We start from the raw sequence: 126,838 nt of genomic DNA, 5'->3' as shown, positions 1-126,838 counted from the left end.
CATGCATTTTACTATTTATTATATTCCAATTTTTTTGACAGATTCCCAAGCTGGTAATAAAAAAATGTGCCACTATACATCAAAAAACAAAACAAGCTTGCATAATAGCTACATCTTAAATAGAACAAGAGTCAGGAGGCTATGCAGGTAATTAAGCCTTAAAGGCAAAAGTATTTAATAAAATACATTGTGCCCGCATGGTGGCTCTGCCCTAAGGTGTCAGGGTTCCCTGTGGAGTGCTCAGCTAACACCCTATCAGCTATTCATTGTATTAATATGCATCTGTAATGTGTTATTTCTAATTAAAAAATAATAACTTGCCTTTTTTTTTTTTTTGTAGAAAAAAAAACATGGTCAGTAATACCCCTTTCACGCCAAGAATCAAATTACCGGGTTAAAGATTTTCAACCCGGTAATTTGCTGAAGAACCCGGGTTTTTCGTGGGGTGTGAAAGGGTCAACATGGGTCTTAAATCCCAACACTCTGACCAAGCTTTGGACCTGGGTCGGAGTACCGGGATTTAAGACCCGTGTTGACCCTTTCACACCACCGAAAAACCCAGGTTCATCAGCAAATTACAGTGTTCAAAAGCTTTAACCCGGTAATTTGCAGGTGGTTTGAATGGGGTCCAGCGGCACCCTTTGCAAAATGACCCAGCATTTAAAAATGCCAGGTAATTGCCAGGTGGCCAGTGTGAAAAGGGTATTACTAGCAGGGCAGTAAAGAGCCTGGCAGGGCCCAGGTACTTTTCAGGGGGCATGGACTAATCGAGGGAGGCGTGGTCATGCACCCGTAGAAAAAATTACAGGAAAAAATAGCACCTTCCTGGCCACATTGCAGCCCGGCACACAGCAGCATGTGACGGGTTGAGTGCAGCTGCTGCTGACAGGTAACATGGACCCCACTGGGCTCCTTCATCAGACCTGGGCCAGGATAATTAGTACTCCCTCCCCCCTCTCTTGGCACCACTGGTTACTAGTACACCAGTGAGGGGGTGATATATTAAAAGAGAAGCCACCATTTTATAGGAATGGGTGGGACCAACATTTGGAATGCATACTGGTCCTTGTAGTGCCATCTGCCATTCAATTACGATATATTTATGCATGTTCTATTATCATGTAACATAACGATATTCTATTAATGTTATATAGCATTAGGGACTGCCAGAACAGAGATGCTTTGACGCGACATTGGGGCTTAAGTATATCTTTGCAAACATATGAGATCTCTGTATTTCTATTATCATGTAGTATTCAGATCTCATTGCTGATCCTTTTCAGTTTGCTGGGTAAATATTTTTCCTATAATAACCCCTCCCTTTTAATTTCATTGGCTTTTAAATTTCAAGGTTGAATACACCAAGAGACGTGAAAAGCACTGGTTAGTAAACTTACACATCGGTGCCTTCTTCTCAATGAAGACAAAGAATGAAGAATGAGCATACAATTATAAATTATGATTGCATAACCCAAAAGACTATATTCAATTTAGAACTAAAATTACTACAAATTCATTGGTTAAAAAAATGTTAGATATCAGTTTGAACACACCCCACCCAAATGTACCCCCCCCCCCTGCAGTGCACATGGTTTTGTCCATTAGAGAAGGAGTTTGCTTTTGAAAACCAGTCAGCACCCCCAATGTCTCAGTCATACACCAGTCCCTGCCCCAACATTGCCTTCGACATAGACACATGCATACATCCCAGGATATGTCAACAGCAAATTAACCCAGTTGTATGTTTTTGGAGTGTGTGAGGAAACCGGAACACCCGGAGGAAACTTACACAAGCACAGGGAGAATATACAAACTGCACATAAATCGGCCATAGCCAGTGCATGGTCATAACCTCAGTGCTGTGAGGCAGTAATTGCAGTGCCATAATCACAAACACACACATACACACACTCTGCCATTAAAAATATTAATCTTGCCTCCGGGCAACTGGGACAAACTTACGCCACTGACCGAGAGGCATCCCTCATCATCCCCTCCCTCATTCGTACAGAATACTGGAGCACTTCCCATCAGACCCCACCCCTTAAGCCCTGTACACATGCATCGATTTTTCCTGATTTTCGAGTAGATTTTGCTTATAGAAGCAAAATTGAATCGAACCCTAAACAAAATTAAATGGTTTTTGTGTCACTTTCGATCTACATTCGATTCGATGCGCGGTCCCATTTTCACAAAATCGACCAGAAAAATCTACTGTGCAGCCAAGGAAAAAAAATCAAATTCGATCTAGTAAATAGAATGTGTACAATGTACCATGAATGTATATCGAATTCGATATCTAATGCAAAAGTACAGCTCTAATGCCAAATCTAATAGAAAATCGAATCTAACATTGAATCAAAAGCAAATCGATGTGTGTGTACAGGGCTTTAGATTTGGGAAATGCATGTGATTAGTGGGTCCACTGCTAGGGGGCAGGGCTATACTACATACGTCATGCATGTCTCTTTTAGCCCTGCTGAAAATGCTGCTATTAGTGTTTTTATAGGGAGTATAGGGGGCTAAAATGACACTAGCTGCAAAAGGGGCAGCCATTTTTGGGCTCGTAGCAGCTGTTAGGTCACATAACCACCGCCAGCCCCAATCATGCCTTAAGCTGTGGTAGCATTTTTCGCAATGTGACTGCAGTTTAGGGTCTCGCACTAATGCACTGCGATATTTGCAGATCTGTGGGGCTAGCTGAATTAGCCCCAATGTTACTTAGTAAATATACCGGTACTTATGTAATATCTGGACTCCCGTTTTTCTTTTTTTTTCTTATGAGACCGCGTGCCCTCGCGGGGCTCACTGCTCTCACCACACTTCGGGCACGGTGGCTCGCCACACTATATAAAATCAACTCCATGCGTAGTTGGATAGTAGGGGTATGAGAAAATGGGGTGCATTTAACATGGGAGTCCAGATAATACATAAGTACCAAAATACCAAAGCTTACTACATCCATCTATTAATCCCTAACACTAACAGTAATCCTAACGATTTCTCTAACCCCTATGGTGGCCCTAAAGCCCGGTATCTACTGGGGTGATGTCTGGACAATTTGCTACTTCATAATGCCATATCCCCTCCATTTCCCATCCCAAATCTACTGGTGTGACTGTGTATGAGCAATCGAACCAAAGGAAAATCAGCTATAATGCCTGTCCATCCAGTGTGTACCCAGCTTAATGGTTTCCATTAACGCTAACTCTAATGCAAATGTACAATGTGGACATTTCATATTTTAACACTGTCCATGTTCACATTTCTGACTATCAACATTTACTATGTCGCCTTTTTAACTATGTTGGCATCAATCATAACTTCTGGACTGCATCCTATGTTACCAACTACACAATAACTGTTGATGATGTCATGTAGGGAATGTAACACTATAGGACCAGATCCTATCTGAGTGTAGGAGGGGGGCTGCTGCTGGCTGTACTACCGGGTACCTACCGCTGGCCACGCTGCCAGGGTCTCTGTGTCGACCCAATGTAGGTCGACATATGTCAGGTAGCCCCCCCCCCCAGGCTGACAGTCCACATCTATAAAAAGTTTACACGGCTTGGGTCGGCGTGGACTTTAGGTCGACATGCCAAAGGTCAACATGAAAAAGGTTGACATGATGATAACTAATTCGGTACTTGTTTCCTAGCACGGCCACAACGATCATGATCATGGGCATCGTGAGGAAAAATCGGGGGCATCGCGGCCATCGCAAGCACTAAAAAATCGGGTGCGATGGTCGCGACGCGATGCCCGCGATTTCCCCATAGGGAACAATGTTAAATGCCTCAATTTAGCCGCGATGCCCCCGATTTCCCATAGGAAACAATGTTAAATGGGTCAATTTACCCAAATCATCATAGGGAACAATGTTAAATGGGCCATAAACCCCCCAAAACACCCCTGAACAGTGAAATGTCCCCCCAAAAGTATTTTACGCCACCCCTCGATCAACGCGAAAACGAAGCGTGGCGAGCGTAGCGAGCCCGCGAGGGGCGGCGGTACGCGTCCTCCGACCTTTTCATACCCCCACTATCCACGTCGGCGTGGAGTTGAGAATAGAATAGTGTGGCGAGCGCAGCGAGCCACCGAGCCCGAAGCGTGGCGAGGGGACGCGGATACCTGTGAAGCCCGCAAAGGGATGCGTTTACCTGTGAAGGTATCCGCGTCCCCTCGCGGGGCTCGTTGCGCTCGCCACGCTTCGGGCTCGGTGGCTCGCTACGCTCGCCACACCATTCTATTCTCAACTCCACACCGACGTGGATAATGGGGGTATGAAAAGGTCGGAGGACGCGTACCGCCGCCCCTCGCGGGCTTGCTGCGCTCGCCACACTTCGGGTTCGCGTTGATCGTGGGGTGGCGTAAAGTACTTTTGGGGGGACATTTCACTGTTCTGGGGTGTTTTTGAGGCTTTCTGGCCCATTTACCATTGTTCCCTATGATGATTTAGTGAAATTGAGGTAGTTAACATTGTTCCCTATGAGAAATCGGGGGCATCGCGGGTACATTGAGCCATTTAACATTGTTTCCTATGGGGAAATCGTGGGCATCGCGTCTGGACCATTTAAGGCTTTTTTAGCCGTATACGACGCGACCGACGCGATTTTGACTATTTTCAATGCATTTCAATGGGAAAATCGGGGGCATCGCGTCGTTCGCGTCATATACCACTAAAAATGACACACGATGCCCGCGATTGTGGCCGTGCTAGGAAACAAGTACCACTAATTCTCCCTCCACGCCCTAGTGGATGGTAGGGTATGAAAAACTACCTTTAAACAAAATCCTTTAAAAACCATGTCAACATTTTTCATGTCAACCTTTGGCATGTTGACATGAAAGGTCCAACGTCAACCTAAGCAATATCGACCTGTTATAGGTGTCAACCCATGGACTGTCAACTTAATGGTGTTTACCCAATGTATGTTGACAGATCAACCCAACGACTGTATCTCGCTGCTGGGTACCAGCAGTTGCACTTTGTCTCTGCCACCTGTCGGCCCTGTCACATCGTCTGCAGCCCATGGAAGCTGACTAGGGATGCGCAAAAGGCAGGGAGTGGCTTCCTACAGGTCTGGCGGGAGGGAACACCTCCTGATGGGACTGCCTTTCATGCATGTGACTGACAGGTAAGACTTCCAATAAGAAGTCACTGCCAGTCACAGTAAGCCTGTGCGGTCCGCATCTGGCTTCACTGTCATGAGCTGAGGTGGCAGATTCCTCAATATTTTATAGACGTCTCATTCCATTTGTCATTATGATGCTAAAACTTTACACAACCACTCTGCAATTGACTTCAAAATCACAGTCCCCGCTTCCAAACTGAGTTTCAAAATCCCAACCACGTCACAGTTTGTAACTTGTATACTTAGAGGTTCACCCACAATGAATGGGATTTTTTTTTTAAATATATAACTGCAACATACTCAAATAAAAAAAAAGAGAAAATATTTGTGGCATTGTAAATAGTGACAAATGCTTATTGGTAAATGAGGGTCTTATCACCCTTCCCCAGCTGTTCGGCCCTTATCAGGTTACACACAGAGTGCCTCATATGACTTTGTAGGAAGCAATGCTAAGTGCCTGAAGCAACCGTCGCGCATGCGCAGTGCACAGCAGCCCATTGCCTCTATCACCCTTATGTGCCTGTGTGTTTTATTCTGCAGACACTTTGCTTTATCTAATAATAGCACAGTATGAAGTAATATTGCCATTGATGTTTTGAGCCTTTGATTGGATAATTATATAAACAGTAGGGGGTGGATTTGCTGGATCACATTAGCGTTCCCGTCCTATCATTGTGCCGTGATGCTAAGAGCGTCAGGCTGCTGCCAGCTTCCCAGCCTCTTCCAGTGCCACCAGGCACCAGCGCATCGCACACTGGGATCTGGAGGAAGAAGAAGAGACCAGTGAGGTTGGTCTAGATCTTTAAAAGGCCATTTAAACCCTCCAGGGAGGTGTGATAAACCCAGGGAGGATGCTGCGGCTAATCCAGGGGGATTTGTAAAGGAGAGGCGCTCCACCCTTTCCTGAATGGCAACTCTTATCTGCCAGACATGGTTGTGCTTGCCCTGCCTTGCTGCAATCAATACTAGGAGGAAGCCTGTGTGCGCTGACATTGGGATATTCCTGCCAGGGATCACCATGCCATTGCAGGGCTGACATCCCTGGATGCTGCTGCTGCTGGAGATTGGAGCAATGCAGGAGGACGCAGCAACTCTCCTGCAGCCTGAAGGTTACCTGCTCCTATAGGGGAACATACAAGCTACAGTAGCTCATCAGGAGTTACAGTGGCACTGCTGACCACTACTCGCTCCGTGCTGTGCCTGCTATTCGCCACCAATACCACCACCACCACCACCAGTCTCGCCTTGGACTTTGCCTGGTGGATGCGTATGCATGACTTCAGCACCGAATGGGCGCAAGAATCGCCCCAGGTCGCAAGGATCTCTCTTCCAAATCGGCAACAAAGCGCTGGCCAGAGACCTTGAGTGCAGGGAGAGCTCGGAGAGCCCCCTCAAATCCCAGAGAACCCTGGACCACTGCAAAATGGTGGGTAAAAAAAATCAAATTGAAAAAAAATAAATGATATACCAACTATATGTATATTTTATTTATTTATTTTTGCTCTAGTGCCACTCCCACCCACATATCACTGGGTTGTCTATTCACATCACGTGCAGTTGCACTATTTTTAAAACTGCAGTGCCTACTGGGCATAGCACCCGTCCCCTAGCCCATATGTACAGTAGCTCAGTGACTGGAGTGCTGCTTGCATTTGCACACTGGGCTCCACTATCTCTGGGTGTCAGCTCATCTGAACATCCCCACTGCTGCTAACAGGCTGCAGTGTATCACATCACACAGTCTGCACTGCTCTCCCAGCATCGGCTGATACACACAGAGACCCCTAAAGATCCCTTGCATGGCCACTTGCTGCAGATCAAATGGTGTGAATGCACAGGTGTGCAATAAAATACTGTAACCCATTAGACGTTCCTCCAGCCTCCACCACCTCCAGCAGCTGAGGGATTTCAGTGCTGCAGCTTTGTGTCAGATCACTGTTCTCTGCTATTGCAGATAGATGCATTGAGTTGGGACAAATACATTGTAGAGTATATTGGAAGCCTTTTAAACTCTCTCCTGCCTCATGTGTGGATGTGTGTGTTAATGTGATCCTTGCAATGCTACTGTAATGACTCTAGTTGTGCACAAAGTAGTCTCCATTGGCTTCCTGTAATTCTTATGGGAAACTTGGCTAGTTGTGTGATGTGATTACAGTTTATGTACTGTAAATATATTTGTTTCCTTTTGTGTTAAAATGTGTTTGCTTAATGTTATTGTCTGGTCATCAATGCCCATAGAAACTGCCCCGGAAGTCTCTTAAGATGACTTTGCTGCATCTGTGCTACAGATGTGTCTGCAATATGGTCTATTACCTGCTGCTAATATACTTAGGGTAATTAATGTCCCATGCAGGGTCTAGAACACCTGTTCCAAGCAGACAGGCTATGATGGATTAAAGATAAAAAAATAATATATAAATAAGCACCACAGGGGAGAATTAATACAATGCCAGCTTTGAGAAATCAAAATTCTTCACAAAATTTGCCTGGATATACTGTAGTCCCTCCTCTTCTAAGGGACCACAGTACTTCATTATTATGTATACAGACTAATTTCCTGATCTGTACAGTAGACACCTGGCTGCACTCGCCTCTTTCGTCTACTCTTCAGATTAGATAGGGAGGGGGGCTGTTGTCCTCATTTGCCCCTACTTGTACCAGCTATGGAAGCTGTGTCTTCAGTTCATATCCTGGAAATGAAAGCTTTAATGCAGTGGTCAGGGAACTCGGTCCTCATCACCCCACACACACAGTGCATGTTTCAATGGTAACCCAGCAGGTGCACAGGTGTACTAATTACTCACAGACGCATTTTATAAGGTCCGCAGGTGGAGCTCGTTATTTCACTTGTGATTCTGTGAGGAGACCTGCAAAACATGCACTGCGTGGGGTAATGAGGACCGAGTCCCCTGACCACTGCTTTAATGGGTGTATTGCAGGACTATGAAGACATCCACAGAATGGAGTTGTTGTGACTGGAAATCTAGCATTCTCTTGCTAAAACACATGTTGACTGTTCAGTTTTATACTCAAATGCATTGTGTATTTCATGATATCAATAATGATGGGTGTGAATACTAATGCAAATAGGTTAAAAGGACGTATAATGTTTCTGATGGTGACAGTGTATTTTTTTTCCCCAGCTTGTCCAGGATTTCAACACCCAGGTGGCACTGTATCGTGAATTAGTCATTTCCATTGGGGACGTGTCAGTAAGCTGTCCCTCCCTGCGGGCTGAAATGCAGAAAACTCGAACCAAAGGCTGTGAGATGGCTCTCCAGGCACACCAAAAACTCTCCTCCATCTCCGGGTAGGATATGCCGTCTCCATAATTCATAACCAACCCGCTAACTCTTTATGTTCGCTATGTCTCTGGCAGAGATTGCTCAGAGGTCTTTGCAAGGACACTGAGCTGTTAGCTTACATGTTTGGTATTGTTCCCTGATATAAGTGGCTTGTTCTGATACAAACATTGTGGGCTTGTATGATACAGAATCTTTTGGATGTTAGTGATGTTATTTCTCATAAAATAGGTTTGAACACGTTTTATTCCAAGTGGTGGCAGATTATCGTTTACCTTTTATGTGTGTGTGTGTGTGTGTGTGTGTGTTTCCTCAGAAACCGGAAGCTCCCATTCAGGACTCTGTAATTAAGTGTCCCCATTAGCTGCGCACAGAGGGGCTGACCCCACACCCAAGCAGGATGTACCGTTTTTGTGGCAGCCACAGAACTCTGAGTGTGTGTGTGTGTGTGTGTGTGTGTGCAAGCAGATACCTGTGGCGGACATTGATTTTACACTGCAACCATCATTATTAGTATCTGTACTTGCAACGGCCCCATGCTAGGTGATCCATCAGAAACAGGTTTTTGATGCATAACCCTACTGAGGGCCAGATGTACTAAGCTTGAGAAGTAATAAAATGGAGAGTTTTTCAAACACAGCTTGTGACATGGCAGATGGGAGCTGATTGGCTGGTCGTTTATCACTCTCCATTTTCTCACTTTTGAAGCTTGGTCCATCTAGACCCGAGAGTGGTTCCATGCTTTGGAATTGTTGCCGTCCCCTTAAATGTCCAATTTCACAGAAAGACCGATCTAGACAAGTAAAGGCAGCTTTACGGCCCATACAGATGAATAGGGAGCCATTGATTGGCTGAGACATCTCTCAGCCAATTGCTGAGAGACATTTTTTTTTTCAAGTTCTCTGCTCCTCCCGCCCCTGCCCGGCAGCCAGCGTCTTCTACTGCCCGGCACCCTGCTCCCGCTGGCACCGCAACAGCTTCCTCGTCTGCCCGGCTCCCTACGCAGCCTCCCCTGCTCCCTCTGCCTGGATCTCTATTAGCCGGCATCCCCCGGCCCGCTGCCGCCCCCCTGCACGGGGCTGGGCTGCACATAAGATTGAGCAAATCTTATGTGCAGCCCGCTCGACCTCCCGACTCCGACCCGATGCACACGGGACTGCGCATCGGGTCTGACGGGATGTCTACAAGTGCGATTTGGGCCGTGAAATTATCAGAATCGGGTGAAATCGTACCCAAATCGCATAGTGTATGGGGGCCTTAAGACTAAAGGGGCATACAGACTGGGTTATTTTTTGCCTATTTTCTAAGCGATCTAGAAATTAAGTAGAAATCGCTCCGTGTACACCCCATAGCGATGGCGATGCATGGTCCCGATTGTCGCTATCGCCCACCCAGATCTTTAGCAAAGCAGGCAAGATCTAGATCAGGGGTAGGCAAGTAATTTTTTATGGAGTCTGGATATCTCAAATTATTTTGATCGAGGATCCACAAAATCAAATATCTATAATGTCATTAATAACAAGTTTTTATTTTGGTGCTGAAACTTATACTACATTCCTTTAGTAAGTATAAGTGTCCGCACCGAAATAAAAACTTTAAACTTAAAAAGAGCCTGCACTGCTGAGTAGCTTGCTTTCAGTCCATCTACTGTGCCTTTATATTTGTTTGCTGGGTCCTTGGGGCTCCTCCACATTGTGGTGCACGGAGGACTGGGATGCACTCAGAGCCTCTGCCTCCACATCAGTCACTTCCTGGGACGCCGCGTCAGCCTGCTCACGTGACTCATGCAACCAATCGCTGGTACCATGGCGGGGGAAAGAAGATGGATGCTGTGGCCTCTCTGCATCATTACAGCACGACTGTTATGCTACTGTAGCACTGCGGCACTAATCTATAGTCTAGAGAGGGTCCGGTTACCTGTACTTCGCGGTCCGGAGTCGGACCGCGGTCCGCCAGTTGCCTACCGTTGATCTAGATAGGTCACCTAGCATGTGCATAAAGAACACTGGCAAGCACAGATCGCTTTGTGTGTATGGGTGATCTAGCCACCGGGAAGTCACTTGCCCTAGAACGCTTAGCACAGATCACTAAGCACAAGTCCCCCGTGTGTATGGGCAGGGGTTAAAGTGAGGGGGAACGGGGTGAACTGAACCTCTAATGGGGAGGTGGAACAAACGCCACTTCCACAATGGCCCTGCACAGTAATTCTCACAGAAAAGCACTCTAGTTTGATTTTGCAGTGTAAATGATTGCCGCTTAAAAAAACCCTGGAGATTTCTTCCCAAATCTCTCACTTTCTGAATCTCTCACCCTATTAAATCTCACCCTATGTGTCTATGTTAAGTGATTTTGCCCCAGTGATGTCACTGATTTGTAGTGAAGTGATAGGCTCATGAACATTAGTTCAGCGCACTAAGGGGGAGATGGACTAAGCTTTGGAAAGTAATAAAGTGGAGGGTGAGAATAAGTACTCACAAATCAGTTTGTAACTACCCTCTTTCCGGGGTATGTGGGAGAACCTGAAAAATCGTGAATCTCTCGGCACTGTCAGGAGACTAGGAAAGTGTGCATTGAAGACGAAACGCACAAAATAATGTTTTTTACTTTGAGTTAAAAGAATGTCATCTGCTTAATTCAACCTTTCTATATACTTGGAAAATAGACGTGATCACCGAACACGGGTTTTCGCACAATACGGTTTTGTTACTGAGCAGTAAACAAAATATACCCCAAAAGCGTTGTTTCCTTGGAACTCATGTATTACTTGTGTATTTTTAGAGAGACCATTGACCACCGGCTATACATTTATCAAGACTTTAAAGGGCAAGTAAAGATACCGGTGGTGATTCTGAGTCTCTGGAATGTATTGGACATTTAATCCTTGGCGGTGACTGAGAGGCGGCCAGACGGACACACAGAGATATTCTGTCTGATGGGTGTGCTATGGTAACAGTGCTGGAGTAATCTGTAATAGAGCGGGAACATAATGCTTTGCTTGTTAACAGAGCTGAAGAGGCGTGTTAGGCCGGGTACACACCTGGGTATGCCGTCCCTGCGTAGAAAATGTCTAGGTCGACCAATAATGGTCAACAGTAATAAGGTCAACACTTAAGAATGGTCGACAAACCATAGGTTGACATTTACAAAACGGTTGACACAAGTTTAAGTTCGACATTGACATGGTCGACATTAATGAGGTCAACATGATTTTTTTCATGTTTTTTTTTAAATGTGGTTTTTCATACTTTATGATCCAAATGGGCATAGATTGCAAATATAATAGTGTGCCCGAAGCATGGCAAGCACAGCGGTACACTGATATGGTGTCCATTTCGACCACGGCCATGTCGACCGAAAGCGTGTGCCGACCTTCTGTCACTGTCAACCTAGGGTATGTTGACCATTAGTGAATGTAGACCGAGACATTATCTATGTACTGTAACCCACACCTGAACGATGCATGCAACATCTTCTGGTTGGCTGTGCTGTATGGCCAACCGGAGAGATCATGTACAATGGCCCTTATTCAGATCTGATCGCAGTACAAATTTGTTCTCAAAATGGGCAAAACCATGTGCACTGCAGGTGGGGCAGATGTAACATGTGCAGAGAGAGTTACATTTGGGTGGGGTGTGTTGAAACTGAAATTGCAGTGTAAAAATAATGCAGCCAGTATTTACCCTGCACAGAAACAAAATAACTCACACAAATCTTACATTCTATTAACACTTTTCCCCCACTAACACTATCTCTCTCCTATTTTAATTACATTTCATTTATCTCTCTCTTTATATATAGCTTTAGCTTCTTATAGTGTATTAACACTTAGTATATCACTGGCATGCCGCGCTGGGCTTCCCAACTTATGATAGTTTTTGGGGTGCCGCACCCTGCACCTAGATATAGCGCTAGGGACCCCCAATATACAGAGAAGCCTTGACGCGGCTTGGGGGCATAGCATACACCTGCGCAGGTATATGTAACCAATATCTCTGAATTCTATTATCATGTAGTGTTCTAGATTGGTTACTAACATTACTCAGTGTGCCGGGGGAACCAATGTCTTGTTTTACTCACCCACAAATCTAACTCTCTCTGCACATGTTACATCTGCCCCACCTGCAGTGCACATGGTTTTGCCCATTTTGAGAACAAATTTTGTACTGCGATCAGATCTGAATAAGGGCCAATGTACACTGCGCCCGCTCGCACACAGCACATGCACATTTACGCAGGCATTTTCATTGTGGGCTTGTGATTTCAGCGCCAGTCTCAGTCTGCCTCAGTCACAGAGTTGTGGAGGGGTCAGACACAATTGCCCACACTGGAAAAAATCATTCAGTGGTTCGTGAATTGCGAATGGATTGGCGAGCGGATAGCAAATAGCGAGCCATTCGCAATTCACTCGCAGATTTGCACAGGGCCGGTTTTAGGTCTGTCTGGATGGCGGCTATCTGCAGTTCTGAATCAGGCCCTATGTACTGTATGCACCATTTCCATGAATGGATTACATAGTTTGTATAGACAGGACATATTCAGTCCAAAAATGATTATACAACACTTGCTGATCAACTGAAGGCTGCATGATAATCATCCATAAAAGAAGGTACAGTATTTAGAAGGACACAAATGAATTGATGCTAATAAATTTATTTAAATAAAATAAAAAACAATCGGCAGCTTGGCAACAAAATACTAATTTTAAGGAGTGAGATGTGATGTCATAGACCAGCAGCTGCTTCCCTGCCATGTTTTAGTTACCCCGTCTAGGTATTTGAGAAGGAGGAGTGGGTTGGATAATGCACAGTTAAATGCTGTTACAGTTATCTAGAAGAATTAAGAATTCTGCATGGTCAGAAAAAGTTGAGTCTGGATACTGAAACAGAAGTAAGGTAGTGAAACCTATTGATCTGGCAATGATGGCCACTTCTGGACGCTGATAAGTAGACCCTTTATTTGGGTAGGTGTCCCTTTATACTAGTGGCACAAGGAGGCACTCCAGGATGTTTTGAGCGGGGCTAATGGGATTAGTCCCTCTCACCAATCCCACTATACTGTTTTGAAGGCAAAGAACCAAGGCATGATGTTCTATGAAGACTGGAGTGCTTCCAATGGGAAGTCACTGCCTCAGCTAGCCTGTCCCTGTGGGTGGCAGATTGTACTGGGTAGCTACAGTGGTAAATAGGATGGCCAATCCCGGAATCGAGATCGACGGGATCCCGGGATTTTGCCTCAAAGTATCCAATCCTGGCATTTTGGTATTAGACTGCGCATTTACTTGCTCAGACACTGCCAGGTTGTTCCCGACCCTGGCGTGCGGCATGCGCAGCGTGATCAGGTCATAGGTCACACTGTGCAGGCCTGAAGTTGCCGGAACTCTCCCGCATCCTACTCTTGGCTCCACTCACCGCCTGGTGCAACACCCACCCACTGCCTCCACCTGCTTCCCCCAAGTAAGTTAATGTGGGGGACAGAGGGGGGCATTTTTCTTTTAAGGATGCCAATCCCGGGCTTGAGCATTTTTTATCCCGATTCCTGGGATTGGAAAAAACCCAGAGATTGGCATCCCTAGTCCTGAAGTCCCTATGTATAGTCAGCCACCGGCTAGAACCCAACCAAAAAAAAAACCTTGCCTAGAATACGTCTGTTCTAAAATATGATGATCATCATGCACAATGACATCTACTAAAAGGATTATAAATTAGTCAGTGAACCAGAAGTTCATAGTCATTAGTTACATTTCATTAACAGGTTTGAGGACTATGCATATTTTTATTTTATTGGATTTAATATTGAAAACTCAAAATACCTAAACTCTTTAAAAAGGAAAACATTGGCACAGTCTCTGTCTTGGATTTGGATGCATTTTCTCCTTTAATTAAATTGGCTGATAAATCTGATGAATTATTGGGTGCTTGGCACTAAAGAAAAACCTATACAGTATATGTGCGTTCAGAAGCAGAGAAGATTTATATTCAAAATTGACCCAAGCTACAGTCGCTCTTGTGCTGTATATCATACTCCGCCTTTTCCATCTTCTGCTAAGGTTGTTCTAAATGCTATATATTGCATAACGTGTAAAAGCATCGCTCCGGGGGAAAGATTTCATCGTACATATTCAAGTAAACAGTATATTATTAAAACATTATTTAAAGGCCCCAATCAACTTGTGCCCTTTTCATCCGATTCTGAGGCATCGGGCCAAGAAATCGGATGAAAAGGCCTTTAACCTCAGATTCCGATCTAATGCGCGCACATCAGAAAGGAGCCGGAGGTTGTCACTGCTGCGCCAAGGATCCATCGGATCCCACAGCGGGGAATGTTATTGCATTCGATATATCGCATGCCTAAGCACCGCATGCGATCCTGCCGCCCGTGACCATCCTGGGCAGCTCAAAAGGGGGATGGGAGGCTTAACATGGGATTCAGATTGAGGTGTTGATTTAAATCCGCTTGGTGGTATGCTAGGTCAATCAGTAGGTCGTCACCCTATGGTCGACAGTCAGTAGGTCGACACCACTGAATGGTCGACATACTCATTGTTGGCATGGTCTAACAAGCTTAAGGTCAACAATTGGGAAGGTCGACAGTCAAAAGGTCGAAACAAGGTTTTAAAAAAAAAATTCCCGAAATGTCGACACGGACACTAAAAAAGTGCACTGCGTCCCCTCGCCATGCTTCGGGCACGGTGCCTTGCTACAATCGGCATACTATTTTATTCTCCCACCATGCACTAGTGGATGGTAGGGCATAAAATACACCGCGGACCTAAAAAAACATGAAAAACTAATGTCGACCATCCCATTGTTAACCTAAGGCTTGTGTCGACATTGAGACCATGTCAACCATGAGTATGTCGACCATTCAGTGGTGTTGACCATAGAATGTCAACCTAATAAATGTCAACCTAGATATGGTCAACCTAGGGTCCGGATACAGAGGTTACAGCATAACAAACAAATGTATTTTTATCAGTTTAATTAAATATTTTTTTTTAATTGTGTAGGTAAGATTGTGTAGGTAAGATTGTGTAGGTAAGATTGCATAGTTAAGATTGTATAGGTAAGATTAACGCTTAAGAAAAAACTTTGGCTACATAATCAATATTTAATATTTGATATTTATGATGAAATGGGCAGTGATGTAGAGGTGCCAATACAGAGTTGCTGGCCGCAGTTGCAATGTGTGCACAGGACTAAGGGCCTGATTCAGAACCATTTGCTAGACGGGTTATGTTTGCAGCCCAGAGAAGAGGTAAATGCTGCCCGTCCGAACACATGCACACCCCAGCCGTGCAAATCCCCCAAATTTGCCTGTAAGAGGATGAGTACGCTTACACAGGCCCTTACGTGCACTTGCGCAGAACCGCATCATCAGCCGGGGTACTCAGTTCGGCCCGCTCCGAATGGGTCTGAATCATCTCCTAAGCCTAGGGATTGCTTCATGTTTGTAAAGAAAAAAAAAATCAAATAACTTTGTGACAATGTTGCAATGGGAGCAAATACATTTATATTTTATTCTGTGCAGGGTAAATACTGGTTGCCTTTGTATGCAGCCTACAAATGTTAGACAGTTTTATTTTTATACCACAATTTAGATTTCAGTCTAAACGCACACCATCCAAAATCTAACTTTCTGATGTGACACCTGTAATTCAAAATGGTTTTGCCCAGTTGCTTGCATTTTTCTTTTGACTTGAGCTGGTCATACTGTACAAGCTGCAGATGGACCCACTGGATGATCCGACATGTTTTGGCTGTTCAATATTACCGGATCACTCGCCCGCATACACACTGCAATTATAAATCCGATACACCAATATGGGGCAGACCGTCCGGGTAATTGCATCGTGTATGCGGGCGACCAATCCAGCAATATTGAACGATCGAACATGCCGGATTGTCCAGTATGTCTGTTTGATTTGGTAGGCCAATTAATGTTTCCCCTGCTTCTTTACACGGGAAGGAACGAGGACGTTTCTATTACCCGACAGCGGTAGTAGAAAGTGACTGATATCTGCTCTGTGGCTGCCAGATAAAAGGATGTTGCAAACATGCATCAGATCCTTAATGTGTAAATTCTCTGAGTGCCAAATAGGATCCAACCTGAATTAGGTTAGTAGTCACCAATTTCCTGTTCACTCTAAAATCATCTGTGGTGGAGAATGCAATGCCATTAGTAGAAGGCTAGAGTAGTGAGAGATCATTGCTTGAATTCCATGTGCTGTCAAGTTTATCACGTTCCACTTTTCTCACTCAGCAGAAGCGGCCATTTTGTGGGTTGAAGTAATAATCATGAAATTGTAGATCATTGGTTCACTAGAAACAGTCACATGACGGTTTTTAAAAAGAATAATAATTGACTGCATTCTGAAAATGCTTGCCTCTTCTATACTGTACTAACACAAAAATAAATCTATTTTCACAAAGATTTAAGGGTAAATAAATGAGCCTTGCTTTAACTATTAAATATTCACGCTACATAGATAGAGTGATGTTCTGTTACAGCATAGACATGCCTGCATGAATAAGATATAGGCGTATGGCAAGCACAGCGAAGTAAGCAAGAATGTAGTTTCATGTCTTAGTCGAGCTATCTCTCCAATACCAGATTGGCCTAAATGTAGGAACTTCCACTCATGCATTAGTTGGCAGCCAGTCTCGCATCCCTCCGGCATACAAGATGAAAGCGGAAACCACTAGCCAGCAAATATGCAGCATGACAGTTTAATCCTCTGACTACTGACTCGTTGGAGTTTACCAGATTAAGATATTTCTCAATAAGCATTTTACGGTTTATTTCCAACTTTCCCAGGAGGACAGGAAAGAACAACAAAGTGGAAATTCATGCCTAGAGTGTGTTTGCATTGAAGAAGTTGTTGAAATATTTATAAGTTTCATGTAATTGTAGTAAATGCTGAATTTCATAAGCATAACAGTATCAAAATGGATGTCCTAGATGCCTTTTTTGTTTAAATGGGCATTATTGTGCACCACCAAGCGACGAACAGCAATTTCAAGCCTCAATGACATGATTTGCAGCATTGCTTGGTGTAGTGGATCCCAAACACGCTCTTCAAGGCACGCCAAAAGTCCAGGTTTTAAGACTAAACATGCTAAGGCTCGGGTGACCTAATTAGTACCTCAGTCAGTTTGATTACGCCAACTGTGCACAAGCAAAGATACAGTGGGGGAAATTTAATAGGATGAGAAATTCAGAAAGTGAGAGGTTTGGTAAGAAATCACCAGGTTTTTTTTAAAGCGGCAATCATTTACACTGCAAACCCAGTTTGATTTTGAAGTGTAAATGATTGCCGCTTTAAAAAAAATTGGAGATTTCTTACCAAATCTCTCACTTTTTGAATCTTTCTTCGTATTCAATTTCAGCCCAAATCTCTAAAACCTGGACTGTTGGAGTGCCTAGAGGACCGATTTTGGGAACCACTAGTATTGCAGTTGATGAAACCATGATGACACTGTGTGCTTCACTGGGCAAGTGAGTGGTATTTAGTAAGCTGGCAGTGCATTTGTCTTCCAGACATTCCATTAAATTAGGCAAAGTGGGCAGGATTTCTTTCTGATAGCACGTGGTGTGATTCTAATGGCACATTTCATGGTGCAATCCCAAAATTTGGGTCTTTGGGAACCTTTCTGTAAATGGAAGCTAAATCTGAGAATATGTACAAGTCTATTGTCCAGACTCACTCCTCAAACATATTGAAAGGGAAAAAAGCCCATGTGAGCGAGCCTGAGAGAAAGACATGAGTACGCTTTGGACCCAGAGACATGGGTGCAGCTATTAAAAATGGAGGGTTGAGCCACACCTGTGGGGACTGACAACTGTACCCAGATTATAAAGTTGTCTACCAGGTTACTGAAATTTCCTGCTGAGCACTGAGTGGCATGCTTTATCCCCCAATGTCGGCACAAGAAGGAACAACTGCTGTGGAGAGAAGTGTTTCTGGAAGGGAAAGAGAACCCTTAAAAATGTTGCTATGGGGCCCACAAAGTTCTGGTTATGCCCCTGTACAGAGGCGTGGACCCAGATACTGGAAACTCATCCATATGGTTGAAGAAAAATCATATACTGTAAATGTACAGGTAGAATCTGTTTTCCACCAGACTTCTCAACGTCTAAGGGCTGTTGGTGGGACTGAAGAAATCTCGGAAATTGGAGCACACACCGTTCTACCTGGAACATATCATAACTGTTAATCATGAACAGTCTAACATCATCACCATTGTTTGTTTCACATGGATCTCTCACCATAAGTCACACTACTGGAAAATGCAATATGCTTCCTGTTCAAGAGTATAGTGTGAGGTTATGTTTCCAGCTTGGTTGACTACTGCCCTGGAATGCCTGGAAGATACCCAGATTTGGTGGTGTTCTCCTCTAATCCAAGGGGACTTCATCAGCCTCCGAGATTACACCAACTACCTTAATGAAGTGGGTGATCCTGGGGCTTGATAACATGAACACTGTCAAATCGACACAGTTTGATTAAGCCACAATTAAGCCATTTGTGGTCCCAGGCCCCTTGCACTTTTCAAGTGTGTGCTACCAGAACCCTGACCACCAGGAGAAATCAAGTTCTTAACACTTGGGGTGACTTCAGCCCTGTGCTAAATGATGTAGTTTAGCACACATCTCTGACACACATGCTAGGTATCATCGATGTGTTCTGAGCGATCTGTGCTACTCCGTTTCTTGACCCACATGTAGCGTCATCCCACTTGATCTTGACTGCGGATCACCATCGCTCAACGGCATACACACAGAGAGATCATGCTTCATCGCTTAGAAAATGTATACCGTGTGTATGAGCCTTTAGTGGAAGAAAAGATTATGCATACAACTATTAGATGAGGAGATAATGAAATGTACCTAGCTTATTTATATGACCCTGTCCTGCAAAATGCACTTGGCTTGTTACTTATGCCGAGTGCTCACTTATGCTGAGTGCTCACTGGGTTAACTATATCGGCGGTGCCGCAGGCAAACAATGTAGTGCATATACAATGACCGACATCATTAACGATATTGGTCAATGACATCATGAGGAACCCCACTCTACATGCGTTGTTGACATTGAGTTGCATGTACAGACATTGGGGGGGGGGTGGTTTAAGATGTGCGGGACCCTTACAGGGGTGCCTCGGGTTGGTGGTCCAGGAGCAATGCAAATTATTTATAGTCATTGTAATAGTCAAAACCAGTGCTGGTGGATGTCAATCATAAACTATGTGAACAAACCTAAGTGAATCCTGTCCCTCACCTCATAATTAAACATAAGGATGACATATAAACACAATTTATTTAATTGAATATTTTTTTCAAAATTTCTCAATAAGAATTTTTTTTTATCCTAGGGGCGCTGTCAAAAAAAAAAAAAAATACTCCAGGGTGCCGTGATTCAAAAAAGTTTGGAAACCACTGGCATAAATAATAAATATGGATATACTGGTGACAAGGAACACCCTGGCACATCACATTGGTAATATAAATAATTGCTCTCCTGCAGATGCTGGCATCTTGGCACATACTTTGCCACGAAACCACCCACATTTGTTTAAAAGGAAGTGAGTACCATTACAAAAAAAAGGCATTTGTGCTGTTGTAAATGCCCTTCAAACTCATTTGTGGCTTTGTCCATTCATCCTAATCATACGGGTGTAGGTGAGCTATGTTACTCGGCATGTCTCCATACAGATTGTAGGGGTAAATTTACTAAGCAGGGAATTCTATTTAAGATGAGATGTTGCCCATAGCAACCAGTCAGATTCTATCTAGTATCTTCTAGAAGGTTCTAAATAAATAAGTAGATTTTGATTGGTTGATTTGGGCAACATCCCATCGTCAGTAGAGGCAGATGTATTAAGCCTTAACAAGAGATAAATGCAAGTGTGATAAGGAGAGATAAACGTCCAGCCAATCACCTGCCAACTGCCATGTTACAGGCTGTGTTTGAAAAAAGTCAGTAAGGAGCTGATTGGCTGGACGTTTATCTCTCCTGATCACCCTGGCATTTATCTCTTGTTAAGGCTTAATACATCTGTCTGGGAATGTATATGATTTTTCTCTTTTATTTCTAATTAAAGTATTAGCGCTCATCCACACCAGCTGAAAAAAAGACTAAACACCAGGTTCCCTACTGTGCGTTTAGCAGCTGGAATGTCTGTTATAGAGTTCATTGATCTCTCTGGTAAACACCATTGATTTCTATGGTAAACACATTAACACAACACACTATAACAAAAATGTAAATACTTTATAGACTTCTATTTCTACAATTATGCTTCATTGGAGGAAATGAACCAGTCACTTTTAATAGTATGTCTTAGAAAACAGGACACGGGACTGGAGCAGACACCTCTAGGGGCTCAGTTGGGTGAATCAGAGATCCAATATTAGAAGCCAAGCAGGAGTCCTCTGAACTTCTAGGTCTTCCATCATTAATAAAGTGCACTTACTTCATTGATTGCTCATAAATAGGGCACATTTACAGATTAACCTCTCGGCTGCTGAGGGTTTTTCTTAAACCTGTGCTGAGTCTATTTGTCCAGATTCAACATAAATATCACGGTATTTTTATGCTGTACAGAATTTTTATTTCTTGATTTTCCAGGCCCCCCCAAAAAATGTATTTTTACCTTTTGCACATAGAGCATAGATTGGATAAAAATTTGCTGAAAATGCAAGTATGCAAATTCATATATTGCATAATAGTATCAGTGCAAACGCAGGATTTATAGTATAGGCCAGTGGTTCCCAAACTGTGTTCCTAGGCACCCTGGGGTGCCTCAGGACACTTGCAGGGGTGCCTTGGGTTGGTGGACCAAGATCAATTCATATTATTTATGGTCAATGTATCAGGCAAAACCAGTTCTTGTGGCTGCCAATCATAATATATGTGGACAAACAGAAGCAAATCCTGCCCCTCACCAGATAACTGTGACCTATAAACACAATTCACTTAATTTAATATTTTTTTCAGAATTTCTCTATAAGAAGCATTTGGCCTAGGGGTGCCTTGAAAATATTTTGATGCTCTAGGGTGCCGTGTTTCAAAAAAGTTTGGGAACCACTGGTATAGGCTGTTTTAAATATTTAAATAAGATAAGCAGTGAGGAAAAGGGGTAAACATAATAAATATACAAACATAATAAAATCAGTACTGCATTTTCTAAGTTCACAATCTCCCACTTCATGGTAAGGCTCCTGTCTCTTCCTCCTGGCAGCTGCTCTTTGGTCCATTGTAATGTTTGAGGGCTCAGATCCACACATACAGTAAATGTGGTAGAAGAAGCTGGTACACTAGACATGTGCAGCAGCTCTGCTCTGTCCCTTACACTGCATGATGTGGAGGCAGCTCTACTGATCATATTATATACCAGTGCTATTGTTGTCATAATTTAAGGCACATGCCAAGAGGATGGGGATTTCCGGGCAACCAGGTATCTTCCCCCCCCCCCCCCTTTTTTTTTTAATTGCAGTGAGTTTTTACCACATTTTTTGTTTGGTACATGCCACCCTATATGACCTATATATTTGAGGAGGGGGAGGAACTGGGTACTATACGCCCTTCTTTCTCCAGAAAATGTAATATTTTGTCTAGTGTTGGGTATCAATAGTTGTCACATGGGGCAGGGTCAGGCTGCATGGAGGGGGGGGGGGGTGGTCGGAGGAGTGTAAGGATACTTATTTGGCCACTTCTGAGGAAACAGAAGCTTGCCTAATACTGTAGGTTGAGAAATGTTTCAATGCCATACAGCCAAGCCTCCCCATACATTACTGCAACTTCTCCCCTCTGAGAAATTGCAGCTGATAGCCCTTGAGCCCCCAGGAGCATCACGGGCATCATGTGCCATGCAGTCCTTTTACATGTGATATATCACATGCCACCCTATTCGGACGTGCAGCGGGTCTGACCTCCATCTCCCATTCGCACAGCACCACGCAAAGGATCGTATGTCAAACACATCCGATTTGACCAGTTTTCACCCGATAGGGTGCACGATATATAAGCGATATCTGGCAGTTCTTGATGCAACGCTTGCGGTCTGGTGTAAGTATCCAAATATTGCACTCACTGGGATTTATTTGCTAAGATGGGAGTTCTATAGAAGATGGCATGTTGCTATGGGCAACCAATCAGAAGCTACTTTTTACTATTTATTTAGCACCTTCTAGAAGGTGTTTTTACCGCATTTTGGGTTATCACGACGGGGGGCATCGCCTATGGGCTTCTACCGCGACCCACCGCCGCCCCGCACCGGCCCACCGCCGACCCACATCGACCCTACCCCCTCACCTGTGTTTGGGCAGCACAGAGCTGTGCTGCCCGGACCTGTGACCTCCTCCCCCCTGCACTATGATCCTCTTCCGGGTGCAGGGAGGAGGAGAGCCCGGCGCAGCAGCAGTGCCGGGTAAGGGAGGGAGGGGGGAGCCGACAGGTCCCAGTGGGACCCGCTGTCTCCCACCGCAAAGGACAGCTCTTAATGCAAGAGCTGTCCTTTGCCATAATTATCTCATATGTTAGAGCATATGCGATAATTATGTAGGCGAAGGGGGGCGGAGCTGGTCTGCGGATGTTAGAACATCCCGCCCTCTGATTGGTTGACCAGAGCAACATCCCATCTTCAACAGAACTCTCATCTTACTAAATAAACCCCACTGTATCGAGTATTAAAGAAGATTTGTATTTTATTTTGTCACAGCTGGGACTCTGTGGTGAACATTTTGGGATAACCCTAATTTAAGATGAGAAACAAGGCTTTGCTAGCAATTACTCATTAGGCTGACGGCTGTAAGAGTTTTATGTGACCGGATAAAACTGTGTTGAGACTAACTACATTAATTTGCATGCCTAATCAGATTGGATTGAGTCATTTGGCTATTATTTAACACATGCTGCTGTGGGTCCGGAGTGGAGAGCTATGCTAACATTATAAAATACTTTTTTATACTTCCTGCATCTGGTTTATATTATATAAAGGGGGGATGCATCACATCATCACACATAGCCGCTTGCCGCATCCATAATAATCGCATATGCGTTGATAATCACATATTTTACTGCAAAGGACAGCTCTTGCGATAAGAGCTGTCCTTTGCGAAGGGGCTCTAGTGCTCTACTTCCGGGTCTGACTTCCGGCCGCAGGGCATGCTGGGAGGGATGATCTGTGACGGATCCTTCAAACTCTTCAGCGGAGAGAAGCCGACTGCTATAGCTGGGGATTCCCTCTGCAGCAATTCCCCCGGCAGAGGGGCCTTCGTGCATTCGAAAATGCGGTATAAACCCCAAAAACAGTGTTTTTACCGCATTTTCATCCCACAGTGAGAATATATTGAACATGTCTGTATGCTACAATTATCTTAATATCTTCAAGTCTGTTGTTCGGTTTTGACAATGATACCATATTTTTATACCATAATTCAATGTGGGTTATTTTTTAAATGAATAAATAAATTAATTGTACCAGGCATGTCCAAACTGTGGCCCACTGCACATCCAGCATGCCTTGTCACAGTTTCGCATCCCCTAATTGCAAAACTGTGGCAAGGCATGATGGGACTTGTAGTTCACAACCGCTGGCAGGCCATAGTTTGGACATGCCTGATTTATACCAATACCCATTTGTGTATAGCAGGGGTGGGCAATTATTTCAACTAGAGGGGCCACTTATTACTTCCAGCAGATATTCCAGGGCCACACATCAGAAATAGGGGGTGTAGTCACTCAAAAGGGGGTGTGTCTTTGAATGTATTGTAGCACACCATATACCCCTTTTACACATCATGCAACACAATAGTAGGCCCCTTATACTGTATTTGACCTTTAAATTAGTAATTCCACACACCAGCTCCCCATTAGTAATGCCACACACCTGCCCCCATTAGTAATGCCACACACTGCCCCCATTAGTAATGCCACACACCTGCCCCCATTAGTAATGCTACACACCTGCCCCATTAGTAATGCCACACACCTGCCCCATTAGTAATGCCACACACCTGCCCCCATTAGTAATGCCACACACATTCCCCCATTAGTAATGCCACACACCTGCCCCCATTAGTAATGCCACACACCTGCCCCATTAGTAATGCCACACACCTGCCCCCATTAGTAATGCTACACACCTGCCCCCATTAGTAATGCCACACACCAGCCCCCATTAGTAATGCCACACACCAGCCCCCATTAGTAATGCCACACACCTGCCCCCATTAGTAATGCCACACACCTGCCCCCATTAGTAATGCCACACACCTGCCCCATTAGTAATGCCACACACCTGCCCCCATTAGTAATGCCACACACCTGCCCCCATTAGTAATGCCACACACCTGCCCCCATTAGTAATGCCACACACCTGCCCCCATTAGTAATGCCACAACACCTGCCCCCATTAGTAATGCCACACTAGCTACCCCATTAGTAATGCCACACACCTGCCCCCATTAGTAATGCCACACACCTGCCCCCATTAGTAAAGCCACACACCTGCCCCCATTAGTAATGCCACAAACTGCCCCATTAGTAATGCCACACACCTGCCCCCATTAGTAATGCCACACACCTGCCCCCATTAGTAATGCCACACACCTGCCCATCTTTAGATATTACAAACACCTGTGCGCCAGCCTGAAAAATGGTGCAGATTGCAGTCACGCCAACTTGCCCATCCTAGGCAGCGGCACTGCTGCTGTAGTGACATGCGGGGGGTGGGCGGCTCGGAGCTGCTGTATGTGTGTTTAATGGCGCTGTGTGTGCAGGTGGCGTAGTCCAGCTGCCTTAATTTCGCATGCACCAGGCCACGTCTGGCACCTGCTACGCACAGGCTGAGAGTCAGCTACACAGGAGTATGCCGCACGCACACACACAGGGGCCAGTCTGAAGCTGTTCGCGTGCCGCCTGTTGCCCACCCCTGGTGTATAGACGCCTCTTTTATTTTAAAATTTTTACGGTAAGTACACTTATCTGACCCCTGTCTGGATTCCCTCCATCAGAATACTGGCATCTGATCCTTAATAGGGGTTTAGTTCATGGATTGATCAATGCACTTAAGCTTGCAGCCCACCGTCAAGTGTGTGTGTGTGTGTGTGTGTGTGCCACTTCCTCCCAAGTATGCTGTATTGAACCTTCCCTTGCCAGGCTGGTTTATTGGAGGCACCCGTCCAAGTACTGCTGGTTGCTGGAGTGCCGGACTACTACCATATATATATATATATATATATATATATATATATATATATATATATATATATACACACACACGCAGCAAGGGGTTAAGGGAAAAAGATTAGACTTGAACAGCAAAAAAACTGTAAAAATGGGATTTTTTTTTCCCCTGTCAAAATGAGCAAATACGTTTTTCCTGAAGGAATTTCAAGTAACGCGAAAACATTGTTTTTTTTCTAATAATAACCGCTCACAGCATCACATAATGCTGCTAAAAATGCTGGTGATAATCTCACTCTGCTGCGAGGTAGCTAGAACATTCCAGAGAAGCTTGTGTGAATTGTGCCTGTGACACTGTAGACAAGGGGGGGGGGGGGGGGGGGGGGGGGGGGGGGGGGGGATCTGATCAACATTTTGTCAATGACACCTCAGTGCTGTAAGCGACTGCCTGTGATATATTTTGCCTCTGATTGTCTGACATTTTTATATTTAAATCCAGTTTTGGACTGGAGCTGTGCGGCCTCACCGGGAAATCCTGCTACAGGGGCCCACTGCTGCTTTTTAAAACGAATATATCAAATATAACAAACGCATTGTATGAAAATAACATTCCATAGAGATGTTTTCCATACAGTTCTGGGCCTATAAGATAAAATAAAGCCAATTGTTACATTTTTTTTTTTTTGTGCTATGAAAGCCATGTCCGGGCCAGATTACCAATGGGGTTTATGGAGGTACAACTCCAGGCTTCCACATAAAAATGGGCCCATTATCATGGCATCATAATGATAACCAGCCACCAGCTGGCCACATGGTCGTTGATAAAGCATACAAATGAAATTGTATTGTACATTTTTGCACTTACATATTTAGGGGCCAGATGCACTAAGCTTCAAGAAGTGATCAAATGGAGAGTGGTAAACAACCAACCAAGCAGCTGCTGCCTGACCTTTTTCAAACACGGTCTGTGACATGACAGGTAGAAGCTGATTGGTTGGTTTTTTTATCACTCTCCATTTTGTCACTATTGAAGCTTAGTGCATCTGGCCCTAGGGCCGATAAGAGCTTGGCAAATTTTAGCTTGGGGTTTATTTAAAAAATGTTGAAAAATCTACGTACATTAGGTTTTCGTAGCCCATAATTAACACACCACACCACAACCACCACCATCACCATCACCATCAGGGCGGCCGATAGGGGGGTGCTGTGGGTACAGCTGTCCTAGGCCCCAGCCTCTGGAAGGGCCCGAGCAGCTCATTTTGCCCACCGCAAACCCCCCCCCACACACACACGCACACACACACACACACACACACCTCTGCTGCTGCACTGCGTTCAGTTTTCTGAACAAAGCAGGTCCCACACAGGCTTATTGGCCAATTAAAATGCGGCTTTTGAGACAATCAGAGCTCACGTACCACCAGCCAATCAGAGCAGCTGCCGGTACGCGAATTCTGATTGGCTCACCAGCCGATGCTGCATTTTAATTAGCTGCTGGCATCCTGAGTTGAAGACGCCTGCGCTACGAGACCTCCGGGCTTCAGCTCAGTGGAAGAGGAGATGGGGGGCAGGAGCCGTGTTACAGTAAGTCAAGTGAGATGGGGGAGGGGAAACCAGTGGCCCAGACTGGAAATGAGACCCGGGCCCCAAAATTCCTGATGGCAGTTCTGACCACCATCACCCCTACCCAATTGTGGAGCTTGTTTATGTAGCGTCAATCAATACTCCCTGCCCTTGTAATGCCATCTTGAAATAAAACATTGTTTTTATGTTAAGTTTTAAGTCATGTTTTATTTTTATTGATTTGTAAAGTATTGCGAGGACCATAGTGCTTCCTGCACATCATTTGCAGTTTTCACATTCCTGTGGCCTGGAGGAGTCAGTCAGTACGTCATCACGTCTAGCAGACAGCAGAGCGATGGAAATCAGCAATTCGAGTGGAAAAAGTTGGTCTGGTCATGTCTATAAAATGAACAAGCAACAAAAGAAAAAAATAGACTTGGCTCATTTAAATAAGTATAAATAGAATGCTGTTGATTTGTGTGAGTGTTTTTAAATATTGTATTTTTATGTATATCTTTTTTTAAACAAGAAAAATGTATAAAATATGGCACAAGTTACAAGGTAATAAAAGATTTATAAAGGCTTCAACACTGAATATGTCTCAAATGCTAAATTGAGGGAATTATTTTACTGATGTATTCCTGTTTTTTAAATTACCTGTAATTATTTAACAATATACCAAAAAATAGATGCAGCACAGAGGCGGAACTACCATTCGTGCAGAAGGTGTAGCGCAACAGGGCCCCTGAGGACTAAGGGGCCCACTGCTGCTCCTGTCATCCTCTTCCTGTCACCCACTGTTTTTCCCTGTCACACTCTGCCTCCCCCTGCCTCTCCCTGTCACCCACTGTTTTTTCCTGTCACACTCTGCCTCCCCCTGCCTCTCCCTGTCATCCGCTGTGTCTCCCTGTCACACTCTGCCTCTCCCTGCCTCTCCCTGTCTCACACTGTTTTTTCCTGTCACACTCTGCCTCCCCCTGCCTCTCCCTGTCATCTGCTGTGTCTCCCTGTCACACTCTGCCTCTCCCTGTCACCCACTGTTTTTCCCTGTCACACTCTGCCTCTCCCTGTCATCAACTTCTGTGTTGCATATTGCCAGCTTGGGTTAGGGTGAAGACGGGGCGCCCGAATTATATTTTTGTGCCTGGGCTCATCTACCACAAGTTCTGCCATTGGTCCAGCAGTATTATGCATGCCATCAGAAAAATAACTGGTTACCTAAAAAAAAGTATACAGACAGACCCATTTTCCTGAATTTGTGCTAATTACTTCTACAGTATATTCAGTTGTGGTTAATCACCGCAATTCATGATGTTTCACTGCTAATGGTATAGGTATAAAAAGCTGAGCTGAGCTCACCCCCCCCTCGCTACTCCTGGGGGGGGGGGGGTGAGCTCACTACTGCCCAGGGTGGTGGGGGGGGGGCGGCGATGGTGAGCGCGACTGCCGGGGGGACGTGTGCTACTGCCCTGGGGGGGGGGGGGGGCGGGGGAAATGTTACTTACCAGTCACCCGCCGCACCACCAGGCTGAAGGCGGCTCGCGGGTGACATCAGCGAACAGCGGCCGCTGCCTGGTCAGAACAGAAGGACAGGATAGACCAAAACAAATATGGCTGCCGCACCGCAGGGCTGATAGCACCGGCCCTGTTAGAACGGTCGGTAAATGGCCCGGTATCTGTGGTTATATTGAAAGAAAAGGCAGGTTAGCCTGAAAATCAGACACAATTACATTAGAGCTTGGAACACTATTTCCATAGTTAAACAACACATGTCATGTACCAGACTACAGTTTTGCCAGAATCAAATCAACTGTAAAACAAAATGATTCTGTTATGTAAATATACTCAGTAAGAACATATTCTAAAAACTTTGAGGCTATTCATTCATAAAATCATATTATCAGTAAATTCAGTCCTGTGAATGTACCTTAAAGAAAAGATAATTGTGTGTTTTGCAAAATGAGATCTCTACATCTCCATGATCTAAAACTTGGAATACGTATTAAATAATGATCATTCCTGGAAAAACATTTTAGTTCTAGAACTCATGTACAGTTCCTATTGGTGATTAGAAGCAATAACATCAAGCTCTGATTGGATAGCTCTCCGCAGGGAAATGCAAAAGAAGCCCATAGGCTTCTATTGGGAAACACCATCTGCAGATGGTGTTTTTTATCACATTTAGGCCCCAGAATCTATTGCATATGAGGTAAGCAGCCAAACCTCAAAAATCTGCAGTTTTAGAGGTTTGGTCACATTTTTCATGATGATGCAGCGAGCCCGTAGTCTATTTGAAATGACCATTTTTTACTCACTATTTGTGAGCTGTGTACCTTTCAGTAACTAGTAGGAGTCTGTGGGACAGGGTGGCAGATTATTAAGCTTGGTGAAGTGATAAAGTGTCTGGTTTTTATCAGCAGCCAATCAGCTCCTGTGTAAAGTTACAGGCTGGGTTGGAAAAATGAAAGGTAGGAGCTGATTGGCCGGTGATAAAAACCAGACACTTTATCACTTCACAAGCTTAATAAATCTACCCCTGGGTGACTTATCTCATGAACAAAGGTGAGAACTGTATATGTGGTGGCACAGTCCTAACAGTAACTGATATAACCAAGCAACAACCAATAGGATGTATGAGATGCTGCTCACCTGATGTGGATAAACTTAAACATGGCTAGTCAGTCACACATAGGGGTACATTCAATGCATGTCGAAACTGCTGTCTTTCCAATAAGGCGGCCGTTTTCAACATGAATAGATCGGAAGTTCTCTTCCCGAAAATCCTTACGTAGCGGCTAACGTAACTGGTGTAGTGGTGGCCACAAAGATGAGGAAGTACCGTTTGTTTTTTGCAAGATATTTCTATGTAACATTAGTAACAATGTAGTTTTGTGAGTATTGATACTAATATTGGTGTCTGCAATATGGGGTTTCTTGTTTGCAACCCTATATACACTGTTATACTTATTTTCTTCTCACTCAGCATAGTCGGGGTTATTCGGATTCACTCGGAAAGGCACAATCACTCTCTAATGGACAAAACCGTATGCACTGCAGGTGGTGCTGATGTAACAAGTGCAGAGAGAGTCAGATTTGGGTGTTTTATTGTTTCTGTGCAGGGTAAATACTGGCTGCTTTCTTTTTACACTGCAATTTAGATATGAGTTTGAAGTACACCCCCCCACCCAAATCTAACTCTCTCTGCACATGTTACATCAGCTCCTCCTACAGTGCATATGGTTTTGTCCATTAGAGAGTGATTGTGCCTTTCCAAGTGAATCAGAATAATCCCCAGTATACATCATATATGTGAGGCCTATGCAATAAATTCCAAATGCAGTTTGACCTTGTGCAAAGGAATCCCTAAGCATATAGGCACTGACTGTCCCTGACCTTAAGTTCATGTGACAACATTACATCACGCAGAGGGTACATGTCCACCAAGAAGAGGGATTTGCAGCCCAGTGAAATTTCATATGCAATTTGACCTTGTGTGAACAATGGACTGAATATCTGAAATTGTATGCAATGCAATAGAATGTTTCCATACCATTGTAGCATTAGCCAAATCATTATGGACACCAGGTACTCTAATTAAACAAATGTGTTCAACTAAAGAAAGAGTCTAGTAACAACTCTTACCCTAAATCACTCACTAGCAGCAGCAGCAGCAGGATATGGGTGAGTGCACATCAGCGCAGTGTGATGATGTGCTTCTGTCTCTCTTTCATGTCAGAGCTCCCACAAGTGAAGATAATTAAAGTTATCAGCAGGAACTCCTGAGCAGCTAGAGCAATTCACAGTGATAACAGCAAATCACTATCCTTGCAGAGAAACTCCTTAGTGTCACCCCTGGCAGAATCAGTTAGAATCTGGGATATTAGAAGTACAATCCAAGGCAGCAGGAGATTTGTGACTGAAACTGGAGTCTCCTGCGGTATGTGGGAGGGTAGGCAACTATGTCATGAAGCCTCCATGATGTTGTTGCCTGTAAGTGCAGCATACATAACTTCATGCAAAAACCTGTCAGTCAGTCTACTCCATCACTTTGCCAGGTGAGCCCAGACCCTTAAATTCAGCACCCACACTGAAGAATATATTAGCAGTATTCTGTCAAAGTGTTATTTTCCCCAATATCTTTCGTCCAAGTTTTATTTTCCTTATTGTCAGCATGGAATGTATGAATTCCGTTTTCATATAGAGATGTATTTCACAAATATACAGTAGTCCTTAGATATTCCTATTAGAGTTGGCAGTTACTTATTAAAGCATCAGATTGAAGTTAGTTTTTGCAAGCTTTACTGCAGGTCTAGTTCTAAATCAGATGCATCACTTCATCTGTCAAGCTCCACAGAAAAAGATACAATAATTCACAGCTTTTTATTTATTCTAAAGGGCTCATAAAGTTTCCTGATGTCGGGATCTAAATCAATGCGAGCAATCCAGAGTAAAAAATCTCAATGAAAATAAATGGTCTCTGACGCACTAATATTCAAGATGAATGACAATTCATCTTAAAGCAATTATCTGAGAACCTATATCTGTATGGGTGTGGTATAAGCTTCTGACAGTTGGCGTTTTGGCATTATGCATACCATAAACAATCATGCAAATATACAGTTTGTCCAGGTTTAAGTACTAGTGCCGAAACAATGATCTATGCCATCCTGTGCTGGCCCTAAGTGAATGTGACATCATGATATCACACAGAGGGGACAGGGCCACCAAGCAGGGATATTGGCACCACCGCTGTGGCTGTTCAGATGGCAGAATGCCTGGAGCGTGATTTTGGTTGCATCCCAAGTACATTTGTAGGCAGAGGCAAGGGGCATGGTGCTAAAACAGTACAGTTTGCACACCATAAGGCAGTGAGTGGTTCCCAAACTGTGTGCCGTGGCTCTCCGGGGTGCCTTGGGACACTTGCAGGGGTGCCCTGGGTTGGTAGTCCAGGATCAATTCAAATTATTTATGGTTAATTATTTATGGGCAAAACCAGTGCTGGTGGCTGCCAATCATAGGGGGGCCGGAGAGGGGGTTAGACGGCGAGGGTGGCTTGTTTTTGTTGATCCTCTGCAAAAGCAAGCCATCCTCGCCGCACAAACCCCCTCACTGGTGGCATTCAATACCGCCCTATATATGACTTTGCAAGTACTGTAATGTTCTTTTGAAAACATTGCCACTTGGCTTGTGGGTCAAGAAAGCTTGAGGCCGTGGGGCCTGATTCATGTTTGAAAGCAAAGAAAAATGAAGCAAGAAACTGGCTAAAACTATGCTGCACTGCAGTTAGATTTGAGTGGTCTGTGTTTTCGCAAAACTGCTCCAAAAAGCCCTTTAATGCATTTTAGTGTAAAATGCAAAAATCTCAGCTTTTCACATTTTTAGTAAAAAAATATTAATAAATATGCCCCTTAATGCTTACATGTGCACCAGCATTTTTCTTTCTTCTGTGTGGTACAAGGAGTGTGCAGTCCTACCCCCCCCCCCCCCCCCCCACACACACACACACACACACACACACACACACACCCCTCAGCTTTTTTGTACACCAGGGTTGCCTACCCTCCCAGAATGGCTGGGTGGCTCCCAAAAACTGGGTCCCCCTCCCGGCCCCCCGGAAAGGTGGGCAACCCTCCCTGATACCGGCGCCCCCTCCCTGCAGCAGCGTTAAATTCCTGTGATTTGAGGCTTTTCAGGGGAGGAGCTAAAGATGCAATCTACATCAGGCCCCGCCCCCCAAAGTGCTGCTGACAGTCTCCTCTCCGTTCTTCTCCCAGAGAGGAGACTTTAAAAGTAGGCAACCCTTTTGTACACTGAGATTTTAGTTTGGGTACGCCCCTCCCAAACCTCAATTACCTCCCTTGCCCTTCTATCCTCTCTGAGCTCGCCTTAGGATGCCTGCGTTACAGTTAGTAACTGTACAGCCAAATGAGGATCATTAGGTCGACAATCATAAAGTCAATAGGTCGACCACTATTGGTCAACAGGCATCGACCCATGGAAAAGATCGACATTCATTAGGTCAACATGACACAAGCAAAATGTCGATGTGGAAAATGGTCAACATGTGTTTTTCTGAATTTGATTATTATATTCTCCCTCTATGCCCACTGGGATGATAAAGCAGGAATAAGTCAGGACAAGTCAAGGCAGGATTTAGTTGGCTGGTGCGCTATCACCTTCTACTTTATCTCTTCACTAGGCTTAATACATCTGCCCCAGTATTGCTGTTTGCCTTTGCTCCCCAGGGGCAGATTGACCTGGCGGGAAACCGGGCCATTTCCCGGTGGGCTGGTCCAGATTTCCATCTGGCTGGGCTGAGACCGTCCTACCAGGGCCGGTGCTATGTGGCCATACTTGTTTTGGGCTATCCTGCCCTTCTTTATGACCAGGCTGCGGCGGGTGACTGGTGCCTGGTAAGTAACATATCCCCCCCCCCCCTGGCAGTAGCGACCCCCCCCCCCCCCCCGGGCAGTAGCGCGTGCACCCCCGCTGCCCCCTCGGGCAGTAGCAAGTGCACCCCCCTCCAGGCAGTAGCATATCAAACACACACTCACACACACACCCCGGGCAGTAGTATGTCAAACACACACACACACCCCACCCGGGCTGCTTCGAGATTGTTCCCGAGCCTGATTTCATAGCCAATCCGCCCCTGTTGCTCCCTAATCTGAATCAGCCCTATAAAGTTTTAAAAAAATAATGAAATACTGTTTTGTTCTTGCGCCCCAACTACAGAGACTGATACAGCAAACCGTTACGTTCGCTCTCACCACTCAGGGCCAGTAGCCATGAAATTAATTTGATAAATAAGTCCATGTTATCACCACAAAAGGGCTCTTAATAATATATATGCACCAGTGACGGCTGCCTTTCCATAAATGACAGAATACCTGGCTGTCAGTACAGTGAATCACTTTGTCTTCATGCCCTCGGCTCCGGACTGGAGGAGGCATTTATGAGTCGCCTGGCTGCCAATGTATATATTGGTGTCTGCGGTTATCTGTAGAGCAGTGTGTAGTGCAGTAACTCGTCCAATGATCATTTACATTCTAATCTAACACTTGGGTTTCAGGGGAATAGCTATGTACGGCAACAGCGAGACAGTGACCAATTATCTGGCACTATATGTATCGCAGCATTGTTTTGCTGGATGAATGTGCAAAGAAATGACACTGGATTCAACAAGGTAGCAATTGCTAGTGTTATAAACCTGGAAACGAATGAGGCTGTACATCAGGAAACAAGGACCATTAACATTTGCTGTGTTTTCTGATACATATGGCAGAAAATGCAATATGCATATTATAGGAGGGTGTGTGGCCTGTGATATTCTGTGTGTTGTTTTTTTTTTTAAGATATTGTGCTGCACCCTCATTCCAAAAAGGGTGCAAAAAATGACATGTATATTACAAAAGATATTTTGAGAGATCAAATCATATTTGTTAAGATTTTTAAGGTTATAGATATTTTTTTAAATGTTTCATTGTTGCAAATGTGCTGTAATTGTGTAGTTGTAAGTGGATTTAAACATTCCCGTATATGCAACTGCCCCCCCCCCCCCCCCCCCAAAAAAAAAACCCTCTATCTTTTTAGAACTCATTTGTGTCCGACTTTCTAATTTGAATACCAATACATCGGCCGAGTTGTATGCTTAACATGGCCAAAACATCTGGATCCTCTTTCTGAACGAAAGCATCCAAGGTTTCAGGAACTCTGACATTATTACATTGCCTGACTTTGCAAATCTCTGACTTTTGTGGACAAATCAGACATTTCACAAAAATCGTCTCCCAGTACATCCCCTGCCCATAACGCCCTTAAAATGGCAGGCCAATCTGTGTGGCAGGTTTACAAATCATTCCGTCTTCTAGGAGACAGTTGGTGCAGAGGGAGAGGTGTTTAAGCAATTTTTTGAACAAGCTAATTAATGGTGGGGAAGAAAAAGCCTCAAAATTGCAAAACAATTTGAATACAGACTATTCCTGCATTGAAAAGCATCAAGTTTGGAAGGTGGAATTAATGTTCCTATGAAGAGATGAAATGGTTTTACAACTTCAAACTGCTCATTCAGTGCTGGGGCTCGCCAGACCGCCACCACTGGTGAACCGGCGCTCCATCTGACTGGGACGCACGAGCATCCCACACACATGCACGTCTCAGTTTCCTGGCGGCAGGGGACGGGAACCCTGCCCATCTCCGCTTCAGGGAGACTGGCAAGAATGTGGGATTGCGTGGCGAGGACCGGCGGCGAATCGATGGGGAGCTCCGTAGTAAGGGGACGCATGCGCGTCCCCTTCCGGGGGCTGGCGAATCTACCGCTAGCCCCTGCAAGGAAGAGGGATCTGTAATCCTGTTAGTAAGGGTCAAACAATAATACACAAATAAGAAAACCTACAAAAAATGTTAATTTATAAGAGTAATAAAAATCCTACAGTACATAGGAGACAGTGGGCCGTCTTTTCTGTGTCCATGGGGTTTATTAACTAAAATGTTGCAGATGGGATGTTGCTATGGTCAATCAATCAGGTTCTATCTATTATATTCTAGAAGGTATTAATAAGAAGTAAATTCTGATTAGTTGCCCATAGCAACATCCCATGTTCAATACTCACATCTGAGTAAATAAGTCCTTTCTACTTGGATCGTAGACACAGAAAAGATGGCCCACTGCTTCGAATATAGGATTTTGTTGCATATATTAACATTTTGTTAGTGTTGCACCTTCTGGTTTTGGAATTAATCATATATATTATTTCTAGAAGGTGTTTTTTGGTGACGATCCCTTTTTGTCTCCCTTCATACTTAACCAAAAGCGATAAATGAGGTACCATATTAAAACTGAAGTTCTCTGTTCCTGCGAATTGTTAATTTAGTATTGTTTGTTTTAAAAATGGGAGTTAAGAATGGACGTTTGGAACATTCGCATGCAAAATGTTCGCACAGGCCAAAATGTTCTGTTTTCCCTGCCTTTAATGAACTTCATGTGTTTAATGAGTGATTGTTGCATGCTTCTCATCTGACTAATCAACCATCCATGATATTGTTCAATAAATTATACACCATTTACTTAATAGGTTTGTGTAATTAAATAAACATATTGCGTTACCTCAGGGCACATGGGCAGATGAGTTATCATTGGCTCCGGGAGATAGGCAAAATATATTTTCATAATACGGCACAGTGGAGCGAGAAAACTCTTGTTCCGTATTTGTAGCGATTTTACAGCTTCTATACAATGTGCTGGGTGGATTTCATTTTTAATTGAAAAGCAGGAAAAGTCAGACTAGCTTAAGACAAGATTGTGATCATAAAATTTATATTAATTTAGTTCTATATAGTGCTCAATTAGTTTAGTAATACCATTCAGGTGCATTGAAAGGAGGGGTCATACTGAGTATATAAGAAATCCATGGTTTCCCTCAGCTCACTGAATAGTATTAGTAACCTGTTTTGAACACTACATGTTAATATAATTCAGAGATATTGGTTACATTTATCTGCGCAAATGTATGTGTAAGCCCCCAAGCCGTCATCAAGACTTCTTTGTATATTGGGGGGCCCTAGCACTAAATCTAGGTGCGTGGTGCGGCACCCCCAAATGAAACAACATAAGCTAGAAAGGCCGGAGCGGCACAATGACATGCTTGGGATAGGCATATGAATATCCTTACAAAGAAATAAGGATTAAAAAGGGTTGAGATTACCTGAAGGGTAAAAAAAGGGGCAGACTAGATGGGCCAAATGGTTCTTATCTGCTGTCAAATTCTATGTTTCTATGTCAATGACCTACATTGTCTACAGTTATTAGCTATTGGGGCCTGGCTTCGGTTGGCCGACATAATAGCTATATTACTTTGTATGCATTTGTGTCTACTTTTAAATCCGCCAGATGAGAAGATGGCGCTATGGGTACTTCCATGACCTGTCACATCCTCCAAATATCATCTGTTATGTGGTATTTTATTTTGTATTTGAATGTAAGTTAAACATACATACTCGTATTAGTAGGCCATTCCGCCGCCAACATACTTCCCAAGTCATACATAAATAAAATCTGGCCATATTTTAATTGGTAATCTGTTGCCCGTGTGAAAATGTCTATAGAGTACGCCTTGCAGGAATGGGCAGAACTCATTTATAACCATTTCTAGATACAATGATGACTAGTTGCCGCAAGTTTTATTAAAGTCAAATTCGGATACCAGTTTTGTAGGTGTCATTGTTATTTTTTTTGTTTTTGTGAGCCCTGAATTCCCTGAGCGCCCTGAGAATCAGGTGATTATTATCATAAGAATGTTGGCTTCCCCTGTTTGAACCAAATAATGTTTTAGAACTGATAGCGGTTGGATCCACTGGGATGATGATGATGATGATGGTGATTAGAACTATTTTTAAATGAATGTGTTCCCGCTAAGAATGGAGACTCTAGGAGAAAACGAAGATCGTTTATTGTCTGCATACTGTAGATCTTAGTTATTATGGGTGATAAAACAGATGGCACTTGGGAGGATTTCACATATTTACAACATAACAACCCAAACTCCTGAAATTATTATTGCAACATATCTTCATTCCAGATGGAACACAATTATTTATTTTAAAGAAAATGATAAAGCCAAGTTCCATTTTAGTGTGAGCCTGCCCACTCATAAAACACCAATGCAATAGTAAATTCATTTTTATTAACCAGTTTAGTTAGGTTACCTTTTATTTTTATAATAGCTTGAATCAATCTGGTGCACATTATTAGGGGAGTTTACACAATTAGAGACTACAGAAAGTTCACATTCTTTCAGGGATGTAAAAATTGGAAACCTACTTCTTCTATGACGTATAAGACAATGTTATCATTTATAATGGGCCAAATGTAATAAGCTTCAAAAAGTGATAAAGTGGAGAAAGAGGGCGGGATGCACTAACATCGGCAGCCCATTACTGCCCCCCTCCGCCAGCTACCGCAATGATGCTAATCACATATGCACTAACATCGGCAGCCCATTACTGCCCCCCTCCGCCGGCTACCGCAATGAGGCTAATCACATATGCGATTAATATCGCAAAGGGCAGCTCTTGTGATAAGAGCTGCCCTTTGCGAAGCAGTCAACGGTGGTTGAGTGTGTGTCCCCGCGGCTCTCCCCTCCTCGTCTGCCCTGCAACCCCCTGCTCAGACGGCTCCGCCTCCTCCTCCCTGCACCCTCCCTTCGGACATCAGGTGAGGGTGGGGGGGCATATGGGGCAGCATGGGAAGCGGTAAGAAGCCCATAAGTTTACCCCCCGCAGTAAAAACCCAGCGTGTGGGTTTTCCTGCATACCAAAATGCAATTAAAACCCCGATAATGGGTTTTTTACTGCATTTTTCCTTTAGTGCATCCCGCCCAGAAAGAGATAAACTACCATCCAATCAGCTCAAGAATACAGTACCTATCCTTATGTATCAATGCCTATTTCCCTATAGATTGTAAGCCTGCGAGCAGGGCCCTCCTACCTTTTGACTGTCTGTAAATACCCTGTTTGTTGTATCACTGTCTCCTATTGTGAAGCGCAACGGAATATGCTGAGCTATATAAGAAACTGTTAATAAATAAATAACTGCCATGCTACATGCTGTGCTTGAAAATGGCAGTTATTAGCTTTGCAGCCACACAGCACTGAGGTCATGAGTATGTGTCCTACCCAAGTTCTGTCAACGTCGCGTTTGTTCAATCTCTCCTATTGGGGCAGATGTATTAAGCTTTAACAAGAGATAAAAGCTAGGGTGATAAAGAGAGATAAACGTCCAGCCAATCACCTAACTGTCATGTTACAGGCTGTGTTTGAAAAAAGTCAGTACAGAGCTGATTGGCTGGACGTTTATCTCTCTTTATCACACTTGCATTTATCTCTTGTTAAGGCTTAATACATCTGCCCCATTATGTACTGTGTGTTTTTTTCTGGATACTCAGGCCTCCCCCCCCCCCCCCCCCTCCCCAATCCAAAGTGCTAATGCAGGTTACTTGGCTTTTGAAAAACAAAATAACCCTAGTGTGCAGTGGCGGCTTGGGGGGGGGGGGGGGGGGCACCACAGTTCAAAATTCAAATAGGGGAGGAACACCAACTGCTAGTGAGTCAGTTTGGAATGGCAGTTGTTGTGGCTCCCTTATTTAAATTATAAACTGGAGCCGCCACTTCTAGTGTGTATGGTTTTTTTGGTACTTGTTTCCTAGCACGGCCACAATCGCGGGTAATTTTTAATGGTCTGCGATGCGACCGACGCGATGCCCGCGATTTCCCATTGAAATGCTTTGAAAAAGTCAAAATCGCGTCGGTCGCATCGTATGCGGCCAAAAAAAGCATACGATGGTACCGACGCGATGCCCGCGATTTCCCATAGGGAGCAATGTAAAATGCCTCAATTTACCCAAATCAACATAGGGAACAATGTTAAATGGGCCAGAGACTCCGAAAAACCCCCCTGACCAGTGAAATGGCCCCCCAAAAATAGTTAACGCCACCCCACGATCAACGTCAACCCGAAGCGTGGCGAGCGCAGCGGTACGCGTCCTCCGACCTTTTCATACCCCCACTATCCACGTCGGCGTGGAGTTGAGAATAGATTAGTGTGGCGAGCGCAGCGAGCCACCGAGCCCGAAGCGTGGCGAGTGCAGCGAGCCCCACGAGGGGACGCGGATACCTGTGAAGCCCGCGAAGGGACGCGTTTACCTGTGAAGGTATCCGGGTCCCCACGCGGGGCTCGCTGCGCTCGCCACGCTTCGGGCTCGGTGGCTCGCCTCGCTCGCCACACTAATCTATTCTCAACTCCACGCCGACGTGGATAGTGGGGGTATGAAAAGGTCGGAGGACGCGTACCGCCACCCCTCGCGGGCTCGCTGCGCTCGCCACGCTTCGGGTTGACGTTGATCGTGGGGTGGCGTTAACTATTTTTGGGGGCCATTTCACTGGTCAGGGTTTTTTTGGGGGGTCTCTGGCCCATTTAACATTGGTCCCTATGTTGATTTGGTTAAATTGAGGCATTTTACATTGTTCCCTATGGGAAATCGCGGGCATCGCGTCGGTCGCATCGCATGCGATTTTTTAGCCCATGCGATGCGACCGACGCGATTTTTTTACCTGCGATGCCCCAGATCAAGATCGTTGTGGCCGTGCTAGGAAACAAGTACCGTTTTTTTTTATGTGGGAAGGACTATGCGAATGACTAAATATTATTTGTATAGTGCTGTGGAATATGTGTGCAATCTCTATATATATGTCTAGTGTCTGTGAGTCTCCGAAACACTGCCCTCTGCTGCCGGAGAGTGAAACTACATCTCTGTTTCACACATGCATAAACACAGAAGGTAGTCAACTAGCTTTCTAAGCTTTTTCTTTGAGTGGGCTTACTAGTATATAAACAACTGTTATTAAATAAAAGAAAACTGCTTGTAAAAAATGTGTTTTACAGTACCATGGACAGTGCTTGTATTTTCATTTAGAGACTATTGTATTTTTACGCAATAGAGAGTGCAAAAAACTATGGGCCCAATGTTTTTGTATCTGCTCAGTAGCTGTAATGCATTGGTGCAGATTTAGTCATGCCATGTTACTTTCAGTGCTTCAACCGCCACTGCATGATTGCCACGCTGCTACTGTTTGGGAACGTAAGGAAGTGAGAAGTGTCTAGATGTTTTCTAGTTGTTTGAAGCCAGTGGCAGCAGCTTCACTGGTCCCCACAGCATAAGTCTAACTGCATAAGGTTATGCAGTTGATCCGATGCAGCATATTCAGACACAGAATAGGATTAGGGCAGCAGGCAGCGGGTGTATTTTATTTAAGATGCCTCCTACGGCTTTGGCATATTTTCACACAAAGACGTACACCTTTTGCTTTAACACCTTAAAGTCAACTGTGGTGCATTCTGACTTAAGGCCCCCATACACTAGCCGATTTTGGTCCGATTTCGGCCAGATCAGTCTGATCTGGCCGAAATCGGACCAAAATCGGCTAGTTTTGATGTCCCCTCAATCACAGGCTGCCCATTCATTGTATAGGCTTTTTTTTTCTAGCACTGACAGCTCCCGGCTCTATGCCGCCTGTGTCCCCCGCAGCGTCCCCAGTTCCCCCTGCTCCCACCAGCAGCCCTGCTCTGTAGCCCCCCCCCCCCCTCCCTGCTCCCCGGGTTTTTTACATGTGATAAATCGAGACGATTTATCACATGTAAAAAATGGCACATCAAGTGCCAATCTAATCAAGCTCCCCCGGGGAAGCTCAGGGGGAAGTCGGGGGCGACTTGTCCTAAGGACAAGTCGCCCTAGTGTATGGGGGCCTTAAGTTTCCGCACTGTCGGGAAATTATTTTTGCCCATTCTTCTTTGCAGATGTGTTGAAAGCTGCTCAGAATGTTTGGTTGGAGGACACTTGTCCAAGCACACCAGTTTTGCTTTAGCCTTCTGCTTGGGATGATCATCCTACTGAAAGGAAAACTTTGGTTCCACTTCTCATAATGGGGCAGATGTATTAATCCTCGTGAAGAGATAAAGTGGAGATAAAGTGGAGGGAGATAATGCACCAGCCAATCAACTTCCAACTGTCATTTTCAAACACAGTTCATTGGCTGGTGCTTTATCTTCTTTCACTTCATCTCTTCTCCAGGCGAGTGCAGCGAGCCCACGAGGGGACGCGGATACCTGTGAAGCCCGCGAAGGGACGCGTTTACCTGTGAAGGTATCCGCGTCCCCACGCGGGGCTCGCTGCGCTCGCCACGCTTCGGGCTCGGTGGCTCACCTCGCTCGCCACACTAATCTATTCTCAACTCCACGCCGACGTGGATAGTGGGGGTATGAAAAGGTCGGAGGACGCGTACCGCCGCCCCTCGCGGGCTCGCTGCGCTCGCCACGCTTCAGGTTGACGTTGATCGTGGGGTGGCGTTAACTATTTTTGGGGGCCATTTCACTGGTCAGGGGTTTTTTTGGGGGTCTCTGGCCCATTTAACATTGGTCCCTATGTTGATTTGGTTAAATTGAGGCATTTTACATTGTTCCCTATGGGAAATCGCGGGCATCGCGTCGGTCGCATCGCATGCGATTTTTTAGCCCATGCGATGCGACCGACGCAATTTTTTTACCTGCGATGCCCCAGATCAAGATCGTTGTGGCCGTGCTAGGAAACAAATACCGTTTTTTTTTATGTGTGAAGGATTATGCGAATGACTAAATATTATTTGTATAGTGCTGTGGAATATGTGTGCAATCTCTATATATATGTCTAGTGTCCGTGAGTCTCCGAAACACTGCCCTCTGCTGCCGGAGAGTGAAACTACATCTCTGTTTCACACATGCATAAACACAGAAGGTAGTCGACTAGCTTTCTAAGCTTTTTCTTTGAGTGGGCTTACTAGTATATAAACAACTGTTATTAAATAAAAGAAAACTGCTTGTAAAAAATGTGTTTTACAGTACCATGGACAGTGCTTGTATTTTCATTTAGAGACTATTGTATTTTTACGCAATAGAGAGTGCAAAAAACTATGGGCCCAATGTTTTTGTATCTGCTCAGTAGCTGTACTGCATTGGTGCAGATTTAGTCATGCCATGTTACTTTCAGTGCTTCAACCGCCACTGCATGATTGCCACGCTGCTACTGTTTGGGAACGTAAGGAAGTGAGAAGTGTCTAGATGTTTTCTAGTTGTTTGAAGCCAGTGGCAGCAGCTTCACTGGTCCCCACAGCATAAGTCTAACTGCATAAGGTTATGCAGTTGATCCGATGCAGCATATTCAGACACAGAATAGGATTAGGGCAGCAGGCAGCGGGTGTATTTTATTTAAGATGCCTCCTACGGCTTTGGCATATTTTCACACAAAGACGTACACCTTTTGCTTTAACACCTTAAAGTCAACTGTGGTGCATTCTGACTTAAGGCCCCCATACACTAGCCGATTTTGGTCCGATTTCGGCCAGATCAGTCTGATCTGGCCGAAATCGGACCAAAATCGGCTAGTTTTGATGTCCCCTCAATCACAGGCTGCCCATTCATTGTATAGGCTTTTTTTTTCTAGCACTGACAGCTCCCGGCTCTATGCCGCCTGTGTCCCCCGCAGCGTCCCCAGTTCCCCCTGCTCCCACCAGCAGCCCTGCTCTGTAGCCCCCCCCCCTCCCTGCTCCCCGGGTTTTTTACATGTGATAAATCGAGACGATTTATCACATGTAAAAAATGGCACATCAAGTGCCAATCTAATCAAGCTCCCCCGGGGAGCAGCCGGGGAAGCTCAGGGGGAAGTCGGGGGCGACTTGTCCTAAGGACAAGTCGCCCTAGTGTATGGGGGCCTTAAGTTTCCGCACTGTCGGGAAATTATTTTTGCCCATTCTTCTTTGCAGATGTGTTGAAAGCTGCTCAGAATGTTTGGTTGGAGGACACTTGTCCAACCACACCAGTTTTGCCTTAGCCTTCTGCTTGGGATGATCATCCTACTGAAAGGAAAACTTTGGTTCCACTTCTCATAATGGGGCAGATGTATTAATCCTCGTGAAGAGATAAAGTGGAGATAAAGTGGAAGGAGATAATGCACCAGCCAATCAACTTCCAACTGTCATTTTCAAACACAGTTCATTGGCTGGTGCTTTATCTTCTTTCACTTCATCTCTTCTCCAGGCTTAATACATCGGACATTTTCAGCTCCAGGCTCATGAGGCCCTTAATTTGGCCCTTCAGAAATGTATGCAAGAATTACCGGCAAGGAGGTTCTGGCTAGACTGCAATATAACAGAGCCATAGAGAGGAGGCAAGGCACTAATGATAAAACAAGTGCATTAATAGCGCAGCATCGTGGTTGCCTGGCGACGGGTGGTGACCATTGCCTCTGTGTGAAGACGGCACAACGCCCCAATGGCTAGGATCACATACAGTATCGGCTCGTCAAATAAAACTAGAGATGTGCTTTGATGTTGTTCTGCTCAGTAGTGACTTCTATAGAGCCATCCTCCCATAAAGGCCATTTGTATGAAGCGTTCTTGATATGGTTGACAGGTACACCTTCATGACAGTCTCAGCCACCAATCTCTGTAATCCTGCCAGCAGAGATATGAGTCTGAACATTTTCTGGTTTGCAATAGAGAGAGAGCGAGAGAGAGAGAGAGCGAGCGGTAGATGCAGATGAATCTGATAATTGTCCATTATTGCACTATTACAGTAGCAGAGCAATTATGGATGCATTTGAATGCAGCGCCTCTGCTCTGTAAATGTTTGTCATCGTGTAAGTCTTCCAATTTTTCTGTAAACACCTAAAACAAATTTGAGCTGATTCTGAAACAGCAGATGCCTAATCATCATTAGTGTTTATGTGATTATTTCCTGTCTTCTGCAAATGTGAAGCCGACATTTGCATAACCCAGCAATGATAAATACATCATTTGGAATGGTAATATTTATTTCCCATTGCTTGACAACACAAAGCTCAGCTACTTTTTTATATTGTATCATTTACAATCATCTAATTAATTAACTGCTAATGTATGTTAAACCGCTCTATCATTGCTCCTACAGTACCACAACTGCAGCTGGGGTAGCAACTGCCCCTTGGTTACCCAGGGGGTCCCTTATAACTTAATACTGTATATGGTTATTATCTAGCATTGTGGCCTCCAGCACTATGTGTGTCCTTCAGTACTACCAACTTGGGCTGGCCATCAACAGGTGGTCTACATTGATAGTGCCATCCATAGTTTACATCAGTTGCAGGATACCAGTGACAGTATGGCAATGATGATGTACATTATTGAGATCCATCATTACATTGGCTAAAGAATTGACTCAGCTGTGGACTAATCAGGTGAAGGGGGAAAGCTTCATGAGTCGTGCCGGTGGAGTAGCTAAACTCAGTTCCCACAAGAAACAAAAAATATTGCCAACCATGGGTTCTCCACTGTTGATGACAAATAATTGTCTATCAGTGGCAACACATCGATCCTTGTTAACAGTTGGTGATCGATGAACATCCCTGCTACCAATGAGGAATGGGCAGTCGGTAGTAGTACATTGATTTTCTGCAAGATTGGCACCATTGCAACAATGGCAAGGGATCATGATCTGGAGGAATTAATATCACATAGTGCAACGTGCACTCTCAGAATGAATGGTTTTCACCAATCAGGAGCTGTCCTCCTATGAAGGAGTCATTCATAAAGAGAGCCGGATCACTGGCGCTTGGAGATTATGTCATCCCAAGCACTGGAAAACGGATGATCCAGCAAATCTTGGGTCCAGCCTGCAGTATGAGCAACACCGTGAAACCATATTCAGTGACCCACGTTGGAACTGTGTTATTTATGTGAAAGGGCTACTAGACATTTGTTCCTTGCATTGCATTGTTGATACTGTCCTCCTTCATGGACTCACATGTTTAAGCAGCAATCAGGACTGTGTGATATAAAGAGGTATTTTGCTATAATTCATATGGGATACTGAGGTCTCAATACATTGGGGAATAGCGGTCATCCCACAGGAGACAGGCACATTAATTTCTTCAACTAGGGTGTGCTGGCTCCTTCCCTCTACTTCCCCTCCACTAGCCAGTTTTACAAAATGTGCCCTCAAGAGAGGATGCACACTCCTGGAGCTCCAGAGAGTTTTTCTTCCGTTTACTTTACTTTGTTATTTTGGGGTTGCTGTTTGGGCAAAACAGCTTCCCTGCTTCATGGGAAGTTGGGGGAAGGGTCAGTTGCAGGCCTTTTAAGGAACCAAACTGATCCCTGCTGAAGGTCCACTGACCTGAGAGGGTGTTGTTACCATGGGCATTGTGCTGCAGCGCGCACACACCTAGCATGCCGCACACCCCTGGCTGAGCCTGAAGACATCAGTGGTGAGTGTTCTCCGGGGTCCCCAGTTCATGTGCGGCAAGATGGCGGCTTACACTGGATGCCAAGAGCTGTCACTGGACCACCAGGGCATGTTCTGATCTGTTGTTAACATGTTTAACACCAGCGCCAGTATAAATATAAGTATAGCCCTGGGGCCATTAGAGGGGCGGGGCTTAGCTCAGAACAGGACCAGAGCTAGAAAGCGCGCTTACACACTGCTTCTACCTCACGCTGTGGGCGCCATTACAGCAGCAAATACCCTGACTATAAGCCATATCCTCTCTATGCATACAGCAACCACTCCCTTATATATATGTATCCCATATGAATGATAGTGAAAATAGGATTTTAATACCTATTGGTAAATCCTTTTCAAGGAGTTCATATGGGATACTGAACACCCGCCTCAGTGCGGGGCTCTGATTGCAATTACTTGTGATCTTGTTCCAACTATTCTTGTAGGTTGCAAGGCAGTGACTTCAATACTCTTTTGGTACCTTACAGATCTGTTGACCTGAGTTGGAGTGTCTGAGTTTTGGTGACTTGTTGCTCCCTACAAATCATTTTAGTGATTTTTTGTTATAATGTTACAATAACAGGGTTAACTACATTTAGTTAAGTATGTTGTTGTGTTTGTTGTGGTGTACTGGTGCGAATCTCACCACATTACTTGTTCACGTTAATCCTACCTCACGTACGTTATCCTTCCTTCAAGCACAGTTTCTTAGCTGGCTAGTAAGAGGAATTAGAGTGGGAGGAGCCAGCACACCCTGGTTGAAGAAATGTATGTGCCTGGCTCCTGTCGGATACTCTCTATTCCCCAATGTAATGAGACCTCAGTATCCCATGTGAACTCCGTGAAAAGGATTTACCGGTAGGTATTAAAATCCTATTTTATCAAACTGTGGAGATAGAAAAAGTATTAACCAATCAGCTCCTAGCTGCTCTGTATGTTACAGGCTGTGTTTGAAAAATGACAGCTTGGTTGGTAATTTATCTCTCTTCAATTTATCTGTCTCCGAGCCTTGATCTAACTGCCATGCACCCTGCTAGCCAAAATCAAGGACTATGGGGCAGCAATTTTTGCCCCACACCCAGGTCAGGTTGCTCTGTATGAAGGACACAACATATTAGCATGTTATGGCGTAAAGCAATGGGGTACCTAATGAGTCGCCAACAGTTGGGATCCCGGACATTGGAATCCTGACTTTTCAACTGCCTGACAGTTGCGATTCTGTCCAACAGGGGATATTCTCTCTCGTGGGAATCCACGATACCCATTGAGGGAGAAAAGAACCTGTGGCAAGGGAAGCGAGCCACCGATCCTGAGCGAGTGCAGCAAGCCCACAAGGGGCTTTTTGCGCTCCTCCCCTGATGGAATACTGATGTCGGTATACTGACCTCGGGATCCTGACCGGTGGCGTGTCCTGTCACACCAAAAGCAATCACCTATACTCCTATAGTTTCTATACTAATAGCTTGCTCACCTTTGTGGAGCTGGAGGCATATACGGGCAGCTCTGCAAGCTAAGCAATGGGGAGGAGGGGTGTTACAAGCCTCATCTTGCGCAAATTACACCAACTCTACATCAGACCTCATGCTGCCTTTCAGTGCGGAAACGTCACTATCATTTCTGCTATACAGTAATGTGTCTTTAGATGGGTATAAATTGAGAAATTTCTCTTTACTGAGCTTTAAGGTGAATAGCTCTTGCCTTGCATTTTCTTTCCGAACACATCTTGTGCCATTTGTATGTGTTTGTTGCTTGTAAATTGAACGGGAAAGACTGCCGTGACCTCCAGTGACCTCGAAATCAAACGACTAATGAACGTCAGACATGTTTTCATTTGGCAAAGCATTGAGAGTTATGTGGCGACATACTGGATCATAAATTAGCGCTACTTTCAAATTTACTCAACGGAATGGAATTTATTCTTCAAAAAAATAGGAATAATCCGTTTATGAAATAGAATGTTTTATACTGTCTGGGGGATGGATTCCTACATGCCTCCAATACTATTTCTTTAAATATGAATTGTATAATTCCTCCTGGACTAGGCTTCTTCCTTGTTCCCTTGTAACCTTGTGGGAGTCTCCCGGAATGAATGAACGCTTTTCCTAGCGGACCTGTTTATGTAATGGCTCTCTAAGGAGAGTAGCTAACGTGCACAGTGAAGGCTGTAACATAAAGGTCATTGATGTATATATATTAATAAAAGCATAGAATTTGGGAGCAATATCAATATTTCCAATCCATCCTCGTGTACAGGTGCTAACGTCTTCTAGAACGGTAAACACTATGAAATACACCCTGACTGGTACGTGGTTACTGAAATACAGCCGTTGTTAAGCTGTTCTCTGAATCATACCACACAGCTGCAGTCTCCAAGGTATTGTCGCTGCCTGGCAGTCTTGTACTATATTTCGGGGAATTCAGATTGCTCTGTATCTGCAGATCCTTCTGAATACATTAATGAAGACTGGTCTTTAACATGATTAAGGCAGATATGTGACCTAATTTGCAGAAGGAGGAAATAACGCACCGTAGGAAACGATGGTATATGCAAAATCGCTGTAATACAATGGCTCATTTTGCATTCAAGCTTTTTTTTTTTTTGTGTTGAACCAAAATGATGATCATATAGTGTATTAAAGATATAATATAGATAAATATCATTGTGTTTTATGGGCTGTCAAATATGAAAACAAATTCAGGGACATTTACTGTCAATTCCCCATGGTAAAAGATGACGCTAGGAACCCTTTTTTGTGTATATTATTTTTATGTTTTGACAGATGATTTTTGTTGTGCAATTGTTTACGGTGCAGGAAACCCATCACGGCATACAGGCCCGAAACATTGTGACAAATCAGTAAACATAGCATTTTATATGGGTATAATAGTAGTTATATAACGTTCCGGACAACATAATTGGGAACCTTAGTTTGATGAGTGAATCAACATTTTTTAGACAATCCACTACTGCAAGTGCAATCCAACAAAGTACACTCTTCTTTGGATGTTCTCGCTAAGAAACACAGTAAGTTCATCGCAACACTGTGAAAAGGAAGATAATCAGAGAAACTGCACAGACATAAAGAATGACAATTGGGGCAGCCAATCCATCCAGTTGACATGGTACATTAAACACTGCTAGCTAGGGCTACGAAGACCCCTGGGCAATCACTGCTCTTCAATAAGAGCTTTCATTGCACTGAGAGAACACCGTAACTTGCAATCCTTCTTTTGTTCTCTGGACTGGTAGAGATGAAACAATTATTTGACTTATACCTGCTTTATTGGTGTATTTCATACATAAAGACTTGAACCGAAGGAGATTTTCATGGGTTTGATGAGTAAATACAATCTCTTAGGATGACTGTAGAGCTACGTATAGCAACAATGAAATCTTCATGATGCGCTTGTCCGTCTTTGTAAGAAAAATAAACATATTTGCTGTGTACTCTCTTTAGACATAGGCGGTTTGGTGACTAGTGGAGAGAAATAAAGTACCAGCCAATCAGCTCCTAACTGTCACACCACATGCAGTGTTTGGAAAATGACTGTTAGGTGCAGACCCCTCTCAGTTTATCCCTCTCCAGTTTATGAAGAATCTCCAAGGCTTAGTACTTCTGCCTCTATGTCTCTCTGCACAGTTTGACCCATGGGCATCACTATGGCACAGCTCTATTTAACACATACAGAACATAAATAACAATTTTACTGGTAATTTGCTGGAAACTGGTAAAATGTTATGGACACACCAATTAGGGCAAATTGACTATTATATATTATTTATTTTTGGTCGAACTCTTCATTTTACAGATTTACCCCTCTTCCCCAAGTGGCAGAAAATAGTGAGGAGTAGCGGGTAGTGAGAGTAGAGGATGCCGCCTCTAGAACCCGACTAACTCGGCTCTGGTAACTTCTCTAGGGCTTGACAATAAGCAATTATAATTAAATACCTTTGCTAGTGCAGCATTATCAAACCATTGTATCAAAAACTCTATGTACTGTATGACTATGGGGAATATTCCATCGCTGTCGGAACTACCGTCTTGTCGGAAGGGGATCCGACCTATTCAATAAGGTCTGTTTTTTTCCACTATGGTAGAATGCTCCAACCTGACGAAAAACCTGGTGGATTGGCGGAATAAATATACGGATCCACATGCTTTTGTCAGAAATGCAGCCATATCCGGCAGGTTTTGGCCCCCATTTCTGGCAATCTCAATCGGACTTTAAAACAAGTTGGATTGAGGTCGGGAGGATGGCGCCGGGTGAACAGCAGCTGCTCACATAGTGCAGTCCTCCCGTCTGCCATGTTCTCACCTCTCCCGCCACCGGGCCGGGTGAGAGCAGAATCGGTATTGATGGCCGCTGGGTCGAACTATAAGTATACTTCACCTTAAGAATCATAGATGATATATGCAATATGTGCATTAGATGTATTAGCAAGAAGCAGTAATACATAACTTTGGTACATGGCTCTTATGAGGAACCAAAGCCATGTGTCATTCAGGACCTCAGCTCCTATGCTATGCTAGGAAATCTGACAGTGGGGGGAGGAAGTGGGGTCCATGCTGTAGCATGGCCGTCATTATCAAGGACCTCCCTTGGCTGTACATGCTGGATGAGGGAGAGGTTCCTTAACAATGCGGGGAGTTTGCTGTGTTAATGACATTGCGTGTACTCACTAGACAAGACGATAAAAGATATCGCTTAGAAGGGCGCTTCTGAGCGATAACTTGTAACTATCTCATCAAGGGCCAGATTCTCTAAGCTTCAAAAGTGATACAATGGAGAGTGATAAACAGCCAGCCAATCAGCTCCTACCTGACATTTTTCAAATACAGTCTGTGACATGGCAGGTAGGAGCTGATTGGCTGGCTTTTTATCACTCTCTATTTTATCACTTTTGAAGCTTAGAGAATCTAGCCCCTAGTGTGTAAGGGGCTTGCCTTTTGTTTTATACCATCCACAAAAGACTAGATATTATTTACATGAATCCTTGATGAAGGGTTATTATAAAGAGAGAGAATTCTATGGCGTTATCTAGGACCAAACCTAGGTGTCGCAGCATCACAGGCATAAACTGACAGTCCGTTCTGTCAAAACCTTTTCAGCTTCTGTTTACGGAAAAGTGTCTGGCATGTTGTGGCCGGAGGCCTGATGTGTTAGGTTTGTTATCTTGGCAATGTTATCATCTCCCTGGGTCAAAGCCAACTTGGGGCCTAATTCAGAGTATGCATCGCGGCAACAACATAACTGGGCACATCTGTGTATGTGAATCTGACAGGAAAGGTGGGATGAGGGAGGGAAGGGGCATTGTAATATATGCAGAGTACAGTAAGGACATGTATGCTCAATTGTGAACAGATGCAGACTGCCACAGAGGTGCAAATATACCCAAATGAGCCGTATTAATGGGCCTGGGGGCTTGTATGAAGATGACATCACCAGTAGATACCTCCGTTGATTGTATTTGTGAATGTTTTGTTATTTAGTGGCCTTTTAATACTTATACATAGATTCTCATTCCTCCCAAATGTCCGGATTTTGGCAAGATGCAGAAATCCTGGTTTGAAGTTAGGTTGGGACTGGGGGAAGGGTAGATGGCTGCTCCCACTATGGTATAGTTATGCCTCTCCCAATGCCTGATTCAGACCTGATCATTAAACTCTGCGCTGGCGAGTGCACGCCCCCCCCTCCCACCGAGCGAATCCCCGTGACACCATGCGAGCGGATCGTTACACATCTGCTTGCATACAGACGCTCGGAGGAGAACTCGCCATCGAATGATTTTTCCAGCCTTCGGTCTGAAAAGTAAGTCTATACTTACTTTTCAAATAGCTTCTTTCCGCTGAATTGGGGGCGGGTGTTGACCTCATGTGACATCAGCCGCCCGCCCCCGAGGATGCATGGGCAGGCCTGCATTCGCAGGGGTACGCCCAGAATTTCTATGAGCACTCCCCAACGTTTTTGCGCCGCGTCCACCTTTGCCTGCCTATTATGCGAATGCCCCGGCGAGTGTATAACTCACCCAAGTCGTTCGGTCCGGGGGATTTGCACATGAGCATATTAGCACATGCGCAAATACCCCACCGTCAGCCGGGAGAGTGATTTCACTGAGCAGGTCTGAATTACCCCCTAAAGTAAAACATTGCACCTGGGTGCATAGATACAGAAATGGTGGCACTAAAGCATGTAGTGTACAGATGGAGCCACCCTCAGCATTGCCGGGTGCTCACCAGATCCCCCTACCTGGCGAGCGCTGGCAGAGGGCAGCAAAGTGCGGACTGGCCTGTCAGCAAGGCGGCAGGGAGTTGGGGTCAAGGTGCTTCTCTGCCCGTCTCCACTTCAGGGAGACAGGCAGGGAGCAGGCGGAATGGGGACAGGGTGCTTCCCTGCCCGTCTCCGCTTCAGGGAGACACCCAGGGAGCATATGGAACGGGAACAGGGTGCTTCCCTGCCCGTCTCCGCTTCAGGGAGACAGGCAGGGAGCAGGCGGAACGGGGACATGGTGCTTCCCTGCCCGTCTCCACTTCAGGGAGACACCCAGGGAGCATATGGAACGGGGACAGGGTGCTTCCCTGCCCGTCTCCACTTCAGGGAGACAGGCAGGGAGCAGGCGGAACGGGGACATGGTGCTTCCCTGCCCGTCTCCACTTCAGGGAGACACCCAGGGAGCATATGGAACGGGGACAGGGTGCTTCCCTGCCCGTCTCCGCTTCAGGGAGACAGGCAGGGAGCAGGCGGCACAGGGACATGGTGCTTCCCTGCCCCTCTCGACTTCAGGGAGACAGGCAGGGCTTCTGACAGAATGGGGCGCTTGAGCGTCTCGTAAGTGCGTGCCCCTCTCTGTCCGACTCTGGCAGATGGTGGGGGATGGTGCATGGCGGGGGACGAGAGCGGCTCCATCTGTATATGTTTTAGCAGGAATACATACGAAATCCCAACAAGGGGGGGACGTGGATCGCCCCCCCTTGCGGGCCCGGTGACTCGCTACGCTCGGCACACTAATTTATTCTCCCTCTATGGGTGCCGTGGACACCCACGGAGGGAGAAAGTGTCGGGATTTCGGCGGTTGGGATTCCGGCGTCGGGTTTTTGAACGCCGGGATTCGAACCTCATCCCTTTTAGCATTGTATGCCGGTAATCATTGTGTCCTTTGTTCAGCCCTGTATGCAGCGTCAGCTGTGTGTGTGTAAAGCATTCTTATTTTCTCCATGTATAATGTTACAGTTATTTGCTTTAATTTGAAAACCTCTCAGTGCTAGAGGATCCGATTTCTCCTAAAAGCTTGCATCCTTTCAAGCCAAAGGCATAGATAACATTACTGCTAAGAGTTCCTGTGCCTTTGTTATAAGCTGCTTCCTATTCCCCTGACAAAGGCACTTTCTCAGTGATCTTTCCATCGCGTACCATCTCCCCGCTCCCAACCATGGACTCTGTATTGTACACGTCCTGTCACCTTACACAAAATGACATGTTCGGAGTCAATGAAGGCGATATAACCCACATAGGGGTATGAGTGCTTTTACAAATGTATGAGATAGAACATCAGATACTCATACTGTATAGTCTTTTTGCAAATCTTGGAATTTTAGATGATTTTTTAATTGTTTCCGTGCAGCCTGTGTCGCATTTTTGCTTTGAAGGAATAATTAAATGATTCCATCTGAGTTTCTTCCATTGTGCGGCAAAGATATTTATCTAGGGGTTCATTGAGGATTTTGTACCTCTGTTTTGGGGTTTGTTTGTCCTGTATGCAGGGGACTGACAAAATGCAGAAATTACTTTTTTTATTATTATTATTATTATTATAACACGGACATGGTTTGTCGGAGATGTGGCGTAACCACCCAAGGTGCCATAATTAAGAAAGACACCTTTATGTGAACGTTAGCCTCTTTAGTGAGGTGAGTGTATACTAGTCAATTTATAGAGAAGAACCTTTTGATATTCGTCTCACTCATCTAAATACCCTTATTTCTCTTCTTCGTTTGGCACCCTGGTTGGAGGGAAGTGGATCCGATATATCTGTCCGAAAAATTAGACGGAATAGAACTGTTGACGAGACAGCACTGAAGGGAACTCTTATTTCTGTGTGTTGACCTATTGCCTGTTGACCAAAAGTGGTCAACCTAATGACTGTCGACCTATCAACCGGAACCTGCTCCAAGCGGCTTTATACCAGCTGCCTGCCAAAAGCATCCTTTGGACTTTCCAGACAGCATTGATGCTGTATACTTGGCTGCAGGACATCAGTGATGCCACCTCTGGGCCAGGTGCCCTAGCCAATGGCAATGCTTACACACCCCTCCCTACAGCCTTGCATAAAGTGACTTGAACCAGAAGACAAAGATGTCCCTGTCCATATGAATGTATAACCTTTGAGGTTTGGAACAAGGCTGATACTTAAGTCCTGCAATGGTAATACTGTACTTAATGCATTAGGTAGTGTAGCTGCTGGATAAGGAAAGTGGCCCTTATTCAGATCTGATCGCAGTACAAATTTGTTCTCAAAATGGGCAAAACAATGTGCACTGTAGGTGGGGCGGATGTAACATGTGCAGAGAGAGTTACATTTGGGTGGGGTTTGTTGAAATTTAAATCTAAATTGCAGTATAAAAAGAATGCAGCCAGTATTTACCCTGCGCAGAAACAAAATAACTTGCACAAATCTAACTCCCTCTACACATGTTACATCTGCCCCACCTGCAGTGCACATGGTTTTGCCCATTTTGAGAACAAATTTGTACTGCGATCATATTTGAATAAGGGCCAGTGTGTGTTGCTATCATGAGGGAGCAGTATTATCAGCCACCAATAATAAAGCAGCAATTGCCAAGTGGCGCATCCGCAGGGGTGCCGAGAGAGGGGGGGAGCAGGTACAATTTACCCGGGCCCGGGCCTGTCAGGGGGGCCCTGGTCTGGACATACAGGTTTTTTTTTTATTTGGTGGCAAGTACCCCCAACATGACCCATTCCATTAGGTACAAAATACTCTGTTCCTGGACTTCCCTGCCAGTGGTAGTTACAGAGGTTGGACTCCAGCACAGTCCAAAATTCAAAGAGGGGCAGTCACATCAACTGCCAGTGAGTCCAGGACAGTGATGCTTGGGGTGGCAGTATATACTGTATGACCCCCCCCCCCCCCCTTTTTTTGAATATTGGACTGTGCTGCAGGCACACATCTGTAACTGCCACTGGCAGGGAAGTCCAGGAACAGAGCATTTTGTAACTAATGGAATGGGCCATATTGGAGGGTATGTGTAAATCCTTTGCAAAGAGCATGTAACCCCTGGCAGAGCATGTTAACCCCTGGCAGAGCATGTAAATCAGGGCAGACAGGTTAATCCCTGGCAGAGAATGTTAACCCCTGGCAGAGCATGTTAACCCCTTAATATGCAATGAGCATTACGGTGTGTGGCATAGCGTGTAATGAGCATTATGGCATGTGGTATAATATGTAATGGGTGTGTGACGTGTAATAGGCATTACAGTGTAAATTTTTGTACGTGTATCCACCTTGGAAGCAGTGGCATAACAACGGGTCCGCAGAGTGTGCGGGAGCTCCGTCCGTGGGGGCCCCAGGAAGTTGTTGTACCGGGGCCCAGGATTTCTCTTGGCGGCCCTGCGCATCCGTTCAGGTACCGGCAGTCACAACAAGAATGTGGCAAAGACAGGAAACATGAACCAATCACTGTACAAATCATAAAACAGTCACCTATCACCAACCATAAATATACTTCACCATTTATTGTAATTGAACTTCTTTCCTCTTTTGGCTTTAGAAAAGGCTATTGGATTATTACGCGTAGGTTCTATAGAGGAATCAGGAAAAAAGAAGGTCTGGTGGCGCTGAATATTGTATAGTCCACAGGATGATGTTGTCTCATGAAGTGGAGAAACAAAATATGAAAACTTGTGTTAGAGTAAAGAACACAATAGGAGTGTAAAAAGTGAAACACCCATATAAGGGGGGATCCGTACCCAGACTCACAGGTAAGGGTGTGTGAACAAGTGTATCAAGGTATCTTTAGGGGACCACCGGTGTGTGTATTCTAGAGACAAATACCAAGTGTGTTGAGCTGGTATCCAGAGATTCGTACCGTACTCACTGTATATACAGGAGCTTGACACATATAAAGGTATCTTTCACTGACACAATAACCGTATATCCAGGTGAAGTATTTCAAAGGCCAAGGTAGGTGCCTACCATACTCACTGTAGAAGTGGATGAAATACACACGTAGCGGTATCTTTGTGAATAAGGACAGGTCCCCCTATTCTCATCACCTCGTGGCAGAGGCGTGTATGCGGAAAGAGGAAGAGGACCAGTCTCAGTAAAAGATTATTTAATAAAAGTACAAGCTGAAATGTGGCTTATGGCCAATAACCACAAACAGAAGTACAAATGGAACAATGCATAAAACAAGAATTGAATAAAAAAGAACTCACTCTTCTGCCAACATGTTTCGGCGGTCGCAGCCGCCTTTTCTATAGAGGAATCAATTTATTGTTCTAAGTGTCCTGACAGACAGAATATAACAAAGCTTATAGTGGAAAAATGTGTTTCTTTGTTGCTGATCCTTTGCGTCTCAATTCATATTAAGAGTTAATAATAATAAGATTATTAATGATAAGGGCCAAATGTATCAAGCTTCAAAAAGTGATAAAATGGAAAGTGATAAACAGCCAGCCAATCAGCTCCTACCTGTCATGTTACAGGCTGGGTTTGAAAAATGACAGGTAGGAGTTGATTTGCTGGTTGTTTATCACTTTCCATTTTATCACTTTTCGAAGCTTGATACATCTGGGCCATTAAGATAATACTGTATGGGCCCTACTACCACCTAGAGTCTATAATAATAATAATAATAATAATGCAATGACACCACAGGCTGCTCCCGCTGTATAATAATAATGCAATGACAGCACAGGCTGCTCCCGCTGTATAATATAACAATATAATGCCATGACACAAATTATTATACAGGGGGAGCAGCCTGTGGTGTCATTGCATTATTATTATACAGAAGGAGCTGCCTGTGGTGTCATGGCATTACTTTTATATTATACAGGGGGAGCAGCCTGTGGTGTCATGGCATTATTATTATACAGGGGGAGCAGCCTGTGGTGTCATGGCATAATGCCATGACACCACAGGCTGCTCCCCCTGTACAATAATAATGACACCACAATAATAATGACACCACAGGCTGCTCCCCCTGTATAATATAAAAGTAATGCCATGACACCACAGGCTGCTCCCTCTGTATAATAATGCAATGACACCACAGGCTGCTCCCCCTGTATAATAATTTGTGTCATGGCATTACTATTGTTATATTATACCACCAGATATATTGTTTTTTTTATGTAACTTACTGTATTTTATCCCTCAGGCTCCTTTACTGCTGCTGCGGCTCCAGTAATTTAAATTCCACTCTCTGCGCCGCGGCCTGTCCTGCTGTGGCCCCCCGACTCGGCCTGCCTTCCTTCCTCTCTGCAGACGCGTGGGTGGGAGGCGTCATCATCATGACGTCCCCACCCAGCGTCTGCCACTGCCTCGATAAGAGGGAACAGGCTGCCGGGCCCTCCTCCACGTAGCCCTGGAGGCCGGCGTCCATGTTCCTGTGGCCGCAGACATCTTAAAAGACCACAGGAACATGGCCGCCGGCAGTGCAAAAAAAAACTCTCAAAAAAGAGAATAAAAGGAGAAGGCTGGCGGCGGCTGCGCGGGCCACATGACGAGGTCTGTCGGGCCGGATTTGGCCCGCGGGCCTTGTGTTTGACACCCGTGACCTAGACTCTGTGGTGTACCCCCAAGGCAAAAACATCTATTGCCTAAAGGTGATAACTTGAACTTTTTGGTCTCCATAAGAACGTTTTTGAAGAGGACCCCAGAGTTTCTATAGAGTCACCTCTACACGTACAGTACATTTTATGCCACATTGTAGTGTCCCCACTTGGCCATCTCCTATATATTTGGCTACATCTGTCACTCAAAGTGGGTGTCTGTGTCTATAACGCTCTGTTCCTGGACTTTCCTCTTAATGTGTGATTGCCTTCATCTGTGCTGAACACCTTTCTGAGAAATTAACCTGTTTAAAACAGGTGATGGCAATCATACATTAAGGGGAAGTCTAGAAACAGAGCATTGGGTCATGTTGGGAGGTATGTGACAGAGAACCAGCCCAGTGAGCCCACAGACAGTGCCAGACACCCACTGCCTTCCCATGTTGCCCAGCACTGCTACTCCACAGCCACCAGGTGAGCGCCCCCCTCCCGCGATTTGCGGCAAAACCTCCCCCCCCGCGCGCCCCCCCCTCCCGCGATTCGCGGCAAAAACACCCGCTCCCCCGCGATTCGCTGCAAAAAGAACCCCCCCACGACCCCTCCCGCAATTCGCGGCATAACCACCACCCCGCAACCCCCCCTCCCGCGAATCGCGGCAAACCCTCCCCCGTGACAAACCCCCCCCCCGATTCGCAGAAAAAACACCCCCCCGCGACCTCACTCCCGCGATTTGCGGCAAAAAGAACCCCCCCGCGACCCCCCCTTGCACGATTGGCGGCACCCCCTCTGCGACCCCCCTCCCGCGATTCGCGGCACACACCCCCCCCCCCCACAATTCGCAGCAGCCCCAGGATTAAATGGCACATGCAAAACACTGACATGGCTATGGTCGACAATGAAAAAGGTTGACATGAGTTTTTGAAGATTTATTTTTAATTTTTTTAATTTTTTCATATTCATTGTCATGTGTCGACATGGACACCAATGAAGTGGCACACTTATGTCAACATTTACATGTGTTGACCTTTCTGTGTTGATTTTTTCTTGTGGCGATTCGCGTCCCACCCCCCCCCCCCCCCCCCACAACCCCCACTCCCGCGATTCACGGCACACACACACACACCTCCCCCGCGATTCTCGGCACCCCACCCCGTGACCCCCCCTCCCGTGATTCACGGCACCCCCGTGACCCCCCACCTCCCGCAATTCGCGGCAACCCCCCACCGGAACCCCTGTGAACCCCGCCCTCCCGCGATTCGCGGCACCCACCCCCGCGACCCCCCCTCCCGCAATTCGCGGCACCCCCCCGTGATTCGCAGAAGCTCCAGAATTAAATTGCACATGGAAAACACTGACATGGCTATGGTCGACAATGAAAAAGGTTGACATGAGTTTTTGAATTTTTTTTGTAATTTTTTGAAATATTTTCATATTCATTCTCATGTGTCGACATGGACACCAATGAAGTGCCACACTTATGTCAACATTTACATGTGTTGACCTTTCTGTGTTGATTTTTTTCTTGTGGCGATTCGCGTCACCCCCCCGCAACCCCCCCTCCGGCGATTCGCGGCACCCCCCCGCGACCCCCCCCTCCCGCAATTCGTGGCAACCCCCCACCGGAACCCCCATGAACCCCGCTCTCCCGCGATTCGCGGCACCCACCCCCCGCAACCCCCCCCCTCCCGCAAATCGCGGCACCCCCCGCGATTCGTGGCAGCCCCAGGATTAAATGGCACATGCAAAACACTGGCACGGCTATGGTCGACAATGAAAAAAGTTGACATGAGTTTTTGAAGATTTATTTCATTTTTTGAATGTTTTCATATTCATTGTCATGTGTCAACATGGACACCAATGAAGTGGCACACTTATGTCAACATTTACATGTGTTGACCTTTCTGTGTTGATTTTTTCTTGTGGCGATTCGCGTCACACACCCCCGCAACCCCCCCTCCCGCGATTCGCGGCACCCCCCGTGACCCCCCACCTCCCGCAATTCGCGGCAACCCCCCACCGGAACCCCTGTGAACCCCGCCCTCCCGCGATTCGCGGCACCCAACCCCGCAACCCCCCCCTCCCGCAATTCGCGGCACCCCCCGTGATTCGCGGCAGCTCCAGAATTAAATTGCACATGGAAAACACTGACATGGCTATGGTCGACAATGAAAAATGTTGACATGAGTTTTTTAAGTTTTTTTTTTTTTCATTTTTTGAATATTTTCATATTCATTCTCATGTGTCGACATGGACACCAATGAAGTGCCACACTTATGTCAACATTTACATGTGTTGACCTTTCTGTGTTGATTTTTTTCTTGTGGCGATTTGCGTCACACCCCCCCCCCACCCCCCCCCCCCCACAACCCCCACTCCCGCGATTCACGGCACACACACACACACACCTCCCCCGCGATTCTCGGCACCCCACCCCGTGACCCCCCCTCCCGTGATTCACGGCACACCCCCGCGACCCCCCCTCCCATGATTCGCCGCAACCCCCGCCCCGTAACCCCCCCTCCCGCGATTTGCGGCACCCACCCCGCGACCCCCCCTCCCGCAATTCGCGGCACCCCCCCGCGATTCGCGGCAGCTCCAGAATTAAATTGCACATGGAAAACACTGACATGGCTATGGTCGACAATGAAAAAGGTTGACATGAGTTTTTGAAGTTTTTTTTTCATTTTTTGAATGTTTTCATATTCATTCTCATGTGTCGACATGGACACCAATGAAGTGCCACACTTATGTCAACATTTACATGTGTTGACCTTTCTGTGTTGATTTTTTCTTGTGGCGATTCGCGTCACACCCCCCCACCCCCCCGCAACCCCCACTCCCGCGATTCACGGCACACACACACCCCCCCGCGATTCTCGGCACCCCACCCCGTGACCCCCCTCCTCCCGTGATTCACGGCACACCCCCCGCGACCCCCCCTACCATGATTCGCCGCAACCCCTGCCCCCCGTAACCCCCCTCCCGCGATTTGCGGCAACCCACCCCGCGACCCCCCTCCCGCGATTCTCTGCAATCCCTCCCCTCCCGCGATTCGCAGCATCCACCCCCCCACAACCCCCCCTCCTGCAATTCGCGGCACCCTCCGTGACCCCCCCTCCCGCGATTCGCGGACACCTAAGTTGCAATACAGGGCATCTTTCATACAATTCTAACCATATTTCTCATATACAAACGTTCACAAATAAAGGGGGCGCAGCCCCTTACGACGGTGTGAAGAGCGCCCGTAGGGCGCGATGAATCACCTAGTATTATAGTATTTACACACTGTCAAATTATAGTTCCCCCCATTAACATGCTGCCATGTTGTAGTTCCCCACTTCACTCTATGTCAGATTATAGTGGCCCCCTGTTCACGCTATTCCACATAATATTGCCTTCTGATCACTTTATGTTACATTTTAGTGCCCCCAGAGCACATTATGCTGCATTGTAGTGGTCTCAGTTCTCAGTTCAACCTATGCTGTTCAACCTATGCTGCATTGCAGTGCCCTCATTCACACTGTGCCACATTGTAGTGGAGACAGTTCACACTATGGGCCTAATTCAGACCTGATTGCAGGACAAATTTGTTCCCAAAATGTGCAAAATCATGTGCACTGCAGGTGGGGCAGATGTAACATGTGCAGAGTTAGATTTGGATGAATTATTTTGTTTCTGTTACTGGCTGCTCTATTTTTACACAGCAATTTAGATTTCAGTTTCAGCACACCCTTCCCAAATCTAAATCTCTGTATATGTTTCATCTGCTCCACCTGCGGTGCACATGGTTTTTGCCCATTTTGAGAACACATTTGTCCTGCAATCAGGTCTGAATTAGGCCCTATGCCACATTGTAGTGCCCCCCGTTCACAATGCCACATTGTAGTGCTCCTAGCTCCCACAATGATACCTTATAGTGCCTCCAGTTCACACCTTGCCACAATGTTGTGCCCCCAATTCGTATTATGCCACATTGTAGTGCCCCAGTTCACACTGTGCCACATTGTAGTGCCCCAGTTCACACTGCAACATTGTAGTGCTCCTAGCTCCCACAATGATACCTTATAGTGCCTCCAGTTCACACCTTGCCACAATGTTGTGCCCCCAATTCCTATTATGCCATATTGTAGTGCCCACAGTTCACACTGTGCCACATTGTAGTGCCCCAGTTCACACTGCAACATTGTAGTGCTCCCGGTTTCCACAATGATACATTACTGTGCCTCCAGTTCACACTGTGTCACATTGCAGTGCCCCCAATTCACATTGTGCTACATTGTAGTGCCACCAGTTCACAATAAGTCACATTGTGGTGCCACCACTACACGATATGCCAAATTGTGGTACCCCTAGTTCACACTGTGTTACACTGTAGTGCTCTTAGTTCCCACAGTGACACATTATAGTGACTCCAGTTCACCCTGTGCCACATTGTAGTGCCTCCAATTCACATTACAGAATTTTACATTGCAGTTTCGCAGGCTCCTGCTTAGCTCATAAATCTCATCGATGCTGCAGCTGCACAAGAACTATTGTGAGGGACAGTTTAAAGGCTACTCCCAATAAACTAGTGAATTAAATACACTTTATTGTGGTTGGTAGACCAGCCTATAGTTAGTGCCTGTTATTTTATACATAGGTATTGAGAACCCACTACCTCATTGTTCCCTTTTTTCCCCAGTATGTCTCAATAACTTTTGGTGAACCCTGCATAGGGTCTCCAAGATATTGGGCAAGCCTCCCCAGTTCTCCCCATTATTTAAGCTGGCTTCAAGGGGGTCACATGATGTGATTTCAGTAAATGTCATCAAAATAGCAAAACCCCATCTGCGTTATTTTGCAACAGAGAGCATGGCTGTGATTACAGAAATCCGGTCTCTCTACAACCCCACTCCTTCCCAATAAGATCCCACAGGATCTCCTGAAGGCAAGCAGCAAGAAGTAGGCAACTAACTATAGGCTGTCTAGCTGTGCCAAATATAAACATTAACATGAAGAGCTTTGCAAAGCATCCTGGGATTTGCAGTTCTACAACAGCCGGTAGAGGCTACACCAACTTATATTTGTAACGAAGTAAAGTAGAGGACATGTTGTAAATGTTACAAATGCAATGGGCTGGATTTGGACTTGGAAAAAATGAAATTTAAAAGATGTTAATCTAAGGTGCTCTAACACTGTGCAAATATTTAGCATTTAAATTAATGAGGAACTGTGTGATCCTTCATTAACACATCTCTGTGTACATTAGCAGCTGTATTGAGTAGTTGCTAACTTTCCATAAAATGAGCTGCCTAGAGCAGTAGATGTTTTAAGAAGATACAAACTTATATTGGTGTACATGGTTCCCAGCAGGGGCGTAACTAGATATTCATTGACCCAATAGCAAAAGTTTTTAAGGGACCCCTATTTAGCAACTGATGGTGATAAATGTACATAAGACAGTAAAGATGGACCCCTCTCAGCTCTGGGCCCTATAGCAGCTGCATCCCTTGCACCTATGGTAGTTACACCCTTGGTTCCCAGATCAGAGGGTCAGCAACAGGCCAGCTTTTTTAAAAATTATTAGCAATGTTGGTGTGGGGTCCGTGGAATGTGTGCGAGAGGAGAGAACATATGTTAGGTTATGTGTAAGCTGCAGAGAGAGGATGTGTTAGGTGAGCACAGCTTAAAGAGGTTATGTGAATTGTACCAGAATGCGATGAGCTGTCTGAAGAGGTGAGATTTTAAGAAGCACTTGACAGTAGGGAGGCTAAAGGAAAGCCTTGTGGTGGGAGGTTAATGAACAGAGTGGTTGCAGCCTGAAAAAATCCTGTAACCATGGATGAGAGCAGATGAGGAGTGTGGATGAAAGGATGGAGATCTTTGGTAGAGAACTATGGAACAGGACATTGCATGTTAGTAGAAGTATTTTGTATTGAATTTGCAGTGTGATATCGATGTGTTGCCGATATGTCTTATGTGGGATAAGGATGCATTGTTGCTTCGAACTAAGGGGTATATTCAATTGTGTCCGTTTTCGCCACCATCGAAGGCATTTTTCACCAGTGCCTTTTCACTTTGTTGGATGATCAAAAAGGCATTGGCAGTTTTTCGCTACTGACAAATTATTTGACTAGGGGAAAAATCTGCCATCATATTAAATAGGTCGAATCCACATTACAAAAATTTAAAAAGTCACGATTTTTTGCCTAAGCAAAACCTCTGCCATTACAGTCCTACAGTCCAGCTTCTAAGGACATCCATGCTTGAGCACAGGTCACTTAATGCGTACAGTACCTCCAGCTATTTGATTTAACAATCTGGACACAAGCATGGATATCCTATAATCCTAGACTGTACTGCCAGAGTTTGGAATACTACATTAGATCACATAGGCCAGGAGTGACCAAACCTGTCCTCAAGATCTACCAACAGTTCATGTTTTTCAGGCAACCTGTGGATCTATAGTAGGAATGAATGCAGCAGGTTTGAAAATGTGACAGTTAGTAATGACTACAGCTGTGCATGAGCTAGGTGATCTGGGGAATGTGACAGTTAGTAATGACTGCAGCTGTGCACGAGCTAGGGGATTTGGAAAACGTGGACCGTTGGTAGATCTTGAGGACCGGTTAGGCCACCCCTGATATAGGGTAACAACATTAACGCTGAATTTCACAGTTGTGTTTTCAAATCTTTGAGCATGTCACATGACCAGAGGTGGTGGTAACAGGGGTTAAGATCATTAAGGAATGAAGCATTTTGGATTCTTAAATTACACCCAATGGGGGATGGGGGGGAGGGTATCCAGTAAATCCCCCTGGAGGCTATCCAATTACCTTTGCCAAGCTGGCGCTTGTTGAGCCATATTTTTAACATACCTCAGACAAACGAAGTGTAATCCCCTATAACCAGCCCTTAGAGATCTGTTTTTCTGCAATAACACTGTGGGAACTTATTCTGGATCCCATGTGTTAACGCCTGAAAATTGGCTACAATTGGAAAGCTGTATACTGTAGCTTTGTTTTTGTTTTTACCCTTGTGAGTTGTTCTTTTTCACTCAATATAAGAATTCTCAATTCAATTTGATACACATCTGGAGATTTTTACCCATTCCATTGCATACATTTCAGCTGGGAAAGGAATGAATACAAGACGTATATTTCAATAAGACGGTTCTTAGTTACCGTACTGTAGAAAAACAAGTGCCATTCTATATTACTTTAATTATACTAGATACACGGAGTGAAGGCAGAAAGAAATGTATTCAGCTTTATCTAAAATATATTCAGTTTAGAAGACTGTATAATGGACAATTGGTTTAGTTTAATTGTTAATTGTAAAATACTAGTGATATGACACGCTCTGTAGATTGCTTAACAAAATATGTTGGCTATTCATCATTTAATTACGGCTATTCCCAGCCATTGTCATCACGCATCTACGTTTAAATAGAGGTTGTTATATTTAAAACATTTACCCAAGTTTATTCTGTTTTATTAGTCAGAGTATAAAGGGAATTGGTATAAAATCCCGGCGGTCGGAATCCCGGCATTCAAAATACCGACGCCGGAATCCCAACCGCCGAAATCCCGACAAGGGGGGAAGGTGGATCACCCCCCCCCCCCTTGAAGGCTCGCTGAGCTCACCACGCAGCGGGCCTGGTGTCTCGATACGCTCGGCACACTCATTTATTCTCCCTCTATGGGTGTCGTGGACACCCATGGAGGGAGAAAGCGCCGGGATTTCAACTGCATCCCATATAAAGGAATGTTTTTCCATACCTCATTAGTGCAGCTACTGTACAGCCGTGATCCTGGCCCCTTTGCGGTTTGCCCGACAGCAAATCGGCAGGCGGAATTCTATGTCCCACCTGCCGATCGACGAAAAGGGGGCGTGTCCGCGAAACCGCCCGTGGATTGTCGATCTACGGCCGGGATCGCGAAAATCCACAGCCATTATCGGAAGAACGGGCCCAACAGCTTTTAAAGTCAGGCTCGTTCTGCCGTGATCCCTCTTCAGTGCTGTCGGTAAAGACAGCATTGAATAGGGCCCCTTCGCTATTTTCCCCCGTTGGGAATAGTGGCAGAGAATTGCATACCCACCTATACTGTATATTTAATGTTGTTCTGTTCACAGAGGTAAAACAGTTCTACACTAAAAATAAAGCTGTATCAGAGATGCACAGTAAGCACCCAGAGATGTCCCTGGAGTAGATTCCTATCTAGTCTGTTATCTGTTGTCAGGGTGATTAGGAAACAAAATGAAATGCAAATGACTTACTTTTTTTATAACGATTTTAGCTATGTCTACTTCCAAAACTAAGTGTGCAGACTAATCCAGAGGTTCCCAAACGCGGTCCTCAAATAGTCCAGGTTTTAATTATATATATGCTTGACCAAAGGTGACTTAATTAGTACCTCAGTCAATTTGCTTTATAATCTGTGCTGAGCCTTGGATTATTTATTTATTTATTTATTACCCGTTATCTATAAAGCGCACACATATTCTTCAGTGCTTTACAGAGAATATTTGAACATTCACATCAGTCCCTGCCCCAGTGGAGCTTACAATCTATATTCCCTACCACATATACACGGACACACATTCAATGTAGGATTCATTTTGTTAGGAGCCAAATAACCTACCAGTATATTTTTGGATTGTTGGAGGAAACCGGAGTTCCCGGAGGAAACCCACGCAAGCACAGGGAGACTATACAACCTTAGTTAGGGCCATGGTGGGAAAAGGACCCATGACCTCAGCACTGTGAGGCAGTAATGCTAACCATTACACCATCCGTACTGCCCCATAAAATCTGGACCATTGGGATGTCTTGGGAAGCGCGTCTGGGACTAGTATAACCTTAGGTTCTGGCCATTACTCAAACACTGGCTCCTGATTCCACATATTTTCCATTCTTGATCTACCACGGTCATTTCCAGTTTTATTTCTGTAGCTTTTAGTGGTTTAAGATTACTTTGTTAATAAAGCAAATAGAATGGACTAAGCCAGTGCTTCCCAAACTTTGTGTGCAGGCACACCGTGTCTCTAAAACATTTGGGAACCACTGGACTAAGCTATTTGCCCAATAGTAAATGTATACGTTTTGCAATAAACCATAGAGCTCATGAGCAGGGCCCTCAATCTTTTTGGTTCTCACCTTGTACTTTCCCTGACTCCATGGCGTTCCCACTCACAGGGCAGTCATAATGCGAATGTGCAACTCTATAGGTGGCCATACACTACTGCGATGTATCACAGCAGTATATGCCCCCCCAACCCGCTGTTGGGAGGGGGTCTGAGTCGGAGGTCAGACGGGCAGCAGGTCCAACCTCTGGCTCAGGTCCGATGCGCATGGGTCCGCGCATCAGACCCGAGGGGGATGTCAAACACATCCAATTTGTCGAGATCGGGTGAAATCGGCCCAAATCAGACTAGTGTATGGAGGCCATAAGTCATCAGAACCCATGGGGGTGATGTAGAGGGATCACTGGCATTGTCTATAGGGCTCCGAAAAGTATTGCTGCAGCAGTGGTGTCCTTTGTGCACTCCATGCACCCTGCAGTCTACAGCATCCTTCCCAGTGCTGATGGCTCCGCTCCCTCTGTGCGACATCTTGACATCAGCCAATCAACTCCTAACTGTCATGTGTTCTAAAAATAAGAGGATCTGATTGGTTGGGGCACCATTTATCATTCACAATGAGTGATAACAAAAATGTCACTCATTATTAAATTTACCCCATAGCCTATAACATTGCAGTTAGGAGCTGATTGGCTGGTACTTTATCTCCCTCCTCTTTATATCTCTCTAAGGCTTAGAACATATTGAACATTAATGTTATCTACATTAAGGACCTTATTCTGGGCTGTTCGCAAGGCCGTGTGCATTCGTACGGGACAATATTTTTGCTTTGCGCATTTCTGCGTATGTGCATGCACTGGGTGCGTGCGTCCACGGCGAACAACCTGTTCGCTGGGTGCACGCACCCATCCTTGCAAACTAGGGGCGGTGGGTCGGGCCATTAGCAAATGGAAACGCCCAGCGATTTATGGGTTTCCCTATGAGAATGCTGGGCATTCTTATGCTAATGGCCCAATGGCACGGTGGTGTCAGCTGCCCACCCCTCTGAGCAATCTTAGATATGCATGCACGTTCCACATCATTCGATGGTCAACAACCATCGAATGATGTGGGTGTTACCCAGAAGGCTGCGATTGGATGTTTATGTAAAACATCCATTCGCAACATCCATTCGCAACCAGTGTGAACATACGCACATTGCTAATAGTGGGCCGACTTACCGCCATTCTCTAGGTGGGATCTGGTTCACTCGCAAGGGTGCAAATTCGCATCCGAGCAAATGAACCAGAATAAGGGCCTAAAAGTGCTGCAGAGCGGGAGTGTGCTGGCGGGGGCCGCAGTCATAGTGTTTGTGGTTTCTGATTGGTCCTCCTGTCCAGAGCACATCCCTTTCACAGCATCACACAACCAGAGCTGTGTGACTAGCCGGTACAGTTAATAATGAACATTTCACACTTTATTTTTTTTAGGTTTTTTTTTGTTGTTGTTATTAAAACCTAAATCTGTATAATTTGCTAATTTCTTCGCAAAGCACTGGTGGCATGTCCTCTGTAACTTACCACACCCACCGTGGTTATGTTTTGCCCTTTTCAGAATAACTGTCTGTGTTCAGGTACAGCAGTAGCCTATTTCCCAGCTGTGCGGTTATTGCCTACAGATATGACTGGTTTAATACTTTCATCTTTATGATTTTTTGATTCGTTCCTAACGCGTAACCAAATGAATGCCGGAATATTCATTAGCTCTTTGATCTCATTTCAATGTAGAAATGATTCTTTATGATGACTCATGAGACCTGTTTAAAATCCCAGTTAACAATAAAACTTTGAGATTTATGCAAAGCTACATTAAAATAATAATACATTTAAATTATTATTGCTGACTCGATATAATTGAGTCGCCTGTGGCTTTTTTTTTTTTCTTCCTTTTTTTTTTTTAGGAAAATCTTTGATTAAGAAAAAATACTGTAGAACTTGCATTTTGAGTTCTAATAAATGAGTATCATCTCAATTAACAAAAAGTTTTTTGAGAGTTTACAAATTTTTATAAAAACCACAGTATTGGGGAAATGTATCCAGCTTTGGAGAGAGATAAAGTTTGTGCAGTTGCCCCCCAAAAAACAATAAGCTTCTGTCATTTCTTTGAGTAATTTTATTGAAAAAAAAAGATAATTTCGTATTATAAATTACTGAGGATAAAAATCGATGCAGTAATAACAAACATGACAGTGCATCAATGAGAGGCAAGTGATTTCAAAGCCTCTTCTAGATAAGCTGTTTTGGGCAGCTACTACACTCTGGACCTTATTCGGGGCAAATTTGCAGCCTTGTGAGTCCACCAGATGCCGGCCTGCGAATGGGGGAGGAGGAGGGCTTAGATCGTTGTGTGAAGCTGAACCACTAGTCATGAACATACTGTAGGCCGGGACCTTAGCCGTTCCTTGCCACTCCGTGTCGTAAATGGCATATTGGCAAGTGTTTCTCCTCAAACGATTTACATTTATTTTTTTCTTTGTGTTACTGAACTTTAATATTTTACATGCCCTCTACGATGACATTGGGCATCGTCCTTGGACGACGATGTTGATGGCATTTCATGGTCATTGTTATAACTGGTGGATCCGAATATGAGGGTAGTGACCTCCTCTGGACTGGTTTATGTCTAAGGTGGATCTTCAGAGCAATTATCCTTGTGCACCCGAGGTTGAGACTTGTAGAACACACCAGCAGGTCTTCTTGCCTATAACAGCCGCCGTTTCCCTTAAGGCTAGATGCACCTACCGGTACTGGATGCTTCCAGGACTTGCAATGCTGGTGGTAGTACAAGATCAACCCCAAGTGACCCGAATCAGTGTCGGCTGGAAGGAGGTTCCTACAAGGAGACTGGAGAATGACCATAAATACAAGGTGGAAACTAGGAAGTGTATTGAGAGATTAACAACATAGAGGGAGGCAGGGGCTGAGAGGCTGGAGAGTGAGATAATGAATAGTGACAGACAATAAAACTAGACACAGGCTGCTGGAGATGGGTAGAGCGGAGAACACAGCAGGCAAAATAATGGAGAAAATAGTACAGACTAGTAACAGAACTGGAGAGAGGAAAACCATAAGTAAACAGACTGGTAATAATGAGAGATTACTGAATACAAAAAGCAGATAGGGTAACTGACTGAAACACACTTACATCTGGGGTAAGGTCCAAAGTGGAGTCCCACAAGGGTCAATATTGGGACCCACCTTGTTTAATATATTAATTAATGATATAGGAAGTGACATAGGGGCAGATGTATTAAGCCTTAACAAGAGATAAATGCAAGGGTAATAAAGAGAGATAAACGTCCAGCCAATCACATCCTAAATGCCATGTTACAGATTGTGTTTGAAAAAAAGTCAGTAAGGAGCTGATTGGCTGGACGTTTATCTCTCCGTATCACCCTTGCATTTATCTCTTGTTAAGGCTTAATACATCTGCCCCAATGTAAGTAAAATTGCAATATTTGTGGACCACACGAAATTGAGTAAGGAAATTAACTCAGGAGAGGATGTGGATACATTACAACATGACTTATTTAAACTTGAAAGGTGGGCGGAAAGGTGGAAAAGGCAGTTTAACGTTAATAAATGTAAAGTAATTCATTATGGGAACAAAAATGAACAAGCTACTTACAGTATAGGCTAAATTGAGTTATTATAGGTAATTCTGCTGTAGATAAGGACTTGGTCATCATAGACGAAAAATTGGGTAATAGTGCACACTGCTCAAGTGCAGCAGCAAAAGCAAACTGGACACTGTTATGCATTAAAAGGAAAATAGATTCAAGGGATGCCAATGTGATAGTGCCACTTTACAAGGCATTGGTGAGACCACACTTGGAATACTGTGTTCAGTTCTGGGCACCACACCTTAAAAAGGACATAAATGAATCGTATCACCAGAATACAAAGATAGGTTAACAGGCTGAATATGATTTCACTGGAGAAACGAAGGTTGAGAGGTGATATGATTAGTATGTTCAAATACAGGATTGGGAATCATATGGAACTGGGAGATGATTTGTTCACTAACAGGCCTATACTTAGGACACGCAGGCATGTACTGAGGCTCGAGAAAATAAATTCTGTACTGAATTAAGAAGAGGATTCTTCACCATTAGAGCAGTAAAATTCTGGAACTCATTGCCGGAGGGGGTGATTACAGCAACTACTGTTAATTAATTTAAATCAAAACTGGATACATTTTTAGCCACTAAGGGAATCCTATAGATATGACTTACTCAAGCCAGTAGTTACAAGTTAGATAAGTTGCACTAACGTCTTTTTTTTCAACCTTAATTACTATGTTACTATGTAGAAGGTGAATGGAAAACAGAGCTGGAGGAATTCTGAGGACTGGCAGGAGACAGAACTAGAACAAATACAGAGACTGGCTGGTAACTAACTAGGACAAAAAGCATAGTTGAGTATCAAGGGCTCACGCCGCAGATTGTGGGTCCATTGCTTCAGGAACCTCTGCAGAAACAAATGGTTAGAATTTTTCCTCAGATGTTACAGGTTCAGATGTTACTTCAAGGACTGATAGATCAGAAGTCCCTTCAGAAGTCTCTTATGGAGACAAGGCATAAACACCCTCCCTGGGGACACCACTGGAAATACATTTTTATGCTTGATAATGGGAAGACAGGACATAAAGTCACTCCATAGGACTGACAAAACTCAAGGGACCGGCAAGACAAGAATCTTCCCCTCAGACTTCACTGGACAAGAAGTCCTGTATGCGATATCTGCTGGATCTGAAATGTTTGGGTTTTTGGAAAAATATAAAGAATCTGATTTTGAGTTGGATTTCTGTTGTACAGTGTCAATGCAAGCAGTCAGATTATGGTAATGGATCATTGGAGTCACTGTAAGGCTGGATCCATTCCAAGGCTTTTCCTCTAAATGCATGCATGAAATACTGGACTGTATTGGCAGAAATTATATTTATTGAGAGTTCAGACTGAATATTGATGGGATATTGGTGAGCCAAGGCACAAAGTTGGACTAAATCATTTCCAAAATAAACAGATTCTGGAGTCAGGATATTGACTACTTCTTCAAACATTGTGGCTAGATTCTCCTCTTCAAGTCTCAACAGGTCTAATAATTTCTGAGGTCTCAACTAGACTGGACTCCCTTTCTGGGGTTACTTGGCTAGCCCCTCCTGGGCCTGAATACTTAAATTTGCCCTTTGGGACTGGACAGGCAAAACCCCCTCCTGGAGCTGGGCAGGCTGAAAGGCTGGGGCTAGAAAGGCTGAACCCCCTCCTGGGGCTAGACAGGCAGAACCCCCTGCTGGGGTTGGACAGGCGGAACCCCCCTGCTGGGGTTGGACAGGCGGAACCCCCTGCTGGGGTTGGACAGGCTGAACCCCCTTCTGGGGTTGGACAGGCTGAATCCCCCCCCTCTGGGGGCTGGGTGGACAGAACCCCCTACTGGGGCTGGATGGACATAACCCCCTCCTGAGGCTGAATGGACAGAACCCCTCCTGGGACTGATCCCCTTTAGACCTCTACTGGAGATATGGCCTCTGATACCCCTTCTGGGGTTGTACCTCTTGAGTTCCCTTCTTAGGCTATGGCTTCTGGGAAATCTACTGGGGCTAAACCAATCACGAACCCTTCTGGGACTAACACCTGAGACTCCCCTTTTGGGGTTTGCAGATTTGGAACCCCTTCTAAACCAGACAACTTAGGTACCCTTTCTGGGATCAGAACATCAGATGTTTGCTTATTAGAAAAAACATTTGATGCTTTTAGGTTCGATACATCAAGTTCTTTTTTAGGAGCTGCAACATTGGTGTCAGCTCTTGGGGTACTTGTGTAGTTTCACGGCGCCAGCATGGTGCCTTGCTACTTCTGGGTGTACGCTCGCCACGAAATATGTCAAAAAAAGTAACTTAACTCCATGCCAACATGGATAGTTCATACCTCCACTATCCATGTTGGCATGGAGTTGTTTCTAAATAGCGCGGTGAGCCACCGAGCCCGCAGCGTGGGCGAGTGAAGCGAGCCCCGCAAGGGGACTCAGACGCACGGCGCCATGCTGGCGCCGTGAAACTACACAAGTACCGCTCTTGGTAATAAAACATCGATTACCCCTCAGAACATTGTATGTTTCTTCAGAGACTGAAGAATGGAACTCTGCTTTTGGGATCAAAGCATCAATTACCCCATCTGCTTTTGGGATTAAAACATTGATTACTCCACTTGGGGTATGAGTATTGGATGTTTTTTCAGGAGTTGTTATAAAAGAGGGAAACCTCCTCCTCTGATTCCCAAAACTATATGACCCTCTAAACCTGACTCAACTTGGCCAGAGGAAAAGACTTGTCACCACCACTAGGCATGTGCAATTCACAACCCTGGATGAAGTGACCAGAACCCCCACAGTATAGGTTTAAGTTCCTATGCCACTGATGCTCCTCCTGTGAGAGCTTAGGCCATAGAAAACTTCTATGCCTCCTTTTATCCTCCTCATAATAAGTGTCACTAGACAAACATTTTTAAACCAGAGTCTCTTTAGAAACAACTGAAGTCTCAATAAATTCAAGTAGGATAATAAAATTTTTGTGAGAAGGCTTTGCAGTTGTTTTAGGGCCTGCTGCAAAACTTCAAACCACTCAGGTTTAAAGGCACTAAAAGCCATATTGAATCCTGCAGTGCTTGCACTGTGCACTGCAAGAAATGAACAATATAAACTATGGCAAAACAAGACTAAACAAACTAAGGCAAGACAGGACTAGACAAAACAAGACAGGACTGGACACTTCCCAGGGCATTACAACATGACTTATTTAAACTTGAAAGGTGGGCGGAAAGGTGGGAAAGGCAGTTTAACGTTAATAAATGTAAAGTAATTCATTATGGGAACAAAAATGAACAAGCTATTTACAGTATAGGCTAAATTGAGTTATTATAGGGAATTCTGCTGTAGATAAGGACTTGGTCATCATAGATGAAAAATTGGGTAATAGTGCACACTGCTCAAGTGCAGCAGCAAAAGCAAACTGGACACTGTTATGCATTAAAAGGAAAATAGATTCAAGGGATGCCAATGTGATAGTGCCACTTTACAAGGCATTGGTGAGACCACACTTGGAATACTGTGTTCAGTTCTGGGCACCACACCTTAAAAAGGACATAAATGAATCGTATCACCAGAATACAAAGATAGGTTAACAGGCTGAATATGATTTCACTGGAGAAACGGAGGTTGACAGGTGATATGATTAGTATGTTCAAATACTGGATTGGGAATCATATGGAACTGGGAGATGATTTGTTCACTAACAGGCCTATACTTAGGACACGCAGGCATGTACTGAGGCTCGAGAAAATACATTCTGTACTGAATTAAGAAGAGGATTCTTCACCATTAGAGCAGTCAAATTCTGGAACTCATTGCCGGAGGGGGTGATTACAGCAACTACTGTTAATTAATTTAAATCAAAACTGGATGCATTTTTAGCCACTAAGGGAATCCTATAGATATGACTTACTCAAGCCAGTAGTTACAAGTTAGATAAGTTGCACTAACGTCTTTTTTTTCAACCTTAATTACTATGTTACTATGTAGAAGGTGAATGGAAAACAGAGCTGGAGGAATTCTGAGGACTGGCAGGAGACAGAACTGGAACAAATACAGAGACTGGCTGGTAACTAACTAGGACAAAAAAGCATAGTTGAGTATCAAGGGCTCACGCCGCAGATTGTGGGTCCATTGCTTCAGGAACCTCTGCAGAAACAAATGGTTAGAATTTCTCCTCAGATGTTACAGGTTCAGATGTTACTTCAAGGACTGATAGATCAGAAGTCCCTTCAGAAGTCTCTTATGGAGACAAGGCATGAACACCCTCCCTGGGGACACCACTGGAAATACATTTTTAAGCTTGATAATGGGAAGACAGGACATAAAGTCACTCCATAGGACTGACAAAACTCAAGGGACCGGCAAGACAAGAATCTTCCCCTCAGACTTCACTGGACAAGAAGTCCTGTATGCGATATCTGCTGGACCTGAAATGTTTGGGTTTTTGGAAAAATATAAAGAATCTGATTTTGAGTTGGATTTCTGTTGTACAGTGTCAATGCAAGCAGTCAGATTATGGTAATGGATCATTGGAGTCACTGTAAGGCTGGATCCATTCCAAGGCTTTTCCTCTAAATGCATGCATGAAATACTGGACTGTATTGGCAGAAATTATATTTATTGAGAGTTCAGACTGAATATTGATGGGATATTGGTGAGCCAAGGCACAAAGTTGGACTAAATCATTTCCAAAATAAACAGATTCTGGAGTCAGGATATTGACTACTTCTTCAAACATTGTGGCTAGATTCTCCTCTTCAAGTCTCAACAGGTCTAATAATTTCTGAGGTCTCAACTAGATTGGACTCCCTTTCTGGGGTTACTTGGCTAGCCCCTCCTGGGCCTGAATACTTAAATTTGCCCTTTGGGACTGGACAGGCAAAACCCCCTCCTGGAGCTGGGCAGGCTGAAAGGCTGGGGCTAGAAAGGCTGAACCCCCTCCTGGGGCTAGACAGGCAGAACCCCCTGCTGGGGTTGGACAGGCGGAACCCCCCTGCTGGGGTTGGACAGGCGGAACCCCCTGCTGGGGTTGGACAGGCTGAACCCCCTTCTGGGGTTGGACAGGCTGAATCCCCCCCCTCTGGGGGCTGGGTGGACAGAACCCCCTACTGGGGCTGGATGGACATAACCCCCTCCTGAGGCTGAATGGACAGAACCCCTCCTGGGACTGATCCCCTTTAGACCTCTACTGGAGATATGGCCTCTGATACCCCTTCTGGGGTTGTACCTCTTGAGTTCCCTTCTTAGGCTATGGCTTCTGGGAAATCTACTGGGGCTAAACCAATCACGAACCCTTCTGGGACTAACACCTGAGACTCCCCTTTTGGGGTTTGCAGATTTGGAACCCCTTCTAAACCAGACAACTTAGGTACCCTTTCTGGGATCAGAACATCAGATGTTTGCTTATTAGAAAAAACATTTGATGCTTTTAGGTTCGATACATCAAGTTCTTTTTTAGGAGCTGCAACATTGGTGTCAGCTCTTGGGGTACTTGTGTAGTTTCACGGCGCCAGCATGGTGCCTTGCTACTTCTGGGTGTACGCTCGCCACGAAATATGTCAAAAAAAGTAACTTCACTCCATGCCAACATGGATAGTTCATACCTCCACTATCCATGTTGGCATGGAGTTGTTTCTAAATAGCGCGGCGAGCCACCGAGCCCGCAGCGTGGGCGAGCGAAACTACACAAGTACCGCTCTTGGTAATAAAACATCGATTACCCCTCAGAACATTGTATGTTTCTTCAGAGACTGAAGAATGGAACTCTGCTTTTGGGATCAAAGCATCAATTACCCCATCTGCTTTTTGGATTAAAACATTGACAGAAACTACTTTGGTCTTGGCAAATCTAGTGGCTGGAAGCACTGGACCAGGAGACTGATCCTCAATTGAAGAAGAAAAAGATTGGGATAAGGCATCAGCCTTGCCATTTTGAGATCCAGGCCGAAAGGTCAAAGAGAAGTTGAATCTTGTAAAGAACAAAGCCCAGCGGGCTAATCTGGGGTTCACGCATTGCACTTTCCACAAGTATAGAAGGTTCTTGTGGTCTGTGATTATGGATACTGGGAATTTAGCTCCTTCCAAAAGATAGTGCCACTCTTCTAGGGCGAGTTTGATGGCCAAAAGTTCCTGTTCTCCAATAGGATCATTTCTTTTAGCTGGTAAGAATTTTTTGGAGAAGAACCCACAGGGATGAACTTTACCATCAGAGGTTTTCTGTGAAAGCACTGCTCCAACTCCAACAGATGAGGCGTCTACCTCCAATATGAATGGTCGAGAAGGATCAGGCTGAATAAGGATAGGAGCCTCAGTAAAGACTTGTTTAAGCCGGTGGAAAGCAGCAATGGCTTCAGGCGACCACTGGGATGCATTGACCCCTTTATGGGTGAGAGCAGTAATAGGACTGATAATGGAAGAAAAGTCTTTGATAAATCTTCTGTAGTAATTAGAGAAACCAATAAAACGTTGAATGGATCTTAGAGTAGTAGGACGGGACCAATCAAGGACTGCTTTCACTTTAGAAGGATCCATACGAAGATCAGAACCGGAGATAATATATCCCAGGAATGTGACTGAGGGTTTTTCAAATTCACATTTGGACAATTCGCAGTATAGTTGATTTTTTTTCGTAAACAATGGAGTACCTCCTTGACATGTAGGCGGTGTTTTGGAAGATTCTGAGAAAAAATTAAGATGTCATCCAGATAAACTACAACTGAGTAATACAGAAGATCACAGAATATCTCATTCATGAATTCTTGAAAAACAGCAGGAGCATTACTTAACCCGAATGGCATTACTAAATATTCATAATGACCGTCCCTTGTGTTGAATGCAGTTTTCCATTCGTCACCAGCACGGATACGAATTAAATTATAGGCCCCTCTGAGGTCAAGCTTAGAAAAGACTGTAGCCCCTTTGATCCTGTCAAATAATCCTGTGACTAGGGGTACCGATTTTTCACGGTGATGTCATTCAAGGCTCTATAATCAATGCAAGGTCTAAGACCACTGTCTTTCTTTTTTACAAACCCCCCCGCCCCAGCTGGAGAGGAAGATGGTCGGATAAACCACTTCTCAAGATTTTCTTTGATATATGATACCATGGCTTCAGTCTCTGGAAGAGAAAGGGGTATGTCCTAACTCTGGGAGGAGCCTTTCCAGGAATCAAGTCAATCGGACAGTCCTATCGGCGATGAAGAGGTAGTTTATCTGCCGATTTTTCACAGAAGACGTCCGCGAATGCTTGGTAGGTGGAGGGCAAGAGTGGAGCTCCAGCAGTAGCGGTGGTCTGGATTGGCACGATTTTTTGAAGACAGGATTGGTGACAGTCAGGACCCCAGGATAGGATTTGCATGGTTCCCATATCCAGATGAGGGGAGTGTCTCTGAAGCCAAGGAAATCCTAAAACAATTGGGTGACTGGCTTTCGGAATTACTAAGAATTGAAGAAACTCACGGTGCAGTAAGCCGACTTGAACTGAGAGTGGGACAGTACGGTGGGTAACTGACCCCTGAGGAAGGAAGCTGCCATCCACAGCAGAAAGACAATAGGCTTGCTCCAACAAAACAGTTCCAAGACGATGCTGCTTGACAAATTGTAAAGACATAAAATTTTCTGCTGCTCCAGAGTCCAAAAGAACTTGTACTTTGGTTGGTCCCCAAGGTAACAAGAGTTGCAAAGACAAAAGAGAATCAGACTTGAGTGGAGAAATATCTGCTTGTCCTAGCCTGGCTTCTCCAGGACCAGCTAGGACCGATGGTTTAACGGACGACGTGGACAGGAGACGACAAGATGCCCCGGCTCCCCACAGTAGAGACAAAGATTTTGGCGTTGCCTTCGTTGTTGTTCTTCAGGAGACAAATGGGCCCTATTCACTTGCATGGGCTCTTCAGGAGCGGGGAATGGAACTGAGGATGCTAATCTGGGAGTGATCACAGATCGAGTCCGTTCTTGCCGGGACCTCTCAACTTGTCTCTCACGAAAACGGTAGTCTAATTTATAACAGAGAGAAATGATGGCAGTGAGGGTACTGGGAAGGTCACGTGTTGCCAATTCGTCTTTGAGGCGATCAGAAAGTCCTGCCAGGAAGGTTGACACCAAGGCTTCCTCATTCCAGGATAGTTCGGAGGATAAAGTCTGAAAATGTATCACATACTGAGCAACAGACCTGGAGCTTTGGCGTATTCGCAGAATCTCATTGGCAGCTGAAGTCACCCTACCGGGTTCATTGAAAATTTTCCTAAAGTCAGCAATGAAGTTCGAGTAGTTGGTGAGCACAGGATCTGAACGTTCCCATAGGGGAAACACCCAATCCAGGGCTGACCCAGACAGTAGGAAGACTATGTAGGCAACACGGGTTAAATCTGTAGGAAAGTTCGTGGGCTGGAGTGAGAAATGTACTTCGCACTGGTTGATGAATCCCCTGCAGGCCCGAGGAGTACCGTCAAATTTAGCCAGGGTTGGCAGATGCAGGACAGAGGTACCTGAGGGGCGAGCAGGGTTACTAGCTTGAGCCATCACAGGAGGAGTTGGCAAGGCTTGAGGCAATGATGCTTGAAGAGCGTCCTGACGCTGGAAAATTCCCTGCAGGGCCTGAGCCACTTGCCGCTGACCCTCCTCTAGGGCTTACAAGCAATTGATTAATTCCTGACCTGAGGCCGAGTCCATCTGGACAGTTCTTTCTGTCAGTACCTGGGAATTCTGTTAACCCGGGAGACGACCAGGAACTGGAGTAGCTTGCAGGGTAGCAGGGTGAATATAGGTCCTTCTCATAGGGGACCTGGGAGGAGCCCGGGGCTGGAGGACACTGACGTGTAGAAGTTAGCCACGGGGTGGATGATGAAGGACCATGTGACATACAGGAATCAGGGACCAGTTGTAGCAAGTCCAGGATACACAGGTGACTGCAGTGGGTAGCACCCAGGTAGGGGGTGCGCAGGAGACTGTGACAGGCTGCAGCCAAGCAGAAGGTATACTGGAGACTGGTATAGATTGTATACAAACGGAAGGTGCACAGGAGGTTGCTTGCAGATTGCACCCAGACAGAAGGTACACAGGTGATAGCAGGGGTTGTACCCAAACGGAAGGTGCACAGGAGGTTGCTTGCAGATTGCACCCAGGCAGAAGGTACACAGGTGATAGCAGGGGTTGTACCCAAACGGAAGGTGCACAGGAGGTTGCTTGCAGATTGCACCCAGGCAGAAGGTACACAGGTGATAGCAGGGGTTGTACCCAAACGGAAGGTGCACAGGAGAATGCTTGCAGATTGCACCCAGGCAGAAGGTACACAGGTGATAGCAGGCTTGATTGCACCTTGAAGCAGAATGCTGGAGGTGCACAGATGATCAAAGGCTGAATGCACTTGGAGCAAGACGCTGAAAGTGCACAGGTAGTCAGGAGAGCTCAGGACGCTGGTGTTACATAGAAACATAGAAACATAGAATTTGACGGCAGATAAGAACCACTTGGCCCATCTAGTCTGCCCCTTTTTTTAAACATGTTACCTCAAACCATATTTGATCCTTATTTTTTTGTAAGGATATCAATATGCTTATCCCAAGCATGTTTAAATTATACTACTGTATTTGCGTCTACCACCTCTGATGGGAGGCTATTCCACTTATCTACTACTCTTTCTGTGAAAAAATTCTTCCTCACATTTCCCCTGAATCTCCCTCCCTCTAGTTTCAGTGCATGTCCTCGTGTTCTGCTGCTCCTCTTCCTGTGAAGAATGTCTCCCACCTGTACCTTGTTAAAGCCCTTGATATATTTGAAAGTTTCTATCATGTCCCCCCTTTCCCTTCTCTGCTCTAAAGTATACATATTAAGATCTTTTAGTCTTTCCTGGTACGTTTTGTGATGTAGGCCATGCACCATTTTAGTTGCTCTTTGTACAGTCTCTAATGTATTTATATCCTTCTGGAGATATGGCCTCCAGAACTGAACACAATACTCTAGGTGAGGTCGTACCAATGACCTATACAGTGGCATTATTACTTCTTTCTTTCTACTGCTGATACCTCTCCCTATGCAACCAAGCATCTGACTTGCCTTCTTCATTGCTTTGTTACATTGCCTACCTGCTTTTAAGTCCCCTGAAATAGTGACACCTAGATCCCTCTCTTCCTCAGTAGTTTCCATTATAGTGCCATTTATATTATATTGAGTCTTTGGATTTCTGAGACCCAAGTGCATGATTTTGCATTTTTTGGCATTAAACTGTAGTTGCCATTCTCTTGACCATTTCTCTAATCTGCCTAGATCCTCAATCATTTGTTTTACCCCTACTGGTGTGTCTACCCTGTTGCATACCTTTGTGTCATCTGCAAAAAGGCACATTTTACCCTCAATTCCATTTGCAATATCACCAATAAAGATATTAAAAAACACCGGTCCAAGTACAGATCCCTGGGGTACTCCACTTGTAACCTTTCCCTCCTTTGACTGTACTCCGTTTACTACAACTCTCTGTTTTCTGTCCTGCAACCACGCTCTTATCCATTCAACTATCTTAGAATCCAATCCCAAGCTTTCAAGTTTATTTAACAGTCTGCGGTGTGGGACAGTGTCAAAAGCTTTACATATTCTAGATAAGCTACATCTACAGCCCCACCTTGATCTATTACTTTAGTCACCCTAAGGATTGACAAGCGATGTGTCTTTAGTCTCTGATAGGCTGCTGACTTCAGCCGGGATTGCATTGGCTGGCTTCACCAAGATGGCGCCTGCTGCGCAGACGCTGCGGCAGAGGTAGTGTGCCTTGCATCAGTGAAGTCCCCACAGGCGGCCGGAAGCACTGTAGCTGCCACTCCGCCGGTGCCCGCATCCAGAGTGAGGGGACAGCGCCGGGAACCAGGACAGGGCACTCCGCGCCAGCACAAGACAACCAGTCAGAGCGGGCAGCGTCACCCACACATAATGGTGACTGCCCGCGTCCTCCTGGCACTCTGCTCAGACGCCCAAGACCACGCACCTGGACCAGATCCCGCCGCACTACCCGGACTGGTAAGCGACACACGCGGACCGTGACATTACCCCCTCAACTGTCCTGATTTTTCCAGGACCATCCTGTTTTTTTGTCCCACCCGGGGCCGGCAGTGTCACGTGGTGGTGGTGGCCATGCCCCCACAGTGGTGAAAATGGGGGTGTGGCCTCAAGGGAGCACCACAAGCATAGGCCACACCACCTTGCCACCGGGCCCCCAAATTTCGGGCACGCACAAGGTCCCAAATGACCTGTTTCACAAGTTGGGAGGTATGGTCCGGCGAGCGTGTGGCTGCTAAGTACAAGCAAAAATAATTTCAGAAAATGCAGTGAATGAAAAAAATAAATAACATTGAACTAAACCATTTGTAGATTTGGGCGAGTTATTTTGTTTCGGTGCAGGGTAAATACTGGCTGCTTTATTATTACACTGCTATTTATTACTTTATTTATTTAGTTTCTTATATACAGATTCCTTTGCGCTTTACAATTGTAAACAGAGATAAAACAAACTGGGTAACAACAGACAGATTTGGGGGTTAGAGGGCCCTGCTGCAAGCTTACATTCTATAGGGACATAGGAGGGAAACACAAGGACAGGCACCAGTAATACAGTAGCATAGCAGTCCCACCAAGTTACAAGTCCAGAAGGGAAGCTATATAATACATAAGTGCCTCAGAGGGTTATGCGTGTAGAACTGAAATATGATAGGCTTGCCTGAAGAGGTGAGTTTTCAGGGAACGCTTGAAAGTTTGGAGGCTAGCGGAGAGTCTTATTAAGCGTGGAAGGGCATTCCATAGGATGTGAGCAGCCCGATGAAAGTCCTGTAATAGTGAATGGGAGCTGGTGATCCGTGCAGAAGAGAGACGCAGATCTTGTGCAGAGCGGAGTGGTCGAGATGGGAGATATTTTGCGATAAGTAAAAGGATATAAGCTGTGCAGTATGGCTAATAGCTTTATATGCTAGAGGATAAGAAGTTGGGGAGCCAGGCAGAAATTGAGATTTGGGAAGCCCAGGTGGGTGATAGATAGCAGCAACATGCAGAGAGAAAGGTGAAAATATCCTAATAGAGTGAACTTCAAATGATGTGAATGTGAGTGAAGGAACTGGTGATGGTGAAGGATTGTGACAGTAATATACCTACCCCACCTCATTTGCGGTTACCAGGCCTGGAGGTGTGGATTTTAGATTTGGATTTGAACACACCCCACCCAAATCTAACTCTGCACATGTTACACCTGCCCCACCTGCAGTGAACTATGGATTTGTCTATTTGCTGAATCAGGCCCATAATACGATACAAAAATGAAATGTCCTAAATCCAGCCTGCAACATGAGAACGTATGGGTGAAATGATATTTGGAAAGCAAAGATCGCCATCTACTGGATGTTGTGACAAAACTCATTTATTCACATGCTGGAAATTCTGTTCTGTTTTGAAACTACTGTATTGTCATGGAAACGTTATTTTTCTAAAATCAGATAACGTGTACTTTATACTCAGGCTATTATTATGCTTGTGCCCACTGAAGTCTTTATTGTTTGTAAAACAAAGTTGCATTTTATCCTCAGCAGAGCATATACTGTACATAGTCCAGATATGTATAGAATAAAAAAAAAATACAAAAACAGTTTACATTTAGTAAGTCTCTTATTAATAACTAGTAAGCACGCTTGAAGCTAATGCTTCGAAAGCTAGTAATTGTAGTTTCACTTGCTGCCAACAGCAGCGCTCGCCACACTATCTAAAATCAACTCCACGCCGACGTGGATAGTGGGGGTATGAAAAGGTCGGAGGACGCGTACCGCCGCCCCTCGCGGGCTCACTGCGCTCGCCATGCTTCGGGTTGCCGTTGATAGTGGGGGTGGCGTTGACAATGGGGGTGCATTTAACATTGTAAGCACCCATCAGGGTGCTTGTACAATTAAAAATCGATAAGATGCACTTCGATCAATATCGGGGGCGTCGTGCTAGGAAACAAGTACCAGGAAATTTATAAAGATGGCAGTTCTATTTCACACGGGATGTTGCTATGGGAAACCAATCAAAATCTACCTCTTATTTATTTTGGACCTTCTTGAAGATACTAGATAGTATCTGTTTGGTTACCCATAGCAACATCCCATGTGAAATACAGTAGAACTCCCACCTTAGTAAATTTCCCCCACAATGTCTAGGTCGACAGTCATTACAGTAGGCCATCAGTAGATGGTCGACATGCACACGATCAACATGGAGTAGGTTGACACATGAAACGGTCAACATGAATTTTTCACGTTTTTTTGTCAACGTCGACACCTAAGAACGTGGACCCCCAATTAGTGAACAGTGAAACCACACAAGGCTCACTTCACCCGCTGCGCTCTGTACATGTTTCCGTTCCCAATCAGAGTTCACATGGATGGTAAAGTATAAAAAAAGTCCAAAAAAATAAGAAAAAAAATTGTGAAAAAGCAAATCAACATCTTTCACATTCCGATCATTGCCATGTCAACCTATTGCTGATGCCGACCTTGTGCATGTTGACCTACTGTCGATCTACCGACTGGCTTCTTACATTTTAAATGCGGTATTAATATTTTCATAAAACAAATGTAAGATCAGTGCCATTGACTCCTTAGTATTTGTTACATTCTTAATGTACATTCCGTTGTGGGTGCAGCGTTGCAGGGGAGGTGGTACAGTACTCCGTACCTGGGAAGCGCCAGCGCCGCAGTGTCCGGGAACTGTAGCACTGAGATCGGACACTGTGGACAGACAGCGTCAGCCGAGGCCGCTGATTGGCTGAGAGAGAGTGCACTCTCAGACAATCAGCAGGCTATCTTTTTAATTGTTAATTAAAGTTTCAAACGCTGTCTATCCGCAGTGTCTGCTCTCAGCGCTTCAGTTCCCGGACACTGTGGACACCACACCCACAGCACCTTCAGTTCCTGCTGCCGCACCCACAGCACCCGGGCGCTGGCACTTCACACTGCCCAGGTACGGGGTACTACCTCGCCTCCCTATGCCTCATATGTCCCAACATACGGAGACAACGGGCCGGGACAGGGCGCGAGCCGAATTTGGGGTGGCATATCGGAAAGGGGCGTGGCATATACTCTGCTAAGCCACGCCCCTGTTTCCGCCACGGTGGCGGCATGCTCAGCAGCTCTGTGAGCTGCTGGCCAGTCCCCAGCCCCCTCTGCCTGCAAGAATGGACGCTGTGCGCATGCGCACAGCGTCCATTCTTGGACAACAGGGGGGGACTCCCAACTGCCCCCCACCATGGGACACTGCCAGTGGCAGGAGGGACGCGGGAATGTCCCAAAATACCGGGACGTTCCCGCAATAAGCGGAACAGTTGGGAGGCATGCGCCTGTATCTGTCCCAGCCACAGGGGGGAAGGGGCGGGGGGCGCATCATTTGTTGTTACGCCACTAGTAAAAATATACATTTACAAAGCATTTCTGTCTTTTTTACAGCACAGTAGATTCTTGTTGCTCAGGCACTGTAGTGTAGTGGTGGCTTATTGTGTGTCTGTCGCCCTCTGCTGTCCTTAAGTTGTATTGACCTATATTTATCCTAAATAGGGTATGGATAGAACATACAACTACTCACCATTCTTGTTTTTTTATATTGTTTAGAGCAGAAGATGGGGAGATCCACCCTGAAATCTGCCGACTTTACATCCAGCTGCAATGTTGCCTGGAAATGTACACGACCGAAATGCTGAAATCCATGTGTCTTCTAGGCTCCCTCCAGAACCAGCGGAAAGGTAATATAGATCAACAAGTTTATAGAGCTTTTTACCTGGTTATTAGAAACCGAGCAGTGGAGCACAAAGTCATGATTGGCAGGGCCAGGACAGTGCGCTCGTTGCTTCGCCAATACGGATGTGCATTGTTCCGCCACTTACACCTGCCGAAATATGCAGCATAAGGTAGTATGGGAGCATTCTAAGCTAGGCCAAGTATAGTAAGTCCATGTTCATGCAGTTTTGAACCCATCACACACTGGAAAGCCATATGCTTTTGCGACTGCTATGGGGTGTCTGTCTGCTGTCCCTGCGATCGGCACCATATTTCATGGTCCCTGTGCCAGGGTCAAAGCAATCAAGACTATATAGTACAGACATAGGGGCTACTTCAGACATGCTCGTTCATATTACCGATCTAGTACAGATCTGTACTATATAGTCAAAAACAAATTGGTACACTGTGCCTTGCGGTTCAATCCCAATTCGATCCCGATCGAATCGGAATTGAACAGATAAGGAATTGCACCAAGTGTACGCCCCTTAACCCTTCAAGTGCCAAGTGAATTTGTCAAAATTGCTGTGAAAATTGGCAAGCAAACATTTTTATTCATCATAATGACCTTTAATGTTTATTTATGTAGGAAATATATTCTTTATTTACACAACATTTTTTATTTGAATTTGTATAACAAATGTGAGCGATGCTGGAATTTTTAGCAGATATTTTGAACATCTCTGACAGACTTAAGAGCTAACACTAAAGCTGGCCACACATTAGAAGGACCAGCATATGACGCAGGTCGTATGATCGATTGAACGACGTTTAAAAACACATACGATCTGCTTGTGACTGCAAGCCACCCCGACTGATCATATGTGCAGCACATTTGGGTAAGATGTACTAAACTTGACAAGTGATAAAATGGAGAGTGATAAACCAAAGGCCAATACGCCACTAACTGCCATGTCACAGGCTGGGTTTGAACAATTACAGGTAGGAGCTGATTGGCTGGGGGTTTATCACTCTCCATTTTATCACTTTTCAAGGCTTGGTACATCTCGCCCATGATCAGTGGAGTGACCTCTAGATCGGTGGGCCGTGCATCACACTGAAATACCTTACAATGTTCACACGCGATCTGGAAAAATTGCACATTCAGGCCTAGAATCGTTCTAATGTATGGCCAGATTAACTTGCCCTTCCCTTAGCCAATCACCTTCTCCCCACAGCCAAATCCTAAACCCTAACCTCACCATAACCCTGCAGCCTGACCCTAACCCACCCAGTAGAGCCTAGCCCCAACCACAGTCCTTTCCTTAGGAATCCATCGGGATTCTGACCATCCAGTTCTCGCAGTTAGTATTCTGACCATCAGGATCCCACTCTCTATATTCTGACTATCAAGATCCTGACCCCATCCCATTTACGCCACACTGGCGGCAACAGTTTAGGCATAACATATAAAAAGTGCAAACTCAGGTATGACCATATAAAGTCTCAGATTAAGCCTTGACCAAGTTTAAAGAGAGCGAAATGCGCATTGGCATATTGCTGTAAACTGTTGTTCAATTACCTGTGTATGTTATAACGTTTATATTGCCTATTACATACTGCAGAGAAGGGAATGCATGGCGGAGGTCTAGGCGCTTTTTGAGAGCAGCGTGACATAAACGCCGGCACACGCAGCACGCACACGCACGGGAACAGATCCCGAGGCTGCGAGTGTGCTGAAGAACGGAGGTCTGAAACACAGACTCCGATACTCAGTTGCGCACACACGCCTGCTACCCTATCTGAGATTGCAGCCCGCATCTGTGTGTGTATGTGTGATTTGTGGTGTGCTGCAGCGTGCACATTTGTGTACCATAACCACAAATAGAGATCATCTAACTGTTGCATTAGTACTTGGGACACGATCAGACAGCATATACTGTAAGTAAAGGTCTGAGCTGTGCAAAGTACAATAATCTGTCCCAGGATTGGGGCAGATATCCGTGTTATTGAAGTTTGAGTACACTATTCATAGCCTATTACAACATTAAAATATTTTTGTGAGTTAATATTCACAAATATATAAAAGCCTGGACTGGGCAAAATACAATAATAATGCAAGATTAACATCCAGACTGGAAGTTCTAGCAGTCTGACACTATAATCGTGACCTCAAGCAGGATATTATTACTTTTTTGCCACAGTGTATGTTAATAACAGAAGACTGCAACATTTGTTTAACAAGATATATCAGCTGTATAAATATAAAATAAGTAAAGAACACACCACACTCAGCGGTTTAAATACTGTTTGTTATAAAAGGAACACACTGGTTCAACATCACTGATACTTACTAAAAAAGGTACCAGAATAAATTAGATCATAACAACAGTTTACAGATTTTAATCTTATTTTCTTTTCTACTCTATATTCATGACTTTGTTTTTAATATTTTGCCATCGACATCCCTGGCACAGGGACTTAATATATTAGGTCATATACAATTAATACAATTGGCCAATATGAACAGTAAATGATGGTCTTTTACCTTTAATTGCTCATTAATAAAGATATTATCTAACGTTATTTTTAGGTCCTGCGGGACAATGTGGATGAGGAGTGCATCCTAGTGAAACTGATTTATTTTTCTTCTTTTTTTGGGTAATGCATATTCTAAATCAGTTGAGAGCACCCACAACCAGAGAGGACAAGTATATATAAAAGTCTCCTCTGTTGGAAAATAAAAATCCATTTTCCATCCACTACTTATTACAATTTCAGTACATTATATGGTGCGGGTCAATCTGTCTGTGAGTATACTAAGTGTATCAGAAAATGTTTTGTACTGTTCCCCACCGAGCATCCTGGCACAGTTCTATGCTGCAAACACCAGAAAGCAGTAAAGCGACAGGTAGTAAAAGGGGACCTGGTGGACGGAAATCTCCATCCCTCATTGCAATATGAGCAGAAAGGGAAAAAAAAAATCTAAACTTAATAATGACACAAAAAGCTCCATCATCCACTAGCGTGCTGGCAAATGGGCCTGCTGGCACCTCTGCTAACCCATAGCAGCTGCCAAGTGCTGAGTCTGCAGTGTATGCGGACAGCTATTATTTCATTTAAAGGATGGCAAATGGCTGAGCTGGGCATTACCTCATATTCTAAGAGATGAACGCTGGCATCTCCAAGTCTTTCTGTGCCAATTAGGCAATAAGGAGATTAGACATATAGGGGAACATTCAGTTAGCCTTTAGGCTGCAATTACCACAAGTTCCTGCCACACCTTCCTGAGGAATAGGCAGGAACTACGGCTTTATGTCCTTACCGCGGCTACCACAAGCACATTACCCAATAGCTCCAGGCACTTAACCAAGAACCTTATGCCTGTTTGCCCTGGGTTTTCTGTGAGAGGAAATGGCTTCAAAACTGCTCGAGGCTGTCCCCGATAAGCAGCCCCAGGAGACCCATTTTTGCTGCGATCACACCTGGGCCTAAAAATTTATTCCGGATCCAATGTCTTATCCACCAATTTCGCAAGGCAAAACTGACTACAATTGGATAGCCTGATATCAGCGTTTGAAGCCCATTGTTGGTGGTTGAGGTACAATGATTTGTGCAATCTGCAACATTGGGATATAGGGTAGGGTAACACTGATGCACTTCACAGCGAATTGCATCTTTAAGCCCATCACAGTCACTCTTCCCGATACAAATATGTAGTGTCCTGTGATGTGCAAACAGTATTCAATAGTTACCATATCTGGTCTGTCTTCTGTACGGATCACTAGCTCCCATTCACTATTACAGGACTTACATTGGGCTGCTCCCACCCTATGGAATGCCCTTCCACGCACTATAAGACTCTACACTAGCCTCCAAACGTTCAAGAGTTCCCTGAAAACTCACCTCTTCAGGCAAGCCTATCATATTTAAATACCACACACATAACCCTCTGAGGCACTTATGTACTATATAGCTTCCCTTCTGGACTTGCAACTGGACTGCTATGCTATTACTGGTGTCTGTCCATGTGTTTCCCTCCTATGTCCCTATAGATTGTAAGCTTGCAGCAGGGCCCTCCTACCTCCAAGTCTGTCTGTTGTTACCCAGTTTGTGTTATCACTGTCTACAATTGTAAAGCGCAACGGAATCTGCTGCGCTATATAAGAAACTGGGTACTTGTGAGTTATCCGGGCTCCCGATTTTTTGATTGTATGCCTTAAGTTAAGGCATACAATCAGATGCGATGCGATGCGATATCGCATCGCATCTCATCGCATCCGACCATCGGATGCGATGACCCGATTTTTCCATAGGAATCAATGTTAAAATGGACTGAGTCCATTTTAACATGGAATTCAATGGGAAAAAGGGGTCCTTTTCATACCCCTACTATCCAAGTGGGCATGGAGTTGGATATAAATCTGTGGCGAGCGTAGCGAGCCACCGAGCCCGAAGCGTGGCGAGCGAAGCGAGCCCCGCGAGGGGACGGTATTCCGTGTCCCCTCGCGGGGCTCGCTACGCTCGCCACGCTTCGGGCTCGGTGGCTCGCTACGCTCGCCACAGGTTTATATCCAACTCCATGCCCACTTGGATAGTAGGGGTATGAAAAGGACCCGATTTTCCCATTGAATTCCATGTTAAAATGGACTCAGTCCATTTTAACATTGATTCCTATGGAAAAATCGGGTCATCGCATCGCATCGCATCCGATGGTCGCATGCGATGCGATGCGATGTCCCGATCCGACCCGATTTAAAAATCGGACGCCCGGATAACTCATAAGTACCAGAAACTGTAAATAAATAATATAAATATCTGCATGTATTGTTAAGGCCCCCTTACACTTGTTCAACTTATTGTTTAACAAATTGAACCTGATTGACTCGAGATTTATCCTATGTGCAGGAGGATCAATCTCTTACAATCTCTTGGTTATACCCAATGGCACAGGATTGTGGATTGTGTCCTACACATCAGGCACATAAGATTTTGTCAGACAGGCACATCAGATTTTGACAGATAAATTGACTCAATCCACCTGGATTGGGTCAAATCTCACAAAATCTCACAAGTGTAAGGGGCCCTTTACAGTAAAACAACACTTAGGGGAACATTTCCTAAACAGCGTTTTTTCAAAACATCTACAACTTGTTTTCATTAGGGCGTGTAACATTATTGCCCCTTTAAAACCAGTTACGGATTTGAAAATTGCTGTTTATTGAATTACTGGTTATTTCTGAGATATTTGCTAATAGGGTGCTATTCTCGTTGTGTGTTTTTATCTTGAAGGAAGAGAGCATTGTGCAGGTACAAAGATCATAGACTACAAACTGGATGAATGTTCAGAGGTTCCAATCCTAGAAGATACATCATCATCACCACTTGGTTCCCAGCATTGTTGGCAGGTTTCCGCAGACATTGAGAACACAGAAAGGTAATGTTTGGTGATTGGGGGATAGAGATTGGGGGTATGGAGAAATAAGCATGATTAAATTATGTGGGGGGATACTGTAGTACAGTGCAAATATATACAGTAGCCATTTATTTCTGCGAGATCTATTGTTCAGCTGGGTAAAATAGATCCTCTCCAAATCCAGTCTCGTATCAGGGGCAGTAAAAATGGAGTTTATAAACATTGCATTTGACCACTTTTTTTTTTTTGAAACATTACATTTTTATTGAAATAAATGCTGTCCAAACAGACAATTTTTTAAAGGGGGAGGGGGGGGGGTAAAATATACAAGATTGCCAACACCTTTGTAACGAGTTACAAATAAAAGAACATTCTCAGAGGCATGGGCAGATAACATTGTAGAATACGTGGCAGTAGTTGAACAAAGACAAAATGGGATGAGAGCTTCAGAAAATTAGAGATTTGGTGAGAAATCTCCAGTTTTTTTAAAGCGGCAATCATTTACACTGCAAAATCAAACTGGATTAGCAGTGTAAATGATTGCCGCTTTAAAAAAACTGGAGAATTCTCACCAAATCTCTCACTTTTTGAATCTCTCATCCCATTAAATCTCACCCGTATTGTCTAACACAGATGTAAAAGGTATAATAAGTACTTGCACAAGCCATAACTGCTAGACCCTGTAGGGTGGATCTAAGAGGTTAGAATAAACAGATCCAAAGTGTCACTAATCAAGTTAGAACGGCCCACCTCATCACAGAAAAGGGACCAGCCAAACCATTTCATATGAATTGAATTAGGGGTACAGGAGTAACTAGCCCCCGAAGTTTCGAATAAGTAATACTTATGGACCTTTTTATGGATGAGTCTATATTTGGGGATGCATCAGACTTCCACAGCTTAGCTATAACAGCTTTTGTTCCAATCAACACATGCCCAATAACATATTTCTAAGCCATAGTCATAGAAGGAGGGAAGATATGTAGCAGTGCTAGGGCAGGATCTGGTGTGATGGGGCGTTTAAATATGGAACCCAAACGCTGAAACACCTCTGCCCAGAGAGGCCGCAGCTCAGGACATTCCCAAAATATGTGGAAAATATTCCCTACATGTCCACACTTCCTCCAACATAAGTTTGACGGCCATATCTTGTGCAGCCTCTCTGGGGTGAAGTAAGCCCTGTGAATGAGCTTAAAGAACATTTCTGAATGATGTAAGCATCGAGATATCTTAAAACAGGATCAGAATACCCCATCCCATTCCTCCTCAGTGATGGTCTTGTTCAATCTCCCTCCCATCTCAGTTGGGAAGGAGTTTTGTTACTAACCGGAAGGGGAATAAGATGAGTATACCACCTAGAGATTCCTCCTTTATGGGAAGGAGCACTGGTTAGGTTTCTGAGGCTAGGTGGAAAGTAAGGGGATTTAATGGGAGTGTGTAAATGAGTCTGAAGCCAACTTCTGAGTTGTAAGTAAATAAAGAAATCTCGCTTTGAGATATTGACTATTAACTATTCTGCAAATCAGAGAAAGATCTCAACTGGTCGTCTACGAATAAGTCTCCTAATGTGGATATGCCCAGATTGATCCAGTTATCTAGCTGAGGGATGGGGATTAGTACCTTAAGGGCCTTGAAAGATAATGGGGGGGGGGGGGCTGGGAGAGTTTCCCTTTCTGTAGAGTCCACCAATCTATGCCAGACCTCTAATGAGGACTGAATAGACTGGCATGGAGATGCATATAGACGTGACACAGAAGAAGGGAGCCACAAGAGGTCAGCCAAAGGGACAGGGTGTGAATAGGAGCTCTCCAGGATCACCCAGGGCTTTTGGACATTAGGTGCAGTCCAGTCTCTAATATGGTTTAGCACACAGGCAGCTAAGTAGAGATCTAAATCTGGGAAGGCCACTCCTTCCGAGCTCCTTAGGTTTTATTAGCGTATTTTTAGCTATCTTAGGTCTTGTCCCTCTCCAGACATATTTAGCTAAGAGCTGGTTACATTTTTGAAGTACCGACCTGGGAGGGAGCCTTGGGATAGCTCTAAAGAGATACATTAATTTTGGCAACAACACCATTTTGGCCGCAGCGATTCTCCAAAGCCAAGAGACATCTTGCAACATCCAATCCCCGGTTAAATCCGAAAGCGCCTTCAACAAAGGATTATAGTTACATTCAATAACATGCTTTCCAGACGCTAGGTGTATACCCAAATATTTTAAGGAGCTAGACTGCCAATTTATATGTTTTCCTCAGCTCAGTGACCACGTCGGGAGGAAGGCCCAAGGGGAGAGCCTCCGTCTTGCTTGTATTAAGTTTATAATAAGAGGCCTCTGAATACTCCTGTAAAACTCTATGTAAAGCAGGAAGGGAATTAATGGGATCCAAGAGGCACAGCAGGACATCATCGGCAAAAAGGCAAATTTTGTGGGAAAGGTTGCCAATTGATGGGCCTCGGATTGAGTCATCGCATCTTATGCGCTCCGCCAAGGGTTCAATGGCCAATGCAAAAATTAAGGGGGAAAGGGGGCACCCTTGGCGAGTGCCGTTGGTAATTTGAAAACTCATTGAGGTACAGCCGTTAGAGAACACCCTAGCGGAGGGGCAAGTGTAAAGGGCCAAAATAGAATCTAATATCCGACCTTGGAAGCCAAATCTTTCCAAGGCTAATTTCATATAGCCCCAATGGAGTCTATCGAAGGCCTTCTCGGCGTCTAATTAAAGAACTAGAAGAGAGGCCTTCTTTGTTGAGCAGTGTTCTATGACGTCTATTACCCTACGCGTGTTGTCGGGGGCCTGTCTGTTTAAGACAAAACCAACTTGATCGCTTTTAATGAGGGATGGGAGTAGAGGGTTTATTAGATTGGCAACCAATTTGGCATACAGTTTTAAGTCAGTGTTAAGTAGCGCAATGGGTCTGTAATTTTGGACCGAAGAAGGGGACTTGCCGGGTTTGGGTATTGTAACGATGCGGGATTCAAGCATTTCAGGGGGGGGGGGGGGGAATTTAGTGTCTGAGGCCTCATTATAAAGCTTCACAAGCATCGGGCCAGTTGATTTTTAAATGTCTTGTAGAAGTTTGATGTAAAACCATCAGGTCCCGGGGCTTTGTCAGATGGAAGAGAATCAATAGCCCGTTGTACCTCCTCCAGAGTCCAAGGAGCATTGAGAGATAAGCAGGTCTCTGTAGAGAGCGAAGGGAGGGAAACCTTATCAAAGAACTCCCTCATCCCCCCGGCACTCGGCTGGGGTGTAGAGGGATCCTCCTTCAGGTTATAGAGCTTAGAGTAATATGATGAGAAAATATTAGCGATCTCTTCCGGATCGCTAACCTTCGTGCCATGCTCCGAGTGGATCATATGTATCCTATCCCTAGCTCTCTTGCCTCTCAGCTTTCTTGCAAGCATTCTACCCGCACGGTCACTGAGGAGATAGAACTTCTGATTCAGTCTAGCAATATTACGCTGTACCGTAGAAAGATAGTGTCTGTTCACCTTGTCTCTGGTATCATTTAATTGCTTTATAAGCGCTCTATCAGAAGGGTTAGCTTTATGGGCAGCCTCCAGGGAGGCGAGTGTTGCTTCTGAGTGTTCTATGGATCGCTTACGATCGCATTTGACCACTTTTTAATATTATGGGGCAAATGTAACAGCCTGTGAGTTGCACCCATGGGTGGTGTTCTTGTTTTTAACTGATTTTGCCGTTAAAATTATTCCCACTCTTAATATATGGTAATAGGGCCCGTACCTGCAACAGAGATGTGTCCTGATTCACCTAGTGTAGTGTGCATACACAATATGGTGCCACGTGCCCAGGACTAGTAGCACTAGACTCACTGTAGACTTACAATGGTGCACGCCAAGCATACGCATCATGGGAAATCTGAGCATGGCTACATCTGTATAATGACACGTCTCAGGATGGCATATTTGAATGTAATAGTTCTATAGTTAAATGAACCTTACATAGTCACACGACTTCCAGAAAAGAGCGCTAATGATGGTAAGTGAAATTCTAAACTGTTTTACTTTTCTTTTTAGAGACATGAGGGAAATGAAGAACCTCTTAAGCAAACTCAGGGAGACCATGCCTTTGCCATTAAAAAACCAAGGTACATTTTATTTTTATGTTTTCCTATTGAACTGCAGTTACATGCTGAGAATCACTAAACTAAATCATGTTATTAAGAAGAAAGAATGCTGCATTACTACATACTGTAAATAATTATCAAAAGTGCTAGACTAGGCAGGGAAGGAATGACTGTGGCTAGGCAGGGAAGGAATGACTGTGGCTAGGCAGGGAAGGAATGAGTGTGGCTAGGCAGGGAAGAAATGACTGTGGCTAGGCAGGGAAGGAATGAGTGTGGCTAGGCAGGGAAGGAATGAGTGTGGCTAGGCAGGGAAGGAATGAGTGTGGCTAGGCAGGGAAGGAATGAGTGTGGCTAGGCAGGGAAGGAATGAGTGTGGCTAGGCAGGGAAGAAATTACTGTGGCTAGGCAGGGAAGGAATGACTGTGGCTAGGCAGGGAAGAAATTACTGTGGCTAGGCAGGGAAGGAATGAGTGTGGCTAGGCAGGGAAGGAATGACTGTGGCTAGGCAGGGAAGAAATGAGTGTGTCTAGGCAGGGAAGGAATGAGTGTGGCTAGGCTGGGAATGAATGAATGTGGCTAGGCAGGGAAGGAATGAATGTGGCTAGGCAGGGAAGGAATGAGTGTGGCTAGGCAGGGAAGGAATGAGTGTGGCTAGGCAGGGAAGGAATGAGTTTGCTAGGCTGGGAAGGAATGAGTGTGGCTAGGCAGGGAAGGAATGACTGTGGCTAGGCAGGGAAGGAATGACTGTGGCTAGGCGGGGAAGGAATGAGTGTGGCTAGGTGGGGAAGGAATGAGTGTGGCTAGGCAGGGAAGGAATGACTGTGGCTAGGCAGGGAAGGAATGAGTGTGGCTAGGCGGGGAAGGAATGAGTGTGGCTAGGCAGGGAAGGAATGACTGTGGCTAGGCAGGGAAGAAATGACTGTGGCTAGGCAGGGAAGGAATGAGTGTGGCTAGGCGGGGAAGGAATGAGTGTGGATAGGCAGCGAATGAATGACGGTGGCTGGGCAGGGAAGGAATGACGGTGGCTGGGCAGGGAAGGAATGACTGTGGCTAGGCAGGGAAGGAATGACGGTGGCTGGTCAGGGAAGGAATGACTGTGGCTAGGCAGGGAAGGAATGAGTGTGGCTAGGCAGGGAAGGAATGACTGTGGCTAGGCAGGGAAGGAATGACTGTGGCTAGGCAGGGAAGGAATGACTGTGGCTAGGCAGGGAAGGGAATGAGTGTGGCTAGGCAGGGAAGAAATGAATGCAGATAGGCAGTGAAGGAATGAATGAATGAATGTGGCTAGGCTGGAAAGGAATGAATGTGGCTAGGCATGGATGTAAGGAATGTTGCTAGGAAGGAAAGGAATTAATGTGGCCAAGGGATGAATGTGGCCACATAGGAAGAGAAGGAATGAGTGTGGCTAGATACGAATGGTGGGAATGAGTGTCACAGGCTGGGTTTGAAAAATGACAGGTAGGAGCTGATTGGTTGCTTGTTTATCACTCTCCATTTTACCACTTTTCAAGGCTTAGTATATCTGGCTCTAAGTACCTTTTCACTTGCACAGTTTGATTTTCACTTGCACAGTTTGGGCTGTTACCAGCATTAGTATAATGTCACAGACACACACATGTGCACCAGAAGAAGGACTGTTACCAGCATTAGTATAATGTCACAGACACACACATGTGCACCAGGGGAAGGGGTGTTACCAGCATTAGTATAATGTTACAGACACACACATGTGCACCAGGGGAAGGACTGTTACCAGCATTAGTATAATGTTACAGACACACACATGTGCACCAGGGGAAGGGCTGTTACCAGCATTAGTATAATGTCACAGACACACACATGTGCACCAGGGGAAGGACTGTTACCAGCATTAGTATAATGTTACAGACACACACATGTGCACCAGGGGAAGGACTGTTACCAGCATTAGTATAATGTTACAGACACACACATGTGCACCAGGGGAAGGGCTGTTACCAGCATTAGTATAATGTTACAGACACACACATGTGCACCAGGGGAAGGACTGTTACCAGCATTAGTATAATGTTACAGACACACACATGTGCACCAGGGGAAGGGCTGTTACCAGCATTAGTATAATGTCACATACACACACATGTGCACCAGGGGAATGGCTGTTACCAGCATTAGTATAATGTCACAGACACACACATGCACCAGGGGAAGGGCTGTTACCAGCATTAGTATAATGTCACAGACACACACATGTGCACCAGGGGAAGGGCTGTTACCAGCATTAGTATAATGTCACAGACACACACATGTGCACCAGGGGAAGGACTGTTACCAGCATTAGTATAATGTTACAGACACACACATGCACACCAGGGGAAGGGCTGTTACCAGCATTAGTATAATGTCACAGACACACACATGTGCACCAGGGTAAGGACTGTTACCAGCATTAGTATAATGTCACAGACACACACATGTGCACCAGGGTAAGGACTGTTACCAGCATTAGTATAATGTCACAGACACACACATGTGCACCGGGGAAGGGCTGTTACCAGCATTAGTATAATGTCACAGATAGGACTATGACAAAGACACTGGAGCAGTCCCCTATAGGAATAAGGGGGTAAACTAATAGCCTTGCGGCTAAAAGTGTTACGGGCGCCTAATAGGGTGGTTTGTCAAGCTGCTCCTACTAGGGGGTGTCACGCCCCAATAAAATATATACAGAGGACAATATAAATGGTGGAGCGCTAATAATGAATATAATGGTTAATTGAATTAATAGAAATGTTTATTAATTAAATAATGTGCCTTTAAGCACTGGGTATATGAATATAAAAACACATATAATAATCACAGGTCACAATTGTGTACAATACAATGTAAAATAAGAAATAAAAATACAAGTAAAAAAGAAGAAAGGTGGGTCTGATACTTAGTGGTCTTGGATCCCGCTTTGGATTCTTTTTGGTTGGAATTAGTTTAGTTTCCTGGGGTTAGTCCATCAAGATGTTAGATGGTTGGTGGGTCCATATACCTTGCTGGATTGTGATCACGCTGGAGGAAGAGTTGTAATCCCCTTGTTGGAGTGTTGGGAATCCTTACAATTATGTGGATTGTAATCCTGGATTTGCAGGTGGTGGTATCCCAAAGTGGTTGCTGCAGCTGGTAGCCCAAGTGGAAACAGGTTGTAATTTTTGCTATTCCAAAACCAGGTTTCCAACCTGTTTCCACTTGGGCTACCAGCTGCAGCAACCACTTTGGGATACCACCACTTGCAAATCCAGGATTACAATCTGCATAATTGTGAGGATTCCCCACACTCCAACAAGGGGATTACAACTCTTCCTCCAGCGTGATCACAATCCAGCAAGGTATATGGACCCACCAACCATCTAACACCTTGATGGACTAACCCCAGGAAACTAAACTAATTCCAACCAAAAAGAATCCAAAGCAGGATCCAAGACCACTAAGTATCAGACCCACCTTTCTTCTTTTTTACTTGTATTTTTATTTCTTATTTTACATTGTATTGTACACAATTGTGACCTGTGATTATTATATGTGTTTTTATATTCATATACCCAGTGCTTAAAGGCACATTATTTAATTAATAAACATTTCTATTAATTCAATTAACCATTATATTCATTATTAGCGCTCCACCATTTATATTTTCCTCAGTCCCTTATAGGAGCAAGCTAAAACAATGAATGTAATTTTATATCTTACGGTGTGTGTTTTTTTAAATTACACGTGTTGATTATATTACTGATGACGATCATTTCAAATGTTTAAAAGATTTGTCATAACAACTTAATTAGTGATTGCAGAAACCATCATTAATGATCATTACACTTTAGCAAGTGATAGTGTAAACCGTCATAATTAATCTAAATAATGATTGTTTCATGTTTAATTATAGATGACAGTAGCCTCCTCAATTTAACACCTTATCCCCTTGTCAGAAGAAGAAAGAGAAGATTCTTTGGATTGTGTTGCCTCATCACCAGTTAAAAGCAAAAAAAAATAAAAAGCCATTATTTCTGCATATTTGTTATAACTTGACCTTTGCATTCATATATCATATGGAGGTTGGTTAATTCATTATGTATTCAGTGTTGCCTAAACTGCCTTGATTGAAATCTTCTACCGTCTGGAGATTACTGCCGTCACTGAACTTTAAACCGGTCAAGACACGGCGTTTGCAGAAAAAACACCAATGATTGGTTGGAAAAGTTCTAACAAACTTTATGAACACGTCTAAAGTTCACGGACATAAAATAAATATGCAAAATGCTTTGATGTCCAAGTATTGTGCAATAGGAATGTCATCGCATCAGCATCACAATGGAGTTTTAGTATGGAAATGGTGACAGCAAATATTACGCGAATATATCAATGTATCAATGGCCAATTACTGTATTTTAATTTGTATTATTTTCTCTTGTCTGAATTACACTTAGTCTTCCACAGTTCATCAGGATTTTGTCCAAGACTTCAGCCAAGTTACTGTCTCTGTTGACTAGAGGATGAAAAAATGAAGTAATTATGTACTTATAGCCTGTAAATATATTTTCATCAGTATTTTCCTTTAAACCAGACAGTGTGGTTTTCACAATCTTTACACACACACACACACACATATATATGAGTATTCAATCTCCCGCCGCCATTCCCGACGGAGGAAATGGCGGCAGGGCCCTATACAATGCTGTTTTCCTCGACAGCATTGAACAGGGGATCTCACAAGCAGTCGGGCTCCTTCTGCCAAGAACGGTGGGAATTGACGAGCTTCCGTCCGCAGCTTGCCGATTCCCCACCTTTTCTCGCGGCCACACCCCCTTCTCTGCACTCAGCAGACGGCACATTGAATCCTACCTGCGAAATGTGCGTTGAGCAGGCCGAGAATGGGGCAGGGTCACGGCTGTAGGGCAGCCCGAAAGTCTGACCCGACATTAAATAGCCCCCATAGTGTGTGTGTGTGTATATGTATATATGTATATATATATATATATATATATATATATATATGTATATATAATATGTATGTATTGTGTCAACTTCCCCAGCTATATCCTCATGTCCTAGTAAGACAATGTATCATACTGTATACTGTTACTGTAGGAAGTATAAGCATGGTGTCTGCACATTGCCATAGTGGTAAAACTGATAGGGCATGCCAGCGTTAGCTCAAATTTAAATATACCTTACATTTTACATTGTTAATAAAACTTTTTTAGTTAAACTGTGTTGCGCTTCTTTCGACCCCACATTGTATTGAAAGATCCATTTTTATAATGCTTCTTACGTTTTATTTGTATAAAAAAGCTAAATCATTCACAAGAAAACTTCCTAATACAGGTTGAGTATCCCTTATCCGAATATCCGTTATCCAAATGATTCCAAAAACCATAGTTTCCAAAATGTACTTTTTTTTCCTCTAAAAACCTACTGGGTACATTTGTAACTGCCACTACTGGGGACATATATTTTCCTAAACGTGGGGGGTAATTCAGACCTGATTTTCTTTAGAACATGGACTGAGCTCTGTCCAATGTCCTGCACGGGGTGACAGGTGTTGCTCGGGTTGGAATGCGGTGGCCTCCACTAGAAACCAGTTGTGCATTAACTGGGATGTTGAGAAAGATACATCCACTATCGAAACCGGTCGGTTTGGGAAGGCAGAGGACGTTTCTGAAGGACACCCATTGTGGACCAGCACCCGGGGACGCCTGTTTGGTTTTACACACTTACGCCATTTTGTCTACATTTCTTGTGGACAAAACCACATGGTGAGAGTCCTTTGATTCAGAATCTGGTTGTTACAATTTTATGCTTTTAAAAATAAAAAAAGGGTATCTGCACTATTGTGTTTTTCCTATCCCCTTTTTTTGAGTGATCCACTTAAAGAAGACAGGACGTGAAAGATCGTTTGGTGACGCACTAAGTCCCTCCATTTGAGCTTACATGTCTGCTAATCTGAGTAGACATATTGGATTGGTACGAGGCACAAATTTTATTGAAAATAGAATTTGATGATTAAGTTACAATATCACACTATTGTGTTTTCTTCGTCTCTCTTTTTTTGGGTCCATTCCCCTGGAAAAAGGAGGGAGGAACTTACATCCAGCGCCCAGGGAGCTATTCTGATTGTTCTTGTGTTTGGTATTGTATGTTCTTGAAGTGGTTCTTCATTTAATCAGTACAGCACCCAGAGCTGCTTATAAGCGCACGGTAGATTGGTTTTAACCCAAATTTTCACTGGGATGTAATACCAGCTCAGAACTGTATAAGAGCTCAATGTTATCTGAGCTTTGGAGAAGATCCAAAGGGGGTATGCAATTCTCTGCCGCTATTTCCGATGGGGGAAATAGCGGTGGGGCCCTATTCAATGCTGTCTTTAACAACAGCATTGAAGAGGGATCTCGGCAGAACGAGCCCGACTTTAAAAGCTGTCGGGCCCGTTCTGGCGATAATGGCTGTAGATTGTTGCGATCCCAGCTGCATATCGGCTATCCACAGCCATTTACGTAGACATGCCCTCTTTTCGCCATCCAGCAGGCGGGACATTGAATCCCGCCTGACGATTTGCTGTCAGGCAAACAGCAAATAAGCCAGGATCAGTGGCGTAACTCCTGGAAGCAATGGAGTCATTGGCCCCCTGTGTCTCAATCTATCAGCCCAGCTGGGGAGATGGAGGAGCTTGGCGCATAGTAGGCTTTGTACAAAGTGGCTGCATCAGCCTCCGGCAGACTGGGCTATCTGAACCAGAGGAATAGCTCCCTTCTCCCGCACAAAAGCCATGCACTGATTGGCAACCTCCTACATTTCCTCTCCTCCCGATAGGCTGAACCCTCCCGCGGGCGCCGCGAACATCGACCATCGCACCCCCCCTCCCGCAGCTGCCGCCGCACTCCTTCCCGCAGCTGCCGCCGCACTCCCTCCCGCAGCTGCAGCTACACTCGAGAGGATGAGGGTGACAGCTGACCACAGGATCCCGCCAGCGCTCCAGCAGAGCCACTGCCTAACTGGAGAGATAATGCAGACCCCTCCTGCACACCTACAGGTAATTGCTTCCACTGGCACCAAGCTCCATGTCTCTCACTTCTCTCTCTCTCCTATTTCTTCTCTATCTACCTTGCCTATGTGTGTGTGTGTGTGTGTGTATATGTATATGTATATATATATATATATATATATATATATATATATATATATATATATGGTCCAGCACTCCAATCCTTAAATCTTGGCTACTCCCTATGCCATCACCAAAAATGTTGATTTGTGTCTGATAACTTCTGTTTGCAAGCCTGCTCAAATGTGGACTTTAATGTGTGATTGATGTTTCAGAGCCCAGTACAATAGGCTTTGCATGATTCATTTATATTCACGGATTGAGTCCGGTCGATGTATATTTGGATTTATTCGAGCACCATGACATAATGCATATTGAAGGAGTGTGTCAGTCTTCTGGGAATTACAAGTGCTGTCTGTAGGATCGGGATGTCATTGATGCTATCTGTAGTGTATGGGGGGGGGAACCGATGCGATCTGGGTTTACTGGGGGTCACCGATGCGCATATGTGTGGTTGGGGGCACTACCATCAATGTCGCTTCCGGGCACCTTATATGAACTTACGCCACTGTGGCTGATCGAGGGATTGACAGCCATGATCCGGGATTGCAGACCCCCCCCAAGTGAGGTCAGGAAAGTCCATTAAAGCCAGCTGTGTAAAACCAGCAAGGAGGGGTGACAATGAATGATTCCGATGTTGGTATACTGACCACTGGAAAACCAACGGTCGGGCCCTTATACCACACCCGCTGCAGGGGAGATGACAGTGTGCCGATTTATTGAGTTATTCTTTACATTATGTAAGATATTTGGAACATTGGGGTTATTACATTATTACATTACATTTTGTAAAGTTTGATTTGCATTTTGGTTTTCAAAAAAATACTTTATACTGTTTCTTAAGGAATTGAACACAATCACAATGCTGGTTGATAAATGATACTTTATTTTTATCGAGATTGGCTACACAAGGATGATATACAGCAGCGGTTCTCAAACTGTGGGTCCTGACCCCAAAGTGGATCCTGACCTTCTCAGCATGGGGTCGCGACTCCATGTTGTTGACCATCAGGCTGATGACTTTTCTAATCTCAGTCAGTGATTCAAGGAGTCTGATAGATCTGTTTCATTGTCTGTTATGTTAGACTCCTCCCATCACTCTGTGCCTCCACAATGCTGCCATGTATGTGATGTCTGCTGACTACACATGTGATGTGATAGGTTATGGTATATTAGACTCCTCCCATCACTCTGTGCCTCCACAATGCGGCCATATATGTGCTGTCTGCTGACTACACATGTGATGTGATGATCTTCTGCAGTAACTTGCTGGGGTCCCGTAATTATTTTTATTGTCTGATGGGGTCCCAGAGCAAAATAGTTTAAGGACACCTGATACACAGTATATGCTAATACTGGGGCACAATCACTCTCTAATGGACAAAACCATATGCACTGCAGGTGGGGCTGATGTAACAAGTGCAGAGAGATTTAGATTTAGGTGTTTCATTGTTTCTGTGCAGGGTAAATACTGGCTGCTTTATTTTTACACTAGAATATAGATATCAGTTTGAAGTACACCCCCATCCAAATCTAACTCTTTCTGTACATGTTACATCTGCCCCACCTGCAGTGTACATGGTTTTGTCCATTAGAGAGTGATTGTGCCTTTCCGAGTGAATCAGAATAATCCCCAAGGTGTGGATCCCAAAGAGCATACATTTTCCAACACTTATAGGGTTGCCCTATTATAAGACGATTTGGGGTCCAGATTTGGAATTATGTTACCCAACATTTGGTAAGTTATCTTCCTCTTACTTCTGAGTGGGCGAAATTTGGTGTTACATTGGGGAGAATTCGAATAGTACAGGGAGTTAGGGAGTTACTTATAATAATATCTGCGACTGCTAAAAGGTGTATTCTCCAAATGTAGATACAGCCCACAGCCCCCTCATTATCGCTCTTTATGACAAAGTTATGTTATATTTTTAGAATGGAGTGGCTTGAGGCTTCTTTGCAAAGAGAGAAATTCAGTGACATTTTTATCAAGATATGTTAAAGTTACATAGAAACCTTGTTAGAATCCCTGAAAGACAGATATGGAAATGCTTCAAGAATACATTGTGGTATGAAGCATAAGTGTGTATGAGATTTATTTATTTACTTACTTACAGTTTCTTATATAGCGCAGCAGATTCCGTTGTACTTTACAAAACTGGGTAACAACAGACAGACATGGAGGTTGGAGGGCCCTGCTGCAAGCTTACAATCTATAGGGACATAGGAGGGAAACACAAGGACAGGCACCAGTAATAACATAGAAGTTGCAGTTCCAGAAGAAAAGCTGTATAATACATAAGTGCCTCAGAGGGTTATGCGTTTGGTACATAAATATGATAGGCTTGCCTGAAGAGGTGAGTTTTCAAGGAGCGCTTGAACATTTGGAGGCTAGTGGAGAGTCTTATTATCTTATAGCGGAGTGGTCGAGATGGGAGATATTTTGTCATAAGTAAAGAGATATAAGCTGGTTGGAAAAGGTGGGAGGGTCACCAAAGGTGGCCCAAGGGCGCCTGAGAAGAGTTGTTTTGCTGGAGCAGCGGTCTCAGAACTTGGGAAGTCTGACCCAAGGAAAATGGTTAATGGAAAGAAAAGGGATTTGAGACCGCGCTCGCTAAAAAGGCATGCAACAGGTGCAGGGCAGCCAAGAGAAATCCTGGGCCCTGGTACAACAACTTCCTGGGGCCCCCACAGAGGGTGCTCCTCGCACACTCCGCCGTCGCTGGCTTCCCCAAGCCGCTGCGGGGTCTGTGGACATGTTGTTACGCTACTGGTTCAAAGGTGGATGCTTAGTGAATGGCAGTAATTGCATTGACAAATATATATATATATATATATACACAAGGGCTCGACAAACAGGGACAGTGCGCTTGCTGAAGGATCGCACCAAAAATTGACACCGTAATGCCTATTACACGTCACACACCCATTACATATTATTCCACATGCCATTATGTCCGTTACATGTTATGTCACACACTGTATTGCCCAGTACACATTATGCCATACACCATAATACCTATTATATGAGTTTGCGCTGCATTGGGAGGTAGTGCCGGAGCTAGGTAGATGCTCCCTCTGCACTAGCTCCAACGCTCACTCCTGATGCAGCATAAGCTGTTGGGTCCGCTGCGTACACTGCGTACCTGCTCCCCCCGTGATCTTATCTCAGACAGGCAGCTAGTAATAAACAATAATAATAATAATAAAGTTGATCGTAGACAGGCGGCCGCTGTCAGTGCAGCTCGCACATCTGAGCTGACCTTAGGCTGCATCAGTATGGATCGTGGAACTGTCTCTAAACTGTGTAGAGACTTGGCTGCCCTGCCCCTATAGTATATATGCATTGTGGGCCAGCTCACAGCAACAAATATGGCAGCGGCAGGGGACGGACAGCAACAAATATGGCAGCGGCAGGGGACGGACAGCAACAAATATGGCAGCGGCAGGGGACGGACAGACTGCTGAGCATGCCCTCATGCAGCAGCATGTCCTCCCATGAACCTTTTGGAAGTCCAACTCTGCCAGACACCATTCTCTTTCTTCCCCTAATTCAAAGCAATTTAAAGCAGCAAATACATGGGCGGAGTGACAGAGTCCAGAATAAACGTGGAAGTGTATATAACATAAGCAGCACTCTGAGGTCTTATAATACATTTAAAAAGAAATCATGCAGTCCGGTTGTTAAACGTATTATAAGACCTGAGTGCTGCCTGTGTTATATACACTTCAACCTGCATACCTGTATGAGGAGGGCACCGGAGGAGTTGTGACATATACCCGGAGTGCTGGACACAGCTACCGTTGTGTGTGTGTGTGTGTGTGTGTGTGTGTGTGTGACCTTTATCTGCCCCCCAGAAGCCGGTTACCTGGTGGTAGGAGAACATAGAGGAGGCTGGCAGCAGAAGCCAGAGGCAGGTGCTGGGTGAATACTGAAGGGCAGAGGGACCTGGGATAGAAAAGGGAGGAGCTCAGCTGGGCACAGGAGAGGAGAGGCCAGCCTGGAGTGGATCTCAACTGATTGGCAGCTGGTCCCAGAGGAGGGGCCAGCTACTGTTGCTGTGCTCAGTGCTGGAGCTCAGTACAGCTCAGCAGTGTGATTACTATAACACTGTGAGTGTCAGCAGCGCTGGGGAGGAAGAAGCTACAGGATTCAGCAGCCCAGACCAGCCACAGCTGCCTAACCAACAGCAGCAGTGGCATAACGCATAAGAGATTTAACTGTGTGACGGTCACCCGTGTAGCCCCGCCCCCTCCCGAAGCCCCGCCCCCATGCACGCAGCTGCCTGCTGTGCTGTGTCAGTGTGGACAGTGTCTCTCTCATCAGGGTCGGAGACGGAGAGCAGAGCAGCCACCAGCCGGGCATGTGGCAGTGCAACTAGGCACCCTGCCCCATGGCTCAGCCTGCCACTGCAGTGAGCTCAGGCTCCCTGACCCTGCACAGCACGCCACTTTCCTCTCTCGTGTGCAGGCTGCAGCATCCGGTCCGGCACACAGTCAGACAGAAGCTCCGCAGCGGTGGAAGCCTCTGTCACTGCCTGCACACAGTGACAGGCTGACGCTGCGCTACTAACCCGGTCTCCAGTCCCTGATTTCCCTGCGCTCCCGCTGCACAGGTGACCAGGGCGGCACACCTGCTGCCTTTTTAAAAAAGTGTGTGTGTCCTCGGACCCGGGCCCCCCTGACAGGCCCGGGCCCAGGTAAAATGTACCCGCCCCCCCTGCCTCTTGGCGGCCCTGAACAGGTGTAGTTAAAACATTTATTTCTGGAAAAATTGCATATAAAAACTGTATAATAAAATATCAATAAAATAAATTGAAATTATCACAGATAAATATAGAGAGCAGGGATATTCACCCACAGTCCGGTTTGGAAAAATTGTCCTGTATCCGTTCCTATGTTGCCTCCAGGTGAGTGTCCTGTATAAGGATATCGATAAAGGGGATGTTGGTTGGGAGAGGTTGTTGTCTCCAAACCAGGGAGCTCCTGATGTTGGGTGGTGCTCTACCTGGTGGGCTTGATGTTATTGCCGCTTGGGTTCCTTAGAAAGGAGGATGTTGGTCTCCTGACCAGGGAGCTCCTGTTGGTGTGAGGTGCTCTACCTGGTGGGCTTGATGTTGTAGCCACTTGGATTCCTTGTAGGGAGGATATCTATCTCCTAACCAGGGAGCTCCTGATGGTGCGAGGTGCTCTACCTGGTGGGCTTGATGGTATTGCCGCTTGGTTCCAGGACGGAAGGAGATTCTGGAGGCTATTCCGGTTACAGGGTATTGGTGCGTGTGGAGTCTGCAAAGTAGGGGTGTCCCTGCTCCCCTTCACCAACGTGTTTCGCTGAAAGCTTTTTCAAGGTGATAACTATGATGTTCACTGTCTGGGTTATATACCCTCAATGGGAGGGGAAACAATTTGCACCTGTTGCATGTTAATTGGGAGTATGTTGTTGTTGTACCATTATCTATTGCTATGCATATTGCTGGGAATAGGAGACAAAACTAAATTTTCCTATACCTTTTAATTTAAAAAACGAGTGTTATAAAGTGTAAAAAATTGAGAAAATACACAAATTCCTATACAGATCCGTTTCCGGATATCCGGTGTCGTCATTTCCGGTTTGGTGAACCGCATGTGCGCTCCACTAATGTTATACATAGGATAGAAGTGTGAGGGCGATTTCTGCCCTTTTTAAAGATGGCCGAAATGATACTTCCGGGTTTTACTACAGCGTAGCTGGCTATTTCCCCGGGTGTTACTGCTTATGCAGACTCCATTACTGGGAGTTTATTGCTTGTGTGAAATGGTTCCTATGTAAGATATGGTTGCGCTTTTGTGTGTAATTGTTCTCATTCGTGGAGCGCACATAGGGTTTTACAAAAAAATATATAGTGTCAGCACATCAATGTACATTTATAACATGAGTTTGATTAGTATCCATGGGGATATTTATTATATATTTTTTGTCGCTTTAGATGGCTATATTATTTAGTATACAGAGGGGCGGAGATAATAAACAAGAAAATGAAAAAAGCAATAATTAAATAAGCAATAAATTAATATATTGAACCAATTTGAATGGTGAATATAGGATAATATACATATGATATCCGGGTATGAGCAACATTAAATGCTGCTCCATAGTGTATAATGGGAAAAGATAACATTGAGAAGAGATGACACTGAAAAGTCCCTAGTGTCGACATATACATAAAGAATTTTATTTTATTTCTCCATGATTTATATTTATATTAGCTTCTGAAAAGGCATATAAATATTTATTTTATCATTTCTGGAGTGTAGTGTTTAGACATTTCAAATGTATACCTAATTAACATTTATAGAGAGAAGAACTTTATTCTGATGATTCTTAATTATTGTGTTTTGCACAGATGTTATTCCTCAGATGTTTCTCAAAATCTGAGGGTTACCACATTGCGGTTAAAGAGAAAGGAACATTGGGGGGTGGAAGGGGAGGGTGGGTAGGATAGATGGTCGGGGGGGGGGGGCTATCAACAGGCCACCAGAGACCTGGACTCCATTTCTACAGCTGTTCAAACAATCTTTCACTAAGGATGACCATTTGTTTGGTGGAAGGGGATAGGCCTACACACTTGTTGGTCGAGCCCATTAATAATTTGGTTACATTAATATATGATATTTAAATCACTGTGTTAAATTCTACGGCCTTGTTTAGCCCTCCTGGGTGTATGGAATCCATTTTGTACATCCAGTACACCTCTTGTCTACATAGGGTTTTGTACCTATCCCCTCCACGTGCAGTTCTTGAGACATGTTCCAAACCCACTAGCTTCAGACTCTTAGGATCACCTCCATGATGTTCGTGGAAGTGACGAGAGACACTGTGTGTTTGAACATGTTTCATTATGTTTCGCCTGTGCTCAAGGAAGCAAACTTTAACTTTCCTTGTGGTGCGTCCTATGTAGGTAAGTTGGCACCCACAGGTTATCATGTAAATAGTATAACTGGTATTACAGTTAATGAAACTATCGATTTGTTATATTGGTACCCTCTTTATCCTTTATGGAGTGGCACATCCTGTTTTCTATGTATTGGCATGTTATGCATCTTGATGCACCGCATCTGAAGAAACCTTTTGGTTGGTCTCCAAGCCAAGTGCTTGGACCAGTGTCTCCAGATGGGATTGTTAACGGTTTCAAGAAGCTGGGGGCTAGAGAATTTTTTATAGATTTGTTTTTCTTAAACACAAATAGTGGTTTGGGGGGAATTACATCCACTAGAAGGTGGTCTTGTTTCAGTATTTTATAGTTTTTCCCTATTATTCTCTTAATTTCATCCGAATGGCTATTGTAAGTTGATATAAATGTGATGTGTTGGTTCTTTTCTATAGACTTTTTTGGTTTATTTTCTAGTAGTGTTTCCCTATCTAGAGATGACACCTCCTCATAGGCTTTTGTAGTTATTTCTTTTGGATATCCTCTTTGTGAAAATGAGTTGAGCATGTCTTTTGCTTGTTTTTCAAAAGTTTCTTTGTTGGTGCAATTGCGATATAATCGCATTATTTGGCCCTTGGGGATCCCTTTTTTCCAAGGTGGGTAGTGGGCACTATCGTAATGCAGATAAGCGTTAGTGCCCACTTCCTTTATGAAGTTTGAAGTAATTATATTGGATCCTTCAGCTTCAATGGTCAGGTCCAGGAAGGTAGTTCGTTTCCTGTCTAAGTGGTGGGTGAACTGTAAATTATAAGTGTTTGAATTGAGGTGTTCAACAAATGAAAGTGCGGAGGTGTGATCGCCGTCCCAAATAATAAAAAGGTCATCAATGTAACGGCCATAGAGGACCAGGTTCGCCCCGAACTCGCCCCCCCCCCAGATGTATTGCTGTCCTACCTCCCCCATGTATAGGTTCGCGTAGCTCGGAGCGAATCTGGTCCCCATGGCCGTCCCCATTATTTGTAAATAAAAAGTGTCTTGGAAAAGGAAATAATTGTGACGTAATATGTAAGAAATAGAATCCGTGATAAACCGTTGGTGTCTCTCCCCCAGGTCACCATCCTCGAAGAGTCTTCGTGCAATTACTTGTATTCCAGTTTCATGCGGAATATTTGAATAAAGACTGGTGACGTCTAACGTAAGGAAGGAATATGTGTCCTTTCATTGTATGTCTTTTATTAGCTGTAAAAAATGAATGGTATCTTTTACATGGGACCTGAGGGTAGAGACACGTGGTTGCAGGTGTGAATCAACATAAAAAGATAAATTAGATGAAAGTGACTGTATCCCAGAAATTATAGGGAGCCCAGGGGGTGAAGTGAGGGTTTTGTGTATTTTGGGTAGGTGATAGTAAATAGGTGTGGTGGGGTGTTCATTATACAGGAAACGGAGTTCCTCCCTGGAAATGACCCCATCCAATTCTGCTTCTTTTAATAATTTTAACAAATTGAGGCCAAATTTCTGGGTTGGATTGCCATCCAGGACAGTGTAGAAACGTCGATCTTCTAATTGGCGAAATGCCTCTTTCACGTATTCTGACCTGTCCTGGATGATAATTCCACCCCCTTTGTCCGCCTCCTTGATAACCAAGGAAGTGTCCTTAGTGAGTCTTCTAAGGGCTTGCAGTTCTTTTTTGTTTAAATTGGATTTCTTTTTAGGGTTTAGTTGTATTGTTTTGCACAAATTCTTGAAATCATCAAGGGTAGTTTTATAAAATGTCTCCACACTGGAGCCTTTTGATTTGATGGGGAAGAAATCTGACCTTGCACGGAATTTATCTCGTGACCATATCTTACATAGGAACCATTTCACACAAGCAATAAACTCCCAGTAATGGAGTCTGCATAAGCAGTAACACCCGGGGAAATAGCCAGCTACGCTGTAGTAAAACCCGGAAGTATCATTTCGGCCATCTTTAAAAAGGGCAGAAATCGCCCTCACACTTCTATCCTATGTATAACATTAGTGGAGCGCACATGCGGTTCACCAAACCGGAAATGACGACACCGGATATCCGGAAACGGATCTGTATAGGAATTTGTGTATTTTCTCAATTTTTTACACTTTATAACACTCGTTTTTTAAATTAAAAGGTATAGGAAAATTTAGTTTTGTCTCCTATTCCCAGCAATATGCATAGCAATAGATAATGGTACAACAACAACATACTCCCAATTAACATGCAACAAGTGCAAATTGTTTCCCCTCCCATTGAGGGTATATAACCCAGACAGTGAACATCATAGTTATCACCTTGTAAAAGCTTTCAGCGAAACGCGTTGGTGAAGGGGAGCAGGGACACCCCTACTTTGCAGACCCCACACGCACCAATACCCTGTAACCGGAATAGCCTCCAAAATCTCCTTCCGTCCTGGAACAAAGCGGCAATACCATCAAGCCCACCAGGTAGAGCACCTCGCACCATCAGGAGCTCCCTGGTTAGGAGATAGATATCCTCCCTTCAAGGAATCCAAGTGGCTACAACATCAAGCCCACCAGGTAGAGCACCTCACACCAACAGGAGCTCCCTGGTCAGGAGACCAACATCCTCCTTTCTAAGGAACCCAAGCGGCAATAACATCAAGCCCACCAGGTAGAGCACCACCCAACATCAGGAGCTCCCTGGTTTGGAGACAACAACCTCTCCCAACCAACATCCCCTTTATCGATATCCTTATACAGGACACTCACCTGGAGGCAACATAGGAACGGATACAGGACAATTTTTCCAAACCGGACTGTGGGTGAATATCCCTGCTCTCTATATTTATCTGTGATAATTTCAATTTATTTTATTGATATTTTATTATACAGTTTTTATATGCAATTTTTCCAGAAATAAATGTTTTAACTACACCTGTTGCATGCCTTTTTAGCGAGCGCGGTCTCAAATCCCTTTTCTTTCCATTAGATATAAGCTGGTGCAGTATGGTTAATAGCTTTACATGCAAGTAAAAGTATTTTATATTGAATACAGTAAAATACAGGCAACCAATGGAGGGACTGGCAGATCAGATCAGCAGATGATGAGCGTCTAGCTAGGAAGATCAGCCTAGCAGCAGAATTTAAAATGGATTGCAGTGGTGAGAGTCTGTTCTTGCGAAGACCAGTTAGGTGACTATTGCAATACTCAATGCAGAATATAATGAGTGCATAGGGTCGTATTTTGGATATGTTTTTTAGATGCATGTACTGCAACATGATTTGGAGACAGATTGAATGTGGGGAACAAAGAACAGTTCAGAGTTGAGCATGACCCCCTAGGCAACGAGCTTGTGGGGTAGGGTAGATTGTCGAGTTGTCAACAGTTATGGAGATATCAGGATGTTAACTGTTCTTGGCTGGTCCCCCAATATCCATGTTTATGAATACACCGATTCTGCTGATAGTGTACCCACCCCCTTGCTAGGGAAGAATGGCGAAATGGGCACAGATCCAGGCATATTTGTCAAATTTTTATATATTATTTTTTCTGTAATATATTGTACCAGATAATTGCAATGAAATACACTATTACATAAAGAAAAAATAAATAAAATTGGTAGCAGCAGTTAGTTAATTGATGATAATCAATCCTAAATAATCAATTGGACCTATTTTAAGAACACAGTTGGATGTGTAGCATGATAAAAAAAAGAAAATGGCCCACACAGTTCCTGGTGAGTGTGATAACGGAGCTGTCCATTCCTAGAATGTCCCCTTTTGATGTGTGTATTGTGCCTGATGGATAATTAAATGGAGTGATAATTACCGTCCACCAATGAGAGAAAAGCAGTCCCGTTCTTCTGTTCGCCTCCTGAGGTTAGTATTTCATGCTGGTCCAAGCGAATCCAATCCAGTCCACCATGGAGGATATGCTTGGTGGTGAGAGAAGTTCAGGTGGAGGTAAGTTTTACTCCTGGAGATGGAGGACGCAAAAAACCATCTGGGGCTGGTCCAGATCAATTGCAAAGTGATGTGAGAGCGGTATCTCAGTCCAGGATCACTGTGTGGGTAGAATTCCTGCCACCATTTGCTGTGTTAGAACAGCTTTATCAAAGTCTAAGGGCGGGATGTATTAAAATACCGGGGTTTTACCGCATTTTCCATTTGATACATCTCGCCCTAAATTACATGCACAATGGTATATGGGGGTGATTCACCAATGCTCTGTAAGCAGTGGTCGTTCGCTGCATACCGAGTGCACACCCCTGCCACCAAATCCACTCGGTACCATGCAAGGGGATGTGTTTGCTAACAAATCCCCTCGCATGCATAAAAGTCAGTCTGAACGGACTGTTATTTACAAACGCCAGGATGAAGATGGGGTGAGCCGTCCTGTGATGTCAGCAACCCACCCCCAGAAGGTATCGGCTTGCCTGCATTTCCATGCCCATAAAATGCTGGGTGTTCCCATGGGCGAGCCCCGTTCCCACCCCACAATGAATGGCCCAGCAGGGGGGACTTCCAACTGCCCCCTCCGGCCCCCACCGCGGGACACTGCCGGCCCAGGCCAGACGTGGGACCATCCCAAAAAAACAGGAGGGTCCTGCGAAAAGCAGGACAGTTGGGAGGTATATATTTATTTTAAATTCAAATTTCGGTACTTGTGTAGTTTCACGTGGCAGTTAAGTAGTCAGTGTAGTGTCCCTGTCAGAATCAGCGTAGTGTTCCCTCAGTTAGCGTCCCTGTCAGCATCAGCGTCGTGTTCCTGCAGTCAGTATGTTCGCAGCTAGCCGGAGATCACGTAATTAGCGTAGTCAGCTAGCGTTACGCAGTTAGTGTGTAGTCAGCATAGTCAGTATGTTCGCGGCTAGCCGGAGCTTATGTAGTTAGTGTAGTCAGTCAGCGTTACGCAGTTAGCGTGTAGTCAGCATAGTCAGTATGTTCGCGGCTAGCCGGAGCTTACGTAGTTAGTGTAGTCAGTCAGCGTTACGCAGTTAGCGTGTAGTCAGCATAGTCAGTATGTTCGCGGCTAGCCGGAGCTTACATAGTTAGTGTAGTCAGTCAGCATTACGCAGTTAGCGTGTAGTCAGCATAGTCAGTATGTTCGCAGCTAGCCGGAGATCACGTAGTTAGTGTAGTCAGTCAGCGTTACGCAGTTAGCATGTAGTCAGCATAGTCAGTATGTTCACGGCTAGCCGGAGCTTACGTAGTTAGTGTAGTCAGCTAGCGTTACGCAGTTAGCATGTAGTCAGCATAGTCAGTATGTTTGCGGCTAGCCGGAGATCACGTAGTTAGTGTAGTCAGCTAGCGTTACGCAGTTAGCGTGTAGTCAGCATAGTCAGTATGTTTGCGGCTAGCCGGAGATCACGTAGTTAGTGTAGTCAGTCAGCGTTACGCAGTTAGCATGTAGTCAGCATAGTCAGTATGTTCACGGCTAGCCGGAGCTTACGTAGTTAGTGTAGTCAGCTAGCGTTACGCAGTTAGCGTGTAGTCAGCATAGTCAGTATGTTTGCGGCTAGCCGGAGCTTACGTAGTTAGCGTAGTCAGTCAGCGTTACGCAGTTAGCATGTAGTCAGCATAGTCAGTATGTTCACGGCTAGCCGGAGCTTACGTAGTTAGTGTAGTCAGCTAGCGTTACGCAGTTAGCGTGTAGTCAGCATAGTCAGTATGTTCGCGGCTAGCCAGAGCTTACGTAGTTAGTGTAGTCAGTCAGCGTTACGCAGTTAGCGTGTAGTTAGCATAGTCAGTATGTTCGCGGCTAGCCGGAGCTTACGTAGTTAGTGTAGTCAGTCAGCGTTATGCAGTTAGCGTAGTCAGTCAGCATAGTCAGTATGTTCGCGGCTAGGCGGAGATCACGTAGTTAGTGTAGTCAGTCAGCGTTACGCAGTTAGCGTAGTCAGTCAGCATTGTGTCACCACTTATTACATTGTGTCAGTTATGGCTGCCGAACCATTAACCATCTTCAACCTGCCACAGAGGAGTCAGTGGAGATTTTACAACGCCACCACTTGCTGCCAGAGACACAGACCTGTGTCAATGGGCATCCTATAAGGCTCAATGTAAAGGAGTGTATGTGGCGCTGCCACATAAGAAGCTGTGGCAAGAAGGTCAGTCTCCGGGCCACACAATGGTTTCGCGGATGTCACCTGCCATTTCTGACCGTTCTGCGCTTCATATGTTCGTGGGCGGAGGAGCTGACAAGCATTAAATTTTGTGAGCGCCACCTCAAGATTTTGAACAAAACTGCTGTGAAATATAACAACCTGTTAGGATCTGAGAGTATCCCCGCCAACCCTAACTCCGTTGCCTCTAGCTGAAATCGACGGACGTGTGCAAGGCTAGGTTTCACCTGGGCCCGTCTCGGCTGAAGGGCGAATTAGGTCCGCCCCATTCCGCTACAGGCAGGTCTTATGTATGGACAACACGTCCGCCGAGGCCAGGAGAGGACAAGGGGATAAACTAGCTAGACCCAACAATGGCGGGGAACCCCAGAGCCCCTGCAGAATGGTCGACACGGGGAGATGGCGACACAGTGGTAGATCCCCTAATGACCTGACTACGGGGAGTACAGGTGGACGCAACAATGCCTAAATAGGTGGTACCAATAATAATAAAATCTCACTGAAGTATAGGAGTGAAAAGGATATATTTGGGAGGACCCCAGAGGGCGTCCCACCGGGACTCACGATGAGACGGGTGTCTCGGATGGGGCTCACAAGGACCACGGCACCACTGCTTCCTTCTCAGGTATGGAACACTCAGGATGGTAACAGGTTCTCAGGACAGGAGCAGCAGGTGTCTCTGGATAAGGACGGTGCAGCAGATCAAGGACCCACAGGAGGCCAGACACAAATCAGCAAGACAGACTGGAGACCAGGAAGACTCACTGGACAGGCAAACTGAGCTTGACAGGCAGGACAAGCCTCAGGACACGGGAACCAACAGACTGGACAGGTGGGGTAATGCCAAGGAACCGGGAACACTCTGGACACACAGGAAAGAACGGCATGGGACTGAATAACCAGAGGGTTTATATAGAGAGCACAATGTGGTGCTGATTACACATTGCCTACAGGTGAGCATTGCAGGCTAGAAGCCTAATTAAGACACACATGAGTCCTGATAACACACCACTGAAAGTAAGCTGCAATGGCCCAGGCTGACCACTGGAGGCCACCAGCGAGTAAACACACACACATGCTGGAATAAACCCAGGGAACAGAATCCAGGGAAAACAGAAAAACTGCACATTAACACCGATCCGCTGGAGGCGGATCGTAACACAACCTTATGCGGGAGGCGTGTACACTTGATGTGATGTCCCAGCCCCAACGCTGGATTGGCGGACCTGGCAAAATCGTTGAGGTGGACGAAAGTCCGTGGTACTCTTTACCTAGAACGGCGCCCGCGATTGGCATCGCGGGTAAAAAATCGCGGGCATCGCGGTCATTGTATGCACATAAAAAAACGGGTGCGACGCGATGCCCGCGATTTTCCCATAGGGATCAATGTTAAAAGTCAGATTGGACGCGATTTTAGAGTTAAATGCCTCAATACCCGCGATTTTTACATAGGAAACCATGTTAAATGGGCCACAGAGCCCTAATAGTCCCCCTGAAGTCTTAAATGGCCCCCACAATTTTTAACGCCACCCCACGATCAACGTGAACCCGAAGCGTGGCGAGCGGCGGCGGTACGCGTCCTCCGACCTTTTCATACCCCCACTATCCACGTCGGCATGGAGTTGAGAATAGAATAGTGAGGCGAGCGCAGCGAGCCACCGAGCCCGAAGCGTGGCGAGCGGACGCGGATACCTTCACAGGTAAACGCGGATACCTTCACAGGTAAACGCGTCCCTTCGCGGGCTTCACAGGTGTCCGCGTCGCCATGGAGACCTGGGAAGCACGCGAGGGGACGCGTATAACTGTGAAGGTATCCGCGTCCCCTCGCGGGGCTCGCTGCGCTCGCCACGCTTCAGGCTCGGTGGCTCGCTGCGCTCGCCACACTATTCTATTCTCAACTCCACGCTGACGTGGATAGTGGGGGTATGAAAAGGTCGGAGGGCGCGTACCGCTGCGCTCGCCACGCTTCGGGTTCACGTTGATCATGGGGTGGCGTTAACAATTGTGGGGGCCATTTCAGACTTTAGGGTGACTATTTGGGCTCTGTGGCCCATTTAACATGGTTTCCTATGGAAAAATCGCAGGCATTGAGGCATTGAACACTAAAATCGCGTCCAATTTGACTTTTTACATTGATCCCTATGGGAAATCGCGGGCGTCGCATCGCACCCGTTTTTTAGTGCATACGATGGTCGCGATGGTCGCGATGGGCGCCGTTCTAGGTAAAGAGTACCAAGTCCGTTTATCCAGCGTAAGAGCCACGTTGGATGCGTCCTACTACAGCAGTGGCTCTTCGGTGGGATATCGCGTGAGACCAGTGAATGCTTCATCACACCAGTGGCCAGCCTTGACACCAGGACCCTGATGTCTGCCATCCAGACACACATCGAGCCAGGTACCACCATCTAATCAGACTGTTGGCATGCGTACAAAACGCAAGAACTGGAGCAGGCGGGGTACCACCACATGCGCGTCAACCACTGTTATAACTTTGTGGACCCAGACACTGGGGTCCATACCCAGAATATTGAGAGGCTCTGGGGCTCCTGAAAGTGGAGGATTAAGAGGCAGAGGGGCACTGGACGCCAGTACCTGGACTCATACTTGCAGGAATTCATATGGCGCAAAACCCTAGGCGCGGAGGATGATTTCCTGCGCATATTACATGCACTGACTCTTGTCCCAACTGCAGACAAAGCAGCGGATGCTGAGGATGGAGGGGCTGCTGTGTCGGAGGAATAAGTGTTTTACACCTTTCTGGGACTTGTTGTTCTACAGTATTATTTAACATTGCTCATTGATTTTCTTATTTATTCTTTATGTCAGTAAAGACATAAACGGTATGCATCCTCCCGACCTGTTACCCCCACTATCCACGTTGGTGTGGAGTTGATTTTATAATGTGTGGCAGTATGTAACATGGAGCACTAGCAAATGCGTCCTTTATTGTGCATGAGACGCACTTGCGCACCGCACCCCCCTTTGTGCACATGACGCATGCGTGACCGAACCCCTCACCCTGTCCGTCTCCCTGAAGCAGACACGGGCAGGGTTGCCGACGTACCCTGCCACAAGATTTACTGAGGCGCACAAGCATGTGAGACGCTCGTGCGTCTCAGGTAGATGGGGCACCACTCCGCCAGCTCATGCATGATCACCTCTCCGCCGGCGCCCGCATGATCACCGCTCTGTCGGTGTCCGCCAGCGCAGGGGATCTGGCAGTTACTGGTGCTGTGTGAGAGGTGCTCACTAGGCTTGCCAGGGACTCTGGGGACAGAGCTGAAGCTCGCGGGGACATTACGGTGACTATGCAGGGTTGCCGCGGGGACACTATGCTGACAGTGTAGCATAAGGTGCCGCCGTGAAATTACACAATAACCAATTTTTTTTATATCTATTTATCTTTTGTACTTATGGTTTTGACCACAAGATGGCAGAATAGTACCTTCTTATACTATGAGAGAAACATGTATGGTATGGTGGGGATTTATAACAGCCTTGAGTTTGCTATAGTGTGATAACATAAAAGTCAGGCTATAATAAATACATTATGATGTGATATCAGTTAGAGTTCACACCTGATGATGTATAAGATTAGTGCATAGCTGCCAGGATTAGGAAATACATAAGAAAATTAATGCTTGGTTTTGCTATTTATAGTGAATTTGAAATCTTTGTACACTACCAGTGAGGGTTACAGTATGGACATACCTCCCAACTGTCACGATTTTAGAGGGACAGTCCCGATTTTCGGGTCCTGTCCCGCTGTCCCACCCGTGGCAGGCATTGTCCCGCTGCGGGGGGTGGCAGTTGGGAGACCCCCCAATCTAGTAGAATAGACGCTGTGCGCATGCGCACAGCGTCTATTCTCGTATGAAAATGAAGTCGCGGCTAATTAGCATAAGCCGCGCCCTCATTTGCATACACCCGCCCCCTATTTCTTCAGGCCAAAAGTTGGGAGGTATGGTATAGAGGTTATTCTGATTGACTCACTCTGAGCACGCTTCTTAGCCTAATGCGCATGCGAACCGTTCGCTATGTGCGTGTGCAGCCATACTCAACCGCCTGCGGACATAACTCAGCGAACAGAAATACTCTGCCGAGCACGCTCAGATACAGTGGCCGTAATGTGGGCGTATCATAGGGCGCGGCATGAAAAATTGGGCTGTAACCGGGTGGGTGGTGACACCAAGTGCTGGCGTACACCTCGCTCGAGTCACCGAGGACTCGGGCCGGTACACATGAGAAACACTCGCAAGAAAAAAGCAAGTCTCATGCCTCGCAGCCCAGCCGCATCAGCGGGCCCGCATTCGCTCGGACAATCAACACACATAAAAGCTAAATTACTTTCAGCTGCACGCAATACACACCCATGCAGCATAGACATTTCTCTCATTTATCAATTAACTAACTACATGGCAGCAACACAGGAAGCACACTTTTAAACTTTAACCCAGTGGTTCCCAAACTGTGTGCCGTGGCTCCCAGGGGTGCCACGGAGTAGTTGCAGGGGTGCCCAAGGGTTGGTTGTCCAGGACAAATTCAAATTACAGGTATATATAGTTAATGTAATAAGGAAAATCAGTGCTTGTGACTTCCAATTATAAAATATGTGGGTAAACAGAAATCATGTTCCTCACCACATAACTGGACCTAAGGATGACATATAAGCGCAACTTATTTAATTTAATATTTTTTTCTGAAGCTCATGGTATCTAACTTTTGGCCTAGGGGTGCCGTGAAAAAAATTCTGATACTCTAGGGTGCCGTTATTCAAAAAAGTTTGTGAACCACTGCTTTAACCATTTACACTTCTCTGCGTTCATATCTTTTGTATATTGTATTGCATTTACAGACAAATGCAGCAGTATTCTTAACTGCAGATTCATGCTGTGGCGTGTTAAACTCCAGCAGAGCCTGTTCGCTCGGCCGTCCGTATGTTGCATGATCCGTATGCACACAGTGGCATGCGTGCATTATCACGCCACTCCCCTTTGTGTGTTGATCCGAACGAACAAGTTCGGTGGTTATATAGGCGTGCCTTCACTCCCCGTGTGCGGTCCGTTCGCTCCACTGCGAGCGATTGTGAATCTGAATGAATCAACCAGAATAAGGGCCTGTGAGTGGCTGCTGATTGGATCATCTCTCCCCAACAACTCCTTCCTGACAAGTCAGGAAAATCAGAGAAGGGAGATGTGTCACGTCTTGGAGAGAGAAAAAGTAGAGAAGTTGCCTTAAGCAAGCCAAAAGCTTCCGACTGTGCTAAGTAAATGACAGAAGCTGATTGGTTGCTTTGGGATGTGTCTCTTGTTTATATTCTTTCATTTTGGTATGAGTACACGATACATATAAATGTACCAGCATCATGCACAGTGAGCTGGGGAAGGAGAGGATTATTTGTCAATGTCACCTACAATAATATTTTTCTGAACATACTTTCATGGGACAGGGTCCTGAATCTCTTATATTCAGGAAGTGATGGGTCTAGATTAGTGGTTTCAAAATGGGTATTGTGGTTCCTTGTGGTGCCTTGTGCACAGTGGCGTAACAATAATTTCTGCTCCCGCAGACCCCCGGCACCGGACGCCCACACTTGGTCAGCGCCTCCCCGCCATTGCGGGGTCTGCGGAGCTATTGTTACGCCACTGCTTGTGCACTTTCAGGGGTGCTACAGGTTCCTGGAACAGGACCAAATAAAAAAAAATTCTGGTCAATGTGATGAGAAAAATCAGTGTAGTTGCAGACAATTATAAAATATGTGGGCAGATAGAAGTGTAACCCTGTCCACCACAAAATTTACTCTAGAGGTGCATACACAGGGTGCGATTTTGGATATAAACGATTTTGACTATGCAATTTCCCTTGAACTCCCAGAGCCCAGAACCATACAATCTTGACTATATTTATTTTGACTAGAAAACTGATTTTGACTGTACTATAACACTAGCTCATAGTTGCCTACCCTCCTGCATTCTGCAGGAGACTCCCTGAAATAGCAGCAATCTCTCTCATTTCACCTAGCCCACATTATCAGGGCCGGATTAACAATGGGCCTGATGGAGCTACAGCTCCAGGCCCAATTTCCAAATAGGCCCATTTTGTAGCTGAGGACCAGGGCTTTCCAACGAGCCCAGCCCCAAGTCGCTAGCCCCCCGGGAACCAGAGATACCGCCAGGCAAATCTGGAACGTTTTCCCCATAGGATAACATGGGACCCACTAATTCCGACCTCCACTCGGTTCCAACGGCTGCCAGTTCCGACTCCGGCATCACAGAAGCTCGAGGTTGATCTCAGTCGAACCCAAATCGATTGGTTCTAGAGATATTGCGAGTAAACCAATTTTTTTTTTAATTTCTGAAATGCAATTTCATGTTGTTTGAGGACAGATTTCTCTGGAACCAAATGGACCAGTTTCACGGGACCAAAATCATTTGAAGCCTACATGTAAATGTTCCGAAGATATAGCTGGTTGCTTAAAGGGGGAGCGGGGGTGTTTTTTTTCTCTGCCTCACACCAGAAAATGCAGGGACTAGGCTGGTGTAAAAGGGGCCATTCCGGGGGAAATCCCTGCATGTTCTGGTGTGAAAGGGGTATTATTTCAAATAGCCGGGACATGCAGTGCTCTGTATACAGCCAGGCAGCCCCCTGCTCTCTGCCCGGCTGTCAATGGCTGTCATTTCCGCGAGCATGTATTCCCCCTTGGCAATGAGCATGTAATCCCACATGGCAATGAGCATGGAACCCCTGGCAATGAGCATGGAACCCCTGGCAATGAACATGTAGGTAAGCAACACTTATGTAGCATGATTTTTAATAGGCATTATGTTGTTTGGCATAATACGTAATGGAGATTATGATGTGTGGCTTAACATGTAATGGGCATTAGGGTGTAAATTTTTATTGCGCGCCTTTGGCACGCAATGCCCCTATTTATAAAGCATATTGTGCATTATTGCTCAATCTGTTTGGTATAGTGCAGGCATGTCCAAACTATGGCCCTCCAGCTGTTGTGAAACTACAAGTCCCATCATGCGTTGCCACAGTTTTGCTATTAGGGAATGCTAAAACCATGGCAAGGCATGCTGGGATGTGTAGTTTCACAACAGCTGGAGGGCCACTGTTTGGACATGCCTGGTATAGTGTGTATTTTGGCTCAATCCATGTGACAAAGTGTGAATTTTGCCTTAATCTGTGTGGCATAACGTAAATTTTGACTCAATCTGTGTGCTATAGTGTGAATTTGCATAAACATCCATTCGCAGCCTTGGGTGCGGGGTCAAAATCATTCCATGGAATGATTTTGCAAGCGCTCACAGATCTGAGACACCTCTGTGGTGTGTCAGATCTGCGGGAATCGGACGAGCAGATTACATCTGCTGATGTCAGCTGCCCACCCCCTGCACCCGTGCCATCAGTGAAATACCATGAGAAAGCTCCAGCACATCCCCGGGCTGCCATCCCACACCCCCTGCCTGCACTGTTGTAACAATCTATTCGCCATGGCTGCTCGCACACAGCGGCTGCACATGCGCATACTGTAAATGACTATGCACATGCGCAATCGCAGGGCAGCGTGTAAATCAGAATAGGGGCCTATATCTCTCCTTGTACATAGACTTCCTAAATATAAAGTTACGGAAATCTGCTGTCACACCAGTACAGGACATCGTGTCCCAGAAAATGTGTCACTACTGCCCCTTTCAGACCGCACTAAAAAAACGGTATTTTGCCAATTTTCAACCGTTTTAAAACGGTAATATGCCCGGTCCGAAAGGTGCAGAGTGATTTTACCGTTTAAAAAAACAACATGTTTTTTGGAAACGGTAAAAAAGCAGGGTCCTACCCGTTTCAGACCCGTTTTTTTTGCTGTCTGAACGGTTCTGAAACGGTACCCAGGCAGCAGTGAGCACTATTGGTCCCCAGCGCAGTGCATATTTAATGAGCCGGCCGCTCATTACATATGTGCACATGTAATGAGCCAATCATTACATATGTGCATATGTAATGAGCGGCCAGCTCATTACATATGCACTGCGCTGGCTCAGTGGGGACCAGCTAATGCTCAGTGTCAGACCCCCTACCCTTACCCTTCCAGCGTTCTGCTGCTCTCCTCCCTGCCTGCAGGGCGGGAGCTCCAGCTGGCAGTCTAGGTGTGGGCTCTGGTGCCTGGTCCCCGCTCTCTATACCTCCCAGTTACATAAGTTCGTCACTGTTGCCCCCCCCCCCCCCCCACACACACACACACACAACCTTATATAATATAATATGTGTCTGTTCTGAAATATGTGTTTTATGCACACACAGATATATAGAGAGAGAGAGAACACATATATATTTCAGAACTCAGCTACAGAAAGGATATCATTGGCTTTCAATTAACTGAGTTGAACCAGGAGCCCGGCGGCAGATGACTCCATTGCCTCCCAGAGTTCTGCCCCTGATACCTCCAAGAGGATTACTGTCCAGCGCATCTCCGGGATGTCTCATTCAGCTTTCACACCGCAAACCTGCTTAAGACCAGGTATTTACATGCGATGTGAAAGGGGTTAAACTTGCTCTGACCCGTTTAAAAAAAACAACGTTTTAAATACCTGGTCTAAGCAGGTTTTGCGGTGTGAAAGCAGCATACGATTATATGCCATCCCTACTATGTACAAGAGGCTACAACTGACAGCAGATGGCGCTAGCAAGCTAGGTTTACCATTCAGCAGGATAGTCCTGAAACTAGTATATATAAAGCTACTGGATAATGACTGGCAGACTTACACAGTGCAATCAGAGGAAGAAAAGGTAGCAGGACCCTGTGCAACCAGCACCACGCTGAAAGCATCTCTCCTCTCAGCATGACAAGAAACTTGCCAGACCTATGTGATAGCTACCGCACCTCCAATAACACCTTGGTGGATGGCTTCGGGTGCCCGCGGAAAGAGGACACTATAGACCTGATATACTGCTGCGGATTTGTGGACTTAAAGTATTGCTGCAGTGAGCCAGGAAACTATTTCCCCTATAAACATGATTACATGTTGTCTCTTAGGTAAGATAATGACCTTAATGCTAATAATTAACAGTTGTTGTCTTTGGTTATTTGGAATCACTGCCAGGTAGGTGAGATCACCTTTTATTTAGTACAAAACTGTAACAAGGCATGCTGGGATGTGTAGTTCCACAACAGCTGGATGACTTAAGGTTCCCCATTCCTGATTTAGTAAGACGGAGATATGGGAGGATTTCTGTCAGTCAATGATCAACTGTAGTTTTGTCCTTATATATATATTTTAAAAAAGGAATGGGAAACCTCTTTGGGTCTCTTCAAATCTACGCTAGTCATAGGTTTGTCAGTTGTTTATTATCACCTGAAAAGTGCTTTAAATATAAGATAAATCAGAGTCTCCCAAACTTAACAATACAGGTGTTAAGGATATCCATAACTGACCACAGATACTTGAATCCGAATATCTAAGGGGGAAATTCAGTCAGGATCAGAAAGCAAAATCTTTCTCTAAAGGACAATACCATGTGCACTGCAGGTGGGGCAGATGTAACATGTGCAGAGAGATTTAGATTTAGGTGTTTCATTGTTTCTGTGCAGGGTAAATACTGGCTGCTTTATTTTTACACTGCAATATAGATATCAGTTTGAAGTACACCCCCATCCAAATCTAACTCTCTCTGCACATGTTACATCTGCCCCACCTGCAGTGCACATGGTTTTGTCCATTAAAGAGTGATTGTGCCTTTCCGAGTGAATCAGACTAACCCCCAAGATGTGGATCCCAAAGAGCATACATTTTCCAACACTTATAGGGTTGCCCTATTATAAGACAATTTGGGGTCCAGATTTGGAATTATGTTACCCAACATTTGGTAAGTTATCTACCTCTTACTTCTTTGTGGGCGATATTTGGTATTACATTGGGGAGATCTGGAATAGCACAGGGAGTTAGGGAGTTACTTATAATAATATCTGCGACGGCGAAAAGGTGTATTCTCCAAATGTGGATACAACCCACACCCCCCTCATTATCGTTCTTTTTGACAAAGTGATGTTAGATTTTTAGAATGGAGTGGCTTGAGGCTTCGTTGCAAAGAGAGAAATTCAGTGACATTTTTTTCGAGATGTGTTAAAGTTACATAGAAACCTTGTTAGAATCCCTGAAAGACAGATATGGAAATGCTTCAAGAATACATTGTGGTATGAAGCATAAGTGTGTATGAGATTTTTTTATTTATTTACAGTTTCTTATATAGCGCAGCAGATTCCGTTGTGCTTTACAATTGTAGACAATGATAAAACAAACTGGATAACAACAGACAGACTGAAATCTAAATTGCAGTGTAAAAATAAAGCAGACAGTATTTACCCTGCACAGAGACAAAATAACTCACCCAAATCTAAAGGAGCATACACAAGGTGCGATTTTGACTTAACTTTTTTACGATTTTAATTATATAGTCAAAATTGCAAGGAAGTTAGCCAAAATCACACAGTGTTAAGGGACTCGCAAAACCGATGCGCAGTCCCGCGAGGTCAGTACTGCAAGCAAAAATAGATTGTGCAGGCAGAGACTACTTTTACTCACACCCCTCAAACACCCCCCCCCCCCCCTTGCCGGCATCAGCAAGTGTGTATGCAGGGTGCCGTTATCAGCGGGGATGTCTATGAGCAGGGCCGTAACTAGGGGGGGGGGCTGGGGGGTCACGCGCACCGGGCGCTGGAGGGGGGGGGCGCTGTCAGGTCCGGGGACAGCCAGCGGAGGTCCGGTGACAGGCAGCGGGGTTCCGGGGACTGGTGTAGCCGCTGTAGCGGCAGCTTACTTTGACTCCGTCCGTCTCCTACTAGCGCGGCGGCGGGAAGCACTGATGACTTTGAAAAGACTTGCCGGACGCTGATTGGCTGAATTCAGCCAATCAGCATCCGGCAAGTCTTTTCAAAGTCATCAACGCTTCCCGCCGCCGCGCTAGTAGGAGGCGGACGGAGTCAAGCTGCCGCTACAGTGGCTACACCAGTCCCCTGAACCCTGCTGCCTGTCCCCGGACTCCCGCTGCACACAGGTATGTATGTTGTCAGCGGGGAGGGTGGGGTCTCCGGCGCCAGCGGCAAGGCGGTCATTTGGTGTGTCGTCATCGTCCGCCCCCCCCCCCCTCGGGTCAGGGGAAGGGGGGGGGGCACCAAAGGACTGCTTTGCCCCGGGCGCCGGAAACCCTAGTTTCGGCCCTGCTATGAGAGAGAGAGAGTTTACTTATGCGATCCTTACTGAATCACCCCATAGGTCACTTGTGCGATTTCATGGCTATCCTTAACCCTTTGAGTGCCAACGTTGCTGTCAGAGACCCTTAAAATATCGGTGAAAAATACGAGCATTGCTCACCGCGACTGTTTGGGTTCAATACTTCCATTAATTGACTTGGGTGTATTTGTATTTATTTATACAAAAATAACAGTCGCTGTTAGAGGTCCTGGCATTTTGTTAGAATATTTTTAGGGTCTCTGACAGCATCGTTGGCACTCAAAGGGTTAAAACCTGTAATGTTTGGGTTCCTTGTAGACTGAGTTTTGGAACACTGGGATATATGTTTTCTTATGGGCTTATTTCCTTCATCTTAAATGAGGTAGAAACATTTCTGATAACTTTTTGTGCTAGTGTCCATAAGTTAACTAACGGACAATTTTTAGTTTACATGAAGTGCACGTTTTTGACTTCACTAGCTCAGTTTGTACGTACAGTATATCACTATGGAATGTTTGCAAAATGCAGTATCCTAATGCATGTGGGAGACCCTATTTCTATGGTATTGTATAGTACATTCATGGTTTCACAGAGCACAATTTGGGCAGTATTCAATGATTTTTGCTCGCAGTGCTGACTGCTCTCTGTCACAGCTCAGACGGTCAGTATTCAACTGACCCCCGCTGTTTCCATCTCGTTGGTTTTTAACAGCGACGTGGAAACGGCGTATGCGGCCGCTAAAA

The 126,838-nt window shown here is 45.1% G+C and overlaps 2 protein-coding genes across 4 annotated transcripts in view; both read left to right on the top strand.

Annotated features, from left to right (window-relative positions):
* Window positions 1–5,806: 5,806 nt before the first annotated feature.
* RGS7BP (regulator of G protein signaling 7 binding protein) lies at window positions 5,807–99,962 on the top strand. Its single transcript, XM_083153104.1, has 6 exons — window positions 5,807–6,561; window positions 8,279–8,445; window positions 85,123–85,253; window positions 90,520–90,664; window positions 94,680–94,750; window positions 98,640–99,962. The coding sequence occupies exons 1-6, from the start codon at window positions 6,409–6,411 to the stop codon at window positions 98,729–98,731; spliced, it is 759 nt and encodes a 252-aa protein (XP_083009230.1). The 5' UTR covers window positions 5,807–6,408; the 3' UTR covers window positions 98,732–99,962.
* Window positions 99,963–123,639: 23,677 nt separating this feature from the next.
* SHISAL2B (shisa like 2B) overlaps window positions 123,640–126,838 on the top strand; it is a 57,701-nt gene continuing 54,502 nt past the window's right edge. For 2 of the 3 annotated variants that reach the window (XM_083153059.1, XM_083153069.1), the window contains exon 1: window positions 123,640–123,901. In XM_083153059.1, the coding sequence (XP_083009185.1) occupies window positions 123,708–123,901 (194 nt within the window). In that variant the 5' untranslated portion in view covers window positions 123,640–123,707. The remainder of the gene's footprint in view (window positions 123,902–126,838) is intronic. The other variant, XM_083153079.1, reaches the window with a different exon arrangement.

Source organism: Crinia signifera, chromosome 1 (genome assembly GCF_055691185.1).
Source record: "Crinia signifera chromosome 1, ASM5569118v1, whole genome shotgun sequence".
Taxonomy (NCBI): Eukaryota; Metazoa; Chordata; class Amphibia; order Anura; family Myobatrachidae; genus Crinia; species Crinia signifera.
Note: the sequence above shows the minus strand (reverse complement) of the source record. Positions and strands in the feature narration are given on the sequence as shown.

Excerpts from the sequence above, each read along its gene's own strand:
- RGS7BP (XM_083153104.1), top strand. The coding sequence starts at position 6,409 with ATGACTTCAGCACCGAATGGGCGCAAGAATCGCCCCAGGTCGCAAGGA. Across the intron at positions 8,446-85,122 it reads AAACTCTCCTCCATCTCCGG|AGCAGAAGATGGGGAGATCC; the intron begins GTAGGATATGCC and ends TATATTGTTTAG. Across the intron at positions 85,254-90,519 it reads CCTCCAGAACCAGCGGAAAG|GAAGAGAGCATTGTGCAGGT; the intron begins GTAATATAGATC and ends TTTATCTTGAAG.